Source organism: Oncorhynchus masou, chromosome 7 (assembly GCF_036934945.1).
Source record: "Oncorhynchus masou masou isolate Uvic2021 chromosome 7, UVic_Omas_1.1, whole genome shotgun sequence".
Lineage (NCBI taxonomy): Eukaryota > Metazoa > Chordata > Actinopteri > Salmoniformes > Salmonidae > Oncorhynchus > Oncorhynchus masou.
The window spans coordinates 19,452,800-19,573,609 of record NC_088218.1 but is presented as its reverse complement, the minus strand read 5'-3'; the positions used below and the strand labels follow the sequence as shown (position 1 = coordinate 19,573,609).

Below are 120,810 nucleotides of genomic sequence, written 5' to 3'. Positions count from 1 at the left end.
GCAGGATAGAAATTTCTGTGTCGTTCCACGAAATGAGTGCCTTTTGTGACCTGTGATAGTTTAAGTAGAAGTTTTGCACAAATATCGAGTTGTAAAAGCCTGTTACAATAAATGAAGTGCCCATTAATATAGACCGCATGGAGAATTCAATAATTCAGATGTTTTTATATGAATAAAGGCTTGCTAAAGTACCAGAATTCAGCATTCTGACACACCCCTCCTTGCACCCTCTGTGACTTTTAGGAAGATCTTAACCCACTCTGCTCAAAAATGGCTCAAAGTGTTCACCAACATCAGAAAGTCCTCGTTGTTTTCGTTGCCTTGACAAAGTCTTTTCTGATCATCATGATTTATTTCTTATGATTAAGGGTCACTTTGAGGTCAACCCTGTTACAGGAACTGCACTCTCCTTTTAATGTGTGGAAATGATTCATTTCTAAATATTATTTTCAAAAGAAACATTCACATTGAATCGTCAAGACACAGTGTAAATGCAGGTGAGCTGGTTCTACTCTTTTTTGGTAATTGTCTCGTGTTTGGTGGTGGGGAACAGAGCAGGTCAAGCATAAAACGTCAGCCCTGTTACCCACAGATAGACAGACTAGAAATGTTTTAACAATTCCATTTTTTTGTGAAGCTCGCATTCATTTGCCCCTCCCTGTTGTATACAACAAGTTTCTATTCCCCTTGTCACATGGGAATTTAGGGCTGATTTCAGATGAAATAGTCAACCCTGTTACAGTCAACACTGTTACTTTATTTGGCACTTAATAGGCACCTACTACAGTAATTCTTTTATTTAACTGCTTGAGATGGGAAAACATGTTTTTTATTAGGTTGAACATGTGCTCTTTATGACGGAATGTTAAAAAGAGGTCAAATCCAACCGTTTCTTTTGTTGTCAAGTTCCACTTCTCAAAAGAATACACACACACACACACACACACACACACACACACACACACACACACACACACACACACACACACACACACACACACACACACACACACACACACACACACACACACACACACACACACACACACACACAGTACATACAATAAATTAATTAATTAATCAATAATATTCTTCCCATAAACCCCTCCCTAGTGACAACCCACAGCAGCAACCGTTCATTAATTAATCCACTGACAAACAAACAGAGGCAACGTAGTTGAACACAAGTCATCCAAGAGGAAAAGCTACGGTCTCCAGGGTTGAGGAGAGAATCTTAAAAATGTGAATTTAATTGGATCCCTTGCCTCTTGTTTGTCATAAGGAAGGATAGACAGAAATACAATCAGCATCTCTTTGACCACTCTTCTTCCTGAAGAACCTGGTACGAGTCCTAAATGCCACCCTATTCCCTATGTAGTGCACTACTTTTGACCAGAGCCCTATGGGCCCTAGTCAAAAGTAGTGCACTATACAGTCAGGGAAAAAAGTGTTTGATCCCCTGCTGATTTTGTACGTTTGCCCACTGACGAAGAAATGATCAGTCTATAATTTTAATGGTAGCTTTATTTGAACAGTGAGAGACAGAATAACAACAACAAAAATCCAGAAAAACTCATGTCAAAAATGTTATAAATTGATTTACATTTTAATGAGGGATATAAGTATTTGACCCCTCTGCAAAACATGACTTAGTACTTGGTGGCAAAACCCTTGTTGGCAATCACAGAGGTCAGACGTTTCTTGTAGTTGGCCACCAGGTTTGCACACATCTCAGAAGGGATTTTGTCCCACTCCTCTTTGCAAATCTTCTCCAAGTCATTAAGGTTTCGAGGCTGACGTTTGGCAACTCAAACCTTCAGCTCCCTCCACAGATTATCTATGGGATTTAGGTCTGAAGACTGGCTAGGCCACTCCAGGACCTTAATGTGCTTCTTCTTGGGCCACTCCTTTGTTGCCTTGGCTGTGTGTTTTGGGTCATTGTCATGCTGGAATACCCATCCACGACCCAGCATACCCATCCACGACACCAGCATTCCTCCTCATCCAAACACGGCGAGTTGAGTTGATGCCAAAGAGCTCCATTTTGGTCTCATCAGACCATAACACTTTCACCCAGTTTTCCTCTGAATCATTCAGATGTTCATTGGCAAACTTCCGACGGGCATGTATATGTGCTTTCTTGAGCAGGGGGAGCCAGAAATCTTTCTGATTGAGAGGGGGTCAAATACTTATTTCCCTCATTAAAATGCAAATGAATTTATAACATTTTTGACATGCGTTTTTCTGGATTTTTGTTGTTGTTATTCTGTCTCTCACTGTTCAAATAAACCTACCATGAAAATTAAAGACTGATCATTTCTTTGTCAGTGGGCAAACGTACAAAATCAGCAGGGGATCAAATACTTTTTTTCCCTGACTGTATAGGGATTAGGATGATACTTGTGATGCACCTGGTTCCCCAGAGAAAGGTGCCATTGTCTGGTGTCACTCTGAACAGACTGGTGGCAGGACATTAGAGAAGACTGATGCCACTACTTACACACTACTCACTCACGCAGTCTGGTTACTGGTTGGTTTGTTAGCCCAACATGTTTTCAATATGTCCAGGGAAAACACCTAATAACGTTAGCCTAGTCCTACAACCATTTTGTAATTTTGCAGTAGTTTTTGCTCATCATGGTAACTTGTCCAAAACACAAAGTATACTTGACAGTACTGTACTCATCTGCTCAAAATGATGCATGCAAATACAGGCCTTAAAAATACATATACTGTTCCTTACTCTTATTTGATTATGCACTTGCACCTCAGCCCTCCAAAACCAAACCAAAACAACTTATGGGCACACACCGTTGACACGAAACTACAGAAGAGGACTCTAACATGACTACATACCTGTGGCTTTGCTAGTAATACATTGTTTCTGAAAGAGGAAGTTGAAGAGATGCTTTCACCAAAGACAAGGACCAGCCTCCATCCATAAGAAGTGGATCTTGTAAAAGCAGTGATTACCTTCCTGTATCTTCTCCCACTTCTCCTCGCGAGGGAACGGAGACGGGTCCTCCTCTGAGAAGAGTACCACTCAATTACACTGTCTCCAAGATTACATAACTGCATCGCTCTAATGACGGCCATGTTTTTACGGGCTCCCAGTGGCTCGTAGTGGCCCATTTGGGGTCTGTATTGAGTGTGTGTGTAGGTTAGAGGGTGGGTTTGAGAAGCCTCTTGTAGTGCGGGTGGATATTGAAATTCCTAACAGGAGGTAATTGAAAATGGGCACATTTGGGCTGTCGACTAGTGTTCTCCTCCTGGATGAAGGGCCATGGTGTAATCATGTGCTAGACTTCCTATCGTGACGAACCAGGGAACGCTTCTCAGTCGATCAAATAAATGCTCTTATTCCACGTCAAGATCTAAATGCAAATTGGAAAATAATAATATCATACCCATCTGGAAAATTGAATATGGAAAGAAAAAAAAGCAAAACAAAGACTATTCTTGAATATGACTTCGATAATAAGAATTATCCAAAAGCATTTCCTATTTCTGTGTGTCTCCAATAGAGTGTTTGTGTTAGACTACTAATCCTTACCATGTAGTCCTCTACATGGTCAAATCTGCTATGGCCTCACACAGCTGTTGGTGTCATTATAATTGGGCCTGACCAGGAACAACTTTGGACCTTTACAGCCCATAAACTACAATTAATAAAGGATTGAGCAGTGAGTAGTGCGACGTTCTCCGGTCATTGAGCCACCGACTTAACCAATCAGTTAATTAACTCGACCAGTGCTCTTCCTCTGTCTCCACTTCCCTCTGCAGTCGCTGCCTCTGAATCTCCCTATTCAACAGACTCGGGGGAAGAGAGGAATTAAGATGCAGCGAGATCTCACGAGTGCTTGTAGCAGCTATAGCTATAAAACCTTTCTGCTTTCTTTTTTATCTTCTCCCCTCCGCAGCCTTCAGACAGCCACGTGGTTAGAGTGTGGGGCGATAAACGGTATTCACCGGATCTGAGTTAGGTAGGCAAGATGAGCTGCAACCTTGAGTTTCCACCCAAAGTGAGACAAATGTCCAATTCTATCAGCGAACAGTGAATAAAATAAGTGAATAAGTGGAGGAATGGCTGGGCTGATGTGGAGAGAGAAGAGCCTATTGTCGTGATGGGAGAGCTACTCAGGAGAAAGTGGTTGTGTTGACACACAGTAGGAGTCCTCTCTGCTGCTTTTCATAACAGTGGTACAAAGGTATGTCCGCAACGCAACATATAAGCTTGAAGGAAAGTATGTCCCCAAAAATATTTAAAAATCAATGTATGATTATACTGGTACAAAATGTAGAACCATATTTCTGAGTAAAATGAAAGGTCACCAAAAAGGTCAGTGAGAGACATTCATATAGTCAATACACTTGGTAAACAGAAGGAGAAAGTGACGCTATTTTTATCCTGTCGAATAAGGAGTGTAAACGCAGGCCTTGCGAAGGACTGAGAGCAAGAGATAGATTTCCAATGGGATTCATGCAGTTGGCTGTAGGGTTGACTGCATGCCCATGTGTGTATGCCCTGTTTATTCACCAGACAAGATCCCACAAGATCTGGAATAATCCTATAACAATATCAGCGAAATCCCACTCCGTCCACATCTCTTAATCAGTCACAATATCTTGCTTCACACAAACATAAGCTCTAATACTACAGATAAAACGGGAGGATTGTCGTCTGATTAACAGCTTTGACTGAGCACTGTGGAGGGTATGGACTTGGACCGCTGCCAGCTCATTGAGTGTCGCACAATGGGGTGTGGCGGAAGGAAGAGGCAGTGTGGGATTGGCAATTGGCAGACAACTAGGTGGGGTTGTTCAGTGAGGAGGAGGAGCCCCTAAACCCATCTGTAAACCACCCTTCCCACACACACACGCATGCACGCACACACACACACACACACACACACACACACACACACACACACACACACACACACACACACACACACACACACACACACACACACACACACACACACACCATCCAAACAGAAAAAAAGGCCAATGAAAAAAAGGGGCAGGCGGCATAGTCGAGGAATAGAAGAAAAAATAAAAGAAACCCTTTCAGTGGGAGATGTCTTTGTCAGCGCCCTCAGTAGCCTGCCGCTAATCATTGACGGAATGATTAAGGCAGATGAGGAAGGCTTTTTCTGCGCGTGAAGGATCTGATTGTTGGTCTCCTCCTCCCCAGCGTCCGGAGTAGTGCGGCTGGCGGTGGAGATCGATACACTCAATCACAGCGCAGAGAGGCTCTGTCAGTCACGCTGAGCCAGACTATTATAATGGAGTGGGTGGACAGGGAAGAACTCCACACGGTCCTCTGTGTTAAGAGATCTAGAGATCTCGTTCCGCTCCTCACAGGGGGCACCAATGAACTCGGGCGGGAAATGCGCTTACCCTCACCTGCAAGACATGAACACACAAACACACACACTCACATATGTACACACGCATATACTCAGGGGGGCAGACGTATACACAAACACACAGCTGCATAGACCCATATACACACACACACAAAACAGCACACATGTACACACACTTATTCATGCACATTATGCTCTGTTTGCACTTATCATGATACATCAAATACATCGGGTATATCACAAAGTGTGTCATTTTAATTCAAAATATAAATAACACAAAATCTGTGATATTGGATATTGGAGAATATTTCTGCAAGTGTTCCTTCTCTGAACACTACAGTTTGTCATTGTCAAAACAAGGCAAAGGTCTTTCTCTTAAAACTGCTATTGGAGGAAGATGAAGCTGACAAAATAGTATAAAATTAATCATCAGATACTTTCTCTGTTCTGAGTATTCACTCAAAAAGCCCAAAACCTTGGAAAGTACATAACACAATTGGTACTGTTCATCCACATTTGCTGTTTGAAAATGAAAAAACACAAATAAAGGCTGTACTTCAAAAATCTTGGTACTAAAGAATCTCCACTCCAATACACATTGCCTCATCTTCCCCAGAAAACCTTGTGATTGAGTTTGCATGCTTTTGCCCCCTCAACACCCTCCACCCTTATATCCCACACTATATATCCCTGCCACCTCCCTGTGGAGCAATGAAGACTTGTTAGATCCCCGAGAGCGAGGGGGTTTGGGCGGAGCAGGGCAGCTGTGTCCCTGACAGAGAATGGATGGTCAGGGTCCATCTGGTTACTGCAGCCCTGGACAGACATGATGTATACACCTTCAGCAGCCAATGGGTGTCATCAATCCCTCGCCATAGCGACTGGCCGTGACAGCTACGCCGTAGCAACCCCGTAGCAACCTCGTAGGAGCCCCAGGTGTGTGTAAGGAGAGAGAAGACTGCTATCACAACACAGGGCAATCAGCGTCGTGTGTGTGTGCGTGTGTGCTTGCGAATGTGTATGTGTGTGTAGTATCCCAATATAGATGTACGTGTGTCTGTCTGACTGTCTGTATCTTTTTTCTCCATAGCTCTCTATTTCAAAATGTTGATCCATCTATCTCTACATCTGTCTGGTTTCCAGAGCTTGTTTCCTCGAGGAAAAGTGAGTCCAGATGAATGTTACAGTATGTTGCCTCCTCATCTTTGTGCTGCCGTCCCCGAATCAAATAGAAGCCAACCTTGTCAGCCTCCACTGGGTGGATCCAGAGATGGATCGGAGCACTGGCCTTGGTACTGACCATTCAGAATACGTTAACAGCTACACTTCCCTTGAGCTGTCGCAGTTTGAAAATCCAGTGTGTTTTTTTTACACCGGCATTCGTACACATCTGGTTCCTCCCACTCTCTGCACTAACTTGTACGAGGCTTTTTAAATAGCACTTGTGGTTAGAGCGTCGGGCTAGTAACCTAAAGGTTGCACGTTTGAATCTGTCATTCTGCCCCTGAACAAGGCAGTTAACCCACTGTTCCTAGACCGCCATTGAAAATAAGAATTTGTTCTTAACTGACTTGCCTAGTTAAATAAAGGTAAAATAAATAAATAAAATACATGACCTGTTTAGAAAGCAGAGGCAGCAATGTGGAGGTCTTTCCAGTCCAGCTCGGTTGAATGTGATGGAGATGTTATTATAGAGGAACGTAAGAATGAATGGCCGTCCAGGATGAGCTAGCGTAGCCGGGGAGGGAGTACACAATGCCCTTGGTGTCCCAAAGACAAGGACACTTGAGCTCTTACAAGGGTTGGTTCAATCACACACATATTTACAAATAGTGCCCGTGGAACCATGTTAGTCAAGCACATTATCATACTTTTAGCTATTGTATATTTTTGGGTTGGTGAGTTATCTGTTATATGCATTTTTGTCATGTCTTTGCAATGTTAACAAGGCATGTTCCATATACCTTGAGTCAGTGTATGTTCTCTCCTTAGACAGTTATCTGTTGTAGCCGGCATGCATTCAGTCTGAGAATAAAAACGTTCAACTTTTAATAGTCGTATGTACAGGATACACACTGTATAGGATACACATTGGGGCGGCTGGGTAGCCTAGCGGTTAGAGAGTTGGACTAGTTACCGGAAGGTTGCAAGTTCAAATCCCTGAGCTGACAAGGGACAAATCTGTCATTCTGCCCTTGAACAGGCAGTTAACCCACTGCCACCATTGAAAATAAGAATTTGTTCTTAACTGACTTTCCTGGTTTAATAAATAAAAAACACTGTCCAAAGTAATGCTTACTTGCAGGTTCCTTCTGGACAACTACAATAAATAATAGAAGATAATAATAAAAACATAAAGTGAATGACTGAATAGAATAAACATTTTAGCATAAGTGTAGTACAGGAAGGCACAATTTATAGTCCAATATTTACACGTGTTTTGTGGCAGAGGGGATTGGGGGGCACGTGTTCAAATTGTGCCTTATTATAAACTAGCAGTAGTTGTGATGTGTGTTTAGCATTAGTGTATATATATGTGGAGAATCAGAGCAGGTGGTCAGTCCAGTTCAAGTGTTCAGCAGTCTGACGGCTTGTAGATAGAAACTGTCTCTGAGCCTGTTGGTATCAGACCTCATGCTCCGATAGCGTCTGCCCGATGGTAAGGGAGTGGACAGCCCATGGCTGGGGTCCCCGTGGGGTGGTGTTATGTGTTAGCCATGGTGCTTTTCGAAACGGAGGATTCCCAAGGGCATTCAAATGTAATGCAATACTGGTATCACAGTGTCAATATTTGTTTATTTAAGTGTGTTTCTTATGAAGAAGAATGAGATGTCCCGTGTAGCTCAGTTGGTAGCACATGGCACTTGCAACGCCAGTGTTGTGGATTCAATTCCCATGGGGGACCAATATCAAAATGTCAAATATCAAAATGTATCACTTCTGTCAATTGCATCTACTAAATGACTCAAATGTGAATGATATTTTTTTAATATATTGAATACATGAAAGGACAACTAACTACCAATTCCCCTGGATATCTCCAAACTAATAATAAATAATCATATTTTTTTGTAATCAATGAAAATGTAAGTGTCAAAGAAAGACGTACTCCCAGAACGCGTGTATCTTTCTTATGTTTAAACGCTCCCCTTTAAATCGAATCGAATTGTTAAAGTCCTGCTTCCTGTTTTTTTCTCTCTCATTGTGACACAAGCAACCTCTCGTCCCTTCTCCATTTTGTCACGCGGCTGCATCCCTTGGCCTGTGGAGTGTAATTATTTCCCTCTAATTGGAAGTGAATCAAGCTCGGTAAACACAAACACGGAGTCTCTTTAGATTAATACACTGTGGTAATGTGTTAGGCATGGAGGGTGGCTTTCAATGGGTTCTGGCCTAGTTCCAAGGAGTTGGAGTATGATTCGCATTATAGGACTATGACACCAAACCTGGGAGATATGGGCAGACACTAATAATATCATTGTGAACAGGCCTGCACAGTAAAGAACAATAGAATAACAGCACTATACTGTGTCCGACACTGAGCTTGGCTTTTGTTAACAACAAAACAGGATGTTGTGTTGTCATATATTAATTATGCATTGGCCAAAATCTGCAAGTCAATGCTACTGTACTCAAAGCTGCTTTTCTCCTGCTAGGAAAATGGAGAACAGAGCAATATTGATTTGTTGCATACTCTATGTTGATTACAGTGGAGGCTGCTGAGGGGAGGACGGCTCATTAGAACAACCGTAACGGCACAAATGGAATGGCATCAAACACATGGAAACCATTTATTTGATACCATTCCACCTATTCCGTTCCAGTCATTACCACGAGCCCGTCCTCCACAATTAAGGTGCCACCATCCTCCTGTCACTGAATCGATCGTTACTGAATTAGAATAGACATGTAAAAATGAGGGATGCAATACTTGCTGAATTATCTGGGTTAAAGGCATAAAGAAACAATCTTCTCACACAACCAAATCAAATCCAATTTAATAGTCACCTGGGCCAAATACAACAGTGAAATGCTTACCAACGAGCCCCTAACCAACAATGCCGTTTCAAAAAATCCAGACAAGAATGAGAGATAAAAGTAACAAGTAATTAAAGAGCAGCAGTGAAATAACAAAAGCGAAACTATAAACAGGGGGGTACCGATACAGTCAATGTGCAGGGGCATAGATGACAACAGAGAGTAGCAGTGTTGTAAAGAGGGGTGGGGGGGGGCACTGCAAATAGTCTGTAGCCATTTTTTGGGTAGCCATTTGACAAGATGTTCAGGAGTCTTATGGCTTGGGGTAGAAGCTGTTTAGAAGCCTCTTGGACCTAGACTTGGCTCTCCGGTACCGCTTGCCATGCGGTAGCAGAGAGAACAGTCTATGACTAGATTGGCTTTGCCAATTTTTACAGCCTTCCTCTGACACCGCCTGGTATAGAGGTTCTGGATGGCTGGAAGCTTGGTGATGTACTGGGCTGTTCGCACTAGTCTCTGTAGTGCCTTGCGGTCGAAGGCCGGGCAGTTGCCATACCAGGCAGTGATGCAACCAGTCAGGATGCTCTCAATAGTGCAGCTGTAGAACCTTTAGAGGATCTGAGGACCCATGTCAAATCCTTTCAGTCTCCTGAGGGGGAAGATGTTTTGTCGTGCCCTCTTCACGAATGTCTTGGTGTGCTTGGACCATGTTAGTTTGTTGGTGATGTGGGCACCAAGGAACTCTCAACCTGCTCTGTCCTCTTTTTCCTGTTGTCCACAATCATCTCCACTGACTTGATCACGTTGAGGGAGAGGTTGTTGTCCTGGCAACACATGGCCAGGTCTCTGACCTCCTCCCTATAGGCTGTCTTTGTCACATTCTGACCTTAGTTCCTTTGTTTGGTCTTTTGTTTTTGTATGGTCAGGGCGTGAGTTCTATTTCTGTGTTTGGCCTGGTATGGTTCTCAATCAGAGGCAGCTGTCAATCGTTGTCCCTGATTGAGAACCATATTTAGGTAGCCTGTTTTCCATTGTGTTTTGTGGGTGGTTATTTTCTGTTTAGTGTTGTGGTGCACCTTACAGGACTGTTCGTTGGTTGTGTTTTGTTTTCAGTGTTCATTAAAATATTTAAAATATGAACACTCACCACGCTGCACCTTGGTCCTCCTCTCCTTCCCCAGATGACAAGCGTTATAGTCTTGTTGTTGTTGGTGATCAGGCCTACCACTGTTGTGTTGGAGTCGTGTCTGGCAGTGCAGTCATGAGTGAACAGGGAGTACAGGAGGGGACTGAGCACGCACCCCTGAGGGGCCCCTGTGTTGAGGATCAGCGTGGTGGATGTGTTGTTACCTACCCTTACCACCTGGGTGCGGCCCGTCAGGAAGTCAAGGATCCAGTTGCAGAGGGAGGTGTTTAGTCGCAGTATTGGTGAGCTTTGAGGCCACTATGGTGTTGAACGCTGAGCTGTAGTCAATGAATAGCATTCTCACATAGGTGTTCCTTTTGTCCAGGTGGGAAAGGGCAGTGTGGAGTGCAATGGAGATTGCATCATCTGTGGATCTGTTGGGGCGGTATGCAAATTGGAGTGGGTCTAGGGTTTCTGGGATGATGGTGTTGATGTGAGCCATGACCAGCCTTTCAAGGCACTTCATGGCTATGGAACTTCATGGCTATGGGTCAGTAGTCATTTAGGCAGGTTACCTTAGTGTTCATAGACACAGGGACTATGGTGGTCTGCTTGAAACATGTTGGTATTACAGACTCGGACAGGGAGAGGTTGAAAATGTCAGTGAAGACACTTGCCAGTTTGTCAGCACATGCTCGCAGCACACATCCTGGTAATCGTCTTGCCCTGCGGCCTTGTGAATGTTGACCTGTTTAAAGGTCTTACTCACATCGGCTGCGGAGAGCGTGATCACACATATTTCCAAAACAGGTGATGCTCTCATGCATGTTTCAGTGTTACTTGCCTCGAAGCGATCATAGAAGTTGTTTAGCTCGTCTGGCACGCTCGTGTCACCGGGCAGCTCTCGGCTGTGCTTCCACTTGTAGTCTGTGATAGTTGGAAGCCATGCCACATCCAACGAGTGTCAGAGCCGGTGTAGTACGTTTCGATCTTAGTCCTGTATTGACGCTTTGCCTGTTTGTCGGGGGGCATAGCGGGATTTCTTATAATCTTCCGGGTTAGAGTTCCCCTCCTTGAAAGCGGCAGCTCTAGCCTTTAGTTCAGTGCGGATGCTGCCTGTTATCCTTGGCTTCTGGCATGGGGTATGTACGTGCAGTCACTGTGGGGACAAAGTCATCGATGCACTTATTGATGAAGCCAATGACTGAAGTGGTGTACTCCTCAATGCCAGCGGAGGAATCCCTGAACATATTCCAGTCTGTGATAGCAAAACAGTCCTGTAGCTTAGCATCTGCTTCATCTGACTACTTTTTTATTGATCTAGTCACTGGTGCTTCCTTCTTCAATTGTTGCTTGTAAGCAGGAATCTGGAGGATAGAGTTCTGGTCAGATTTACGAAATGGAGGGCAAGGGAGAGTTTTGTACGGGTCTCTGTGTGGAGTAGAGGTGGTCCAGAATTTGTTTACCTCTGGTTGCACATTTAACATGCTGATAGAAATGTGGTAAAAGTTGTGGTAAGTTTCCCTGCATTAAAGTCCCCGGCTACTAAGAGCACTGCTTCTGGGTGAACGTTTTCTTATTCGCTTATGGCGGAATACAGCTCATTCAATGCTGTCTTAGTGCCAGCCTCTGACTGTGGTGGTATGTAAACAGCTACAAGAATACAGATTAAAACTCTCTGGGTAGGTAGTGTGGTCTACAGCGTATCATGAGAAACTCTACCTCAGGCGAGCAATAGCTCGAGACTTCCTTAGATATCGTGCACCAGCTGTTGTTTACAAAATACATAGTCCGCCGCCCCTTGTCTTACCAGATGCCGCTGTTCTAACCTGCCGGTGCAGCGTATAACCAGCCAGCTGTATGTTGATGTTGTCGTCGTTCAGCCACGACTCCGTGAAGCAAAAGATGTTACAGTTTTTTTTATGTCCCATTGGTAGTTTAATCTTCCGCGTAACTCGTCGATTTTAATGTACAAAGATTGCACGTTTGCAAGCAGAATGGAGGGAAGTGGGGGTTTATTCCATCGCCTGCAAATTCTCAGAAGGCAGCCGGACCTTTTTCCCCTCTTTCTACAAACACAATTTATCTGCCAAAAGTAAAAACAAATGACACCATATCCTCTCTATGTGTACAGCCCATAAGATCAAACCCAGATCAAACCTGAAAGTTCCTAAACACATTCAATTAGAATCAAAAGCCAAAGATAAAACGTGAAAAATATTCTCTAGTCTGTTTTTTTTGGTCTCCAGCATAACATTTCGTCCAACTAATTACTTAAGCAGTTGTCAAAGGTTTGAGATCAGCTCTTGAATTCAAATGAACACTGTCCATGGGTAGCGCCGGACGGTTTTGCATATATTATGAATATTTCCGCTTTTGCCGGTAACCTTGGTGTCGTTTGGCAGATAGAGACTGGCAGCGAGCCATTTAAAAGCTTCTTTGCTGCAGCGAGGAGGAGCCAGGGTATTAAGGTTTATCTATACTTGACATTTAGAATCATTTGTAATTAATTCATTTACAAAGTCTTTCTCTCTCTAAATGGCCATGAGCGGAAAGGTAACATTGATTGTTTTCAGGCAAAGGACACACACACACACACATACCCCCACACACTTACACACACTTACACACATATACTACACACACAATAGTGAGATGCAATTTGTTGCATGCCAGTGGTTTAATGGTTGAAGGTTAACACAACACAGGTGTGTATCTTCTACTACTGTAACATTCAGGCTGTTGTGTAGTATGCGGATGGAAATACGAGTTCCCAAGTATTAGAATGTCCTGAAAGGTTGTGAATGTGAAATGACTGGCTACAGGACCAGACGGACACTGGTCTCTAGACCCCTGTTTCCCTGTCATCTCTCCCAGCAGGGAACCTCTCAGGAACACTCCAGAGGGCAGGGGTGTGTGGTGTGTGCATGCATGGTCTATGGTCCATGTCTCATGAGCTCTCCTGGTGAGGCATGGAGGTGTCGCGTCACCACAACACCACATGTAGCAGAGAATGGCACCCAGGAGAGAGACAGAGAGAGAGACACACACAGAGAGAGACAGAGAGAGAGAGAGAGAGAGCAGGGAACAAAATAGAGAGTCATAGACAACACACAAATGAATCAACAAGCGACATGGACCAACAATGACAGTGGATCTTTCTTCCTGGTACAGTTTATTTAGAGCACTCAGCAGGTGTAAAGGACTGCAGTCTGTCTTTGTGTCAAGCCTTCCTCTCCTCCCAATCACCACCAATGTTAAGTCCCTAGGGGCACCTATGATCTTCAGTCTGACAGAAAGGAATTGTGAGGGTGGTGTGTGTGTGTGTGTGTGTGTGTGTGTGTGTGTGTGTGTGTGTGTGTGTGTGTGTGTGTGTGTGTGTGTGTGTGTGTGTGTGTGTGTGTTAGGGGCTTCCAACTGGAATTAGGGAATGCGAGTGGGCCTACCTGGTGGAATGGCGGTCTCCAGTGGTGTTGGAGTGTTTTCAGACCCACTCCTCCCATCATCCCCCTGATTCTCCTACTGGCTTATAACTTCCTGGTTTGAGTTCTGGCTCAGCAGAGATGAGCTGTACCTGCAGTTTAGTGAATGGCAGTGAAGATGGTGTGTGTGTGTGTGTGTGTGTGTGTGTGTGTGTGTGTGTGTGTGTGTGTGTGTGTGTGTGTGTGTGTGTGTGTGTGTGTGTGTGTGTGTGTGTGTGTGTGTGTGTGTGTGTGTGTGTGTGTGTGTGTGTGTGTGTGTGTGTATGTGTGTGTGTGTGTGCGTGTGTGTGTGCAAGTGTGCAAGTGTGCTTGCGTGTGTGCTTGCGTGCGTGTGCGTGTGCGTGTTTGTGAGTGTGTGTGTGTAGGTGGGTGTGCTATGTGTGTGCGAGTGTGCTTGCATGCATACCATGGTAATGGAGAAAATGTTTTCTTAATTTTTAAAATAAAAACATAGATAACCAGAGGTAGTTTTTGCAGCTAAATAATCATTTATCTTGATATCATTATGTGTATTGCAGTGAAATATTTTCTCCTTGATTTCAACTGTATCCATCTTTGTTGTGTTGACTGCAATACAAGACGGGACCCAGGATTTATCTGAGCTGTCACTATCCCCTCCTTTCAGAGGTGTTTCTGAGTGTACTGAGAGCTCTGCCAACACCTGTGATGATTGTACGTCTTTAAAGGTTGCGAGGGAAGGCCAACACTGCAGAGTGTACGTCCCAAATCTATTCCTTGTATAATGCACTAATTTTGACCAGAACCCTATGGGCCCTGATCAGAAGTAGTGCACTATACAGGGAACAGGGTGCCATTTGGGATGCAGACAGAGTGTTCAGGGTGCCATCCAGTGGCAACATTAGAGAAAATGTCAAAGATTCTGAAGGCTTGGTTAAATATGACTGTATTTCTTTGCCTTAAACCTTAAATGACATTTTTGGCTATCAGAAAGGTCAGGTATAGCGCCTGTGTAATGCTAGCTCCTATTGGGATGAACTTTACTATGGGTTAATACATTTCACTCCATTATTTTGTATTGTCAGTTTCCTGGTATGTCACAATGCTCTTTATCCACAGCGTAGGCTATGTGTTGCTATGTGTGAAAAATAACCAAATGTCAGAAAGCAAACTTTAATTTACAGTAGTTGTTTTGTACTTCATCCGTACACAATTTCGACGTGTATTTTCAGGCTCAAGAAAATGGAATGAAAAGTTACAATTGAACGGTGTAAATACCTAAATAATAACAAATAAGTAAATATCCTCAGGGATAAATGCTATCAATCTCTCTAAGCTAAGTCATGGACAAGACACATCCTCAATACACCTGCTGTATAACCACTGACACAATACCTCTATACTGAGGTAAGAATGTTTCACAGTGCTACATAGAGCCCTACACAAGGCCGATTGAAAATCATTTTCAATTGGTTTACTCTTGATGAGACAAAAAGGCTCTCATTGCCGTGACCATGCACTGTTTGACACTTTTAGTTTAAAAAAAAAGAAAGCTTTGCATTTTGCAGCTTTTGAGTATTCAGTTTTGCATATTCAAATGAGAAGAGGCAGGATGATGCATTTATTTTAATTTTTAAATTTTTATTGAGCCTTTATTTAACTCGGCAAGTGAGTTAAGAACAAATTTTATTTACAATGACGGCTGTCACCGAAAGGCAAAAGGCCCCCTGCGGAGATGGGGACAGAGAGATGCCTTGATAGTACTTAGAAGGACTAATGTCCTTGACACTCACTCACACAGAGACACACACAGACACACACACACACATACACACACACACACACACACACACACACACACACACACACACACACACACACACACACACACACACACACACACACACACACACACACACACACACACACACACACACACACACACACGGACAAAAGGGGTTACGGTGTGATGCAGACAGCAACAGCATCTGACAGTTTGAAATGAATATTGTAACTTACTCAATGTGCAATGATTCTAATTTTGATGTAGACGTTGCAAAGCACTGGACATTAAGGGTCCATATCAGGATATGTTTCTTGCATGACACTTTCTTGATATTCTAGAGAATACAGACCATTTGTGGATTTGCACCATATCCGGACAAATTCTGAATCCAGATGTATCTTTTAGACATATATGATATTGGGAATACTCGTAATATCACGCATGGACATTTCCTATGGCCGGATATGGACCAATCCATCTTCTCTATGCGACATCCTATTTTCTCTCATCATGTTGACAAATACGGACTGTATAAATCGCATATCTGTGTTTTCTCAGCACATTCAAGATGAATGTATTGATTCCAGATATGCTTTTCTTGGCTGAGGTCCATATCGGGATCTTGAAATGCTTTTTGATGTGCTGAAAATGGGATTTCTGATGCATTTCTGACTTTTCAGCACATGCTCAATAATTTCACAAACCCATATTTTTCTTTAATTCACAAATCGTTTTGGGATTCCCTCCGGATATCATACATTATATGGCCGGATATCGAGTCATTAGATATCCTGAGATGGGCCTGTGTGGTCATCTTATTTTCTCTATATGATGACAAATACTGACAGTAGGCCTGCATAGTATATTTTCTTTATATGATGACATCTTATTTTCTCTATATGATGACAAATACTGACAGTAGGCCTGCATAGTATATTTTCTCTATATGATGACATCGTATTTTCTCTATATGATGACAAATACTGACAGTAGGCCTGCATAGTATATTTTCTTTATATGATGACATCTTATTTTCTCTATATGATGACAAATACTGACAGTAGGCCTGCATAGTATATTTTCTCTATATGATGACATCTTATTTTCTCTATATGATGACAAATACTGACAGTAGGCCTGCATAGTATATTTTCTTTATATGATGACATCTTATTTTCTCTATATGATGACAAATACTGACAGTAGGCCAGCATAGTATATTTTCTCTATATGATGACATCTTATTTTCTCTATATGATGACAAATACTGACAGGAGGCCTGCATAGTATATTTTCTCTATATGATGACATCTTATTTTCTCTATATGATGACAAATACTGACAGTAGGCCTGCATAGTATATTTTCTCTATATGATGACATCTTATTTTCTCTATATGATGACAAATACTGACAGTAGGCCAGCATAGTATATTTTCTCTATATGATGACATCTTATTTTCTCTATATGATGACAAATACTGACAGTAGGCCTGCATAGTATATTTTCTCTATATGATGACATCTTATTTTCTCTATATGATGACAAATACTGACAGTAGGCCTGCATAGTATATTTTCTCTATATGATGACATCTTATTTTCTCTATATGATGACAAATACTGACAGTAGGCCAGCATAGTATATTTTCTCTATATGATGACATCTTATTTTCTCTATATGATGACAAATACTGACAGTAGGCCTGCATAGTATATTTTCTCTATATGATGACATCGTATTTTCTCTATATGAGGACAAATACTGACAGTAGGCCTGCATAGTATATTTTCTCAGCACAAGCAATGCATAGAGTGCATTTGGAATGTATTCAAACCCCTTGACTTTTTACACATTTTGTTACATTACAGCCTTATTCCAAAATGGATTAAATAGTAATTTCCCTCATCAATCTACACACAATATCCCATAATGACAAAACAAAAACAGGTTTTTAGGAATGTTTGCAAATGTATAAAAAATGCAACTGAAATATCACATTTCCATATGTATTAAAACCCTTTACTCTGTACTTTGTTGAAGCACCTTTGGCAATGATTACAGCCTTGAGTCTTCTTGGGTATGATGCTATAAGCTTGACACACCTGTAGTTTTTCCCATTATTTTCTGCAGATTCTCACAAGCTCTGTCAGGTTGGATCGGGAGTGTTACTGCACAGCTATTTTCATGTCTCTCCAGAGATGTTCGATCGGGTTCAATTCTGGGCTCTGGCTGGGCCACTCAAGGACATTCAGAGACTTGGCCCAAAGCCACTCCTGGGTTGTCTTGGCTATGTGCTTAAGGTCGTTGTCCTGTTGAAAGGTAAACCTTCTAATGTCCTGAGCGCTCTTGAGCAGGTTTTCATCAAGGATCTCTCTGTACTTTGCTCCGTTCATCTTTGCCATCGATCCTGACTAGTCTCCCTGTCCCTGCCACTGAACAACATCCCCACAGCATGATGCTGCCACGACCATCCTTCACCGTAGGGATGGTGGCTTTAGATGCCTTTTGGCAAACTTCAAGCAGGCTGTCATATGCATTTTACTGAGGAGTGGCTTCCGTCCATAAAGGCCTGATTGGTGGAGAGCTGCAGAGATGGTTGTCCTTCTGGAAGGTTCTCCCATCTCCATAAAGGAATTCTGGAGCTCTCTCACAGTGACTATCGGGTTCTTGGTCACCTCCCTGACCAAGGCCCTTCTCTCCCGAATGCTTAGTTTGGCCAGGCAGCCAGCTCTAGGAAGATTCTTGGTGGTTCCAAACTTCTTCCATTTAAGAATTATAGAGGCCATGGTGTTCTTGGGGACCTTCAATCCTACATAAATGCTTTGGTACCCTTCCTCAGATCTGTGCCTCGACACAATTCTGTCATGGAGCTCTACGGACAATTTTGCCACAAAACTAATTTGCATGTGAAAATATTTTTTGGTGGCAAATTGGCCAAAGGTTTGCCAACAACGGTTTGCCAGAAGCCTGTTTTTTTCAGTAAGGGAAATCATGTTCTCCACACCATGGAGTCAGACAATGGCGCATGGGACACTGGAGAGAGCAGTCAGGGCTTTCCAATCTGTGGGCTGAAATTGAAAATGAAGGTCAGACAGTCCCCATTCTGATGTCAATAAAAGTCAGCTTTCCTCCCTTGCTCCACTTCGCTGACCATATATTACTTACTGTCTGTTCTGTTCACGTTGGTGCTAACTGATACAGTAGCTGTAGACACCGTGCAACAGAATTGGACTGGATGCTATGCAAAGAACATGGACGTATGTAGAGGTGACAGTGTTTTGAACACTATTCAGCATAAACTGTAGCCTACAAAGTGCTGTGTGTCCATAAAATGTTAGTGTCCACATTAAGAAAGCCTGCATGTGTTAACGCACAGAACTACTTTTGTGTCTTTACCTACACAATATACGACAAAGTACTTCATGTCAATAAAACCATCTGTTACGGTCTCCATATTAGGACAGCCTGCAGTGGATTCTGCAACAAAACGGGCTGTGTCTTCTATTTCAAAGATCACATTGTTTTTGTCTGTACTTAAATGAGCTTCTTCTTTTTTTTCCCTTCTTTTTTTTTTACCCATAGTGACCTCCACAATCCGAGGGTCAAAATGCCTTAACAAAATACTGCTGCCATTCTCCGAGCAGTAAGAGAGCGCTGATAGCTATGTGGATCCAGATCACATAACATGATTTATGGTAAGAGTGAATTATGGAAACACTGACCTTCCCTTTACATTCCATCAAACTGATAACTGGCCAGTAAGCTGCAGTTGGGACAGAAAAGCACCATGTCAGGCTTGTTTACATGCAATGATACAGCTGGACACCAAACAGTAGATCCATATCAGATATGGCTTTGATATATGAATAGGAGTCACAACTGCTGTGTGTATGACTGTAGAGCATGCAGTATCCTACTCATGGGATTACAGCCATTATGAGTACTCTGAAGCACACTGTCTAACTAATTATCCTATCATATCATATCACATCATGTCTTATTTCTGTTTCAGTATGTTGTTCTGCATGGAAAATATAAGACATTTCTCTTAAATGCTACAGTATGGAAATAGGACATTTTCTCCTCCCTTTTCTAACAAGATGTGACGACGAGCCCACCTTTGAGATTTTCTTATATTGAAAAATCTACATCGCCTCCACCTTTGTTTGCACTCTCTATTTGCATATCAAAGAAAACCCATCGGGACCTGCTTTGCATATTTAAATCTGATTAGAAACTTAAAATGAATCTGTCAGTAACGGTGGAGTTTTCATTTCTGACTGTATGAGGACTACCTAGCTTGTATAATTAGTGGCAGCATGTGTAGTATAGCGAGAAACAGAACAAAATGGTATAAAACAACAGAAGACACACCTTTCATATTGCCTTTCATTAAGCACGTTCAAAGAGTCGAACCTAACCTCGCACCTCGAAGCCTGCTCAGTGATAAGTCCCTCAGAACGATAAAGATTTTAAAAATCTGTATGTTTTTGGTAATATTCCTTAACAGTGACATTAAGGTCTACCGAATTCCAACAGTCTTTTTCTGACGGGATTTTTTTCAGAAGTTTTGTGGAATAGTTTGAAAGGAGAGCGGTATGGTTCAGGGTCGCTTCGTTATATGACAAAAACAATCTGTCTATAACTGTCTTACAGTTGAAAGTCACAATAGGGTAAGGTGATATTCTATCTTCTCACTTGACAGGAGATGTGTCTCTGGCAGACATGTTGTTCTTCTAATTCTGGGACTGGGGGTGTGATCTGAAACAAAAGAAATGTAACATGATTCTGTGTGTGTTTTTTCACTTATGGGAATGATGACAGAAGATCATATGTCTTACGTTAAAACCCCATGCATCTGTCACATGTGACCAGAAACATAGGCCTGTCAGTGAGGCCTATATCAAGAAATAAAAAAACACTTTGAACCCTATATCTCAACTTTTCCAATTGAAAACTTTGACAAGACGAGCGACGCTGCGGCTGCACACTGCACAGACAGTGTCTAAAATATGAACTAACTACGTGATTATTAATTGGGTTCGTTCTATGATTCCGTATTCCGCGCTGCATATCGTCGCCGGGCCTCAGCGGGATCATGTCTGCCCCGCGCTGTGTCGGGGGGGGTGGGGGGGGTGGGGGGGGTAAGAGAGTCTGGAAGGCTCAGCCATTTAGAGTGTGCCTCAACGTGTACGCATCAGCATACCAATGAGCAGGGTTAAGAAGGCACGGCTCCTCCAGGAGACTAAGCGCTCGCTCTCCTCCTTCTGCAGCCTGAATCCACCGAGTCTCCATGGACTTATCTCCAAAACCACCTCCTAATATGGGCTTGTGTCAATCACCCCAGCAGACAGGGAGATCTCCACTGATATGAAATTCTCATACATTTACAAACCAAGGGAGGACGGCAGGACTCTGCTGTCTCCAAGTTCTCGAGTATTCAAATGTAATTAAATTTACAGTAGTATGGATACTTAGAAAAAGTTCATTCTGTGTAAAAGAATGGCAGGTTCTTACATGATATGAGTAGCAGCTGGAGACATTTCCTTTATTTGAGCAAACATCTCTATTTTGGTGACAAAGGGCAAAATTTGTATTCTTAAGAATTCAAATGCTTTTCACAGACATCCTTTTTTGTTTGTTTCTTTGTTTTTGATATGTGTCAATGTGCAGGAAAACAATATTTTCTCTTACACAAACGGACAGGTGCTAAATCTTTTATCTTTTTTTATGACACATTTATATGGCAACTTCACTTGACGGTCGTGACACTGAACGGAAAACAAAAATGTCCTGCCGCAAAACTGGATGTATTTGTAAAGTGTTGGGATGCATTTAGCTCGAAACATGTCAGGTGACGCGTACATCTTCAGTACGCTGAATCTTAGAAGATGCGAGGATGCTGCCAAAGAACAAACACGTTATTCACCTGGTGCATATTACATCACCTGGTGCATATTACCTCACCCGGTGCATATTACCTCACCTGGTGCATATTACCTCACCTGGTGCATATTATCTCACCTGGTGCATATTATCTCACCTGGTGCATATTATCTCACCTGGTGCATATTATCTCACATGGTGCATATTACCTCACCTGGTGCATATTACCTCACCTGGTGCATATTATCTCACCTGGTGCATATTATCTCACCTGGTGCATATTATCTCACCTGGTGCATATTACCTCACCCGGTGCATATTACCTCACCTGGTGCATATTACCTCACCTGGTGCATATTATCTCACCTGGTGCATATTATCTCACCTGGTGCATATTATCTCACCTGGTGCATATTATCTCACATGGTGCATATTACCTCACCTGGTGCATATTATCTCACCTGGTGCATATTATCTCACCTGGTGCATATTACCTCACCCGGTGCATATTACCTCACCTGGTGCATATTACCTCACCTGGTGCATATTACCTCACCTGGTGCATATTACCTCACCCGGTGCATATTACCTCACCCGGTGCATATTACCTCACCTCACCCTGGGTGCATATTACCTCACCTGGTGCATATTACCTCACCTGGTGCATATTACCTCACCTGGTGCATATTACCTCACCTGGTGCATATTACCTCACCTGGTGCATATTACCTCGCCTGGTGCATATTACCTCACCTGGTGCATATTACCTCACCCGGTGCATATTATCTCACCTGGTGCATATTACCTCACCTGGTGCATATTACCTCACCTGGTGCATATTACCTCGCCTGGTGCATATTACCTCACCCGGTGCATATTACCTCACCCGGTGCATATTACCTCACCTGGTGCATATTACCTCACCTGGTGCATATTACCTCACCTGGTGCATATTACCTCACCTGGTGCATATTACCTCGCCTGGTGCATATTACCTCACCTGGTGCATATTACCTCACCCGGTGCATATTATCTCACCTGGTGCATATTACCTCACCTGGTGCATATTATCTCACCCGGTGCATATTATCTCACCTGGTGCATATTATCTCACCTGGTGCATATTATCTCACATGGTGCATATTACCTCACCTGGTGCATATTATCTCACCTGGTGCATATTATCTCACCTGGTGCATATTACCTCACATGGTGCATATTACCTCACCCGGTGCATATTACCTCACCTGGTGCATATTATCTCACCTGGTGCATATTATCTCACCTGGTGCATATTACCTCACCTGGTGCATATTATCTCACCTGGTGCATATTATCTCACCTGGTGCATATTACCTCACCTGGTGCATATTATCTCACCTGGTGCATATTATCTCACCTGGTGCATATTATCTCACCTGGTGCACATTTACCAGTAAGCATGTCGTCCCTTTGCTTCCCAATAATATGATACATTAAAACTGTCTCCTTTGTCGCATTTCATTTGTCGAAATGCCTTCAACGCCTTTTACATGATGCGACAATCATCAAATGTTCTAAGGATGTCAATTCAACGTGTATCTTCCATCATTCCCTGAGTCTGGACTTCTTGATGACGGTGTTTGAAAAGCACACGTCGGACACACAATACCACAGAGGATGCTGTCCATGCACTACCTCGATTACTGCACCTCTACCTCCGCGGATCCATTCTCCACCAGGGTCACAGCACATTGGGGCTTCTTTCACTCAGCTTAGACTAGGCTACTTACTGGGCCTGGGCCACAATGGAGACAACGCAGAATACCAAGGAGAGATGGGGAAGCCACAGGGAGGCTCGGCGGATTGATCCTCCCATCAGTGACCTCTTTTCTAGTTAGTGTTTTATTGACTAGCGAACGCCGAGCGAGCGAGGGAGAAAGGGAGAGTGAAAAAGAGAAAAATAAATCGTGGTGGGGAGGTGAGAGACATAGAGAGAGAGAGAGAGAGAGAGAGAGAGAGAGAGAGAGAGAGAGAGAGAGAGAGTGAAAAAGAGAAAAATAAATCGTGGTGGGGAGGTGAGAGACATAGAGACATAGAGAGAGAATGTGTCCTGATAATCCTCTGAGCTTTGGTGAAAAGTGATCACTTTGTCCTTGTTCTCTCTCTGCGTGTTGCTATGAGCCATCTGGGCAGAGGGAAACTCATTGTTAAACTCCTAGACCAAAGCCAGTGGGGGAGGTAAGCCATGACACCACCATTTTTAGGCCAGACGTGTCATAGATTCAGCCAGTCTTTCAACAATGAACATGAATGTCTTTCTCTTGGTAATTCCATTATCAGTGCTCGCACAATTGCATTCTCATGTTACAAATAGATCAACCGAGTGGAAATACAGTGAGTATCCCGAACATCAGGCCCACATGAGGGGAACCTCCTTTGAGATTACAACATACTGTAAATGAGGGGTCACGTGAAGTCTGTCATATACACAGAGCGCACAAAACATTAAGAATACCTTCCTACTATTGAGTCGCACCCTCCCCCCTACAAGGTGTCGAAAGCGTTCCAACCTCTGAATGGCAAGCTTAAAAGTCCTCCTTTAACCTGTCTCCTCCCCTTCATCTCCACTGATTGAAGTGGATTTAACAAGTGACATCAATGAGGGATCACAGCTTTCGCCTGGATTCACCTGGTCAGTCTATGTCATGGAGAGAGCAGGTGTTGTTAATGTTTCGTATACTCAGGCCGTCCCTCCAATCCTTTTTAAAACTGAACATTACTTCAGCCATTTTGAGGCCTGTTTCGTTGAGAGAGAAAAAAAAATGCATTTCAGAATTGAACCATATGGAAAATTAGAGAAAGAAAGAGATGCTTTCTCGAGTCTATGATCGTATGATGTGAACATGAGAGGGAGTGCTATGTTCCCATGCAGCCCTGTGGAAAGGTGCCCGGTGTCATTACTGTGGAAAGCCTGAGTCCTGAGTGTGACTTAAACATTAATGAGGGAAGAACTCTTGACTTTCATGTAAAAATGTCATTAAATTGTATTATTCAGTTGTCACTGTGGCTCTGAATTAATAACACCCAGGCATCATGCCTTGAATTAATATTTTTCACCTTTTTTTACCAGAGCCACCAAAGAACCAGGTTGAATAGTAGTGTTTCCAAACATACTATATATAACATAATACATTCCCACATTGCATGACTCAATCAATGAATGTTTCTCGCAACACATCAACAATTCCATATATAGTCCATACAGCACATACTGTACCTTGACCTACAATACCTAATACACCTTGGGTGTCACCTAGCCTTGGTACCTGAAACCAGCTCCGTTGAAAAAGGAGCTTTAGGCGTTGCCTTGAACGTGGATTGTGGAAGCTCATTGGACGCACAATAAAAGACGGAATATAAGGGAGAATCATTGACAATGTGGTATGCAAGCACTGACCTGAATCGTGACAGAGTATAAGGAATCCCTCTGAAAGAACCTAGAACAACAGCCACAATAAGGTATACATTAAATAACAGTAACGTGAGAACGGGACAGTTTCCTTTAGTGTGACTGACACACTATTCAACTCAGGTTGTGTGTGCTCTTAGACGGTGTTGGCCCTCTGAGCCTATGTTTTACCTCAGGGAGAAAACACAAGTCCAACCCCACTCACTGAATAGCAAGAGGCTGTATATATATAACCACACAAATCAACAAGTAAAACAAATCACTCAAGTGCCATAAGTCAATCTCTGCCCTCGTACGAAGAGCGACATTTACAAATGCCGTGGTCTTGATTACGAAAGGCTTTCTTTCGGGTCAGTAACTGAAACGCTGTCTGAAACGGTGCTACGGTAATCACAGCGGTGGCGAGCTGAAGCTCTGAAACAATCCTATTCGTACGTTATTTTCCTCTCACATCAACAAGTAGAGGAAGCAAAGGGCTCCACTTCCTTTCCTCCAAACAAACTTCAACCTGGAGTCATCACAACAGCTGCAGTGTTAACACCACTTTAGTTCCCACTGTTGCAGCTACGAGCACATTGTGTGCTTCGATAAGAACGGTGGACAACCAAACTAGGGTGAAAGACGTAAGGTTTCACAAACACAACATCCTCCAGAGATTGGTGGCGTCAAAACGGAGTCAGATATAGCAGAGCGAGTCAAATACCCGAGTTGCTTTACTCCGATTGATAGGGTTAAACTAGCGGTGATGCTCTTACAAAGAGTCTGGGCAGGGCAGGCCAACAGACTACACCTGCTAATGGAAAAAAGACGGGTCTCCTCACACTCACACACGCATCCTCCGCCACTAACTACTCCCTCAAAGAGCACGGCATCGAGATGAAAGATACGACTAGGACCATCTGCACAATGAAATGCATGCACAAAGGGAACACGGACTGCCACCGTTCAATGCCAAGTTCAAAGCGATGTAGCTGCCTGCTTCTCACACCCTACGGCCTGTGCATTCTGATCATCAATAGGACTATAATTTTGTTCTGTCACACCTGCACTGTCTCTTGTGAGACTCCTTCCCAGAGGACATCTAGACGGAGAGAGCCCTGATGCAATCAACAAGGGCCAAGGTGAGGAATTCTGGCCACACAACAGCCTGAAACAAAGACATGGTCTTGAGGTATGCTTCGGTTTTAGCCTTGGGAGAGAGAAAGCCTTGCAGTGAAGCAAGGTAAACGACTAAGATGTTTGCTGTCGGGAAAACAGAGGTGAATGCTGTGCTTCAACCGTATTATGTTAAAGAAGGAAGTGAAAGGGTGAAAGGGTTTTCATGGCAGCTCCATGTGTTCACTCTTTATTTCCCAGAAACCAATTCTGTTTCGGTTGGTTAATGGTTTATCTTCAGATGGAATGAGCGAGTAGGTTCGTCTAAAGGGTCTAAGCCAGTAAAGTGCTTCTTCTTTCATGAACAGAATAAGTTGGCATGCATTCTTCTATAAGTATTTCAGACGAAGGACACCCTTTTGGTAAGCATCACTAGGTCTGGCCAAAGAGAGACCCCTTAAAGCAAGGAGGTATTGTTCCTCGACTTGTTTAGGGCTGAAGGATGTTTAGCAACCGACAGCCCAGGTATACAAAGGACAAATGCAGCATATAGAATACACACATCTGTGCGTACAATGCAAAGAAACATAATGTAACCTTGTACATCAAGAAAATACATTGGATTATTGTTTTTTAACCGTGAAACAGACCGTTATAATGCTTTATACCTTGTTATAAGCATACTTTATGATCATTTTTTTACAAGGCTTATAACATGTCTTTCTATGGAGCAAATCTTCAACTGGCCAAAGTATTTTTTTCTTCATTCTCTCATAACAGAGTCATAATAGTTCTAATTGAGCGGCTAGGCTCATCTGTGGGAGGTTTGTTATGCTTCCTGCCTGTCTGCCTGTCTGTGCTGCCTGTGCTCCGTGCAGAGTGACATTGAGCCTCACCCTTTCGGGGATCTCTCGTGTTTCACTCCAGTGCACATTTCACTGGTCTCTTCACTCCTCCATCAGACAACGAGCTTTTTACTGCATATATTATCCCTGTTGTTGTTACGCTTATTGTTCTGTTTTTTTTTTAGTATCAAAGAAAAGGAAATGAATTATTAATGGTGACGGTCAGATATTTATGAGATGTTTTGTATTTGGGATATTTTACCTATCATCCATCATTTCTGTCAATGGTAGGGATGAAGTGGAATGATGAAGTTTTTCATTCAGTTGTCAAATGTAAAATACATTGTTGGTGTGTTTTCTCTGGTGAGTGTAATTGTGTTGCTTTGAATATGGTTCCAAAACATTGATGTGATACTGTAATAGGAGCTTCCAGGTGAACGAAAAGGAGAGCAGTCGTACGTAAAGTCATAGAAATATGAACTTTAGCCATCTCAAATTCCGCCATTAGAGGTGTCCACGCACTGTAGGATTTGTCATTTGCACATTGACATAGCACATGTTGTGTTTGCAGCTCCTCTTCAATGTGGCTTTTATTTATACGAGATGAATCAAATTTATAGTAACAAAATGTTGAAAGAAAAAGAAAATGACACATCTAATGTAATATCATAAATAAAGTAAATATCATTCCATCAAATCTCCATAAACATATTTTCATTTAGTCTAGTCCGGCAATAATAAAACCGTTTTCACAAACATCTTCTTAGCGGTGAGTGTTGAGGACACAGATACTGACCATCATCAATATGATACTAAACAGTGATGAAGATGTCCAACTGTGCTGTCATCTTTATGTTCTTCCTTTATATCCCAGTCAACAATCTCTTGAGTGTTGTTACACAACCCTGAGTCTTAAATAGTGATTACTCTGCCCACTAGTGGTTATATAATAGTACTGCACTATCATTTAGGACTACCGTCAGACCTAAAGTCTAACAATACAGTTTAGACCAGAATAAATAACACAGACAATATGTTTATGAATATTTCCACTATAATGACTCCAAGTATACAGTTAGTGACAGATCAAATGACTTTCTCTGTGAAACCAGGATGGATTGAATCATTTCCTCATATGATCATCTACATAATCTGACTATTTTAGAGGCCAGTATTAAATCAAAGAAAAGGCTTATGAAAAATGCATATGGGAAATTGTGTAAATTTGTCAGCGGATTGAATTTGGAGAATTTGACACAAAGCATTCGTCACAACAACAAAAAATCCCCTCAGAGAGTCTCGGAGACTTGCAAAATGAAGAAAATGACAGGGTGAAACGGCTTGTCGCGATCTATCAAACCGTATTGCATGGTTGTTAAATAATGATCATTGGCTATAGTGGCAGTAAGCAGATAACCATTGTTCTATATATCAAGGCTGTACTTGGGTTGGTGGTTACTGTCAGTTCTGGTTTGTTATGTCATCTATACACACGAAACAGGGGAATTGGATTTAGAAACATACTTTCTCTTTTAAGAGACCACTTGTACACTACGTTCAGATCAACCAAAGAAAATATAAATGGAAAATTAATACCAAACATCCACATATTTGATATGTATAAAATAATATAATTGGTGAAACTTATGATGCAGTCATTGATTTGTGCAGAACCTCAGACCCATCTAAATAAGATTATACTATTTAGGTTGAATCAAAATGATTTGGAAAAGTGTTTATACAAAAGCCTTGTTCAGTATCCTTTTTCAGTAGCCTTGTTCAGTAACCTTGTTCACTAGACTTGTTCAGTAGCCATGTTCAGTAATCTTGTTCATCTCCTATTCACTACTGTATTATTACACTCACTTTAGTCAACTGGTATATAAATAACATACTTAAAAAATCACGCTATTAATATTCTCCTGTTTAAAATATCTAATTGAATGACCTTGAATAATAACACTGACGCTATTACCGAAAAAATGCTACTGTGTATAGCTGTAACGTTTTGCTTACAAAATACATACACACACACATATCTCCCCCCCCCCTCTCTCTCTCTCTCTCTCTCTGTCTCTGTCTCTGTCTCTGTCTCTGTCTCTGTCTCTCTCTCTCTCTCTCTCTCTCTCTCTCTCTGTCTCTCTCTCTCTCTCTCTCAGTTACATAGCTGGCATCAATCTGACACAACTCAAATAAATGGTAATCTTGAATACAAGCACATCCCTCTTGCTCTGTCTTTGTTTTCCCTGGCTATTTGCCACATCATGAAAAACAATCACCAGTATCATATCCCTAACATTTAACCAGGTTACCACATATCCTCATACAAAAAGCACCACTACAAGAATCTGACAATGTCAATTACATGGAACCCACTGATTTCCCATTCTTCCAAAGTAGAAAAGATCAGCTGAATACATGTTCCAGGTCAAAGGTCAAATATCATCTCCCCCGCATTTTGTTTCCCAACACAACAGCCCCTCAGGCGCTGCTAACGTTCTCGTTCCTGCATCTCCATCGTACTGGGGGGGGGGGGGGGCTGTCAGTCCCCAGGTGGAGCTGTCGAGTACTGTTCAGCTCCTCTCCCCCACCAGCTAGTCAGTCAGTGTGTCCAGGAGAACATCGCTTTGGGTTATTAATCGATTGCCTATTTCAATCCTAGCAAAAGCTACTCCGTGAACACACACACACACACACACATACTCCAACCGCAAGCACCCCTATAGGCTTATTTATGATGAGCATATCATCCTACTGCTACAGTATGAAAACCAGCCGTGAGGCTCCTTGTAAAACTAAACTAAATATATATATATATCTTTAATGGTAGAATATATAGATGAAAACGAATTAACAGATGACTGAATAAATTAATGGGAAGTACTGACTACCGGTTGTTGTGTGAGCTGCTCAATTGATTTGACAGGATGCAACCGTTTTGTGTGTGTGTGTGTGTGTGTGTGTGTGTGTGTGTGTGTGTGTGTGTGTGTGTGTGTGTGTGTGTGTGTGTGTGTGTGTGTGTGTGTGTGTGTGTGTGTGTGTGTGTGTGTGTGTGCGTGCGTGCGTGCGTGCGTGCGTGCGTGTGTGTGCGTGTGAGTGCATATCTGTAGAAGAACATGTCAATACTATGTGATTGTGTTACTTGTGAATGTGTAATCAGTTCATCTGTGCATCTACAGTGTGCATTCATGCATTGTGTGTGATCTGTCACAGTATTAGTACTATGTAAATGGATAAACACAAACATTGACACACCGTACCTTATGGAGATAAAGAAAGACCTTCAACCAAATAACAGGTTCTGTTCTCCCACAACCTTGCAGTGTCTCAGATTAAAAAGGCAGCCAGCTCACCTTGAATTCTTCAGCAGGATCCTTGACATTATTTTGTACACATTACGTCAGAAACATGTGAAACACTCTCAGGCAGTGGGTAACTGCTCTTTTTTGCCTGGAGTGAGCCTCACAGGCTGCGTTATTTCCGAAGAGGTGTCGTTTCAGAATGAGGGGTGCTGTAGCTCTGCTGGTGTTGCTGTTCTGTCTGTCTGGGACATGGACTCAGGGAGAAAGTGGTGGGGACAGAGAGAGTTTGGTAGAGAGCCACGGGACTGAAGATACAGAGACGACTAGCAAACAGACGACCGGCCAGACCACCACAACCCCTGATATCTGGGGCGAGGTAGAGGAGCTTAGAGACATGGTGGATAACTTGGGAACCGTGGTTTTGGAGCAGCGAGAGAAGCTGAGGAAAATGGAGAAACAAGTGGAAAGAAGGTGGAGAGAAAAAAGGAGCAGAGGAGCTGAGGCCAGACTGAAGAGTGAGAATGCAGGTATTTATGGATTTTGGTTCATTATGACCTCGTTTCAGTGGAGGATGGACATGTTTGCGAGAATTGTTTTGTTTCCATAAATCCAGCTATGGGGACCAGACTGAGTCCAATCAAAAAATCGAATCAAATTGTATTTGTCACATGTGCCGAATACAACAGACCTTACAGGGAAATGCGTACTTACAAGCCCTTAAACAACAATATAGTTTTAAGAAAATTGTTAAGAAAGTATTTACTTAAACTGAAGTAAAAATAAATAAATGACAAATTAATTGAGAGAGAGGTGGAGGACTTGAAAGAACAGAACATGGGTAGAGGCCTGTTTTGTTTTGTAACACAAATTAATTTGTTATAAGGAGGTCAGATTAGAGGAGGATCATGATCTTACATTTTCTCGTAATTCTAGCCATGGGCGCCAGACTGAGTGCCAGTGAAAGGGAGGTGGAGGAGCTGCAGAGAATGAATGCAGGTAATGTAATTTGTCCACCAACATCAGTTGTTTATCGTTAGAAGGAAAGGGTCATGAATAAAACTGTATTTGTAAAATTGTCCATGAAAACTGTTTATAGACCGTTTATTTTATGCTTATTTCTCATATGAACTCACTTCATATTTTAGCCCTGGAGGCCAGAGTGACAGACAGTGAGAATGGGAACACAGGTAAATCAATGTGACCGGATTCTGGATCGTAGGCGTTTGTTGCCCTTTCCTAACTTCCCTGAACTTTCATATGTCTTAATTACAAACGTGTCTGGGATCTGTTAAATGATGACCCTGGTTTCGTCAAGGAGAAAGCACGGAGCTATGTAGGGAGAATGGCAGGATCCCATGTTTGAGATAAAGGAGGGGGATAATAGACTACTTCCTGGAGGACGACGCCACGCTGACTCATTCGTTTCCATGTGAATTCTTAAAAAGATGGGTGGGGCGAAGGCTTAAGAAGGTGTGAACGATGCTGAATGGGCGTAAACAAAAAAAAAGAGCCCTCTAGAAAGTGTGAAAATCATTCAAGGGCACTTTTGCCTCCTACTTGTCTCCAAAATGTAATAACAGGTTTATCAAATTTCAAAGAAGCACAACTTAATTATATCATATTATATGCCGCTTTGAAGCTAAGTCTGTACTTTTATCAAATGTAAAAGAAAGACAATCTTAAAAATTGGACATAAGCTCATCTTCCTGAGTTCAGTGACACATATTATTTTTTAATTTAAACTTTATTTAACTAGGCAAGCCAGTTAAGAACAAATTCTTATTTACAATTACCCCGGCCAAACTCGGCCAACTCTGAGCCAATTGTGCGCCACCCTAAGGGACTCCCAATCACGGCTGGATGTGATGCAGCCTGGATATATGAAATCATTCTGCTTAAAACAGAGAGTTTAAGCATCATTTGACTAATCTGTCTTTTTGTAATGGTAGCTTTAGAGGCCAGACTGAATGCCAGCGAGGGGATGGTGGAGAAGCTGAGGAGAGAGAATGCAGGTAAACTCCATGGTGCATGTACTGTCGGCCTACGATTGCACATGCTTGTCATCTAAAGGAATGGCTGTTGGGCTGTTGGGCTGTTGGCGAATCAAAGCGTTTTTTTAATCATTTGCTCCATGGCCGAATGCGTTCGTAATATGATAAATGTCGCAGATTGCATCTTTGTTTTTCACTTAAAACCTTTCGTTAGGATTTAATTTCTATGTTTTTTTAGGTGATTTTCGTCTTCATCAGAACCATATTATGCATTTTACCATGATTGTTTTTCTCTTTAATCAGTGATTTGAATTCCCTCCTCTGTGTTCATAGACAGACCAAAGGTGGCCTTCTCTGCTGGTTTGACGAACGATGGACATGTAGGACCCTTTAATAGTATCACCACACTAGTATACAGAAGGGTCATCACCAACATCGGCAAGGCCTACAACCCAAATACAGGTTTTGAACATTCTAAGACCCCATTTTTCACTTTGTATTCAAATGTGACCTGGGATCAGATCATGTTCACATTAGACATCTGCTATCAGACAGGTGTACACATGCATTGTGATTGTGTCATCTTTATCCCATAAAAAAAAAACATGTAGACAACCAGCTATTCCGGCGTTGCTAACAGTGTCTGTGACAGTCTGTTAACTTATTTTACTCTCCTCTGATGCAGGTGTCTTCACAGCACCAGTGAGAGGACTCTACTACATCAGATTCACTGCCATGGGTCTCAAGGGTCCACCGTCCATAGATGCCTATATTTACCACAACGACAAGAGTGTCATGTTCAATCACCAGAACAATGACAATGGGCGTAATAGGTTCTTGTCTAATGCGTTGACTCTAGAGCTGGAGGCCGGGGATGTGGTCTACATGCGTCTCCCAGTAAATCAGGAGCTCTATGATGAAAAGTCGAGTAACTACAGCACCTTCAGTGGCTTCCTGCTCTTCCCTATGTAAAGGGAGCACTCTGGTGTGAGTTTGAGATCAATAAATTACTCAGATCATTTGCACCATTGATGTAAAGCGACTCCTTCACTCCATCCAGGCTTTTGCTTGTATTTTTGACAATGAGAATTGCAGAGGAAAAAGAAAATGAGATAAAATATAATCATAAAAATGAATGATTTATTTGATTTGAAAATGTAAAAGGTTGTTACATTCACATGTTGATGGACAGTCCAGACCCCTCTTTGACCAGTAACCAAATCAAAGTGTGAACTAGTAACACAACAATGATGCTTGACTTAATAGTGGTGTTCAAGGCACTCTCCGGTTGACATTCAACAGGATGTGTGTGGCTCTCCCCCTACCTCCCCACAGTAAGGCCTTTGTCTTTGTCGCTCTTGGTGAACATAACTCAGAGAAAATAGATATCACGTGGCATTCCAAAAGGTGTTGTTTTGGGTCTGGTACGGTTCAGTTTATACAGGATATGTTACCCCTTGGCAGCGTTATCAGAAAGCACATAATTGATGTTCACTGCTACGCAGACGATACACAGCTTTACATTTCTGTGTCACCAGAGTATTTTAGCTCCACATATAAAGTATTAGACTGTATTAGTGATTTAAATACCTGGATGGCTCACAACTTCCTCCGGCTAAATCAAGACAAGACTGAGGTACTTATTATTGGAGCCAATTATTACAGAATTTGGCTCACATTTTAATTTACGGGCAAAGAAGGTGAAACACCAGGTAAAAAACCTAGGTGTCATTTTAGATTCTGAACTCAATTTCAAATCACACATTAGGAATGTGACCAAAATAGCTTTTGACCACCTGAGGAATATTTCCAAGGTGCGGCTGTTTCTCTCTCAGGCTGATACAGAGAAACTCTTTCCATGCTTTTATTACAAGCAGACTACTGCAATGCTCTCCTGTCTGGTCTACCCAAGAAAGCCATTGGTCAACTGCAAAACATACAGAACTCTGCAGCCCGGGTACTAACCAAGAACAGACAGCACACATCACATCATCAGTTTTAAAGTCTCTGCACTGGCTGCCTGAGGGTTTTTAAATCAATCCACAATTGTGCACCCCAATACATGTCAGACATGCTTTTAAGTTATGTACCCAGTTGGTCCCTCAGGTCTTCTGTCCCCAAAGCCTAGGACCAAGACGTATGGAGAGGCAGCCTGTTGTTATTATGCCCTCAGTCTCTGGAATAGCCTGCCAGAGAACCTGAGGGGGGCTGAAACTATAGACATCATTTAAAAGAGATCTTTTTAGTTTTGCTTTACCTAAGGGTGCTTTTTAGTTGTTCAGTCTTTGTTATAAAAAAATTATCCTCCTATTTCAGTTTTGAATTCCTGTTTTTTTTTTCCTGTGAAGTGCATTGTGTTGCGTTCATGTCTGAAATGTGCTGTATAAATAAAGCTTGATTTAATTTGATCTAAAAGGCCCTGCTAAATCAAAGGCTTTATTAATTAAATCTCTAATGTGACTGACACTATATGATCCTACATTAAAAGTATGTTGTAATCTGGAAGGTTTCCCTCATGATTATGCAGATGTTCAAAGCATCTGACACGATACACTATAAATACAAACGTATGTGGATACCCCTTCAAATGAGTGGATTCATCTATTTCAGCCACACCTGTTACTGACAGGTGTATAAAATCCAGCACACAGTCATGTAATCTCCATAGACAAACATTGGCAGCAGAATGGCCTTACTGAAGAGCTCAGTGACTTCCAACATGGCACCATCATAGGATGCCACCTTTCCAACAAGTCAGTTTGTCACATTTCTGCCCGGGTAAACTATAAGTGCTGTTATTGGGGAAGTGGCAACGTCTAGGAGTAACAACGGCTCTGCCGCTAAGTGGTAGGCCACACAAGCTTACAGAACGGGGTCGCAGAGTGCTGAAGCGCAAGCGCGTAAAAATTGTCTGTCCTTGGTTGCAACACTCACGACCTAGTTCCAAACTGCCTCTGGAAGAAATGTCATCACAATAACTGTTCGTCGGTAGCTTCATGAAATGGATTTCTGAGCAGCCGCACACAAGCCCATGCGCAATGCCAAGCGTCAGCTGGAGTGGTGTAAAGCTAGTCGCCATTGGACTCTGGAGCAGTAGAAACACGTTCTCTGGAGTGATGAATCACGCTTCACCATCTGGCAGCCCGACAGACAAATCTGGGTTTGGTGGATGCCAGGAGAACGCTACCTGCCCAATTGTATAGTGCTAACTAAAATTTGTTGAAGGAGAAATAATGGTCTGGGGCTGTTTTGCAAGGTTCGGGCTAGGCCCCTTAGTTCCAGTGAAGGGAAATCTTAACGCTACAGCATACAATAACATTCTAAACAACAGTGGAAGGCCTTCCTTTTTGGGGAAGGCCCTTTCCTGTTTCAGCATGACAATTCCCTCGTGCGCAAAGCGAGTTCTATACAGAAATGTTTTGTCGAGATCGGTGTGGAAGAACTTGACTGGCCTGCACAGAGCCCTGACCTCAACCCCATCAAACACCTTTGGGATGAATTGGAACACCGACTGCGAGCCAGGCCTAATCGACCAACATCAGTGCCCGATCCCACTAATGCTCGTGGCTGAATTGAAGCAAGTCCCCGCAGCAATGTTCCAACATCTAGTGGAAAGCCTTCCCTGAAGAGTGGAGGCTGTTATAGCAGCAAAGGGAGAGGAAAACTCCATATTAATGCCCATGAGTTTAGAATGTGATGTTCAACAAGCAGGTGTCCACATACTTTGGTCATGTAGTGTATAACATCATAGCCCAGGTTGAAATGCAACCTTTCATCACAAGAAGGAGAATGCCAGAGTTGTCACTTGTACTGGATATCTTTAGGTAGCTTCAGTATGTGTGTGTCTGTGTGTGTGGGTGTGTGTCTCTCTACCTTTGAGACGTGACTCTCCCTTAGGGGCGATAATGGCATTCTCCATGACAACGGCCGCATGACATCGCCACTGCCCTTGAGGGCCAGGACACATCCTCCGGGGGATCACCGTGGAAACACGATAGGGTCAGAGGTCACCCCCCCCCCCCCCCCCCCGTCACCCCTCCCTCCCTCTTTCTCAGGTGGTGAAAAGGATGAAGCTAGAGGCGAGGACTGTATCCCAGCCCTCTGCCCTGGTATGGTAGTAAGAGGCTTTAACCACATGCTGCATCTGCTCTGGCTAGGTCTGACTGTATGTAGCAACTGCTGCTTGTCGGCTGTCTCTAAGGCCAGGGCTGAATCAATATACTGTGGATGCACTCAGCACCCATGCATACTGTTACACAGTGCAGCCTTCGGGCAGAGGTACAATATGTCAACAGTACAAGATTTAACGCTGTATATTCTCAGTTTATTCTGTAGTGTTGCACTCTGAACAACATAGAATGCATAACAATGACATTATTTTTCACATCATGTGCATGATCTTCCATCAATGTTCTACACATAGCTCCCTGTAGAATATCCTTGTCAAATACCAACCATAAGTAAATAATGGACAATAAAACAAGGCTTGAACTGAAACACAATAATGCATTTAAAAAATATAAATCAAGTATAACCAGTAAAGACAAAGAAAATGTATAATTGATGCTCTTCTTAAATCTCTGGATATGTCAATGCTATTAATTTATCAAGTGTGGATCACAAAACAGCTCACTCAGAGGTTCTGTACATGACTTATTTGTGAAGTGTGCTCCTGCTCTCCAGTGGCAAAAAAAAACCAACACACTTTAGTTGATTATGGTTGATCATTTTTATATTATATAGTAATGATATGTCTCAAAAAAAATGATTCACTCAGAAAGGTGTGATACGTAGAAGGAAATGTAACATTAAGTCATCTTATTTCAGAGCTCTGTCCTTGACAGAAAATAAATAAATAATAATTCAAATGAGAGATTACATATGATTTAATCTCGGTTTTGGCACATTTCAACACAAATGAGCCAACAGGAAACTCCATGTACAAAAATGTAGATCCCATAAATACTGTACTACCAAGGTCAAATAAGAAATGCATCGTCACGTAAGTCAAACATCTTCATAACATACGGCAGCACAGCCTCCAGTTAATACAGGTAGCATGATACAAAAAAACAAACATTCAGTGAACATAAAATGCCCTGTACACTAACCAAACTCTTGGATGAAGTCTTGGATAAACGTTGTTTCTATAACGTGCTGACTCCCCGTGCAAAACAAGGGGCCTGGGCTCCTCAAAGCGAGGTCCACTTGGAGGTCATGTGACTATGTGGTGGCCGGCTCTACTTCACTGCACTCGCCTCACTCTAAACAGGAACTTCCATTCACAGATTTACTAAGAAGCCATTATGGCCCCTGTGGGGCAAGAGACACAAATATCACCAGTTTAGATGAAGTCCTTCCTCCACCAGGTCACACAGAGTGTGAGCGTGTCCACAGAGGTATTCCACAGGGCCATATACCACATAAAGATAACAGACAAACACCAAGGTGTCTCAGAAGAATACCAGCCTGGCAGGACTGTTTAGAAAGGCGTAGGTCGCCATTTAATGTAACAAATGACGTCTTTCCAGAGAGAAAAAAAATCCCACTGTAAAATGTACACACACATAAAGATATGCCCTTCCCTTCTTTCCTGTGTAAAGCAGCGGAGGCTGGTGGGATGACCTACAGGAGGAGGAATGGAATCAAACACATGGAAACCATGTTTGACCCCATTCCATTCCACTCCCACCAGCCTCTACTGGTGTAAAGAGTTCACCTGTGGAACATGTGAGGTTCACAGAGAGAGATCATGAAAGTCAAGAATGGCAACTTTATGTATAGAAGCAAACACATCGTAGTATGATAGGGGTAACCAATGGTTCAGTTATTGGTCCAATCCAGTTGCTACAATGGCAAATTTTGCCAGCATGTCATCACCGTGTCAACGCAGGTCAAAATCATCACTCACCACATTGGTTAGCGGTAAGGCAGAGGAGGGTGAGGAACCGGAATGGGAGGAACAGGGGGAAAGCAAGTCTGGTGCTGGCCTTCGGGAGGACTGAGACTTACGGACGGCTAGAGCCACAGCCTGGGCAAAGCAGGAGGGGATGCCGGTTTTCCTGGCCAGGGCTTTGGCTGCAGGCACGTATGGTTTAGGTGAAGGGGCGTTAGTCTGATTGTCTCCCTCTGCTGGTTCACAGAAGGTACAACTCAGCGTAGGAAGAGAAGAGGGAGGATAAGTGGGAAGGCGGTGATTTCTTCCCCCAGGAGGCCTCAATCGTAACTGGGTTGGCTCCGTCTCCTCCACCTCCTTATCATAGCACACAGGGGGAGGGGGTGGAGGGAAACAGAAACGGTCCTCGTCGGCCTCCATCACCAGACTGCGCTTCCGGAACGATCCTCTGCTCTCTAGTAGTTCAGGAGTTGAGGTCACCTCATCTCCAGGTATTCCATTGCGGTGGGCCAACAGGTCAGCTGCGTATGGGTTGGGTATCTCTGAGAGTGAATCTGACTCCTCTGGGACTTCTACCTCTAGACTTTTGTGTAGTTCTGAATCTAGACTGTCTGTGGGTGATTCGGACTCCTCCTGGGCCTCGACCTCTGAACTCTCCTGCTTGACTACCACTGGTGAATTTGGTGCGGTCTGGTAGAGCTCGCTAGGACTAGACACGGTTGGAGGACTGATGACCCAGTCAGTAGAACCTTCTGGAAACCCTGGAGGAGAAAGTTTAGAATCCATATCAGGCTCTGGGGTGGATCCCTCAACCACTGACCTCTCTAGCAATACAGGTGTCTTCTTCATTGTCCGGTGGTGCTCCAACCCAGGCTCAGCAACACCATTAGAGGGTTCATCAATGGTGTGTGCTGGGTCTAAGGCCTGGGTCTTCGCCAGGGTCAGGTCCGCCTCCAAGCCCCTCTGCCCTACCAGTGACTGCCCTCGGGGCACCACGGTGAAGGTGGTCAACCCCTCCCTCAGACCGGGACTCCTCCAAGCCTCACCAGGGGCCTTGGTCTTGAGTTGGAGTAAAGAGAGGGGACTGAATCCCTTACTTCCACCCGACTGTGTCAAGGACACAGGGGAGCCTCCATTGGTGGAGTTGACGGGTATTAGGGTTGGGAACGAAGGATGCTTGAGGTTGGCCCTGGTTTGACAAAGCAGGAAAGGGGTTAGTGTCTCCCCTAGGGTGGGAGGGGAGGGAGGGCAGAGAGGAGAGGGATGGTAGGGATCGGAAGGTGGAAAGGTGCTAGAGGGACGAGAGGTAGTGGAAGGGGTAGGAGGGGGAGTGGGGGGCACTTGGGGCTGACTCAAAGGGCTGGAGATGTTTGGGGATGAGGATGTGGAATCCAGGTCCTCCTCACACTCTCCCATCTCCTCCAGTGTGTAAAGTGATACTCCCTTCCCTGTAAAGACAGAGAAACTGTTAGAATGTTCGGTTAATCTAGAATAGAGAATGGCTGGTTGTTTGAGTAACTGAGTATTGCAATATAGGAAATAAGGGTGCAAAGATGATCGTAGATTAGATTGTGATTGAAATGAGTACTAAGGTGGTTGTAACTCATTTCAGACAATACAGACAGCCCAGTTTCTGACAAAACAAGTTAATCAAAGCACTTTATTAAAATCAAAATAAATACATTTGCACAAGGAATAGCAACCTATGATCTCCTCGACAGATGTAGTTTAAACTATAAACTGATTGAAAAGAAAGAGGCGAATGGTAGAAAACATGTGAATTGAGGAACAGAAAAACAACAAAGAAGACAGAAAAGACACGTTGGAGACAATAAAACCTAATCCCAGTCATGGATTCATTCAAAAGTGAACGTCATTCACACTGAGGTGTGTATTGTATGTAGCGTCTCTTTGGAAGGCACAGTTGTGTGCAGGAAACAAAGCTGTGTTACTCTGCTGAGGAACCTACCATCTAAAACGCAGAGAAAGGAAACAAAAAAGGTTACAAGGTGGTAAAAGCACAACACACTAACAAAATCAACAAAACAGAAATAAAATAAATAAGAGCTTATAAGACTACCGAGTGACAAGCATGACAGTTCAAAAAAAAAAAAACATGGTGAAGAGCAGGAAGAATCGTTCACCACGGGGACAAGAGGAGAGTGGAGCAGAAGGAGCAGGAGGAGCAGGAGGAGCAGCACAGAGGAAGAGGAAAGGAGGACGCAGCTCTCACTCGCCGTCTGCAGGGGAGAAAGAAGGGGACACTGCTTAGAACAGTGGTCTACAATCCCGCTCAGGCGCCAGGATTGAGAAGTACCACCTACCAGGAGCCCTAATCGGTGATGAACAGCCTAAAAGACGAACACCACTGCCAAGGAGAACCAACAGCCAAGCAGCACAATCAAGTCAGACAGGGGAATGAGTCAACAGAAAGAGCCCACTAACATATAGACCACTAGAGGACAGGTGAGACACCATATGCAGCACATGATTCTACATGAGCCTCCCCTCTAACTCAGGGATGGGCAACTGGCAGCCCATGAGCCTCCCCTCTAACTCAGGGATGGGCAACTGGCAGCCCATGAGCCTCCCCTCTAACTCAGGGATGGGCAACTGGCAGCCCATGAGCCTCCCCTCTAACTCAGGGATGGGCAACTGGCAGCCCATGAGCCTCCCCTCTAACTCAGGGATGGGCAACTGGCAGCCCATGAGCTGCCCCCCTTTTGTAGGGCCGCGGAGCTATTTCAAAAAAGGAACTCAGTCGGGGTCTCAACTTACTGTTGAGAGTTATTATTATTATTATTATTATTATTATTATTATTATTATTATTATTATTATTATTATAAAATACACAAGGTGTGTTTGTGCATCAGCAGTCACTCAATTAGCACACGTCAGCATTTCATTTTTTAATTGGTAAATTAGTCTAGCAGCTAGGCATATAAACTTGTAGTAAGCATGGTGGAATTACTGACTGGGGTGGGTACCACTGATCAGCAGTTATCATATAAAAAAAAAACAATTGCCACCACCCTATGGCAAAATGTGTAGAATTTCAGGAAATGTGTGGTAGAACTACATTTTTCTCTCCGTCCCATGGAGAAAAAAAATCATAGAATTGCAGGAAATGAACCTCAAAACGTAAATTGTTGAACTTTGCGGGGGGGTATGAGTTGGGTATGCAGACCCGCCCCCACCCCATCAAAGTTGCCAATCCCTGATCTAACTCATTATTACAACACTGAGAGTCCATTCAGATTACAAGTCAACTAGTGATTCAATATGACTGACCTTTGATCTCAGTGTCCTGGGTTGCTCCTTTGTGGGTGTTAACACAGGAGGATGGTGGTGGGGGGGCACAGGGGGGTGGCGGGGGGGCTCTCCTCTTCTTCCTCGAGGTCAACTGGAAAAACACCAGAAACAAATAGCGGTTTAACCCAGGATCCTCTAAATCTACCATACATTCTCACTGGGGTCAGGGAACAATGACTTGGAACCATGAGTTAAAGTCTAAAGTCTACGGCTGAGTCTCAATAGAATTAACATGCTTCCTTTTCTTGTGTCCTTTTCTCTATAACTACTAAACTCGCAAGGCATAATCAGGCAATCAGATCAGGTGAAGTCAATATAGTGGGAGCCTCCCCTGTCTTTTAATACCCATAAAAAAAACTACCGGTCAAACAAGGAAATGGTTCCAATTGTTCTTCCAACAGGGGATTTTTGAAACACTTAAAAAAAAGGGTTGTTTCTCATGCAGGCTTAACAAAGCAAACAAGCAAAGGAAACCATGAAAGAGTATCGAGAGACACCCCTAAATCCGCCTCCCTAACCACCAGTCACTCACCGGCTGGACGTTGAGGTTAGCAGGGACACTTTGGGAGCCTGCTATGGGGGGCATGGGTGCCCGTCTTTTCTTGACCATGGTGTTGTCCATGGGCAGGGTGTTGGAGGAGTGGATACCCAGGGAGTTCATGCTTATGCTGGCCACACGCTGGTTTTTCAGACCACGCGAGGCCGGGGCACTCACTGAGAGACCCTTTAGAACACGACCACAGCAACAACAACAACAACATATCACAAAGCTTTATCGGTGTACACTGAAATCCTACCACGCACTCAATTCTAGTACGGCTGAGGAAAGAAAACAACTACATTCACAGATCTAGTCAAAGTCTAAAATCTACTTCTTACACAACGCTTACGTACGATGGTAAAGCTAAGCTGTGGAAGAGTAAAACAAAGTACCTTTTCTGGTTTCTTCTTAATTCTCCTGAATAAGCCGAACAATCCCCTGTTCTCTTTCTCCTTCTGTTTCTGCTCTTTACTTGGTAGGGGGGGTGTTTCTACAGGTGCTTCTAGGAGAAATAAATCGCAACGACAGAGGGTTGAGAACTGGTATTCCAATTAAATGTGTTCATTGTCGAAATCTTGGGGCATTTTCAGAGATTTTCGTTAAGTTTTGTACCCTCGGGGCGAGGTAGTGTGATAACCACTTCAGGACTGACAGCTGTTCAAGATTAGAAAAAGACATCCATGTCAGCATTTTCATATTTACAGTATATAGACACTATGCACTCAGTGAGTAAATAGCATTCTGTAAACAGTCTCCAAAACACAGTTTGGGTATGAAACAAGTACGTCATCACTACCAGTGGCACCAAAACTCAAAAAGCGTAACATAAAAAAAACATCTCTCACCTGCTATGTCCTTGGCGTATAGTTCCCTTAGTCCATAGTCATCGAGGGACCTGCTCAGGTTTAAAGGTCCTTCAGAGTCGTTGGCGCTCAGTAAAATGGTGGACTCCAGGGCAAACTCACACTTCTCACACACGGCAGCCAGGAGCTGCTCCAGAGGGACTCTAGGGTTGACCCGCACAACGGCCTTATGGTTCTTCTTGTAGTTGATCAGCAGACGTACGGTGAACTACAGGAAACAGTATCCCTTCAGTTCATGAACTGACCTAGGATGGAGATTGGCTAGTGTGTACAGATGCATTTTGTCAGTATTTACCTCTGGCATGTACGGCCTCTTTATCTTCTCCTCTCCCCCTTTAGGTTTCAGTAGGATCCTGTGAGGCTCCATGGCTCCAATCAGAGTGCTGGGTTTGAAGGAGATGTCGTTTCTATTGGCCGACTGGATTTCCATGGTGAAGTCAGATGGATTCAGGTGGTACTGGGCACAGAGTGTGACCAGTAAGTCCATCACAGGTTTACTGTAGAGATACAAACACAGTGCAGGCGTACTACATGTGTCCACATTATAGAGCTATATTCATGGTTAAAATTAATTTTAATGATGTTCAAATAAAAAGAGGAATCAATTTACATTTAAGTAATTTAGAAGACGCTCTTATCCAAAGAGACTTACATTAGTGAGTGCATCCATTTTCATACTCAGTCAATCCATTCCAAATACACAGCATGAGTTCGTATGGCTCCAATGAAACATTCTGTCTGTATTCCTCTTACCTCCCATGTACCGTGGCCATTTTCTCCAGGCCTCCTGGTAGAACCACTGCTAGAGTATGCTCCCTCTCCAAAGGGTTCTCCTCCTCCTCCATGGATCTTCCCCAGGGGTCTAGACGCGACCAAAGTCTGAGACTTGACTGAATCTCAGGTGAATCTCCTAACAGAGAGGGACAATGTCAACATAAGGAGAAGTTGACATCCTGTGAGAAGCTGATGTCACAGTCAACTAAAAGTGTTACAGTGGTACAGGACTTACACTGCATGACCAAAAGTCTGTGGACACCTGCGCGTCCAACACCTCATTCCAAAATCAAGGGCAATAATATGGAGTTGGTCCCCCATTTGCTGCCATAGCAGCCTCCACTCTTCTGGGAAGGCGTTCCACTACATGTTGGAACATTGCTGTGAGGACTGGCTTCTATTCAGCCACAAAAACATTAGTGAGGTCGGGCACTGGCGTTGGTCGATTAGGCCTGGCTCACAGTTGGTGTTTCAATTCATCCCAAAGATGTTCGATGGGGTTGAGGCCAGGGCTCTGTGCAGGCCAGTCAAGTTCTTCCACACCGATCTCAACAAACCATTTCTGTATGGACCTTGTTTTGTGCATGGGGGCATGGTCAGGCTGAACCAGGAAAGGGCCTTCCTCAGACTGTTGCCACAAAGTTGGAAGCACATCATCTTCTAGAATATCATTGTATGCTGTAGCGTTAAGATTTTCCTTCACTGGAACTAAGGGGCCCGATGAAGGGTTCTAGCCCATGAAAAACATCCCCAGACCATTATTTATCCTCCACCAAACATTACAGTTGTAACTATGCATTGGGGAAGGTAGCCTCCTCCTGGCATCCGCCAAACCCAGATTCCTCGGTTGCAACCGAGGACAGACGATCTTTACACGCTATGTGCTTCAGCACTTAGCAATCCTGTTCTGTAAGCTTGTGTGGCCTACTACTTTGCGGCCGAGCCGCTGTTGCTCCTAGACATTTCCACTTCACAATAACAGCACTTAAATGTTGACCAGGGCAGCTCTAGAAGAGCAGAAATTTGACAAACTGACTTATTGCAAAGGTGGCATCCCTTGAAGGTGCCACATTGAAAGTCACTGAGCTCTTCAGTAAGGCCATTCTACTGCCAATGTTTATCTATGGAGATTGCATGGCTACATGCTCAATTTTATACTCCTGTCAAAAACAGGTGTGCCCGAAAAAGCCAAATCCACTCATTTGAAGCGGGTGTCCACATACTTATGCATATAGTCTATCACAGACTAAGTCTTGCCTGGCCCTCTGAGGACCTGTGTGAAATGTCTTGTTCCTGCTCTAAACGTACTTTGGAGATGGCATTTAAATGCCTGAGAGAGGAGCCCCTCTGGGGCTAACCGATAAACCCTCCCCATCCCTTCATGGCCTCTGAAAAAAATAAACATTCATCCACTTGTAAAGCTGGGGCTACTCACACATCCAAGTGCTTGACATGAAATACTGATGTACAGGAGGTACGGTGAATTATACAATGTTCATGTGTATGTGAAATCTAAAACCAGTCATCCTCCTTTTCGCAGACAAAAACATGGACATATCCTACAAGATTTACTCAGCAAGAGTAAATACATTTAAATAGTGCAATTTTAAAATTGTCACCAGAGTTGACCACCCGACAATTAATTGGATGTTGACTTTGTGCGTATTTGGCACACTAGTTCGAAATTAAATGTTTTAATGTCACTTCAAAGTGCTTTTAATACTACTACTTGTCGTTTAAACGTGATACAAACTGCAACAACAGAAGTCTACTTACGAGACAACATCGGAACGGCTTTTCTGGACACGGTCGTCAAATAAGACCCAATATTCACGCACACAAACGTATCGTTCAGCGTTTTGAGGCACGCGTAGTTGACAAAACTGAGCACCAGCATGCAAAGTGTCAAACCCCTAGTTTATGTCAGAAGCGAGTTCAACAATGCATTCCTTCCTCTGCAGCTGTGAGTAAATGTTCGTCACCACGTTCCTATATTGTAATACGTGAGTGCTGCTCTCAGGAATGCGTTGCTCGGAGGCTTTATAGTTATAGGACTCCCAACACTTTGGGTATGCCTGCCCTCCACTCAATGTGGAAGAATATGCTGGGGGCTCCTGTGAGCATCTAAATTACATAACTAAAACACGTTTTACTATATAGCCGTTCTGTCCTGTACTCTTAAACCTATGCACAACTGAATAGTAGTGGTAATCAGGGAATCTAATTGAATAGGTTAAACACTTAAATTCACACATTTTTTTCTCTCTTTAGAATAGAGCAAATATACTCAGAATAGACCAAGCACATAATTAAATGCAGCCCTGCCTGGGCCATGTTGGTCAACTGGCTAATGCAAACCAGAATAGGCTTTACTCCTCCAAGAGCAAGACGGATTAGTGCTCTCCAAGCCCTGTCCCAACATATTGTCCAGCAGTTACACAACAATCGAATCCACAAATCTGTTTCAACTAGACAATGTCCTTACCTCTCTGTGTCCAGAAATGAGATATCTTCCATCAACATGACTGTCATTTCACCACCATCAGAGGGAGAGAATTAGAGAGAGGGAGAGATCCCTTGCTCTGTAATCCTTGTTTAGCAGACAGCCTACTGTACCTTCTGGCCCTGCCCAGCCCTCTGACATCACAGACTGTGCCCTGTCTACACATAGACACTACTGTACTATACAGCCTCATGAACCCTAGGACTCCTATGGCATTATTTAAACTGGGTGAACCCTCCGTAGTCCCTTTAGCTTGTAAACACATTTCTAGTCTTAGTTACTGTACCCTTCTCATCCTGCTTGGACTCGAGACTACAGTATGGCTTATAGGTTTGTGTGCTGCCATCTTTGCATCGTCAGTCATGTTGTCCTGTGTGGTGATACTATACTGAAGGTAACCCATTCTGATTTCTGTGTCTACAATGCATTCACATACATGGGGAGGATTGATCTGGGGTGTATTCATTAGTCAGATTCCATTGCAAAACGTGTCTGTTGCAACAAAAACCCTTTCCTCCAAATGAAAACAAGAGTTTGTATTGTACAAATTCATGTACAGTACCAGTCAAAAGTTTGGACACACCTACTCATTCAAGGATTTTTCTTTATTTTTACTATGTTCTACATAGTATAATAATAGTGAAGACATCACAACTATGAAATAACACATATGGAATCATGTAGTAACCAAAAAAGTGTTAAACAAATCTAAATATATTGTATATTTGCCCTTTGCCTTGATGACAGCTTTGTACACTCTTAGCATTCCCTCAACCAGCTTCACCTGGAATGCTTTTCCAACAGTCTTGAAGAAGTTCCCACATATGCTGAGCACTTGTTGGCTGCTTTTCCTTCACTCTGCGGTCCAACTAATTGGATTGAGATCGGGTGATTCTGGAGGGAAGTTCCTCTGATTCAGCACTCCATCACTCTCCTTCTTGGTCTAATAGCCCTTACACAGCCAGGAGGTGTGTTGGGTCATTGTCCTGTTGAAAAACAACTGATAGTCCCACTAAGCCTCAAACCAGATGGGATGGTGTATCGCTGCCAAATGCTGTGGTAGCCATGCTGGATAAGATATCTAAACAAATCACAGACAGTGTCACCAGCAAAGCACCCCCACACCATCACACCTAAAGCAAACAGTAAACAGTTTATTTTGCAAAGCATTATGCAACAGACAAAAGGTTTTGCAACGGTTTGCAACTAATGAATACACACACCCTTGCCTGTGATTTATTTGAAACAAAGTAGCACCATTGAGGGAGTAGAAATCGACTGTTTGGAGGCTCCGCTTGGTTCAACACTATCACACAAGGTCAGACTGGACTACAGCAGGCGATGGACATTGTCCCTATACTAAAGTTTAATTTACACATTAGCAGTCACTTACCAAGTAGGAGTTTAATCAAATTAAGCCCAGGAACACATGTCCACATTGACTGTAATCGTGTAATCTTATTTGGTGGTTAAACAGTGGAGATTCCCTGCACCAGTTAGTTAGTAAATATATACTTATATAAATGTGTTGCATTGGCCACATTTCATTGCTACAAATCACGTGTCACTTATCTGGTGTGCACTAATGTTTATGTACTGAAATCTGTGAGATGGACACACACTATCATTTTTAAATGGCTGTCTTAGAATAATTAACATTTCATACCATACTGTGTTGTCATGTGTTGCTGCCTTGCTATGTTGTTGTTTTAGGTCTCTCTTTATGTAGTGTTGTGTTTTCTCTCTTGTAGTGATGTGTGTTTGGTTCTATATTTATATTTAATTTCTTTAATCCCAGCCCTCGTTCCCTGCAGGAGGTCTTTTGCCTTTTGATAGGCCATCATTGTAAATAATATTTTGTTCTTAACTGACTTGCCTAGTTAAATAAAGGTTAAATAAAATCCCCCTACTATTACAGCCTACGCACACAGATCTAAACTTATCCATCTTTAAACAGTGGCGGCCATGTTGATTAACATTTCTGAAAAGCGTTGCACCCTGACCCCATAGTGAATAGTCGTATCTATAGGTGAGGAAATAGAGTCCGTGATTATAAAGCCCTTAATATGAACTCATTTTCCTCCTCTGTTTTCCTTTGTTATCTCAATGCACTATTTACTCGAGACAGTTTATTGAATAGGTCAGAGGTTACTCGGGAAGTTTTGACACTGGCTTGTGTGTGTTCCCCCTAGACTCCTACAGGTTTCCTGTCCTGCACAATCACATGTCCAGCAGTAAGATGGAGGTTAGTAAGAAAACAATACCATCTGACTAAATGAACAGTTTTAAATAAATCAACATTTGACTGAAGCAAGCACAATTCCTTTAAAGTGTATAGAGGCCATTTATTCTGAATTTTCTCTATCCAGTTTTGACTCTTTTTTCAGTCTTGGAATAATCAGGAAGTGCAGTAGATATACAGTGTATTGAGTGGCTAACTAACTCCCAACACCCACTGAGTACTATGGCATGATATAACCCTAAATACCACAGAGCTGTAAGGGTCAAGCTGTTGCAAGGCACTCACATTCAACACTAGCCCTCTAATGAAAACGTTAGCAGAGTCACAGCCAAATGTCAAGAGGGGACAGGAGCCATGAGCTCCACCTCAGTCACATAGCTGACATTGTTTCAGGAGCACAGTGAGGTCAGTCACATGCTCTGCCAGCCTGATAAACAACTAAAGATTTTGTCACAATATGACATACCAGCCACCTTCAATTGTCTCCTTCTACTTGAGGAGAATGTAATGTGTCTGGAATGTCACATTGTGACAATTTTTTAAAATATATTTTTTTGCATATGCCTGTGGTCACTTTGATAGTTTGATTAGATGCCTGAAGACTTATGAAGAGGGGGTTTGGAGAAACCCGAGTTTGTTCTTCTTGAAAAGCCACGCTATAAGCTGAAGTCTTGGGTGTGTCTGTCGATGGAGTGATCGTTGATTGGGAGATTATGTATGAGTATGTGTGTGTGTGTGTGTGTGTGTGTGTGTGTGTGTGTGTGTGTGTGTGTGTGTGTGTGTGTGTGTGTGTGTGTGTGTGTGTGTGTGTATGTGTGTTTGCGTGATGCGAGTGTACAGTGCATTCGGTAAGTATTCAGACCCCTTTACTTTTCCACATTTTGTTACATTACAGCCTTATTCTAAAATTGATTAAATGTTTTTTTTCCCCTCATCAATCTACACACAATACCCAATAATGACAAAGCAAAAGAAGGTTTTTAGAAATGTTTGCAAATATGTTAAACATTTAAAAAACGGAAGTATAACATTTACATAAATAAGCACCTTTGGCAGCGATTACAGCCTCGAGTCTTCTTGGGTATGATGCTACAAGCTTGGCACACCTGAATTTGGGAGTTTCTCCCATTCTTCTCTGCAGATCCTCTCAAGCTCTGTCAGGTTGGATGGGGAGCACAGCTATTTTCAGGTCTCTCCAGAGATGTTCGATCGGGTTCAAGTCCGGGCTCTGGCTGGGCCACTCGAGGACATTCAGAGACTTGTCCCGAAGCCACTCCTGCATATACTTGGCTGTGTGCTTAGGGTTGTTGTCCTGTTGGAAGGTGAACCATTGACCCAGTCTGAGGCCCTGAGTGCTTTGGAGCAAGTTTTCAGCAAGGATTTGCAAGGATCTCTCTGTACTTTGCTGGGTTCATCTTTCCCTCGATCCTGACTAGTCTCCCAGTCCCTGCCGCTGAAAAACATCCACACAGCATGATGCTGCCACCACCATGCTTCACCATAGGGATGGTGCCAGGTTTCCCCCAGACATGACGCTTGTCATTCAGGCCAAAGAGTTCAATCTTGGTTTCATCAGACCAGAGAATCTTGTTTCTCATGGTCTGAGAGTCTTTAGGGACCTTTTGGCAAACTCCAAGTGGGCTGTCATGTGCCTTTTACTGAGGAGTGGCTACCATCTGGCCACTCTACCATAAAAGCCTAATTAGTGGAGTGCTGCAGAGATGGTTGTCCTTCTGGAAGGTTCTTCCAACTCCACAGAGGAACTCTGGAGCTGTCAGAGTGACCATAGGTTTCATGGTCACCTCCCTGACCAAGGCCCTTCTTCCCCAATTGCTCAGTTTGGCCGGGCGACCAGCTCTACGAAGAGTGGTTCCAAACTTCTGGATGCCGATTAAGACAGCCCTCCGCACCTCTCTGATTCAGAGGGGTTGGGTTAAATGCGGAAGACATATTTCAGTTGAATGCATTCAGTTGTACAACTGACTAGGTATCCCCCTTTCCCTTATGTAAATAAGGTATTTCTGTTTTTGATTTTAAATACATTTGCTAACATTTCAAAAAACTTTGTCATTATGGGGTATTGTGTGTAGACTCATGAGGTAAACATTTTATTTAATCAATTTTAGAGTAAGGCTGTAACAAAATCTAACGTGGAAAAAGTCAAAGGTTCTGAATACTTTCCGAATGCACTGTATGCCTGTGTGTGTTTGTGTCTGTGTGCGCGGCGTGTATGTGACAGAAACTCACACATATTACTTTCATCACTGAGACAGTAATGAGAAGAGAACAGTGTAACCATGATGACAGGCAGCTTCAGGAACTTCCCTTGCTTAGGAGCCAGGTGAATGTCAAACAGTCAGACACTCCACATGGGTGCCAAGGTTAACCAGCACTACATCTTTTTTATTCACTATGACAGCATTGGAAAAAAATGAAAATGTCATGTTCTGTGTTAAATTCAGGTATATTTTGAGGGGTTAGATGTGTATTTGAAGGAGATGGATAATTAGGAGATTGGTGGCACACTGCTTTCTTGGCTTGTTGTAAAAATGCACTTTCACCAGCAGAGGGCAGGGACCTGCAAGAATCACAGGGTGGCTCTCCTTCAGGAGGAGCACACACCCACTGCTTGCGGTTCTCACTGAGTGCCACTTCAGAGAGAACACGTTGCTCTTAAGTTGGAAGTGAAGTTCTTTAGAATGCTCAAGTATGGCTTGTGCTTAGAAGACAGATCAGTAGCCTGTTTCACACACTACAGCCCATCTGACAGAGTGCCTGCGTCCCAATAGTCTACAGTGGCACCCTGACCTTGTGTCCTATCCTTCATCTTCTGCATTGATCTGAATGAAACGGCTGGATAGGTGGAAGCAAAATCATCTAATATGATTTATTCCATTATATTTGGCATTTACAGATTGGTGCAGTTGCGGAGGATCAAGATCACCAGTGAGCTGGAGTTTCTTTTCAGGCCGAGGCTACGAATAGAGAGTTTTCGCTCCCATCCCTCCCCTTCTGGAAACTCCTTTCCCAAATCTAAGAATCCAAATCCCATACTGTGCATGTGTTATTCACACACATTCACATTTCTCTCTTTATTCAGCCTCTTCTGAAGCCTCAACCAATTACGATTGATTTGATGATGTAGCCTATGTCACTTCCTCATATTTCTGAACATACGTTCCAAAAATATACAGTGAGCTCCAAAAGTATTGGGACAGTGACATTTTTTAGTAGTTTTGTATTGTAAATAATACAAAGAGGGCAGACTGATAGCTTTAATTTGAGGGTGTTTTCATCCATAATCAGGTGAACCATATAGAAATTACAGCACTTTTTTTGTTTTTTACATAGTCCCCCTATTTTAGGGGACCAAAAGTATTGGACCAAATTTAGTTATGTGTAGTCAAAAAGTGTAGTATTTGGTCCCATATTCCTAGCACACAATGATTACATCAAGCGTGTGACTCTACAAACCTGTTGGATGCATTGAATGAGTGAAAAAGTTACACACAAATATCATACCGCAAAGACAGGCAAAACCTCTCACTGTTTTTGGGCGGGATATATTTGTGCATCTGTAACTTCCTCACTCATCATTATGCACAATTTATTCAGGACTATCCTCAATCATGGTAACATTCAAATTAATGTAGATGTGTTTAGAAACATATTCCATTTGTATTTACAATAAAGTGACTCCAAAATGGCACAATACATGATTTATTTCCGTTTGGCACAAAATAATCTGAAACACATCCAAGACAAACAGCAAATGCATCCAACCAGTTTGTAGAGTCACAAGCTTGATGTAATCATTGCATGCTAGGATTATGGGACCAAATACTACACTTGACTACTTTAATACACATAGAAGTGAATTAGTCCCAATACTTGTGGTCCCCTAAAATGGAGGGACTATGTACAAAAAGTGCTGTAATTTCTAACCGTTCACCTGATATAGATGAAAATACCCTCAAATTAAAGCTGATTCTCTCCACTTTAACCCCAGTCATTGTATCGTTTTAAATCCAAAGTGCTGGAGTACAGAGCCAAAACAACAACAAGTGTCACTGTCCCAATACTCTTGCAGCTCACTGTATAAGAAGTCTAATTGACAACAGTCTGTCTGTTGTAACGGATATTGCCGTAGCACAAGCAAGACGTAGACTACACATTGCATTGGGGCAAAAAAACAATTCTCGTTTTGTGTGATGTAATATTTGTAGTTTGCTGCCATATAGTTAGCAGTCTGTCTCAAGTTTAGCAAATGTTTGCCAATATGCTAAACAATGGCTTAAACATTACGTCGCTATTGACTGCCTGTCTGTCACTTACTTGTACGATATGCTGTGTAGTCTACATATAACTTGCCTATCGGCATGTAACTCCCCTCCTGAATAACATACGGAATTGCTAAACAACCTGTTTGTGTTCTGCTTATTTTTGCAATAGCTTACTGTTACAACAGATCTACGTTTCTTCGAACCGTCTCGTGAACAAGCGGAAGCAGAGTTATGGAGTGACTGAGCAGCAGCTGAGAGGTAGGCTAGTGGTTCCTGCATCTAGGCATCTCCGTATTTTTTTGCAACATCAAGACAGAAAATCCGGAACCGCCAATCCATTCTATTTAATACACCGGTCGCCATATTGGCACTCCCCAGGAGCAGTCCTCCATAGGAATGAAAGGAATTCAACATCATGTCAATAAAGGGACAAAATTGCATGTATTTAAATATTTCATTTTTTTTTGTAGAGGGGCAAAGTATCATTAGCACTCTCAAATGTGTTTTTTTAAGGAATATGTTTTATATATATAAAATAATGTTAAGTTCCCTTAATAAAATGTAAATGTATGCATTAAGGTGTCTCTTATAGAACATACTTGTCAAAAACGAATGTAGACATTAATAAATGCATTTCAAAATATATTTTTTTACAACGGAGGGGGGGGTACCAAAATGGCTGTGTGGTGGCTTTAAAACAGCACCCCCTATCAAACATCTAGAGATATCATTGGCAATTAGCCAGATCCATAATTATTGGCACCCTTGATAAAGATTAGCAAAAAATACTAACACCCCTGTTTTCAATATTCCAGCACCCTCTCCTTGCGAAGATAATGACACTGAGCCTTTTTGTCAAATGTTTTATGAGAGAACACATTATTGGAGGACACATTGGGAGGGATCTTAGACCATTCCTCCATACATAATATTTCCAGATACTTGATATCATTCCTCTGCTCTTATGGACTGACCTCTTCAACTCAATCCACAGTCTTTCAATGGGTTTCAAGATGTTGATTTGTCATGAACAGTGATTGTGCCCATAGAAGTAGACGTGGCATGTGCGCGCAGGGGGAGTGTTCCCATTGGGGGCCCGAGTGAAAATGTTTGGGAACCCCTGACATAGACAATTAATGACAATACATTATTATATAAGCTACCTTCCCATGCTTCTTTCTTATAATCTCCAAATTATGGCTTTACTTGTTTATACATGGGTGTCGCAATTAGATCATTGAATTTGTTGTAATACATATCAATGACAAGAACCCTATTGTTTAACAGATTTGCCCTCAATTGACATATACATTTTTTGCAATGCATTTATCAAAATTGGCAGGGATTTTGTGGTCTCTAAATGTGTGTTACTCAAACACACGAACGCATTGGGCAAACATTGATCAAGGTAATATTTCCAATCGATATTGTTCAAGTAGCTTGAGTTATTTGCGTCATGTCTCGACAAAATGGAAAAATAGATGTCACCACTTCTTCTTAGATGACCCTAGTGTCATGGACATAAGATATTTTCATGGTCATAAATGAAACACTGCTACTTAGAGAATGTAGTGGCAAAATGCAAATGTTTATCCATATTTCAGCTAACAGCATCCATAGTGGATCCATTACAAGGAATAAGCAACCCGTAAGGGTAAGGGCACGCCCAGGCACTGTGAGAGATCCATTCACACCCATTCAGTTGGGTGGCTGACGCGCGCTTGGGAACCTTTGTCACTCACTCACGTCGCTGTGTTTTCAGGGATTGTGGTGATTGAGAGAGATAGCCACTCTTGTTACTTAATGTTCCTCGCCCTTTCCAACTATGATCTGAGTGCCTCGGTTTTTGGAGACTTATGTGCGTGTCAGATGGTGGTGGCAGGGCGGAGATGTTACACATGAGAAGCGGTAAATTCGAGGAAATACACGGATACGTCAATATGGCGACAGCTGCCGCCTCCCCTGCTCGTTTTGAATCCACGACAATTAAGGTATGGCTACTAGCCTCACCTTCTCTTTCAGATTATACATGTAGCCTGTGTTTATTGTTCGTGATAAGGCTACGCAACGTATTTAAAAGCAAACCACTGCACTTGTCGAGACGGATTTATTAGCCATCAATCGATTCCTAACTAGTTTCACACCTTCATGTGTTTGGCTGTGCGTTTCATGATGACAACATACCTGTGTCTCTGTTGGTAATTTACCAATTTGTTTCTGTCTGCCGTTTGGTGTATGAGCCCCAAATTGGTGTTTTCTGTGTTGATTCACGTTTCAGCACCATGGACAGCAGACGTGTTCAGAGAAAATTTGGCTACGCAGCAATACGTACTAATATGTCACATTTAATGTATTGATTTAACAACCGTATGTATTGCTTTAATATATGTCTTGAGTACATACTTATGTGTTGATAACAGCCTACATAAAGTCTCGAGGGATTCGTGTAACTTTGAACAGATCTGAAAAATTCCAGCTGTGATATTGATCACAGGCCGAGTATGATATTCCCGAAGCTTCTTTATCCCTATCACAGACAGACATCATCATATTAAAACAACCTTTTTAAATGTGGAGGTCGACATTTTAAACATTCTTTGAATAAATGCCATCCACCAAGGACTACCTTTTGATTTGAAATGTATTCGGAAATGTAATGTCCATTCAAAACCCCTAATATACCAGACAGTATAGCTACCGATGCATGCTAGAACATGCGATACCATTTAATTCATCTTTAGAGTATAGAAATAATCAGTGTCTGCGGTGTTGTTAGACTCCAGGCAAAACAAGCCATCAGAGACTGGTTCAGTTGGGGGAGTGTGTACTAGCATAGGGTCTAGTAAACCTCTCATAGGGCTCTTAGGTGACGTGCTGTCAACTAACTCACACATTGGAGCAGTGGATCCCCAGGCTGTCTTTAGAACACAAGCAGATGTGTTTATGAAGCTCCCTATGGGAAAAGCTAGCTAGCACACAGTAACACAGATATTGTCTACAGCACAAAGAACCAAAGGATATATGAGGTCACTGTAATTCCTCATTTATGCGCCTATTCCATGCCGTGAATTAGAACAAAGGTGATTTCGAGTCACACTTTATTTAGATAGTCCTGACAATCCATCTGTAGATGCTGAAACGATGGTCATACTATCAACAAACTCTCTGTTGATAAGCAACTGGTTGCTAAGGTTACGGTTACGGTTAGGGTTAGGTTCAGAATAAAGGTTATAGGGTAAGGGCTAGTGCTAGGATAAGTTTAGGGTTAGGATAAGGGTTAGGGTTAGTAGATAGTTCATTGATATTTATAGTCTGTAGAAACACCAATCAACTCTGAAAACACCTACTTTGATGTCAGTTGCTCAAATGGCAATCAGAAACCAAAAGGTGTTAATCCTTATGAACCTTGATGAACCTGATTAATGCAAATGGGATCCCTCCTCGGCTGGCCTAGGAGCCCCATGGAAGTGTATGCTGGGTGCTGTGCCACTGTTTTGGATGTGCCATGTGTCAGTAGTAGCCTCATAAGTCAGACAGTATAGGATTGCTAGGTGACACAACTGCAGCTCCTCCATTGTATCAGAAATATTACATGGTAAAGACTGACAATGAAGGCTATGTCAGTAGTACCATTCTGTAACGAGGATCACAGTGCTAAAGATGTGATGAGAGAGGAGCCGGTGGGGGAACACAGTCCTATTCCCTGGCCCCTGCTCCCAGACAGGGAGGCCCCACTGCCCTCACTGACCTCTGAATATGTGTTGTCTTAAAGGTACAGGCTTTGTTCGAAGGGCCCACTTGGGCTTTAGGGGAGTGCTTGTTTGTATTTCTCCCTGGGCCTCTGGAGGAAACAGGGTAGGCCTTTGGAGAGAGGGAAAAGAAGATAAATGGTGGAGAGGAAGGTGTGTGTGGGCGTTGATTGATGTTGATGGAGAATCAGGCCATGGCGAGAGAGAAAATGAGTGTTTATTTCCATCACAGATGTATCCACAATGAGTGTGATCTATACACAGCTGTTGGCTGTTTTTAAATCAACCACAGTGGCAGTGACAACCCTGGGGACATATTGAAAGTCACCTACATAGAGTTACATTTTAATAAGCTTAAAAAATCTCTGTGGTCAGCTACATCTCATTTAACTTGGTGACCACTTCCCTTCTCATACAAATATAATTTTTTATTCGGCTGAAACAGGCCTCTGATGTCCAGTTTGGTTGGCCTCGGCCAAGGCTGTCTGTGTCCCTCTGCATCAGTTCAGGTCCCTCTTCGGCTGTTGTCAGCCTCAGCCCTCTCGCCTTGCCCTTGTTCCCGCCTATGACCCCCTGGGCATCTCGAAAGAAAGACTACCCAGAGTTCAATGCGGGCAAAGGAACTGTGTGAACCCTCTCTAATGTCTCCCTTCCTTTTCACTGAGTGTGTGTGTGTGTGTGTGTGTGTGTGTGTGTGTGTGTGTGTGTGTGTGTGTGTGTGTGTGTGTGTGTGTGTGTGTCTGGTTGACAGCCATCCAGGGTTTCACTCTCAACAGTAGATATATCTACATGCATGAGCTGCGTGCACATTACCCTGTAATGCTCTTACCACGTTGATGTCTTTAAGAGCAAATATACTAGGATTAAGGATGCTACACTAAGTCTCTTTGATTGTCCATCAGAGAGAGAAATAAACCAGATCCCTGTGTATGATGACATAATGGTATATCTGAACATGGTGCTACAGTACAGTAACTTACAGCAGAAGTCATGGGAAATTAAGATTATATTGCCATTCATGTTTCAGTTGTACATATTTGACGTTCATTTTAGGGGGAGGGGAGAGTATTTGTCTAAACATACAGTAGAGTACTGGCTGTATCCCAGGCAACTTGTCATGCACAACATGTGCTGTAGGCTAAATGTTGTAGCTCGGCCTTCCTGATCTCTCTCCCTCCCTCTCCCCCCAGCCCCCTGCCCTGGCGGAGCCCCAAGCTTCCCAGTGAAGGAGCACCATGACAAGATGGCACAGCTGCTTGTACCGCCCGGACCTGACAGCTTCTGCCGCTTCTGTCCCGACTCGCTTGCCGCCATCGAAAGGCGCATTGCCGAGGAGGAGGCCCGGAAACCCCGCGTTGACCGCTGTAGCGACAGCAATGATGACAACGAGCCCAAGCCCAACAGCGACATGGAGGCAGGGAAGTCTCTCCCCTTCATCTACGGGGACATCCCTCAAGGCTTTGTCTCCACCCCTCTGGAGGACCTGGACCCCTTCTACTCCAACCAAAAGGTACTGGTCACACTCTCACCTAGCCTAAATTCCAGATCTGTTTGTGCTGTCTTGCCAACTATTATTTCATGTCATATGGGACTCAGGCTAAACCCCACCGACAACCTTTAAGGTTTGGTCTATTTTTCTATTCAAAAGCATTATGATACATTCACAAGACATTACAGGACTCAATGGCAATCACATTAGCCCCTGCTGGCCAATAATGACACATAGGAGTTCACAGAATGTTCTGAATTTTAAACAAAGCTAGCATACTGTGCTCCAAAGTGGAAACATGGTGCCATGTCCTTATGCTGCCTTCATGTGCCATGTTGTGTCCTCCTCAGATGGTGCCAAGGCTAACTAGCAGCCACACTCTAGGGTCCTCCATACATGGTGCCAAGGCTAACTAGCAGCCACACTCTAGGGTCCTCCATACATGGTGCCAAGGCTAACGAGCAGCCACACTCTAGGGTCCTCCATACATGGTGCTAAGGCTAACTAGCAGCCACACTCTAGGGTCCTCCTTACATGGTGCCAAGGCTAACTAGCAGCCAACACTCTAGGGTCCTCCTCAGATGGTGCCAAGCCTAACTAGCAGCCAATGCACAAGTGACAGGAACTAGGCAAAACTGTGGCCCCAGCTGAGTCTTTCATGTAATCATCAAGACACAATGTACTGTAGAAGCCCCTTCTGTAGGATGGCTGTTTACAGAGCCTACCTAACACTTTCACACTGCCATGATCAGACACACACATACACACCCACACGGAAACACACACACACACACACACACACACACACACACACACACACACACACACACACACACACACACACACACACACACACACACACACACACACACACACACACACACACACACACACACACACACACACACACACACACACACACACACACACATATCGAGAGAGAGAGGGACTGCCTGGCTGCTCTCCTGTCCTCTGGGGTTTGAGCGAGCCAGACAGAAAGACAGAAGGATCAACACCAATAGTAACAGGACCACAGGACAGCCTCAGCACACCATCAACACTGGAGGACAATGTCTTGGCCTTGCCTTGGTGCTGTGGTGGTGTGTACAGCTGGGATGGGTGTGTTTCACAGACACAGTCACTTCTTGTAGTCTTAGTTCCATAGTCAGTTGAAGATGTACTACATTTACATTTACATTTAAGTCATTTAGCAGACGCTCTTATCCAGAGCGACTTACAAATTGGTGAATTCACCTTCTGACATCCAGTGGAACAGCCACTTTACAATAGTGCATCTAAATCATTAAGGGGGGGTGAGAAGGATTACTTATCCTATCCTAGGTATTCCTTGAAGAGGTGGGGTTTCAGGTGTCTCCGGAAGGTGGTGATTGACTCCGCTGTCCTGGCGTCGTGAGGGAACTACATATCACTGCATGTCATTTGGGCAACTCACTCTTCCTCTCTCTCTCTCTCTCTCTCTCTCTGTCTCTCGGTCTCTTTCAGACATTTATAGTATTAAATCGTGGCAAGGCAATATTCCGTTTCAACGCCACTCCTGCTTGTTACATCCTAAGCCCCTTCAATCCTCTAAGGAGAATAGCAATTGCAGTTTTAGTACACTCATATCCTTTCACATCTATATCAAGGTTTGGTTTGATATAGTTTGGTGTCATATAGAGCAAATACGTGAGGGTAATGTGACTAAATTGTATGTTGACTTTGAAAATATGTTATGGTAGGGGGGTCCCTGAGTGGTTTGTGACCATGTGACCTGACCAAGAAAAACTGTGGGTCGATATTTCTAGGCTGTATAGGGCATGGAGTTTTTCCGGGTAATTTTTAATAAAAAAATACATACAGTGCCTTGCGAAAGTATTCGGCCCCCTTGAACTTTGCGACCTTTTGCCACATTTCAGGCTTCAAACATAAAGATATAAAACTGTATTTTTTTGTGAAGAATCAACAACAAGTGGGACACAATCATGAAGTGGAACGACATTTATTGGATATTTCAAACTTTTTTAACAAATCAAAAACTGAAAAATTGGGCGTGCAAAATTATTCAGCCCCCTTAAGTTAATACTTTGTAGTGCCACCTTTTGCTGCGATTACAGCTGTAAGTCGCTTGGGGTATGTCTCTATCAGTTTTGCACATCGAGAGACTGACATTTTTTCCCATTCCTCCTTGCAAAACAGCTCGAGCTCAGTGAGGTTGGATGGAGAGCATTTGTGAACAGCAGTTTTCAGTTCTTTCCACAGATTCTCGATTGGATTCAGGTCTGGACTTTGACTTGGCCATTCTAACACCTGGATATGTTTATTTTTGAACCATTCCATTGTAGATTTTGCTTTATGTTTTGGATCATTGTCTTGTTGGAAGACAAATCTCCGTCCCAGTCTCAGGTCTTTTGCAGACTCCATCAGGTTTTCTTCCAGAATGGTCCTGTATTTGGCTCCATCCATCTTCCCATCAATTTTAACCATCTTCCCTGTCCCTGCTGAAGAAAAGCAGGCCCAAACCATGATGCTGCCACCACCATGTTTGACAGTGGGTATTGTGTGTTCAGGGTGATGAGCTGTGTTGCTTTTACGCCAAACATAACGTTTTGCATTGTTGCCAAAAAGTTAAATTTTGGTTTCATCTGACCAGAGCACCTTCTTCCACATGTTTGGTGTGTCTCCCAGGTGGCTTGTGGCAAACTTTAAACGACACTTTTTATGGATATCTTTAAGAAATGGCTTTCTTCTTGCCACTCTTCCATAAAGGCCAGATTTGTGCAATATACGACTGATTGTTGTCCTATGGACAGAGTCTCCCACCTCAGCTGTAGATCTCTGCAGTTCATCCAGAGTGATCATGGGCCTCTTGGCTGCATCTCTGATCAGTCTTCTCCTTGTATGAGCTGAAAGTTTAGAGGGACGGCCAGGTCTTGGTAGATTTGCAGTGTTCTGATACTCCTTCCATTTCAATATTATCGCTTGCACAGTGCTCCTTGGGATGTTTAAAGCTTGGGAAATCTTTTTGTATCCAAATCCGGCTTTAAACTTCTTCACAGCAGTATCTCGGACCTGCCTGGGGTGTTCCTTGTTCTTCATGATGCTCTCTGCGCTTTTAACGGACCTCTGAGACTATCACAGTGCAGGTGCATTTATACAGAGACTTGATTACACACAGGTGGATTGTATTTATCATCAATAGTCATTTAGGTCAACATTGGATCATTCAGAGATCCTCACTGAACTTCTGGAGAGAGTTTGCTGCACTGAAACTAAAGGGGCTGAATAATTTTGCATGCCCAATTTTTCAGTTTTTGATTTGTTAAAAAAGTTTGAAATATCCAATAAATGTCGTTCCACTTCATGATTGTGTCCCACTTGTTGTTGATTCTTCACAAAAAAATACAGTTTTATATCTTTATGTTTGAAGCCTGAAATGTGGCAAAAGGTCGCAAAGTTCAAGGGGGGCGAATACTTTCGCAAGGCACTGTATTTCACCTTTCCTTAACCAGGTAGGCTAGTTGAGAACAAGTTCTCATTTACAACTGCGACCTGGCCAAGATAAAGCAAAGCAGTGCGACACAAAAACAACACAGAGTTACACATGGAATAATAAACATACAGTCAATAATACAATAGAAAAAGTCGATATACAGTGTGTGCAAATGAGGTAGGATAAGGGAGGGAAGGCAATGAATAGGTCATAGTGAGGGGCTAAATAATTACAATATAGCAATTAAACACTGGAGTGATACATGTGCAGAAGATGAGTGTGCAAGTAGAGATACTGGGGTGCAAAGGAGCAAAAAATAAAAATAAATAACAGTATGGGGATGAGGTAGTTGTATGGTATATTTACAGATGGGCTATGTACAGGTGCAGTGATATGTGAGCTGCTCTGACAGCTGGTGCTTAAAGCTAGTGAGGGAGATGTGATTCTCCAGCTTCAGTGATTTTTGCAGTTCGTTCCAGTCCTCTCCATTCCTCCCCAATGAAATGGCAGCAGAGAACTGGAAAGAAAGGTGGCCGAAGGAGGAATTGGCTTTGGGGGTAACCAGTGAAATATACCTGCTGTAGCGCGCTCTACGGGTGGGTGCTGCTATGGTGACCAGTGAGCTGAGATAAGGCGGGGCTTTACCTAGAAAAGACTTATAGATGACCTGGAGCCAGTGGGTTTGGCGACGAATATGAAGTGAGGGCCAGCCAACGAGAGCATACAGGTTGCAGTGGTGGATAGTATATCAGGTTTTGGTGACAAAACAGATAGCCTATGGCCTATGGTCACGGAACACTCGGGGCCTAGTCCTCATTATTAGTTAGCCATAATGTGACATTGCTTTACATGTGTCTCTGAACGTGTTGGGTTCTTTCCTTGACTTGTGTCTCTGTACAATGTTCAGCATGTTGATCATGTTCACCATTCTGACCAACTGTGCTTTTATGACTCTGAGCAACCCCCCGGACTGGGCCAAGAATGTTGAGTAAGTAACTTACGTATATTCTAGATTTAATTCCTATAGGTTACTCATTATTGGCTGTTACACTATTCAATTGACACCAGTTTTTAGAGCTTCCTTTGTAAGACACAAGATACAATTCTGTTTCCAGTGTGAGAATGCGTAATTGCGTTTCTCAGACATTTTTACTGTGAGAAACCATAAAAAATGAATTAGCATGACAATTCAAACATTGGCTACGCTCTAGTATCCACCACAGGAGGCTGGTGGCACCTTAATTGGGGAGAAATGGAGAGGAATAAGTGGAATTGTATCAAATACAGCAAACACAAGGTTTGATGCAATTCCATTCGCACCGTTCCAGCCATTATTATGAGCCATTCTCTCCTCAGCAGCCTCCACTGATATCCACATGAGCATAAGACTTACAATTGTTTTCTTGCCATCAAAATTGGAACAGAGCCTACACTGGCACAGGAGAAATAGTGTTGTTTTGGTCAAGCCGGAAAACAGTAATACGATTTTGATTGAATAGGGCTGTTGTTGTTGACTTCCATAGCAACCATCATGATGCCTTTCTGTCTTGGTTTGATCAGGTACACATTCACAGGGATTTACACATTCGAGTCTCTCATTAAAATCTTGGCGAGGGGGTTCTGTGTGGGGAAGTTCACCTTCCTCAGGGATCCATGGAACTGGTTGGACTTCATGGTAATTTCCATGGCGTAAGTATTACCACAGATGTACAGTTGAAGTCGGAAGTTTACAAACACTTAGGTTAGAGTCATTAAAACTCGTTTTTTAACCACTCCACAAATCTCTTGTTAACAAACTATAGATTTGGCTAGTCAGTTAGGACATCTACTTTCTGCATGACTCAAGTCATTTTTCCAACAAGATTATACAGATTATTTCACTTATAATTCACTGTATCACAATTCCAGTGGGTCAGAAGTTTACATACACTAAGTTGACTGTGCCTTTAAACAGCTTGGAAAATTCCAGAAAATGCTGTCATGAGTTTAGAAGCTTCTGATAGGCTAATTGATGTAATTTCAGTCAATTGGATGTATTTCAAGGCCTACCTTCCAGCTCAGTGCCTCTTTGCTTGACATCATGGGAAAATCAAAAGAAATTAGCCAAGACCTCAGAAAAACAATTGTAGACCTCCACAAGTCTGGTTCATCCTTGGGAGCAATTTCCAAACGCCTGAAGGTACCATGTTCATCTGTACAAGCAGTATTACGCAAGTATAAACACCATGGGACCACACAGCTGTCATACCACTCAGGAAGGAGACACGTTCTGTCTCCCAGAGATGAACGTACTTTGGTGCAAAAACTGCAAATCAACCCCAGACCAACAGCAAATGACAGTGTGAAGATGCTGGAGGGAACAGGTACAAAAGTATTTATATCCACAGTAAAACGAGTCCTATATCGACATAACCTGAAAGGCCCCTCAGCATGGAAGAAGCCACTGCTCCAAAACTGCCATAAAAAAATCCAGACTATGGTTTGCAACTGCACATGGGGACAAAGATCATACTTTTTGGAGAATGTTCTCTGGTCTGATGAAACAAAAATAGAACTGTTTGGCCAGAATGACCATTGTTATGTTTGGAGGAAAAAGGGGAGGCTTGCAAGCCGAAGAACACCATCCCAACCATGAAGCACGGGGGTGGCAGCATCATGTAGTGTGGGTGCTTTTCTGCAGGAGGGACTGGTGCGCTTCACAAAATAGATGGCATCATGAGAGAGGAAAATGATGTGCATATATTGAAGCAACATCTCAAGACATCAGTCAGGAAGTTGAAGCTTGGTTGCAAATGGGTCTTCCAAATGGATAATGACCCCAAGCATACTTCCAAAGTTGTGGCAAAATGGCATAAGGACAACAAAATCAAGGAATTGGAGTGGCCATCACAAAGTCCTGACCTCAGTCCTATAGAACATTTGTGGGCAGAACTGAAAAAGCGTGTGCAAGCAAGGAGGCCTACAAACCTGACTCAGTTACACCAGCTCTGTCAGGAGGAATGAGCATGAATTCACCCAACTTATTGTGGGAAGCTTGTGGAAGGCTACCCGAAATTTTTGACCCAAGTTAAACAATTTAAAGCAATGCTACCAAATAATAATTGAGTGTATGTAAACTTTTGACCCTCTGGGAATGTGACGAAAGTAATAAAAGCTGAAATAAATAATTTACTCTACTATTATTCAGACATTTCAAATTCTTAAAATAAGTGGTCATCCTATCTGACCCAAGACAGGGTATGTTTACAAGGATTAAATGTCAGGAATTGTGAAAAACTGAGTTTAAATGTATTTGGCTAAGGTGCATGTAAACTTACGACTTCAACTGTATGGATGACATATTTCCAGCTCGGGTCAATAGAATAGGATATTATCTAGCATGGCTGACGATATCAACAACAAGCATGTTTGAGGATGATGTATGTATTCCTCCTTTTTTAAGTATAATTAATATAACACTTCACTACAAAACTACTACTCATGTCACTAATCCAAATATCAATATACACTGACTATACCAAACATTAGAAACACCTTCAGATGCTCCCCCCCACCCCCACCCCACGCTCAAAATGCTGGCCCATGACTAGTGTGAAAAACCCAGCAGCATTGCAGTTCTTGACACAAACCGGTGTGCCTGGCCCCTACTACCACACCCAATTCAAAATATTTTGTCCTGCCCATTCACCCCCTGAATGGCACAAATACACAATTCATGTCTCAATTGTCTCGAGGCTTAAACATCTTTCATTAACCTGTCTCCTCCCCTTCATCTACACTGATTGGAGTGGATTTAATAAGTGACATCAATAAGGGATCCTAGCTTTCACCTGGATTCACCTGTTCAGTCTATGTCATGGAAAGTGCAGGTGTCCTTAATGTTTCTACACTCTGTGGATATTCTGATTCTGCCATGTAACTGGAAGGACTGGTTTGAAAAGTGTGGACACGGAGGTCTGTCAGGCCACGGAGGTCTGTCAGGACACAGAGGTCTGTCAGGCCACAGAGGTCTGTCAGGACACGGAGGTCTGTTAGGCCACAGAGGTCTGTCAGGACACAGAGGTCTGTCAGGCCACAGAGGTCTGTCAGGACACGGAGGTCTGTTAGGCCACAGAGGTCTGTCCGGCCACAGAGGTCTGTCAGGCCACGGAGGTCTGTCAGGACACGGAGGTCTGTTAGGCCACAGAGGTCTGTCAGGACACAGAGGTCTGTCAGGACACGGAGGTCTGTTAGGCCACAGAGGTCTGTCAGGCCACGGAGGTCTGTCAGGACACGGAGGTCTGTCAGGCCACGGAGGTCTGTCAGGACACGGAGGTCTGTCAGGCCACAGAGGTCTGTCAGGACACGGAGGTCTGTTAGGCCACAGAGGTCTGTCAGGCCACAGAGGTCTGTCAGGCCACAGAGGTCTGTCAGGACACGGAGGTCTGTTAGGCCACAGAGGTCTGTCCGGCCACAGAGGTCTGTCAGGACACGGAGGTCTGTTAGGCCACAGAGGTCTGTCCGGCCACAGAGGTCTGTCAGGACACGGAGGTCTGTTAGGCCACAGAGGTCTGTCAGGCCACAGAGGTCTGTCAGGACACGGAGGTCTGTTAGGCCACAGAGGTCTGTCAGGCCACAGAGGTCTGTCAGGACACGGAGGTCTGTTAGGCCACGGAGGTCTGTCAGGCCACAGAGGTCTGTCAGGCCACAGAGGTCTGTCAGGACACGGAGGTCTGTTAGGCCACGGAGGTCTGTCCGGCCACAGAGGTCTGTCAGGCCACAGAGGTCTGTCAGGCCACAGAGGTCTGTTAGGCCACGGAGGTCTCTCAGGCCACAGAGGTCTGTCAGGACACAGAGGTTAGAGTTATGAGGTCAGAGCAGTGCTCTACACTCAACACTCTAGACCAGTGGTATTCAAACTTTTTCAGTGGAGACCCCATTTTCTTTTGCCAGAATTTCTGAGGACCCTGTTTATTTTGTTCTCGCGACCCCATCCCAAATCTAATGATGCAGCCATAATTCATTACATTTCTATTTTTACATTAGCAAATAGTCATCAATTAATTCCATTTAAATAAAATTGTATTTTTCAAGTAATCTTTCTCAAAAACGTATATACTGTATTATGATATCTAAGGTATTCCTGTTTATGGTGTAGTGCATTTGATCTAATTAATTCCACTGTGAAAGTGTGTGCTTGACGTGTATTCATATGTGTGTACCTGCGTCTGTATGTGTGTGTGTGTGCATTTGCAAGTATGTCAGCGTACAACACTGATTTTTAACTGTGCATTTAATCCTGCAGGTATGTAACAGAGTTTGTAAACCTAGGCAATGTTTCAGCTCTGCGCACTTTCAGAGTTTTGCGAGCTTTGAAAACTATCTCGGTAATCCCAGGTAAGAACCTATGCCTGCTCACACACCTGTCAGCCAAGATGTCTTTTGTTTGTGACATTTGTCAACCCCCCCCCCAACCCCCAACCCCCTTGTGTTGTGATGGTGTGTGTCCTGTGTGTGTGACTTCCCCCTTCCTTCCCTCACTCCTCCTCCCTCCCCCAAACCTCCCCCTGCTGCCTTCCCTTACAGATATGTGACAGAGTTTGTGGACCTGGGTAATGTCTCAGCCCTCAGAACCTTCAGGGTTCTCCGAGCCCTCAAAACTATATCAGTCATCCCAGGTGAGAGAGCCCAGGTCAGAGGTTAAAGGTTAAACACTTAAATGCTAGCAACAAGGCTATAAGCTAACAGCTAATGGCTAATTCACTCCATCTGAGACACAGTAACTGCTCATCTCACATTTAGCTTAGCCTAGCGTTGTTGCCTCTGTCACGTTGCCTTTCCACAGGCAGGAATCGGGGCCCACTCCATCGAGATGGAAAAGATTCCATACTTTTAGACACATGACGTTACTTTCACTTTCTTCCTGTAATTCTCTTTCTTTGTTATCTTGCCATTTGGGGAAATTAGGTAGAATATTTATGATTTATTTGTCTTTTTATGCATGAGACATTGCAAAAGCCAATTTGTGTGGTGAGCATTTGTGTCTAGGGTTCCCCCTCTCTCCTTGTTCTATGTTGCATGTATGTCTTGTTCACTGTGTATGGTGGTTGTTGAATAGGGATGTACTAGAGTGATGCTAGGCAATGCCGTGACACACACTCTCACAAAGTTGTCATCTCCCTGTTTCATGGATGAACCAATCACATCATTGGACCCATGATTAGTGGGGGTCTCTAACCTCAACCTACACCAGCTCGCTTTCAATGCAAAATGTATTTGTCACATGCGCCGAATATAACACATGTAGACCTTACAGTGAAATGCTTACTTACAAGCCCTTAACCAACAATGCTGTTTAAAGAAAAATACAAATAAAATAAGAAGTAAAAGTAAGAAATAATTATAAGCAGCAGTAAAATAAGAATAGCGAGTCTATAGACAGGGGGTACCGGTACAGAGTCAATGTGCAGGGCATTTAGTCGAGGTAATTGGGGTAATATGTACATGTAGGTAGAGTTATTAAAGTGATAATAACAGAGATAATAATAACAGAGAGTAGCATAAAAGGGGGAGGGGCAATGCAAATAGTCCAGGTGGCCATTTGATTACATGTTCAGCAATCTTATGGCTTGGGGGTAGAAGCTGTTTAGAAGCCTCTTGGACCTAGACTTGGCGCTCTGGTACCGCTTGCCGTGTGGTAGCAGAGAGAAGAGTCTATGACTAGGGTGGCTGGAGTCTTTGACCATTTTTGGGGCCTTCCTCTGACACCGCCTGGCATAGAGGTCCTAGATGACAGGAAGCTTAGCCCCAGTGATGTACTGGGCTGTACGCACTACCCTCTGTAGTGCCTTGCTGTCAGAGGCCGAGCAGTTTCCATACCATGCAGTGATGCAACCCATCAGTATGCTCTCGATGGTGCAGCTGTAGAACGTTTTGAGGATCTGAAGACCCATGCCAAATCTTTTCAGTCTCCTGAGTGGGAATAGGTTTTGTTGTGTCTTCTTCATGACTGTCTTGGTGTGCTTGTACCATGTTAGTTTGTTGGTGATGTGGACACCAAGGAACTTGAATCTTTCAACCTGCTCCAATACAGCCCATCGATGAGAATGGGGACGTGCTCGGGCCTCCTTTTCCTGTAGTCCACAATCATCTCCTTTGTCTTGATCACGTTGAGGGAGAGGTTGTTGTACTGGCACCCCACAGCCAGGTTTCTGACCTCCTCCCTATAGAGGACAGAGACCCTATAGTCATTGTCGGTGATCAGGCTTACCACTGTTCTGTCATCTGCAAACTTAATGATGGTATTGTAGTCGTGCCTGGCCATGCAGTCATGAGTGAACAGGTAGTACAGGAGGGGACTGAGAACACACCCGTGAGGGGCCCCCGTGTTGAGGATCAGCGTGGCGGATGTGTTGTTACCTACCCTTACCACTCCTGGGGGCGGCTGTCAGGAAGTCCAGGATCCAGTTGCAGAGGGAGGTTTTTAGTCCCAGGGTCCTTAGCTTAGTGATGAGCTTTGAGGGCCCTATGGTGTTGAACGCTGAGCTTTAGTCAATGAATAGCATTCTCACATAGGTGTTCCTTTTTTCCAGGTGGGAAAGGGCAGTGTGGAGTTCAATAGAGACTGCATCATCTGTGTTGGGGTGGTATGTAAATTGGAGTGGGTCTAGGGTTTCTGGGATAATGGCGTTAATGTGAGCCATGACCAGCCTTTCAAAGCACTTCATGGCTACAAACTGGAGTGCTATGGGTGGGTAGTCATTTTGTCAGGTTACCTTAGTGTTCTTGGGCACAGTGACTATGGTGGTCTGCTTAAAACATGTTGGTATTACAGACTCAGACAGGGAGAGGTTGAAAATGTTGGTGAAGACACTTGCCAGTTGGTCAGCGCATGCTCAGAGTACACATCCTGGTAATCCACCTGGCCCTGAAGCCTTGTGATTGTTGACCTGTTTAAAGGTCTTACTCACATCAGCTACGGAGAGCATGTTCACAGAGTCATCCAGAATAGCTGATGCTCTCATGCATGTTTCACTGTTACTTGCCTGAAGTGAGTATAGAAGTAATTTAGCTCGTCTCGTAGGATGGTGTCACTGGGCAGCTCTCGGCTGTACTTCCCTTTGTAGTCTGTAATAGTTTGCAAGCCCTGACACATCCGACAAGCGTCAGAGCTGGTGTAGTACGATTTGATCTTAGTCCTGTATTGACGCTTTGCCTGTTTGATGGTTCGTCAGAGGGCATAGCTGGATTTCTTTTAAGATTCCAGGATAGAGTCCCGCTCCTTGAAAGCAGCAGCTCTACCTTTTAGCTCAGTGCGGATGTTGCCTGTAATCCATGGCTTCTGGTTGGGGTATGTACGTACAGTCATTATGGGGACGACATCATCAATGCACTTATTGATGAAGCCAATGACTGATGTGGTTTACTCCTCAATGCCATCGGAAAAATCCTGGAACATATTCCGGTCTGTGCTAGCAAAACAGTCTGTAGAAAAACTGTAGTTTAGCATCTGCTTAGCATCACTAAAACCCCAACACACTTAGTCCCTATCAAACTGAATGATCACAATTTGTCTATTATGTCATTACGTAATGATATGATACAATATCTGTCGTGATCTGAGTCTATTCAAAAAAGAGAATTTGATTATCAACCAAAATGAGACTTTCTGTGTAGACAGTTTTCCAGGGGTTTATCTAAGTGTGTTAATTAAGAACTGGGTGATCTTAACACCAACAACACCATCCCTGGAGAGATCCACAATCCTCAACCGGCTCCTGTATGAATGCCATACAGAAACTTGACATATGGATCTCCTATGCTGCTTGCTAGCTATCATTGGGGGCTGAAGCATTTCTACATACCTTAGCATTTCTATACTACATTTCCATACCATATTATGTATCTGTTCTATTAATCAGTTGGGGCTGGTAACCAGGACTGTGCGTCGTCCCTCCCTTACAGGACTAAAGACCATCGTGGGTGCTCTGATCCAGTCGGTCAAGAAGCTCTCCGACGTCATGATCCTCACTGTTTTCTGTCTCAGCGTCTTTGCCCTGATTGGCCTGCAGCTCTTCATGGGCAACCTGAGGCAGAAGTGTATCCGCAACCTCGCCAATGACACGACCCCCGACGACCGCCTGAACAGAACTCTGGGAACTCCAGACTTAAATGGAACCGATTTCAACGGAACCGATTTCAACATCACTCGCTCCGTAAACTGGACTGAGTACATCAACAATGAGAGTAAGTTAAGTGCTTGTTTGTCTGCAGGGGCGCCGTGGTTAATGAGGGTCAAGCTCTAAACCTCAGACAGTATCTGAGTCACACCACTCAGACAGTCTTCATATTCTGTGTAATAAGACCAGACAGCCCTGCCCAATTTCTGTGAAGCAGCGTGATAAAGAGTGACAGCGATTGGCCGGAAGGCCGGGGCAAGAGTAAGTAGTGCACGGTGGGGAATTGTGGTAAACGCCCCCACAATAACCCCTTTCTCCCCATCCCCTCCTTCACCCTGTCTGTGTGTGAGAAAACAAGCAGAGAGAGAGAGAGAGAGAGAGAGAGAGAGAGAGAGAGAGAGAGAGAGAGAGGGCTCCTCACTGGCCGCCGGTGGGGCACGGCCGGCAGGCAGGCAGGCAGGCAGGCAGGCAGGCCAAACCAGCAACATATGACACTTATGTCATGGGGAGAGAGGGGATAAGGTGGAAAGGGAGGAGGAGATAAATGAAGAAGAGAGAAAGGGTAGAGTGAAAATGGTCTAAGGATAAAGAGGAAATGGATTTACAAAGATAGAGAGAGCAAGAGCGGGAGAGAGAAGATAGAGAAAACAGGGGAAAATGACAGTCAGTGTTGACGATGGAACTGATGCATTATCATGCAAATAAATCCATTTGAGTGAGAGATGGAAAATGGAGAGAGTAATGGAGGATGTGAGTCACAGAGGTCTGGGAGGGAGGTGTAGCAGTTAGCTGGGTGAGAGGTCCAGTAAGCCTCTCCATCTCTCTGCAGCCTGCAGCTTTTAGTATTCAAGGCCAGTAGGTCACGGGGTCAAACTCTCTCTTGGACGACTCTGTCCTCTTGCCCTGAGCTGTTGTACACTGTCAAACAGACAGTATATGTCTCCTTGACCTCCAGTCTCAGGGGATGCATTGGTTTGAATAATTGATATCCTTGTATAATGCATTGTTTACTCCTTGCATTCTTTGTTTTTGCGAATTACTTATTTATTGACAACAATCTATCATTCACCCACAGTAGTGGCTATGGTGTTTAATGTGGTCCTCCTTGGTCCATAGTGTTCCAGGTATGGTCATGATAAGATATTGTTAGAGTTATTACCTCTGCACTATATATATACTGTATATACGTGTATATATATATATATATATACACATATACATAATTCACAGTTTTGACGTCTCACTATTATTCTACAATATAGAAAATAGTAAAAATAAAGAAAACCCCTTGAATGAGTAGGTGTTCTGAGTTTGAAGGTAGGCCTTGAAATACATCTACAGGTACACATCCAATTGACTCAAATGATGTCAAATCGTTTATCAGATGCTTCTAAAGCATTGACAGCATTTTCTGGAACTTTCCAAGCTATTTGAAGGCACAGTCAACTTAGTGTATGTAAACTTCTGACCCATTGGAATTGTGATACAGTAAATTATAAATTAAATAATCTGTAAACAATTGTAAAAAATGATTGTGTCATGAACATAGTAGATGTCCTAACCGATATGCCACAACTATAGTTTGTGTCAGGATTTGGCCAGGGTTGTTCCGGGTTTTTGTCAGTAGATGTCCCCATTGTGCTTTTTGTCCCTGTGTTTTTCCCTTGATCCCCATTATTGTTTGCACCTGTGTCTCTTTTCCCCTGATTGTATTTAAACCCTTTGTTTCCCTCAGTTCTGTGCTCTGTGTTTGTATGTTAGCACCCTGCCCTAGTGTTCTGTGTGCTCTTGTCGATTCCGGGTGACGTTCTTGTGGTATTCTGTTTTTTGTTTTTGTTTATTTTTGGTGAGTTTCTTTTGAGTTCTTTTGTGTTTTACCTACCACCTTTTGGATTTGCCATTTTTGTATTTTAGGATTTTTTCTTTATTAAATTCACCGTCTTAAGTACTGCTGTGTCTGCCTCATCTTCTGGGTTCTGCTGTCTATTCGTGGCTCAGTTGGTTAAGTGACTGTTTCTCACTCCGGAGACCCAGGTTCGAAACCGGGTCCTGACAGAAACACAGAGCCAAAAATGAACCCAGAGGCAGCCAGTTCCCAGGACCTTTTTGCCACGCTGTCCCACCACCAGGAGACTGTCCAACGCCACGAAGCCGCCCTGGTTCAGCAAGAGGCCTTAATGGCTAGACATTCTCATCTTCTGTCGGAGATGCTGACTTCCATTAAGCAAATATCTGATCGACTTACCCCGGCAACAGTTCCCGTCCCAGTACCTCAAGTTCACGTACCCATGGCAGTTAACCCCCTGGCTGAACCTCGTCTTCCACCTCCCCAACGGTTCTCAGGTGATCCAAGTGCTTGTAAAGGGTTTCTCACTCAATGTTCTCTCTCCTTTGAGCTGCAACCCTCGTCGTTTCCCACCGACCGGTCTAAGATCGCATATATCATCACCCTGCTGTCGGAAAAAGCCCTGGCCTGGGCTACTGCTGTGTGGGATGCCCATAGTTCCTGCTGTGCCAGCTACTCTGCCTTTGCTGAGGAATTCAAACGAGTGTTTCAAGGCCCAAGCAGTGGTTCTGACTCAGCCAAACAGCTCCTGACTCTCCATCAAGGTTGGCGCAGCGTGACGGACTATGCCATCCAGTTCCGCACGGTGGCAGCAGCGAGTGGCTGGAACAACGAGGCGCTCACGGTGTGCTTTCTGAAAGGCCTTTCCGACACTATCCAAGATGAACTGGCCACTCGGGAACCACCGGACAATCTCGAGTCCCTGATCAAGTTGGCCTCACGCATTGACCAGCGTCTGAGAGAGAGAGAACTCAACCGTAGACCTCTAGCTCCTATCAGTCCCAGCTCCGAGTCCCCACCTTTATCATCACTGGCTCCACCGGAACCCATGCAGATTGGACGCATCTCCCAGGCTGAGAGAGACCGCCGGATGAGGGAGCGACGCTGTCTATATTGCGGCAAACCGGGCCATTTCCGTTCCACGTGTCCCGGGCTCCAGGGAAACGCTCTGTCCCGTACAGACCGGGGGGAACTGTAACGGGAAACATAACCTCCTCCCATCCGTCCAACTCCCGTCTGCTCATTCCAGTCACCCTCTCCTGGGACAACCACAAGCTTCATCTTCAAGCCTTGGTAGACTCTGGAGCCGCAGGTAACTTCATGGATGGTGTCTGGGCGAAGGAGAATGGCGTTCCCTCTGAACTTCTAAGTGACCCCATGAGGGTTACTACATTGGATGGAAGCCCTTTGGGATCTGGACTTGTCACTCATGTCACTACCTCCTTGAGACTTTCAGTTTCACAACACCAGGAATTGATGAACTTTCATTTGATCTCCTGTTCCGAGTTCCCTCTCGTCCTTGGATACCCCTGGCTTCACAGCCATAACCCTCACATCGACTGGTCTGTGGGCACTATCAAGCAGTGGGGTCCTACGTGCCAAGCTACTTGTATTTTCCAGAATTCCCCGAGTTCTACTCCCGAGTCTTTAGAATCCATCGACCTGACCCGAGTTCCCGAGTGTTACCATGACCTCAAACTGGTGTTTAGCAAACAGAGGGCCACCATGCTACCACCCCATAGATCTTACGATTGCCCCATCGACCTGTTTCCGGGCATTTGCCCCCAGGGGTCGGATCTTTTCCCTATCTCCACCCGAACGAGCTGCTATGGATACCTACATCAAGGACTCTCTGGAAGCAGGCCTCATGCGTCCATCAACCTCCCCGGCGGGAGCAGGGTTTTTCTTTGTGGCCAAGAAAGATGGTGGGTTACGTCCTTGCATCAACTACCGGGGACTCAATGACATAACCATCCGTAACCGTTACCCGCTACCCCTTATGGCCACAGCCTTCGAGCTGCTCCAGGAAGCAGTTGTTTTCACTAAGCTTGACCTGCGGAACGCATACCATCTTGTGCGGATCAGACCTGGTGACGAGTGGAAGACCGCTTTCAACACGCCTACTGGTCACTATGAATACTTGGTGATGCCCTTCGGCCTGACCAACGCCCCAGCGGTGTTCCAAGCGCTCATAAACGATGTGCTTAGGGATATGCTTAACATATTTGTGTTCGTTTACTTGGATGACATCCTCATCTTTTCGAGCTCCCTTCAAGAACACACTAAGCATGTCAGACAAGTACTCAAACGCCTCCTGGACAGCCATCTGTACGTTAAGCCGGAAAAATGTGAATTCCATTCATCCCGAGTACAATTCCTGGGATTTGTAGTGGAACCCGGTCGAATCCAAATGGACCCTAGGAAGGTAGGGGCGGTAGCGGATTGGCCCACCCCCAAATCCGTTAAGGATGTTCAGCGTTTCCTGGGCTTCACAAACTTTTACCGCAAGTTCATCAAGAACTTCAGTTTGGTGGCAGCTCCTCTCTCAGCTTTAGCCAAAGGTGGCAATGCAAGGTTTTTTGGGGAAGAGAAGCTGAGACGGCCTTCCAAGGACTCAAGCAGCGCATCCTCTCTGCTCCCATCCTGATACTACCGACTACGGATGAACCATTTGTGGTGGAGGTAGACGCATCAGAGGTTGGTGTTGGAGCTGTCCTGTCTCAGAGGGGTGAAGACAAGAAGCTTCATCCGTGCGCTTTCTTCTCACACCGGCTTACCCCGACTGAGAGGAACTACGATGTGGGGGATCGTGAACTCCTAGCGGTTAAGATGGCATTGAAGGAATGGAGACACTGGCTCGAGGGGGCTTCTCACCCGTTTCAAGTGCTTACGGACCACAAAAATCTGGAGTATATCCAGCAGGCGAAGCGATTGAACTCTAGACAAGCTAGATGGTCTCTTTTCTTCAGTCGATTCCAGTTTATCCTCACCTATCGGCCCGGGTCGAAGAATCTCAAACCGGATGCCCTGTCCCGAGTCTACGCTCCTGCCATTCGAGATGACACGGACATGCCTGTCCTTCCTGCTGCTAAGATTGTGGCTCCGATCTCGTGGCAAGTTGAGGATACCGTGAGACGTGCTCAAGCTAGCGAACCGGACCCTAAAGGAGGCCCTGCCAATCGGTTGTTTGTCCCCAAGGCAGTGAGGACTCAGGTCCTTCTGTGGGGGCACTCCTCTCGCCTCACCTGTCATCCGGGCATAGGTCGCACCTTGGAGTTCATCCAGCGTAAGTTCTGGTGGCCTACCATAAGAGAAGACGTTGCCACTTTCGTCAATGCCTGCCCCGTGTGCTGCCAGGGCAAATCTTCTCACCTCCGCCCTCAAGGACTCCTTCATCCTTTACCTGTTCCCCACAGACCCTGGTCCCATATCTCATTGGACTTTATTACTGGACTTCCTCCATCCCATGGCAATACTACTATCCTAGTCATAATCGACAGGTTTTCAAAGGCGGCCAGGTTCGTCCCTCTGACTAAGTTACCTTCTGCCAAGGAAACGGCTGAGTTGGTAATTAATCATGTGTTCCGAGTCTTCGGCATTCCTCAAGATGTGGTTTCTGACAGAGGTCCCCAGTTCGCCTCAAGGTTTTGGAAGGCCTTCTGCCAACTCATGGGGGCTTCTGCCAGTCTATCATCCGGAGTCCAACGGCCAAACAGAGAGGATGAATCAAGAGCTGGAAACCACCCTCCGATGTATGACTCGTGACAACCCGTCCACATGGTCATCCTTTATTGTTTGGGCCGAATACGCACACAACACCTTGCGCTCCACCTCCACTAGGATGTCCCCGCACGAGTGTCAGTTTGGCTATGCTCCTCCATTGTTCCCGGACCAGGAGGCAGAAGTCAGAGTGCCTTCAGCCTTGAGGTTCGTCAGACGCTGTCGGCTTATGTGGAGGAAGACCCGTCTTAATCTGATGCGTTCCTCACAGAGGTATCAACAACAAGCCAACAGACGTCGCCGTCCCGGGCCTACCCTGCGCCCCGGCCAGAGAGTCTGGCTTTCCACAAGAGACTTACCTCTACGGGTGGAGTCTCGCAAGCTGTCCCAAAAATACATCGGTCCCTTCAAGGTTGCCAGGAGAGTTAACCCAGTTTCTTATCGCCTACACTTACCCAGATCCCTTAAGATTAATCCCACATTTCATGTGTCATTGTTAAAACCTGTTGTTTTTCTCCCCTTGTCCCGGCAGACAGACCTCCCCCTCCGCCTCGTGTCATTGGAGGCCAGCCGGCTTATACCGTCCACCGGATACTGGATTCCCGCCGGGTGCAGCGGTCCTGGCAGTATCTGGTGGACTGGGAAGGCTACGGTCCTGAGGAGCGCTCCTGGGTTCCTGCCAAAGACATCCTGGACCCTGACCTCATTCGTCAGTTCAGGGTCCTCCACCCTGAGAGAGCTGGTAGGAACGTCAGGAGCCGTTCCTAGGGGGATTCTGTCAGGATTTGGCCAGGGTTGTTCCGGGTTTTTGTCAGTAGATGTCCCCATTGTGCTTTTTGTCCCTGTGTTTTTCCCTTGATCCCCATTATTGTTTGCACCTGTGTCTCTTTTCCCCTGATTGTATTTAAACCCTTTGTTTCCCTCAGTTCTGTGCTCTGTGTTTGTATGTTAGCACCCTGCCCTAGTGTTCTGTGTGCTCTTGTCGATTCCGGGTGACGTTCTTGTGGTATTCTGTTTTTTGTTTTTGTTTATTTTTGGTGAGTTTCTTTTGTGTTTTACCTACCACCTTTTGGATTTGCCATTTTTGTATTTTAGGATTTTTTTCTTTATTAAATTCACCGTCTTAAGTACTGCTGTGTCTGCCTCATCTTCTGGGTTCTGCTGTCTATTCGTGGCTCAGTTGGTTAAGTGACTGTTTCTCACTCCGGAGACCCAGGTTCGAAACCGGGTCCTGACAGTTTGTTAACAAGAAATGTGTGTAGTGGTTGAAAAACGACTTTTAATGACTCCAACCTAAATGTATGTAAACTTCCGACTTCAATTGTGTATATATATATATATATATACTGTATATACTGAACTAAAATATAAATGAAACATGCGACAATTCCAATGATTTTACTGAGTTACAGTTCATATAAGGAAATCAGTGAAGTGAAATAAATGATTAGTGTGCATGTAAGCATACTCACTTGTTTCCTTAACACTATGACATTTATGACATGCTAACTAGAATAGAGCACTTGGCGCTAATACAAGAGAGTGGAGAGGACTATACTATTTCAGCAGAATTTAGTTAGTTAATTTGACGCAGTCAAGTCAGTCGTCTATATTTTGGTTAAGTACACAGTATATTAAGGACACCTTCCTAATTTTGAGTTGCAGTATATAATGACAATAAGTACATAATGACAATAACAATTATTTCAATAAAGTGCTTTTGTTTAATTCACTTAAAGCACTCAACCACTGGGACACTGCGTATTGTTTGCTTAATTCATATATCAGAATTTTGTACAAGTTTGAAAACCCATTAAGATTATTTGCTAAATTTCAAATCTTTTAATCCAGTTTCAAACCTCCCTCCTCTCTTTCCTCCCTGCCCACCTCCCTCCTCTCTTTCCTCCCTGCCAGCCTCCCTCCTCTCTTTCCTCCCTGCCTGCCTCCCTCCTCTCTTTCCTCTCTGCCCGTCTCCCTCCTCTCTTTCCTCCCTGCCAGCCTCCCTCCTCTCTCCCCTCCCTGCCCGCCTCCCTCCTCTCTTTCCTCCCTGTCCGCCTCCCTCCTCTCTTTCCTCCCTGCCTGCCTCCCTCCTCTCTTTCCTCCCTGCCCGCCTCCCTCCTCTCTTTCCTCCCTGCGCGCCTCCCTCCTCTCTTTCCTCCCTGCCCGCCTCCCTCCTCTCTTTCCTCCCTGCCTGCCTCCCTCCTCTCTTTCCTCCCTGCCTGCCTCCCTCCTCTCTTTCCTCCCTGCCCGCCTCCCTCCTCTCTTTCCTCCCTGCCAGCCTCCCTCCTCTCTTTCCTCCCTGCCCGCCTCCCTCCTCTCTTTCCTCCCTGTCCGCCTCCCTCCTCTCTTTCCTCCCTGCCTGCCTCCCTCCTCTCTTTCCTCCCTGCCCGCCTCCCTCCTCTCTTTCCTCCCTGCGCGCCTCCCTCCTCTCTTTCCTCCCTGCCCGCCTCCCTCCTCTCTTTCCTCCCTGCCTGCCTCCCTCCTCTCTTTCCTCCCTGCCTGCCTCCCTCCTCTCTTTCCTCCCTGCCCGCCTCCCTCCTCTCTTTCCTCCCTGCCCGCCTCCCTCCTCTCTTTCCTCCCTGCCCGCCTCCCTCCTCTCTTTCCTCCCTGCCCGCCTCCCTCCCTCTCTTTCCTCCCTGCCCGCCTCCCTCCTCTCTTTCCTCCCTGCCTGCCTCCCTCCTCTCTTTCCTCCCTGCCTGCCTCCCTCCTCTCTTTCCTCCCTGTCCGCCTCCCTCCTCTCTTTCCTCCCTGTCCGCCTCCCTCCTCTCTTTCCTCCCTGCCTGCCTCCCTCCTCTCTTTCCTCCCTGCCTGCCTCCCTCCTCTCTTTCCTCCCTGCCCGCCTCCCTCCTCTCTTTCCTCCCTGCCCGCCTCCCCCTCTCTTTCCTCCCTGCCCGCCTCCCTCCTCTCTTTCCTCCCTGCCCGCCTCCCTCCTCTCTTTCCTCCCTGCCAGCCTCCCTCCTCTCTTTCCTCCCTGCCCGCCTCCCTCCTCTCTTTCCTCCCTGCCTGCCTCCCTCCTCTCTTTCCTCCCTGCCTGCCTCCCTCCTCTCTTTCCTCCCTGCCAGCCTCCCTCCTCTCTTTCCTCCCTGCCCGCCTCCCTCCTCTCTTTCCTCCCTGCCTGCCTCCCTCCTCTCTTTCCTCCCTGCCTGCCTCCCTCCTCTCTTTCCTCCCTGCCTGCCTCCCTCCTCTCTTTCCTCCCTGCCAGCCTCCCTCCTCTCTTTCCTCCCTGCCCGCCTCCCTCCTCTCTTTCCTCCCTGCCCGCCTCCCCCTCCTCTCTTTCCTCCCTGCCCGCCTCCCTCCTCTCTTTCCTCCCTGCCCGCCTCCCTCCTCTCTTTCCTCCCTGCCCGCCTCCCTCCTCTCTTTCCTCCCTGCCCGCCTCCCTCCTCTCTTTCCTCCCTGCCCGCCTCCCTCCTCTCTTTCCTCCCTGCCTGCCTCCCTCCTCTCTTTCCTCCCTGCCCGCCTCCCTCCTCTCTTTCCTCCCTGTCCGCCTCCCTCCTCTCTTTCCTCCCTGTCCGCCTCCCTCCTCTCTTTCCTCCCTGCCTGCCTCCCTCCTCTCTTTCCTCCCTGCCTGCCTCCCTCCTCTCTTTCCTCCCTGCCCGCCTCCCTCCTCTCTTTCCTCCCTGCCCGCCTCCCTCCTCTCTTTCCTCCCTGCCCGCCTCCCTCCTCTCTTTCCTCCCTGCCCGCCTCCCTCCTCTCTTTCCTCCCTGCCAGCCTCCCTCCTCTCTTTCCTCCCTGCCTGCCTCCCCTCCTCTCTTTCCTCCCTGCCCGCCTCCCTCCTCTCTTTCCTCCCTGCCTGCCTCCCTCCTCTCTTTCCTCCCTGCCTGCCTCCCTCCTCTCTTTCCTCCCTGCCAGCCTCCCTCCTCTCTTTCCTCCCTGCCCGCCTCCCTCCTCTCTTTCCTCCCTGCCTACCTCCCTCCTCTCTTTCCTCCCTGCCTGCCTCCCTCCTCTCTTTCCTCCCTGCCCGCCTCCCTCCTCTCTTTCCTCCCTGTCCGCCTCCCTCCTCTCTTTCCTCCCTGCCTGCCTCCCTCCTCTCTTTCCTCCCTGCCCGCCTCCCTCCCTCTCTTTCCTCCCTGCGCTCTCCTCCTCTCTTTCCTCCCTGCCCGCCTCCCTCCTCTCTTTCCTCCCTGCCTGCCTCCCTCCTCTCTTTCCTCCCTGCCTGCCTCCCTCCTCTCTTTCCTCCCTGCCCGCCTCCCTCCTCTCTTTCCTCCCTGCCAGCCTCCCTCCTCTCTTTCCTCCCTGCCCGCCTCCCTCCTCTCTTTCCTCCCTGTCCGCCTCCCTCCTCTCTTTCCTCCCTGCCCGCCTCCCTCCCTCTCTTTCCTCCCTGCCCGCCTCCCTCCTCTCTTTCCTCCCTGCGCGCCTCCCTCCTCTCTTTCCTCCCTGCCCGCCTCCCTCCTCTCTTTCCTCCCTGCCCGCCTCCCTCCTCTCTTTCCTCCCTGCCCGCCTCCCTCCTCTCTTTCCTCCCTGCCCGCCTCCCTCCTCTCTCTTTCCTCCCTGCCCGCCTCCCTCCTCTCTTTCCTCCCTGCCCGCCTCCCTCCTCTCTTTCCTCCCTGCCCGCCTCCCTCCTCTCTTTCCTCCCTGCCCGCCTCCCTCCTCTCTTTCCTCCCTGCCCGCCTCCCTCCTCTCTTTCCTCCCTGTCCGCCTACCTCCTCTCTTTCCTCCCTGTCCGCCTCCCTCCTCTCTTTCCTCCCTGCCTGCCTCCCTCCCTCTCTTTCCTCCCTGCCCGCCTCCCTCCTCTCTTTCCTCCCTGCCCGCCTCCCTCCTCTCTTTCCTCCCTGCCCGCCTCCCTCCTCTCTTTCCTCCCTGCCCGCCTCCCTCCTCTCTTTCCTCCCTGCCCGCCTCCCTCCTCTCTTTCCTCCCTGCCAGCCTCCCTCCTCTCTTTCCTCCCTGCCCGCCTCCCTCCTCTCTTTCCTCCCTGCCCGCCTCCCTCCTCTCTTTCCTCCCTGCCCGCCTCCCTCCTCTCTTTCCTCCCTGCCCGCCTCCCTCCTCTCTTTCCTCCCTGCCCGCCTCCCTCCTCTCTTTCCTCCCTGCCCGCCTCCCTCCTCTCTTTCCTCCCTGCCCGCCTCCCTCCTCTCTTTCCTCCCTGCCTGCCTCCCTCCTCTCTTTCCTCCCTGCCCGCCTCCCCCTCCTCTCTTTCCTCCCTGTCCGCCTCCCTCCTCTCTTTCCTCCCTGTCCGCCTCCCTCCTCTCTTTCCTCCCTGCCTGCCTCCCTCCTCTCTTTCCTCCCTGCCCGCCTCCCTCCTCTCTTTCCTCCCTGCCCGCCTCCCTCCTCTCTTTCCTCCCTGCCCGCCTCCCTCCTCTCTTTCCTCCCTGCCCGCCTCCCTCCTCTCTTTCCTCCCTGCCCGCCTCCCTCCTCTCTTTCCTCCCTGCCAGCCTCCCTCCTCTCTTTCCTCCCTGTCCGCCTCCCTCCTCTCTTTCCTCCCTGCCTGCCTCCCTCCTCTCTTTCCTCCCTGCCTGCCTCCCTCCTCTCTTTCCTCCCTGCCCGCCTCCCTCCTCTCTTTCCTCCCTGCCCGCCTCCCTCCTCTCTTTCCTCCCTGCCCGCCTCCCTCCTCTCTTTCCTCCCTGCCTGCCTCCCTCCTCTCTTTCCTCCCTGCCTGCCTCCCTCCCTCTCTTTCCTCCCTGCCCGCCTCCCTCCTCTCTTTCCTCCCTGCCTGCCTCCCTCCTCTCTTTCCTCCCTGCCTGCCTCCCTCCCTCTCTTTCCTCCCTGCCAGCCTCCCTCCTCTCTTTCCTCCCTGCCCGCCTCCCTCCTCTCTTTCCTCCCTGCCTGCCTCCCTCCTCTCTTTCCTCCCTGCCTGCCTCCCTCCTCTCTTTCCTCCCTGCCTGCCTCCCTCCTCTCTTTCCTCCCTGCCCGCCTCCCTCCTCTCTTTCCTCCCTGCCAGCCTCCCTCCTCTCTTTCCTCCCTGCCAGCCTCCCTCCTCTCTCTCCTCCCTGCCAGCCTCCCTCCCTCTCTTTCCTCCCTGCCAGCCTCCCTCCTCTCTTTCCTCCCTGCCAGCCTCCCTCCTCTCTTTCCTCCCTGCCCGCCTCCCTCCTCTCTTTCCTCCCTGCCCGCCTCCCTCCTCTCTTTCCTCCCTGCCTGCCTCCCTCCTCTCTTTCCTCCCTGCCTGCCTCCCTCCTCTCTTTCCTCCCTGCCCGCCTCCCTCCTCTCTTTCCTCCCTGCCTGCCTCCCTCCTCTCTTTCCTCCCTGCCTGCCTCCCTCCTCTCTTTCCTCCCTGCCTGCCTCCCTCCTCTCTTTCCTCCCTGCCCGCCTCCCTCCTCTCTTTCCTCCCTGCCTACCTCCCTCCTCTCTTTCCTCCCTGCCTGCCTCCCTCCTCTCTTTCCTCCCTGCCTACCTCCCTCCTCTCTTTCCTCCCTGCCCGCCTCCCTCCTCTCTTTCCTCCCTGCCAGCCTCCCTCCTCTCTTTCCTCCCTGCCTGCCTCCCTCCTATCTTTCCTCCCTGCCTGCCTCCCTCCTCTCTTTCCTCCCTGCCCGCCTCCCTCCTCTCTTTCCTCCCTGCCTACCTCCCTCCTCTCTTTCCTCCCTGCCTGCCTCCATCCTTTCCTCGAGCGCTCCTCAACATATTGACTGATTGTTCCTCTCTCTGTTCCACCTTCTAGGTAATTACTATTACCTCCTCAACCGCAGGGACGCCCTCCTATGTGGGAATGGCAGTGGAGCCGGGTGAGACTTGACAACATCCTTTATTTACATTCACCAACCCAGCCTCAACACGCATACGGGGTTCCTGAGCACGATTACATGCGCACAATAAATATGATTTTTGTGCACTGTCAGATTAATGCAATAGTTTGATCAAAACCTTTACGTGCTTTGCAAGAAGAACGGTTTACCTGATAGTCATGTTTAGATGGACACATCTGAAAATCAGCAGACAAGATAAACGTTTTACAACACTGAACATGTTATTTTTTTGCAAAGGCTATTTGATTGAGTTTGGACAAATTAAGTTTGTTTGTGAAAAATATTTCAAAGATGCATCCTTTCAGTTTGTCCGAACTCACTTCCCTCACGCATAAGAGGGAGGCTTATGCTTCCGGTCCTGGCACATGCACATCAAATACACAGCTGGAAAGGCCGATAAAGCTGTTTACATGTCCTAATAATTACAAATGACAGAAAACCAGGTGTTTTAATCAACTTTGACCTTACGCCGATTAAGATAACCAGACTAAGGTGTTTACATGACTAATGCCATACTCGGCCTTCTGCCATAATCAGTTTAATATCGAGTTATTAGTGTGCATGTAAGCATACTCACTTGTGTCCTTAACACTTAGGCATTGACGACATGCTAACTAGAATAGAGCACTTGGTGCTAATACAAGAGAGTGGAGAGGACTATAATATTTCAGCAGAATTGACTAATTTGATGCAGTCAAGTCGGTCTAATAAAAACGAGTGCCACTTACAGTGAATAGTGTTAATGTAGTCAGGCTGATCTAAGTGAATCAAATCATATTCAGTGTACGTACAGTTAAGTCGATCGAATGAAAACCAATGCTGCTCAGTGGACACTGTAAATATCCACTGTATTGCTCTGTACTGTACAAGTGGCTTGCGGCAGTGGTTTAGTGACCACCACATGGTTGCTGACCTGTGTGTTGTGTATGGGGGTCTTCACCACAGGTTGTGCCCAGAGGGATTCACGTGCATCAAGGCGGGCAGGAACCCAGACTACGACTACACAAGCTTCGACTCGTTTGGCTGGGCCTTCCTGTCCCTGTTCAGACTCATGACCCAGGACTTCTGGGAAAACCTCTACCAACAGGTGGGCCAAAGCTATTGGTTAGAAACAAAATGGCCGCTCACTGTTTGCTGATCTGATATGCTTGACCCCCTTTTAGTGTTTTTTCATTGAAAATAACAGTGAAACAACTCAGGAATACTGGTAAAGAAAAGAAAATGGATATAATGAAAACAATTATCTATCTCCCTTCCTCTATCCTTCTTCCCCCTCCCTCTATCTCTCCCTCTTTCCCCTCCCTAACTACCTACCTACCTCCCTATCCCTCCCTCCCTCCCTCCCTCCCTCCCTCCCTCCCTCCCTCCCTCCCTCCCTCCCTCCCTCCCTCCCTCCCTCCCCCCGCCGTCCCTCTCTCTCTCCCTCCCTCTTAGACCCTGCGAGCGGCGGGGAAGCCCTACATGATCTTCTTTGTGTTGGTGATCTTCCTGGGTTCCTTCTACCTGGTCAACCTGATCCTGGCTGTGGTTGCCATGGCCTACGACGAGCAGAACCAGGCCACCATAGAGGAGGCAGCCCAGAAGGAGGAGGAGTTCCAGGCCATGCTGGAGCAGCTCAAGAGACAGCAGGAGGAGGCATTGGTATTGGCTGATTTTCTGCTTGTGCATTTGCATTAGAGAGTTTGACTTTTTTTTTAAATCATTTGCATTTGAGTCATTACGCAGACCGTCTTATCCAGAGCGACGACACAGTCGTGAGTGCATACAGCCGAAGTCCTCCCTGTCTTTCTCTGTCTTTCCCTACCCTGCCCTCTATTGCCCTTCTCTCTTAAGTCCATAATCCTCTCTTACATAAGTATGTCTTGGTGCTTGCTTGGTGTCAAGCTTCTACATACAAGGGTGCTCCATTACTATGGAAACAAGAGGTAGATAGAGAAGGAATAATTACTCTGTGCGGTATTGGTAGTACAGTATTAGCTTCCGTGGAGGGAGGGAGGTTCCATCTGCTACACATAATTTATTATTTACAATAACAGCTTGACCAGCAAGTGTCCAGCAATACAATAATAACAAAAACATGGATATCACGAAGATGTTATATACTGAGTATAAGCATGGTTGCTTTTGAAAAATGAATGACTTTGTCTCCCATTCTTTTTGTTGTTGTAAATGAATCCACAGTTATTCAGGTTTTGCAGGGCTTGTAATTAAAGAGCAATTGGGTTGTTCACTTGCTTCCGGAACAGATAGCCTTTTAATCTTTGACAGTTTCATTAGGAAAACAGTCAGTTTGTGGGACAAAACACAGGCCTCCATTTTTAGTAGTTCTTTGAAGATGATTTGGGTAATTTTGTGTTGCCTGCTGCTCTGCTCTGTGCTCTGTCCACCAAAGACGGTTGCCGGTTGCCGTGACAACTGTGCTTGTGTGTGATTGGCTGGCAGGTTGCCGCGGCAGCAGCCACAGAGAGCCACGGAGAGTACAGCGGGAGAGGGGGGCCCTCCTCAGAAGCCTCCTCAGGGACCTCCAAACTCAGCTCCAAGAGCGCCAAGGAGAGAATGAACTGTCAGAAGAAGAGAAAAGAGAGGGGTGAGCACAAGAAGTTCCACAAGTCCGAGTCGGAGGACAGTATCAAGAGGTTAAGCTTCCGGTTTTCGATAGATGCCAACCGGCTGTCCTACGAGAAGAGATGCTCCTCACCCAACCAGGCGAGTACACAGTGAGAGGAAAGGGTCATTGTCTTAGTCACCATTGTCCTCATTACCATCATCTTCCTCATCGCTCCACCGGGCGGAGTGTCCACTGAGTCACTCCAATCCTGTTGATCATCGTCTCCATAACCTCCAACCTCCTCCTCTTTTCTCTCCTCTCCCCTTTCTTTTTTCCCTCCCTCTCCCTCTCCTCTTCCACCAGTCTCTCCTCAGTATCCGCGGCTCCCTCTTCTCCCCGAGGAGGAACAGCCAAGCTAGCCTGTTTAGCATCCGAGGCCGCGCCCGCGACATTGTCTCCGATAACGACTTTGCCGACGACGAGCAAAGCACGTTCGAGGACACCGACAGCCGCCGCGGCTCCTTGTTCGTGCCTTGCCGTGTCGAGTGCCGCTCCAGCACGGTCAGTCAGACTAGCCTGGCCCCTCAGCGTGTCCTGCTGCCCGCCAACGGCAAGATGCACTGCACCGTGGACTGTAACGGCGTCGTCTCGCTAGTGGGAGGGACCTCGGTGCCCACCTCGCCTGTAGGACTGCTCCTGCCTGAGGTGAGCTATAGTTTTTATCAGTCCAGGCTCCAAATATTATACATTTTCTTTTGATTGAGCCAGATGACCGGGTTTGCACTTTTGGGATTATTCCGTTGGTTCCATTGCCCAGCTAAAGTATTTGACAGAAAATAAATACTATTTGAAGTGAACCCAACATTGTTGGTTTAGTCATGGTTAGGGTCAGGAGTCCCTTACAGGCCACCTAGTCCGTACACTGAATAACTCTTCCAGATGTTTCTTGATCTCCAGGGGACGACCACTGACTCTGAGATGAGGCTGAAGAAGAGGAGGTCTCGCCAGGCTTCCATGGCCTACCTAGATGAACCAGACAGAGCCAGAGCCAGAGCTATGAGTGTGGCCAGTATTCTCACCAACACCATGGAGGGTTGGTGTCACACCAAGTTATTAAATAATATGTTATTATACCAGACCGATGAACCGAACATCTTGAAGACTCATTGCCTACAACAACCATTATAATGTGTGTGCCATCAATGAAGTGTCCTCCTTAGCACGATAAAAGCATGATAGCACTTTCCTGAAAGTGAACTATATGATATTTGATACTTCTTATACGTGCTTAAAACAAGTCATAAAGCCAAAATGTGGACATGTATACATGCCAACAGGTGGCAGGTAGCCACTTTAACCACTAACCAAAAGGTTGTTTGTTCAAATCCCTGAGTCGACTGGGTGAGAAATCTGTTAACCTAATTGCTCCTGTAAGTCCCTCTGGAGAAGAGCGCCTGTGAAATGACTAAATAGTTGTTGTTTTTTAAAGGGGGGGAATGACTCCAAAATGTGTCTGTTTTAACCCTTTCCAGAGCTTGAAGAGTCCAGGCAGAAGTGTCCACCATGCTGGTATAAGTTTGCCAACACCTATCTGATCTGGGACTGCTGTCCTATGTGGTTGAGTTTCAAGGGGATGGTCAACACGGTGGTGATGGACCCCTTCGTGGACCTGGCCATCACCGGCTGCATCGTCCTCAACACCCTGTTCATGGCCATGGAACATTATCCCATGACCACGGAGTTCAACCACGTCCTCTCTGTCGGGAACTTGGTAAGTGTTCGATATTATTGACGTAAACTTGCAAGGCTTTTTCGAAATATCAAGCTGTTAAAGAGAGACTGTCACTGGAATGGTTTTCTCCCCTAACAGCCATTTCTAATTGTATATTTTTTTCTTCATACAATACATCAATATATATTTAGATATTTTTTCACTCAGCAATCTATGTAAAATGAGTTGTGAAATAGAAACACAGATAAATAAATGCCTTACATAGTACATCTATTGAACAATACTTCACAACACATACATCACAAACAGTTACAAATGATAGAGATCCATTCATGGATGTACAGGTCTGGTGGATAAGACTTCAGAAATGTCCGCTGCTGCTTTTTTCATTTCTAAGGAATTTGTACGGAAAATATCTTGCGCCTGATATAGCTTCTCCTCAAAGTCACACATGGCATCTTCCAAATCCCCAATCTGTTATTTATCACGGTTTCATTGTCTAAGTCTATTTTAAGAAGATTCAGCCACCAAGTTGGCCACATACTATTGAAACTGTATACAAAGATGTACATCTATCCACTATCCATAGGTCCAAATATGTGTGGCTAGCCAAGCTTAACCCACACACTACCCACACAACCACTAACACTCAGTCTATGGAAGTATTTCCAACCGTGCTCAAATCTAACTACTGCCTCTGTCTCTGTGTAGGTGTTCACGGGCATCTTCACGGCTGAGATGTGTTTCAAGCTAATCGCTCTGGACCCCTACTACTACTTCCAACAGGGATGGAACATATTTGACGGCATCATCGTCAGTCTCAGTCTGATGGAGCTCGGCCTGGCCAATGTAGAGGGCCTGTCTGTGCTCCGCTCTTTCCGATTGGTGAGATCCCCCTTCTGACACCAGTTTCTCCCGAGTCGACCCTGTCAGAGCAGATTGTGTACCTTCTAGTTGCCACATTTCTACAGGAAACATAACCATACTACCCCCCCCCCCCTTAGCTGAATGACAGGTGCCCTTTCTTTTACATACTCCTTGATACAGTGCTAATATTCATCTTCATCCTTTGTTGATTGATGCTAGCTAGATATTAATACCATAGTCACAACCAGGAACAACAGAACTCCTCATGTGATTCTCCTTGTCAACAGTTGAGGGTGTTCAAACTGGCCAAGTCTTGGCCCACCCTGAACATGCTGATCAAGATCATCGGCAACTCGGTGGGAGCTCTGGGTAACTTGACACTGGTCCTAGCCATCATCGTGTTCATCTTCGCCGTGGTGGGCATGCAGCTGTTCGGCAAGAGCTACAAGGAGTGTGTGTGTAAGATCTCTACAGACTGCACACTGCCCCGGTGGCACATGCATGACTTCTTCCACTCCTTCCTCATCGTGTTCCGGGTGCTGTGTGGGGAGTGGATCGAGACCATGTGGGACTGTATGGAGGTGGCTGGCCAGAGCATGTGCCTCATTGTTTTTATGATGGTCATGGTTATAGGGAACCTGGTGGTAGGTGTTTTTGCTGTTAGTCATTGTATATCCCAAAATCCCCATACCTAATAATAATACCTACTTGTGATAAATCTTTCTTGGTCAATTTGTGTTTGACACTGGTGCAGTAAATATGTTTTAAGCATTGCCATATTTAAGTGATATGCAATTTTCAATTTGAACTGAATCTTCATATTAACAACTGAACCCAGATCAGAATGGACTCCTTTCCTCCCTCTGTCTCTACAGGTTCTGAATCTGTTCCTGGCCCTGCTGCTCAGCTCCTTCAGCGCCGACAACCTGGCGGCCACGGACGACGACAGCGAGATGAACAACCTGCAGATCGCTGTGGGCCGCATCCAGAGGGGCGTGGCCTGGGCCAAGGTGACCATCCGCCAGGTCATCCAGAGCCTGTTCCTCGGGGGCGGAGCCACCAAACGGGTCAAGGGGGAGTCACTGGAGGGGGGTAAGACCCTGGACGAGCTCCACAGCTCCATCAACGGCAAGGGGGGCAACTGCATCTCAAAACACTCGTTGGTCGAGATCACTAAAGATCCGGGTGGGGTCTATCTGAAGGAGGGGAACGGGCGGCCCGGAGGGGGGTTGGGGGTGGGGTTAGGAGACAGTACGGAGAATTACCCAAAGGAGGAGTGCAACTACATGTCGTTCATCCACAACCCCAACCTGACGGTGAGCGTGCCCATCGCGGTGTGCGAGTCAGACTTTGAGACCACTGTCACAGAGGACTTCAGCAGCGACTCGGCCTCCGAGGAAATGTCGATGGGCAGCAAAGAGGTAAGAGGTTTGACCAGAGACCCTGTGCTGCTCTCTTCAGTAGAAACGAGCACAGTCACATCACATCTTTTAATTGTGGTATCTTTGAGTGGTGTCTGTGTTAGTTTTGAGTGGTGTCTGTGTTAGTTTTGAGTGGTGTCTGTGTTAGTTCTGAGTGGTGTCTGTGTTAGTTTTGATAGGTGTCTGTGTTACTGGAGGTGCCCTGATTTAGCTTGAGCATAAGCAGAGTGAGCACTTTTGGGACTATTCCATTGGTTTGCACTTTTGGGACAATACCATTGGGTTACACTTTTGGGACGATTCCTTTAGTTAACACTATTGGGATTGTTCCAATGGTTTACTAGCCTTGTGAACCAGAACTAACCGTGTGTGTTCCCTTTACGTGTCATGTGTAGTGAAACAGAATGTGAGCTCAGGAGATCAGGTGGGTTGAACAAGGCTTATTTGTTTACACCTTTTGGACTATTCCATTGGTTTACACTTTTGGGACTGTGCCATTGGTTCCATTTTGTCAGGCAAGCTAAATACAGCGCAACTCTATTGTATTTCATTGTTTTTGTCATATGGGTTTGACCAAGGTCTGCTGTGTTTGACGTAGATCTGTAAACAGAATCAGTGGTGAAGTGGAAGGGAAACGCACATAATCGGCGTTCACACACCTTTTCATCTTGCCAGGCGTTTACCGACCTAAAGTGGAAAAATGCATTGAAAATATAGGCAGCGTTACTTTGTTCACCGATTCTTTTTACCACTACACATCAATGGATAGAATCTGAGAAGTCCAGGCTTTCCAGAGGCAGTTACCAGCTAGTTGTTTGACTCATTGAGTCATTGCACCAAGTCTGTTTAGCCTAGTCCATTATCCAGGGAGTTGTAGTGTACTGTTATAAAGCCCTAGGCGTCTAAACAATGACGTAGCATGAAAGGACAGTACAGTCACTGCAGGTGCTTCTACACCTGCTTTGCTTGCTGTTCTGGGTTTTAGGCTGGGTTTCTGTACAGCACTTACATCACCATAAATACATTTGAAATTTGATGATGATTGACCACAGATGATGAGTCAGAATGGCCTATGGCCCAAGTAGCAGGTCGTTTCTGGTCGTGTGTGTTATCTGGTTGACTGAGTATACAGGCGGGCAAATGGGTCTTCACTATTATATGCACTTGTTGAAAGAAGTTGTTTAGAGCAGCGTCCTTGCAAAGGGTGAAGTGAAGTGTGTGTGTGGGTGTTCACGGATTTGTGTGGGTGTTCACGGATGTGTGTGGAGGCTCACGGATGTGTGTGGGTGTTCACGGATGTGTGTGGGTGTTCACAGATGTGTGTGGGTGTTCACGGATGTGAGTGGAGGCTCACGGATGTGTGTGGGTGTTCACGGATGTGTGTGGAGGCTCACGGATGTTTGTGGAGGCATACGGATGTGTGTGGAGGCTCACTGATGTTTGTGGAGGCATACGGATGTGTGTGGAGGCTCACGGATGTGTGTGGAGGCTCACGGATGTGTGTGGAGGCTCACGGATGTTTGTGGCGGCTCATTTCTCACACATTTAATCCCTTTCATTAGAAATCACACCAGTGAGATTTTAAAATAAACCACATTTTTAGAATAGACTGTAAATTAAGGCCGGAAGACAGATAAAGGACTTAAAATATCGCACTCACTTGCCTACACACACACACACACACACACACACACACACACACACACACACACACACACACACACACACACACACACACACACACACACACACACACACACACACACACACACACACACACACACACACACACACACACACACACACACACACACACACACACACACACACACACACACACACACACACACACACACACACACACTTCATTCTGGAGCAGATGTTGTAAATAAGATGTGTGTCTGCTTCGAAGACATAATGTCACGTTAGGCTAGGAGGGTAAGCCCCCCGCCCCCACATCTCCAGACCAGAGCCAAGGACAGGGAGTGTCGCCAACCTGCCCCCACCCAACTCCTTCAGTTATTAGAGAAAGCTAGCCTGGTCTGTTTCTGGCCATGACTCTCCATGCAACAAATATGGATTAGATGCCAGCTGCTGATCCCCCTTCTCCCTAATAAATAATAGCTTCAAATTAGTCTATTTATTTGGGAACGGGATCATAAACCGTGTGTGTGTGTGTGTGTGAGTGTGACTTTGTGCTACGAACAGTAGAAGGTCAATTGTCGTCCTCACAAACTGTTTAATCCTATTCAACATCATCCCGGAGCCTTGTCTTCTAAAGTGTTTCTCTGTGGATAACCTGTTTCCTTATGTGCCTTGCAGCTGATTGATGAAAACAGACAACGAGATTGTACTGTACATTATGAGCTGGCTTTCATGGTTGTATCACGTTACCTTGCTTAACCCACCGTTTGTTATTGCAGCTGTATTACAGACGCTCACAAGGTTGTCAGTGAGAGAGAGGAGACTTGTAAGACCATTTTATTCTACATAGCACTAACCATGAAGACTGCCTATGCCATTTTACAGAACCAACCAATACTTATCTTGCATCTTTTTCAATGGATTGCCAATTTTTTTGTTCTCTGCCTGACTGCCCTCCCCAACTGCTTTCCTCTGTTGTCCCTGGCCTTTGTTTTCTTCTATCCCCCTTCATCTCATTTCTTTATTTCTAATTTGATCATCTGGCTTTTTTTGTAGTTTCAACTCCATTATGAATGAGCTGCATCCACTTTTCAAATTGATAGGTGAAGTCATGTGACTTGTTTTTGCTTCTGATTGCCTTGCTTGGTTTGTATTGATTGATTTTGGAGGTGATTGGCATTGACCACCCCCAAGATTGAGAAAAAAATAACAGAGAATGAATGAAGAGAGAAAAGGAGGAGAGACAAAGATGAAATAAATTAATTTTGCCCAAAGTACTTTAGGTTAAATTCACGAGGGTTACAGGTTCTCCCTGTATAGATCTAGTGAATATTTTGGAGTCTGAATTTTAGTCTCTTTGAACCCCTGGTAGATTAGCGGTTGCACAGTCAGCCATACCATACTGAACTGATGCAGCAATTATAGCAAACACCCAAGTGAAATCAAGACGCAAATTACATATTGCCTTGAAAAAGCATGGCAGGAGGGCACACTCAATTTATATATAGCCTTTGCCCTGAACACAGAGAGAGAGAGAGAGAGAGATGGCAGAGAGAGAGACTGGAAAAGAGAGAGAAGGAGAAGATTTGTGAAAGAATAGAGAGAGGGAGGGAGATGGAAAGGACGGAACAAACAGGATGAGAAAATGTGTGAGACAGAGGGAGAGATAAAGGAACATAGAGAGAGAGATAGAACATGTGTGAGAGAGGTATATATATATATAGAGAGAAGAAGGAACAATTAGAGAACACGTGAGAAAGGGGAATATAATGCGTGAGAGCGAGAGAGGTATAGAGAGAGACCGGTCCTTCTGGAACATTGTGTGTCTCGGGGCGGGAGGGGCGTGGAGCGGGCAGGGCAGCATGCTTCCATTGTTCCCACTACATATTAGCTGGGTCCCACGGCAATCAGACCTGCTGCACTGTCGAGTACTGATGGCATGTTACTCCTCTGTCTGCCAGCCAGCCTGACGCCCCAAACTGCCTAGACATTGCACCATGTTTTATCAATGAAAACAGGACAGGCATTCCACCTACGGAGCTAAGCGAGGCCTTCTCACCATACAGTACACAGAACACTGTATTGCATCGTTTTTATTTTTTATTTAACTAGGCAAGTCAGTTAAGAACAAATTCTTATTTACAATGACGGCCTACCCCAGCCAAACCCTAACCTGGACGACGCTGGGCCAATTGTGCACCACCCTTTGTAACTCCCAAACACAGCCATTTGTGATACAGCCTGGAATCGACCAGCACTAAGATGCAGTGCCTTGGACCACTGCGCCACTCGGTTGCCCAATCAGCATGTAGATTATATATATAAAAATATCTCTAGTACTGTACTATGGATCACTTGCATGGAATGCAGGGCTCTAATGCCAAAGTGTGCATTATAATCCAATGATTATCCTGCCAATAGCAAAGAATAAGGACAGTAGTACTAGTCATCCCCAGAGATCCCTCCAACATAATTTCCTCTTGGAGGGACATTTCCTCTTAGTCTCCAGTGGATAATCCTGTTAGAGTACCCCATTTAGCTGTGTCTCCCCTGTATGTTTTCTGGGTAGCATGGTCACACTGCATCTAATGTTATATTAGTATTCATTCTATTATTATTATCAGATAGCTCCAGACTGCATGCTGTCTTGTAAACAGTGCACAGTACTGGGTTTTGCTGGTTAGCTAATGTGGTAATACCCATTTATTTACCGAAACAGAGACCGAAGCTTGTGCTTTTCTTAAGGATGGGAAAAAAACATTTTCATGTCAATGAGGAAAATGTTCAGTGTTTCGGGGGGAGTTGATTCGTTATCGTCTTTTGATCGATGGGGCTATCCGCCACTCAAATTCTAAATCCTGGGTCATTTTTCAGTGGACATGAAAATCCGTCAGCCTACGTTCTCCTGCTTGTTTTCCAATTTCAGGATTGGAAATGCACTGGAATACTGCATGCCCCCTTCGACTGTCTGAGCCGATTTCAAACATACCCACAGTGCATTGTAACACCAACCTCTCCGTGTAGCATGTATTGTTGCTACCGGGTGCTGTATACTACAGTGTGATTGGATCTCACCTGATCAGACTGATCTCAAGCCTGTAGGTACTTTTGATCGACCCTGCATGTAATGATGATTACAATGTTGAAACGAGTATAACTCTGAGTTTATATTTAAGCCAAACTCATGTCTCCCGTCCAGGCCAAAGTATCTGGTGAGACTACTGTACTGTTACAGTCCATGACAATGGAGAATGTACCATTACAAGAATTTCAAGAACTCTAGTAGCTCAGAAGGTTGTCTCCCCCCCCCCAACCCCCCTCTGCAGAAGCTACCTATAGAGCCCCAGCACCTTATCTCATCGGAGGGCAGCTCGGTGGATATCGGTCCCCCGGGGGATGGAGCTGAGTCAGTGGAGCTGGAGGACGAGGAGTCAGAGAACCCAGAGAACTGCTTCACTGATGGTGAGGGAGGGAGGGGCTGGGGGAGAGGACGAGGAAGAGTGGGGGAAGAAGGAGGGACGGGGGGGAGGGAGAAAGGGACTCGTGAGACGAAGGTTTGAGAGAGACTTTTCCTTTCACACATCAGAAGTAGTCTAGAGGGAATTCCGAGCTCTGATAGAAAGGGGGGGCTGAAAAATGGGAGAAGAAGTTTCTTTCAGGCAAGGACAATGCATTATTTTATCTTCTCTCTCCCTCTCTCTTTCTCTGTCCCTTTGTCTCTCCCTCTCTCTTTCTCTGTCCCTTTGTCTCTCCCTCTCTCTTTCTCTGTCCCTTTGTCTCTCCCTCTCTCTTTCTCTGTCCCTTTGTCTCTCCCTCTCTCTTTCTCTGTCCCTTTGTCTCTCCCTCTCTCTTTCTCTGTCCCTTTGTCTCTCCCTCTCTCTTTCTCTGTCCCTTTGTCTCTCCCTCTCTCTTTCTCTGTCCCTTTGTCTCTCCCTCTCTCTTTCTCTGTCCCTTTGTCTCTCCCTCTCTCTTTCTCTGTCCCTTTGTCCCTCCCTCTCTCTTTCTCTGTCCCTTTGTCTCTCCCTCTCTCTTTCTCTGTCCCTTTGTCTCTCCCTCTCTCTTTCTCTGTCCCTTTGTCTCTCCCTCTCTCTTTCTCTGTCCCTTTGTCTCTCCCTCTCTCTTTCTCTGTCCCTTTGTCTCTCCCTCTCTCTTTCTCTGTCCCTTTGTCTCTCCCTCTCTCTTTCTCTGTCCCTTTGTCTCTCCCTCTCTCTTTCTCTGTCCCTTTGTCTCTCCTTCTCTCTTTCTCTGTCCCTTTGTCTCTCCCTCTCTCTTTCTCTGTCCCTTTGTCTCTCCCTCTCTCTTTCTCTGTCCCTTTGTCTCTCCCTCTCTCTTTCTCTGTCCCTTTGTCTCTCCCTCTCTCTTTCTCTGTCCCTTTGTCTCTCCCTCTCTCTTTCTCTGTCCCTTTGTCCCTCCCTCTCTCTTTCTCTGTCCCTTTGTCTCTCCCTCTCTCTTTCTCTGTCCCTTTGTCTCTCCCTCTCTCTTTCTCTGTCCCTTTGTCTCTCCCTCTCTCTTTCTCTGTCCCTTTGTCTCTCCCTCTCTCTTTCTGTGTCCCTTTGTCCCTCCCTCTCTCTTTCTCTGTCCCTTTGTCTCTCCCCTCTCTCTTTCTCTGTCCCTTTGTCTCTCCCTCTCTCTTTCTCTGTCCCTTTGTCTCTCCTCTCTCTTTCTCTGTCCCTTTGTCTCTCCCTCTCTCTTTCTCTGTCCCTTTGTCTCTCCCTCTCTCTTTCTCTGTCCCTTTGTCTCTCCCTCTCTCTTTCTCTGTCCCTTTGTCTCTTCCTCTCTCTTTCTGTGTCCCTTTGTCCCTCCCTCTCTCTTTCTCTGTCCCTTTGTCTCTCCCTCTCTCTTTCTCTGTCCCTTTGTCTCTCCCTCTCTCTTTCTCTGTCCCTTTGTCTCTCCCTTTCTCTCTTTTTCTCTGTCCCTTTGTCTCTCTCCCTCTCTCTTTCTCTGTCCCTTTGTCTCTCCCTCTCTCTTTCTCTGTCCCTTTGTCTCTCCCTCTCTCTTTCTCTGTCCCTTTGTCTCTCCCTCTCTCTTTCTCTGTCCCTTTGTCTCTCCCTCTCTCTTTCTCTGTCCCTTTGTCTCTCCCTCTCTCTTTCTGTGTCCCTTTGTCTTTCTCCCTTTGTCTCTCCCTCTCTCTTTCTCTGTCCCTTTGTCTCTCCCTCTCTCTTTCTCTGTCCCTTTGTCTCTCCCTCTCTCTTTCTCTGTCCCTTTGTCTCTCCCTCTCTCTGCCTCTCCCAGGCTGTGTGCTCAGGTTCCAGTGTTGCCAGGTGAACGTTGAGGAGGGCAAGTGGAAGATGTGGTGGACTTTGAGGAAGACGTGCTTCCTCATCGTGGAACACAACTGGTTTGAGACCTTAATCATTTTCATGATCCTGCTCAGCAGTGGAGCTCTGGTGAGTGGCTGCTGCTCACCTGGCCTGTGTAATGTTGTACCGCTCCTTTAAGGAAAGTCAAGTAAACGTGGGCTCGAGTTGTCCTTACATCACAATGTGAGTGTCAAATAATTACAGTCTGCTTACTTTGATGTAGAGTGAATATGAGCTTTATGGCTTCTTGGTTAGCCCGACACTTCTGTTTTGAAGTGAAAACTGAAACGTTGATTGGTCAGAGTGTAGTCATCAGTAGGGTTGAGTCCGGACAGGGAAAACTCTGAACCATATGCATAACTAGGGCCCAGAGTATTTCCTGGTCATGTCTTGTGTTCAGAAAAAAACTCAGAGCCCTACAATTTACCAAAAAAACACCAACCTATGTGACTCTTGACAAACATTACCTTAGCCCAGATCTTAGGCACTATCAACTATCTGATGCTTGATTCCTCGTTTGTGTCTCCGTGTAGGCGTTTGAAGACATTTACATAGAGCAGAGGAAGACCATTAAGATAGTGCTGGAGTACGCAGACAAAGTCTTCACTTATATCTTCATCCTGGAGATGCTGCTGAAGTGGGTGGCCTACGGATTCAAGAAGTACTTCACCAACGCCTGGTGTTGGCTGGACTTCCTCATTGTTGATGTATGTATTTGCTGGAGTTGTATGCGAACTCCGTACATACATGATGACCTTGAACACGCTTTGTCAGCAGATAAATTCAAATCTAAGCTTTGGATAGCAATTTAGAGTGATTTGATTCATTTTGTGATGATTCATTTACCAATTGGAATGAATGGAAATTCCATAACATGTTTTACCCATGTACCACACATAGTTCTCCTTCTGCAAATACCTCTCCTGACATTGCTTATTTTTCTCTCTCTCTCTCTCTCTTGCTCTCTGTTTTTCTCTCTCTCTGTCTCTGTCTCTGTTTCTCTCTGTCTCTGTTTCTGTCTCTCTGTTTTTCTCTCTCTCTGTCTCTGTTTCTCTCTCTCTCTCTGTCTCTGTTTCTGTCTCTCTGTTTTTCTTTCTCTCTCCCTCTCTCTCTCTCTCTCTCTCTCTCTCTCTCTCTCTCTCTCTCTCTCTCTCTCAGGTGTCTCTGGTGAGCTTGGTAGCCAATGCGTTAGGCTACTCTGAGCTGAGTGCCATTAAATCGCTACGAACCCTGCGGGCCTTAAGACCCCTGAGGGCCTTGTCACGGTTCGAGGGCATGAGGGTAAGGTTTACTGGAGAACATGTTTCTTGCTGAACTGCAATCAGAAAGAGCCTCCCAAGTAGCTTTTAGGATATTTGTTATGATAAAGTCCAATGCAATTGAGTCTTTTGAAAATAACTAAATGTCATAACTAAATGTAACTTATTTTAGGAGACGAATGCCTCGTTACATTTGACATCTTGTAGCATTCTTATCCGCAGTCCTTTTAAAATGGCTGAGGCTTCTAGAAGGAGGAAAATAGAAACCAGTGATGCATTTTAAATGGACGCATGCCTGTGTATAGAGCTGGATTTCGAGATATGTCTCTCGTGTGTATCTGCGTGACTTTCTCCACATTGTGTCGATAGATTCTAACATTGCTCTGCCTCGATGTTGTTTGTGTGGGGCCTTTTGATGTGTAATTATTTTTCTTTGTGTGTCTTTTCATTTACAGTAAAACACTTGTTGTGACTTCATCCTGACTCTTCTAAGGTTTTTTCTGTTTTGCTTTTTAACTTTTGAGTGGTTAAATGTGCTCCGTCGCCACTCCTTTGAAAGAGTGTCTCCTTCCTTTTCCTTTCCTTAAATAGTTAACTGTCAAACTGTTGTGGTAGTGCTTGTAACATGCTTTGTACTGAAAATAACACAGTGAAAATACTGTACACATATTCTCATGTGTTCCTAAACCACAATATTTCAATATTACCACTGCTATTCACCCTCCCTATACATGATTATATTATTATTTCATATGTTATCATCTATGGTAACCAGAATTCTTGGATAAGCCTAGAAATGCATGTTTTCTTGAGTAACAAGTGTGCATTTCAGCTTCAACTTTATCTCACTCAACACATTGTCACATTACTTTCTAGTCTTATCCAGAGAAACCTCAGCGAACCGGTTTGACCGAGCCCTCTAACCGTGTCATCTGTGATTTGACAGGTGGTGGTGAACGCCCTCCTGGGTGCCATTCCGTCCATCATGAACGTGCTGCTGGTGTGCCTCATCTTCTGGCTCATCTTCAGCATCATGGGCGTCAATCTGTTCGCAGGGAAGTACTATCACTGCGTCAACACCACCAACGACGAGACCTTTCCCATCGAGGTGGTCAACAACAAGAGCGACTGTCTGGCCCTGGCCAATGACAGCGCCCGATGGAAGAATGTCAAGATCAACTTTGATAATGTCGGGGCCGGGTACTTGGCCTTGTTGCAAGTGGTGAGTGGGACAGTTGTCTGTTGGCGTTTTACATTGTTCAGGAAAATTTTGCTTTAAATCTGGTTTAAAAGTGCAGTTATTATGAAACGTGCATATAATGTTCATTTACACTGAGTAGCATTAGGAAAGCCTGCACTTTCCATGACACAGACTGATCAGATGAATTTTAGTGTGTCAAGAACTGCAACGCTGCTGGATTTTTCACCCTCAACAGTTTCTCGTGTGAATCAAGAATGGTCCACCATCCAGAGGACATCCAGGCAATTTTGACACAACTGTGGGAAGCATTGGAGTCAAAATGGGCCAGCATCCCTGTGGAACGCTTTTGACACCTTCTAGAGTCCCTGCCCCGACGAATTGAGGCTGTTTTAGGGGCAAAAGGGGAAGCAACAATATTAGGAAGGTGTTCCTAATGTTTTGTACACTCAGTGTATATACCGAATGCCTGTATGGCGGTCTTGTTTTTGACTTTCTATGCTGCTTTTATGCTTTTAAATCAGTGTGGAGTATTTTTTTTGTTCGAGACATAGCTTAGCACCTTTCACAGAGTATTGTGACTGTTCATTTAATATTTTCTACCTGCTACCAAAATAGCTCTCCTAAACCAAAAGTAGTGGAGCGGAGCCTGACTGCAAGGCTGCAGCAAGGGAACAGGGAAGTCAGATGTAAGTAACCACTTGATTGACCCCCTCAGAGAGTAACTCATTCTGTTCTCTGTTCTCTGCTCCTAGGCAACGTTCAAAGGTTGGATGGACATCATGTACGCAGCTGTGGACTCTCGTAATGTAAGCGTTTCCTTAGGGCTCTGGTCATGGTGAATGGCGGACAGTTTAAAGTCAGGTTGACTCTTGCATTTAAGGTTTTGAGTTGACATTTTTTTATTGGAATGTTGGTGTTTCAAAAAAAAAAATGTCTTCCCTTAGGAATGTTCTGTCAATAAGGGTTTGACTTGAATATGTGCAATGATTAAACGTTTTGCTGTATATCTGTCTTCTTTGTGTTTCAGGTGGAACTTCAGCCCCAATATGAACAGAACCTCTACATGTATCTGTACTTCGTCATCTTCATCATCTTTGGCTCCTTCTTCACTCTCAACCTCTTCATTGGTGTCATCATTGACAACTTCAACCAACAGAAGAAAAAGATATGTATTCTGTAGTGAACAGGTGTTCGTGTACAGTGTTTTGTCAAACCCGCTGCTGGCTGAGAGTTTATTCTAAATATGGCAGGCATATGAGTTACACATTCACCTTCCAGTCGCTAAGAGAGTCGACACCGTGACTGCAGTCTCCGTGATACGGAGACAAGAGGGAAAAGAAAGAAAGTTCAAGGAGGAAGAGGAGAGAGCGTAAAATAGCCTGAGAGAGATATCGAGAGGAGAGGGATGAGGGAGGGAGAGATCTGAAAAGCGCGCCTAGCCCTGAGCTAACAATGACTGAAAGAAACTTGAGGGAGAGAGAGAGAGAGAGACGCTTTGGGTGTACATGTGTTAGGTGTTCACCAGGTTTTGTGTTGTTCCCTTTACTTTGGAGGTCAGGACATCTTCATGACAGAGGAACAGAAGAAGTACTACAATGCCATGAAGAAGCTCGGCTCCAAGAAGCCCCAGAAGCCTATTCCCAGGCCAACGGTTTGGCACTGATATTGACACCTATTGATATTACAGTAACCATTCAACCAAGCAGTAGCTCAAAAATTTAAGACAGATTAAGAATTCATATTTAAGACTGATTTCTCAAAATAACAAAACATGTAAAATCAATATTTATTTTGAATTCTCACAGTAATGCTGATTAAATATATTTCTATCGCTCTCTACCTCTATCTGTTTCTCTCTCTCCCTTTATCTGCCTTTCCGTTCTAGAATGCATTCCAAGGCTGTGTGTTTGACTTCGTAACGAAGCAGGCTTTTGACATTGTCATCATGATCCTCATCTGCCTCAACATGGTCACTATGATGGTGGAAGAGGATGACCAGACACCAGAGAGGGAGAAAATCCTCCACTGGATTAACTTTGTCTTTATAGTGCTCTTCACTGGGGAGTGTACGCTCAAAATGATATCCCTCCGCCATTACTACTTCACCATTGGCTGGAACGTGTTTGACTTTGTCGTTGTCATCCTTTCAATCGTAGGTAAGAACCCTGACTCTTCATAGTCTTTTGAATCAAAATGTAGCATTCAGAATTAATGTTTGGAGTTGTAACCGAGAAATTGTTTGTGTTAAATTGGTGTGGTGTTTGTTTCTGTCCTTACAGGTATGTTTTTATCAGAATTGATTGAGAAGTACTTTGTTTCCCCAACGTTATTCCGAGTCATCCGACTTGCCAGAATCGGCCGCATCCTCCGTCTCATCAAGGGCGCCAAGGGCATCCGGACACTTTTGTTCGCCTTGATGATGTCACTTCCTGCCCTGTTTAACATTGGCCTCCTGCTCTTCCTGGTCATGTTCATCTACGCCATCTTCGGCATGTCCAACTTCGCCTACGTCAAGCACGAGGCGGGAATCGACGACATGTTCAACTTCGAGACGTTCGGCAACAGCATGCTCTGCCTGTTCCAGATCACCACGTCGGCGGGCTGGGACGGCCTCCTGGCGCCCATCCTCAACAAGAAGGAGCCCGACTGCGACAGCCAGATGGAGCACCCGGGCACCTTGTACCGGGGAAACTGTGGCAACCCGCCAGTGGCCATGTTCTTCTTCGTCAGCTACATCATCATCTGTTTCCTCATCGTGGTCAACATGTACATCGCCGTCATCCTGGAGAACTTCAGCGTCGCCACCGAGGAGTCAGCCGAGCCGCTGAGCGAGGACGACTTTGAGATGTTCTACGAGGTGTGGGAGCACTTCGACCCGGACGCCACGCAGTTCGTGGAGTACGACAAGCTGTCGGACTTTGCAGACGCTTTGGACCCACCACTGCGAATGGCCAAGCCCAACCACATCCAGCTGATCAAAATGGATCTGCCCATGGTCAGCGGGGAGCGCATCCACTGCCTTGACATCCTGTTTGCCTTCACCAAGCGTGTCCTGGGAGAGGGCGAAGGTTTGGACCTCCTCCGGGGCCAGATGGAGGAGCGCTTCATGGCCTCCAACCCCTCCAAAGTCTCCTACGAACCCATCACCAGTACCCTGCGGCGCAAGCAGGAAGACATGTCTGCCTTGGTGATCCAGAGGTCATTCAGGCGCTACCTGGCCCGACTCGCCCTGAAGAAAGCAGCAGAGCTCTACAAGGAGCAGCCTAAAGGCAGCATGATGTATGAGCTGGAGGACAAGGAGGTGCTGGTGACAGGACAGTTCGCGGACAACTCCACCTCCACGGAGAAAATGGACATTACGCCCACCACCGCCTCGCTGCCTTCGTACAACAGTGCCACAAACTTGGAAAAGGACCAATATGAGAAAGAAAAGAGGGAGAAAGAGAAGAGAGACATAGATCTGAGAGAGCAAAATAAATAAGCAAACAAAAGGACAAATGATGAGTACGAAGACGTTTGCTTTGAAGAAAAACAGATTTACAGATTTGGAGGACTGATGTATGCTAATGTGTTGGTGGAGGGAGTGTGGTGGTGTTGGGTGCTAGGCCAAACTGATGTGTAGCTAGCTAAGGCTGAGGCCTGAGAGCAGGATTGGAGCCATTTAAGGGGACTGTTCCAGGGGGTTACATAGTAACAAGGCAGGGGAAGATTATTGTTATGTATCACTGCCAGGAGTAAGTGAAAGACGGCGACTCAAAAAGCCGTTGCGAAGCCGCTTGTGAATTTCTGTTGAGTGTTACTATCTGACACACATGAGTATACTGTGAAGTTTTCTGTAGCGAGTGCTGCTGCTACCATCATACATCCAGTGTCTTGAATAGCGATCGCCGTGTTACTTAAGGTTCTTGCATTTTTGTATAATTGCATTTTTTTTTATGGTAAGGAATGTTTTATCGTGTAATTGTGAGAATGTGTCCACTTCTTTTCACGGTTGTAAAAACACCATGTACAGCAAAACTCAGCGACTAAACAAATCCATGTTCCCAATACTAACGCCACATGTGTTTTGTTACTCCCAGAACTATTTGTTCTCAGGCAGCAGTTTTCGTGTATCCCTCTGGGAATAAGCGTAGGTACTGTATATGTAACTAACCGGGTCTCCTGCACACCACAAGACTGTGCTAGCCCACTGAGGTAAGGTCTGAGACTTAGCTCGGGGGAGCTAACCCAGGTCTTCAGGTTACTCATCACGTGAACGTTACATTATGCACAAGCTTAATTCCACAACCAATCATCGGTGACACTTGGTAAAGATATATCTCGTACATCTATATGAATGGCTGTTGTTCTCCCCTCTCTGTTTCTATGAACATGCCCACGGACACAGAGATCCTGAATGTATGTCAACAGATTCATTGAGAGGGATTCAATGAGATCTTCTTAATTTACGTAGAACATTCATTGTCACAAAGCAATGTGTCCGACAGATGTATTTCAATATCTCTTCTTCTCTCTCTCTCCACTCCTTGTTTCTGTCGAAACACTCGTGTAAAGAAAGACGACTAACAAAAATATAATAAAGGGAACACATTGATGGTCTTTTTCCAAAGATGTCTAACTCCATTATAATACGTGCATATGAGACCTGGCGTTGAGTTTAGCACTCGTCTGTACTGCACACTGTACTCATAGTTCATGAAGGATTTTAATTCAAAGCCTGATTCTTTCAAGCATAGTGATTTGATTCGATTTATAAATAGTATGTTGTCCTATATGGACCCACAGTATGTATCACACTTCCATTTGATGTAAGAGCACTTTTTATCTTTTCATGGCCACGCCCCAAAGGGTATTATGTGAGCGTGTGCGCGTGTGTGCGCCTGTGTTTGCGTGCAGACATCTCTGTGTGTGTGTGTGTGTGTGTGTGTGTGTGTGTGTGTGTGCGTCCGTGCGGGCACGCGTGTTTGTGTGACTGGGGGTCTATATTTTACTTGTATTCCATGTATTATAAATAGCACTTCTGCTGTAGCTACTGTTGCTTTTCAAATGAACTTTTAGGTTGCCATTTTTCTACAACTTGTTTTACATTCTGCACACATTGACACATGAAACACTTGTATGGTCCACATTTCTGTAGATATGAAACATAAAGCAATCGGTGGCCATTTTCCCTTCAGCTAGTGTGTTAGTGAAGGGCATACAGGTCAGGACTGGTATCAGTTCATCTGCTAACATGAACGAAAACATTCAAAGGAATAAACGACACACCTGTTACCTTTCTCTTTTAAGCTGTGCTCTATCAGAAAGTATGACGATGGCTGGGTGTCTGGTTGACGGGATCATCCATGTGGTTGAATTTCATGCTACACTGAAATGTAAATGTGTGACGAGGGACATTTTTGTTAGGACCAAAGATGTGACCACAAAACATAAAATCAAGATTGCCAAAATAAAACCGATTTTGGAAAGCATACTTTGTACACAGAATATTTTCAATCGGATGAAACTGTTGCGCTATGCAATCTATTGTTAGCATGTTGAATGGTCAATAGGCAGCAGGGAGACATATATCAGCTGTATACAGAGGGAGAGAGATTGAGATTACCCCCACCCTTACCCCCTCAAAACACTTTGCTGATCCTGCCGCCAGATTTTCCCCTGTTGTTGCTTGGCAACCTTACATCACAGCTCACCCGCTTTTGATTGATCAGTAGTGTCTTCCAACTGCCTACCCACAATACCTTGCTGCGAGCAGGCATACCCTTCCCGACCCCTGTCCTTCCCTCCTTCCCTGCATCAGAAAAAAAACACCATGATCAGAAGCCATGTAATTCACTTATTATACTGTACAGTATTACAGTATATGCATAGTATCAATGAACTGCCTTCATATCCCGGTGCTTTAATCCATACAAGTCCTTTGTGTGCTCAGCACCTGCTGTAGTGGGGGTCTGTTTGAGTAAATGTTGGTTTAATACACACCCATGAGCAGTGAGCTATGATAAGGTCCCCATTCAGGAACAGATTAGCCTGTGTGAGGTGGGAAGACAGGACCACCTTATACCCGAACCTGCCTGCCACAAAAGAGAGGACTCCATGCAAAATAAGGTCAGTGGCTCCACCTAGAGGTGGGGAGACACATGACCAGTCTGGGAAGCACTTCTGGCCGATTTCAAGGAGATTTTCAATAAACATGTTCTATGAGTGCTTGTTGACTGGCTCAAGTCATGCAGTAGGCTGAATTTAGGTGCTCAGTTAAGTACTCAAATTATGTCATTATAGTAGGTTATTATGTCTGTTGAACTCTTGAGAATAATTTCCATGATTACCTAGAAATAGCTGCTCAGCAACAGCACAAATGAGCAATAAACAACCCCCCCCTAGCAAGGGAATTTTGGTTTTGTCATCAAGTTCCATTGAGTCAAACCATATAACCTGTACTAATTTATTGTTTTTGTATTATGTAAATTTAATAATGCAATAATGATTATTTCAATGTTGTTACTGAACTCCTCATAATGTAGACATGATTAAATCTGTTGTCAACTATCCAGGTATAGAGAAAGAACACCAGAGTAGACTGACTGATTTGATAGTCAGTTTAAAAGTAAGACCTTGTTCCTAATGCCATTTCTGAAATTTCTCAATTCATTACAATCACTACTTTCAAAGGTATCAACAAGAACAGAATCATATCAGCTATAACTGACTAACAATACATAAAGTGCCTTCAGAAAGTATTCAGACCCCTTGAATTCTTCCACATACAGCCTTATTCTAAAATGTATTAATCAAACAAAAAAATCCTCAGCTATCTACACACAATACCCCATAATGACAAAGCAAAAACAGGTTCATAGACATTTTTGAAAAAAATATGAAACAAGCTGAAATACCTTACTTACATAAGTATTCAGACCCTTTGCTATGAGACACCTGTTTCCATTGATCATCCTTGAGATGTTTCTACACTTGATTGGAGTCCACCTGTGGTAAATTCAATTGACTGGACTTGATTTGGAAAGGTACACACCTGTCTATATAAGGTCCCACAGTTGACAGTGCACGTCAGAGTAAAAACAAGCCATGAGGTCGAAGGAATTCTCAGTAGAGCTCCGAGACAGGATTATGTTGAGGCACAGATCTGAGGAAGGGTACCAAACCATTTCTGCAGCATTGAAGGTCTCCAACAACAAAATGGCCTTCATCATTCATAAATGGAAGAAGTGTGGAACCACCAAGATTCTTCTTAGAGCTGGCCGCCCGGCCAAACTGAGCAATCTTGGAGAAGGGCCTTTGTCAGGGAGTTGACCAAGAACCTGATGGTCACTGACAGAGCTCTAGAACCTTCCAGAACCATCCCTGCAACACCTGAAGTATGGTGGTGGCAGCATCAAGCTGTGTGGGTGTTTTTCAGTGGCAGGGACTGGGAGACTAGTCAGGATCGAGGCAAAGATGAACGGAGCACAGAGAGATCCTCGATGAAAACTTGCTCCAGAGCGCTCAGGACCTCAGACTGGGGGCAAAGGTTCACCTTCCAAAAGAACAACAACCCTAAGCACACAGCCAAGACAACGCAGGAGTGGCTTCGGGACAACTCTCTGAATGTCCTCGAGTGGCCCAGAGGGAGCCTAAAAAACTGCTTTTTCTTTGTCATTATGGGGTATTGTGTGTAGGTTGATGAGGAAAACAGTTTAATCAATTTTAGAATAAGGCTGTAACCTAACAAAATGTGGAGTCAAGGCATCTGAATACCTGGAAAAATCAGTTGCTTAGACATTAATGAAAGTACTCCTCAAATTCATTACGTAATGTAGAGGTCTTGAGCGCAAAACAGCAGTCTTAGCTATGTGTTACCCTGGGAAACAGACACATTCCGGAGAATCCATCTCACTCCGACTCTGTTGGGCGAGACAGTCAACATGGCACTGGTTTTCTCTGGGGATTTCAGAGGCTACATTCGGAACTGGAAAATGGGTGTTGACAAAGACTATATATATATATATAATCTGAAACAGCCATATTTAAGTTTAGGATGTACATTTTGTCTTCCTTTAATAATTACAACAATACATTACTGATATGTATGATTCATCTTGGCAAAATGCCAAGGTCATAATAACCCGTAACCAAAATGATTGACAAGGGACACAATTATTCCATTGGTTATTTATTCTCAAAGTCTGATGTTTGTGAAAAAAGGAACAAATGGTGGTGTAAAAAAGAAGAGACAAACAGAGAAAATCTATTTTTGGCCCCCAGTTCTAGGCAGTCTTGATAAACAAAGAGACATTCTGGAACAAAACTAAACCCGAACAGGAAGTCTGTGTCCCAAATACCCTATAAGGGTACTACTTCCTTGTTAAAAAGAAGTGCACTATAAAGGGAATAAGGTGCCATTTGGGACAAAGCCAAAAACAACATGAGCTCTGTGCACTTCAAGGCCTTCATGACACAACAGACTGCTGCGGGAATAAACCACAATAAATACCCATTTTCACATTGACCACAATATAGACTACCAAATCATATCTACAGCAGAATAGCAGAGATGGGTACAGACTGGTAGCTTACTTCACTATAGATCACCTGAACATGAATGCTTTGGCACCCTCATTGGCTGATGTGATATGATGTCACAGGATGGGCGAGAGGAGAGAGAGGTCATGAGGGCAAGAGAGCGTGAGAGAGTGAGAGAGAGAGCGAGGAGAACCATAAAGGGGCTAGATGAAGAGACTGGATACATAGAGAAAAGCAAGTGGAGAAAAAGAACATGTCGTGATGGAGTAGGTCCATTCCTTCCTCAATCCCTCCAGTACCCCCTGCACACTGTAATAACAGTACTGGTACTGTACTGACCTGTATATAACAATGTTATATAACTCTATCCTTCTGTCACATTTCACCTGTTTTTATTTATCTGCATTACAACCATTATTACGCATTTTTGGGAAAGAGCTCGCAAGGTTCTCCCTGCACTGTTATACACCTGCAGTGTCCTCTGACAATAAAGCTCGATAACAAATCAAAATAGCAGCACTGAAAATATAGCTTGTCTCATGAAATTAAAGCAAGATGTATAAAACGATTTCAAACGACGTACATTTTCCAAGTTTCATGGTCCAATTGAAAATGGACCTAAATGTAGTGGTAAGACTAGAGATGGTTATAAGTCTGTGGCTCTAACTACAGTATCTTGGAGGATTGTCCAATCTAACTGTCCAATCTAATGTAAAGTACATTTACATTACATTTAAGTCATCTGGCAGACGCTCTTATCCAGAGCGACTTACAAATTGAAACAAATTTGTTTCCTTTTGACATTCTCACTGCATATATATATTTAACAAAATGTTCATTTTTAAACAGGGTGTTTTTCCTTTCAACAAAATACATGCAAAAGTATTCAACATCTATGAGACAACACAAGTCAGCAAGAGACCAACGCTTAATAATAGTAGTACCTCAAGATCGTGTTGATTTGTCATCAGTACTAACAACAGCATGCTCTCATTATCAAAACGCACATTAAATATACATAAACTTAGTATAGTCATAAGTTAACTGCAGCTATATACATTTTCCAGTTGACTCCATATAAAAGCTCAAATCAAATCTACCAAGGCTGTGACGATATCAGTACTGCAATACTTTTTTCCATGGCAAAAATTTAAACATGAAGCAGAAAAAAACTCTTCGGTCTTTTAAAAACCTGCTATATAGAAATACTGTGAGCAATGTTTATTTTCAACATAGCTGTTTTCCTAAAGAAGTTAAAGCCGCCATCATGTTTTGTTTCATTGCCACGCGACTAACAAGTATCGCGTTGCTGATATCGTCCGAGCACTACCGTCTATCTTTGTTCATTCGTTTAACTAAAATGTGATTATCTTCTCATTTTCCCATTCGACAAGGAATCATTTTGTTTAATTCTAACTATTTCATAGTCATTGTCCATTAGAGGTTAGACATTCAGAACCAGGACATGGAAACTGTGTGCGCAATAATGTGCAAAGATCCTTCTGAGGAACAACCCCACAACTTGCCGTTGAAACCTAATCGTTCACTTTAAAAAGGTACATTCATCAGGAGTTAAAAACAACAAACATTGTCCTTCAGGTTCTATTCAATCAAACTGGCGACTCGGTTTCTAGGATAGGTCAATAACAGCATTATTCCTGTGCAGAAAATGAATTGATACTGACATCATGTAGTTTCACTAGTAAAGGGATACTTCAGGATTTTGGCAATGAAGCCCATTATCTACTTCCCCAGTCCCAGTCCGATGAACTCAAGGATACCATTTTTATGTCTCTGCATCCTTCATCCCAGTACGAAGGAAGTTAGAGGTAGGTTTGCAAGCCAATGCTCACTAGTGTTAGTGCAATGACTGGTAGTCTATGGTCACAGCTAACATCTGGCTTCCATAGACTTCCAGTCATTGCGCTAACTCTAGTTAGCAATTGCGCTAACGCTAGTTAAACTACACGCAGAGACATAAAAATGGTATCCACAAGTTCATCTGGATCTGGAGAAGGCGATCATTGCCAACATCCTGAAGTATCCCTTTAATTAAGTTGGTCAGCACATTAATCCGAATGTGCAAATTTGCTGCAAAGGAATGCTTATTTGACTTATCACACTAACCAGTTTCATTGAACTCGCCACAAGTCTACCTGACACTGCTAGTGACTAGTGTTAGTCTCTAGAATGGGTGGATCCCTTTCATTCTCAGGCAGGAGAGAGGACGCCTCAGCGAGCCCGTTGAAAGACCCTTGGCTTTGCTGCTCCTTCGTCCCCACAGATACCTCAGACCGTGTGCTATTCTTCAGTGAAAGTGTAATATCATTACCGTTCATGTCTGTCTGGAAGGCTGATTGACAATTATTGTCGTGAGTCTTGTCCTGGAGGCAGAACTGAGCGATTTCCCCTTAGATAGGCCAGCTACTGAGTCAAAATTGGCTATATTGTAAAAATTCAAAAATGTGCTTTTGGTCTTAAGGTTAGAGTTAGGCATTAGGGTTAGCAGTGTGGTTACGTTTAGGGTTAAGGTTAGGTTTAAATCTGATTTGATGATTTTGTGGCTGTGCCAGCTAGTGACCACTCTGCAGAGTTGCCTCTAGAACAAGATTCATGGTGAAAAACACTAACCTGTGTCTGATAGGGCTGCTCATGGTGTAGTGTACTAGTCTCCCCACTGTGGGGAGTGTTGCTCTGCTGCAGGGCTGAGGAACAGGCGTTGGCTGCTGGTGCTTTGTCAGTGTGGGGGAAATGCATATACAGTCCCTCTATCTGGCTGAGGTGGTCTGTGTGCGGCTCGGAGGTGGTTTTAGGCTGCTCCTGTGACACGACCGTGGGGCCATCGGTGGCCCCCTCCCTGTTGAGGAGTGAGAGGCGGAGTGAGGGAGCTTCACAAGGGGATTTTGGTGTGGGGTTCAGCTTGGCTGAGTTGTCCATCTGGTAGTAGCCTGATGAAGGGTTGTGGTAGTATGAGTTGGGGTTAGCGCGGTTGGTGTTGGTCTGTGTGCCATCACTGTAACCCAACACAGAGGAGAGAGGGACCACCTCTGTGTGAGAGACTGCGGGTCCACTCACCCCCTCCTCCATAGACTCACAGTCATCTTCCTCCTCCTCAGAGTCACTAGTGTGCAGGCTGTCGGTGCTGCAGTCCGAGAGGCCACTACATAAACTACTACCATCGTCATCATCCTCCTCCTCATCATCTTCCTCATCTTCGTCCACTTCCTCTTCTAGATGCTGCTCCACGTCGCTGGCACTCGGCAGGTGCATGATGGGAGCCTGCGGGACTGGGATGTTGTCAGACATCAGGGGGTACTGCAGAGCAGGCTGGATAGGGACGCTGACTGGTAGTTCTCCGTGGTAACCAATGGTGACCTGTAGTTGTTGTTGCTCGTGGCTCTTTTCCAGCTCCAGCTTCATGATGGTGTGCAGGAAGTGGGTGCGAACACGGATGGGGTTGAACTCGACACGGCCTGTGCTGTTACTGCAGCCCTCCTTGCTGCAGCCGCACGGGAATGACATGCGATCTACCTGTACAGACAGACAACCAACGCCTCAGTTAGCCTCCAATACTGGACGGTTCCGTTTCCAATGAATAACGAACACACAGACAGATGCATAAGCATAGCAGATGGTCAAACAGCCAGGCAAACAGCCAGCTATCCAGTAGCGGGCCAGCAAGCCAGCCATCATTTAACATGCAAACATACTGACAGAGGTAATTCAGGAGACCCTCACCACAGCTCCATTTACCTGGCACTTGATGCCGGCCAGGCTGCAAGCGCAGGTCGCGGGGTTGCACAGCCCCCTGCAGTCACAGCCGCACTCCTCCCGGGACACCCGGATGGCCCGCAGCTCGTGCTTCTCCTCCACGTCAATGCGTCGCACCCCAGACGCCCGGAGGAGAGCGCGGCGCCGCCTGGTGGTCATCGGCTGCAGGAAGAAGTACTCGTCCACCTCCGTGTTGTCCAGGTCGATGTCGTCCTCTGAGATGTCGTCCAAGGTCAGTGACTCGGCCTCGTCCGACTCCACAGTGCCATTATTGGTCAGCTGGAAGAAAAAAACACGAGTAGATGGTGATGCACACGGAGTAAACCGAACACCTTCCTAATATTGAGTTGCACCCCCTTTTGCCCTCCGACCAGCCTCAATTTGTCAGGGCATGGACTCTACAAGGTGTCAAAAGCGTTCCACGGGGATGCTGGCCCATGATGACTCCAATGCTTCCCACAGTTTTGTCAAGTTGGCTGCATGTCCTTTAGGTGGTGGACCATTGTTGATACACACAGGAACCTGTTGAATATAGAAAACCCAGCAGTGTTGCAGTTCTTGACACAAACTGCCTGGCGCCTACTACAATACCCTGTTCAAAGGCACTTAAATCTGTTGTCTTGCCCATTCAAGCTCTGAATGGCACACACACACACGATCCATGTCTAAATTCTCAAAGCTTAAAAACATTTGTTTAACCTTTTTCCTCCCCTTCATCTACACTGATCGAAGTGGATATAACAAGTGACATCAATGAGGGATCACAGCTTTCGCCTGGATTTACACGGTCAGTCTGTGTCATGGTGTTCTTACTGTTTTGTATACTAAGTGTATAATGTATCTGGACTCTTGTAAAGTCATGCCATATAGACTGCTGTAGGTGATTATATGTGTATCCTACCTGTGAAATAAATGCTCATCTCCTGATTATAATACCTTAGGTGGTGATGTAAATCAATTCAACACAAATGGTTTACACAGGTTGTTCAAAGAAAGTTGATACTCCCAACACTCTGTCCGAGGTCACAGCGAGGTGTGAGGAAGGCTGACTGCTTGTGTTAGCGCATCCCCTTGTGTTGGATTAGAATCTCTGCGATAAAGCAGCTGAAAGTGCGAGTGAATACACTGAATAAATACATTATAAGGAATGTAAAGGTCATTTTGACTAGAAAGGACTGTGCCACTCAGGCTTTTAATGTAATTTGTCATTAGCCTTGAACTCATAACCTAGTCCTAATGCTATCCTGCTTTCCTGGTTATCCCCGGCTTACAAATGGGCAAACATTCCTTCCTCATCTCTCTGCTATGTTAGCTGATTTCTAGCACAAAAATAGTTGCCATGCTACACATTGGTGTACAATGTAATGCACTTTAGGCACTTGGAAAAGTGCCACTGTGTGTGCCTTATGCAATCTATTATTAATACACTGAATTTGCCACTGCACTGGCTGGATACTTTAACACAAAGGCATAGTCCAAACCTTCAGTTAGACAGACTTGGCTGCTTTCCGTTAGACAGACTCGGCTGCCTTCAGTTAGTCAGACTCGGCTGCCTTCAGTTAGACAGACTCGGCTGCCTTCAGTTAGACAGACTCTTCTGCCTTCAGTTAGACAGACTCGGCTGCCTTCAGTTAGACAGACTCGGCTGCCTTCAGTTAGACAGACTCGGCTGCCTTCAGTTAGACAGACTCGGCTGCCTTCAGTTAGACAGACTCGGCTGCCTTCAGTTAGACAGACTCGGCTGCCTTCAGTTAGACAGACTCGGCTGCCTTCAGTTAGTCAGACTCGGCTGCCTTCAGTTAGACAGACTCGGCTGCCTTCAGTTAGACAGACTCGGCTGCCTTCAGTTAGACAGACTCGGCTGCCTTCAGTTAGACAGACTCGGCTGCCTTCAGTTAGACAGACTCTTCTGCCTTCAGTTAGACAGACTCGGCTGCCTTCCGTTAGACTAGTGGTTCCCAAACTAGGGGTTGCGACCGCATAGGGGTGGGGGGACGGGTCGCCTGATATGAAAATGGGGGTCATGGGAGAATTTCCAAAATCCTGAAAAAATAAATAATAATAATAATATATATCAATTCAGTGGGGAGAACAAGTATTTGATACATTGCCGATTTTGCAGGTTTTTCTACTTACAAAGCATGTAGAGGTCTGTAATTTTTATCATAGATACACTTCAACTGTGAGAGACGGAATCTAAAACAAAAATCCAGAAAATCACATTGTATGATTTTTAAGTAATTAATTTGCATTTTAATTTGCATTTTATTGCAATTTCATTGGAGTTGGCTACTTTCGTGTCTGGACTATCATTAAATGTGAAGACTGTATATAATCAAAGCAATTCTCTATGTGTAATTGAATTACGCAATTAAACTAATCACGAAACTTTAAACTAGGAAGTCGGGGCACCATGAAAAATGTTGTTTATAGAGTGTCAATTTTAGAGTGTCAATATAAAAACGGGCTTATTTATTTACTAACTAACCACACCGAATGACATAAAACAAACCGTAGATATGTGGGTTACTACCTGATACAAAGAAAAAGTCCTTAGCGGACGGACGGAGAAAAAGCGGGAAAGAGGAAATGGATTCACTACACACTGTTGATAAATCTATTCATTGAAATGCTAATCCTTTGCACATGAACGGCCGCTCATTCAAAATAATATCAATGTCTAGATTTACGCCCTATGTAATATGATATACATATATATATAATATGTCGTTGTTGTCTTCTATTGGAATCGCCTGTCCGTCTGCTGGAGTCAGTTCATCAGAGAGTTTCTGGTTAACTTCCCCAGAAGTCACAATGTCCTTCGTGGTTGCAGCTTTCTCCGCGGCTCTGGATAGTGTCTGTTGTAATCCATAAGTCAGGCGTACCATGTTCTTAGAATAGATGTTTCGGCGATTGTCGGTATTCTCGTACGAGACTAGTAATTATATGTCTAAGATTTTGTCTTATTCTGTAGTGATTGATAGTCTCGGAGATGAACCATTTCCAGCCTTTTAGCCAAAACTACAGCTGTATGGTCTAATGATCTATAGAATTCTAGCCATTCCAACATGGGGACTCCCAGCGTTCTCTGACTTGATGTAAATTTTGTAGGAAGTGGGCTTTATACTCTGTGGAAAAAGGCGCGAGTCCACGATGCCGACATAATGTCTACTCTCATGTGGGCATGACCACTGATTCGGTTAACTTTATATGAAAACCCATATTTTCTCATTTAGAACATTACATCTTTTCACAAATAGTTTAACGTTTAATCACATATGTTTCACAATATTTAGATGTAAACCTGACAGCTGGGAAATGTACACTGTAAGATATACAGTTATGTGTGTTTCCTGTCCTTCATTAGATCACCAAATGAACCACTTGACATGACTGTCCCTTAAGTGTCCACAGACCATTCCCACATTCTCAAAAATAGAAACATTGTTAAATTATTCAAACTTTTGATGTTCGAGTGTCTCTCTGTGTTCCACAGTTTATATTCTAATCTCGAACACTACAGAGCATGAAGGAGAGAGCATGTATGTTATGACCGACCATAAAACAGTCGTCTTCCCGCTCACCCCTTCTACGAGAGAGAGCACGCTGTAGAGTGGACCCCCCTGTAACCTGATCCTTCAGATCGTCACAGGAGAGTTATGACACTACCTTGAGTTTGATGGAGTTGAGTTTCTCCTCTTTGAGGTGGTCTCGCAGCATGTCTCGGTGGCTTCTCTCCTGCTCCACGGCGAACTCCCCCAGGGTGTAGCGCTGCACCCAGCTGTGGCGTGTGGACATGCCCAGGGTGCTGCCACCCTGCGTGGGCACACTAGTGAAGCCCTGGCACCGGCTGAAGTAGTACACCGTCACGCTCTCAAAGTGCACATTGCGTACCCGCAGACGCTTCTCACACCTCAAGATAGAGGAGGCTGTTAGAGGGAGGGATAGAAGGAGGGATGGAGAGAAAGGGGCATTTAGAGACAAAGTATCACTATATCATTTTTTAAAATTGTACATTTATTTAATTAGACAAGTCAGTTAAGAACACATTTTTATTTAAAATGATGGCCTACCCCCGGCCAAACCTGGACGACGCTGGGCCAATTATGCGCCGCCTTATGGGACTCCCAATCATGGCCAGATGTGATACAACCTGGGGTCGAACCAGGGACCATAGTGACTCCTCTTGCACTGAGATGCAGTGCCTTAGACCACTGTGCCACTTGTGAGCCCTTAAGTGAGTATTGCTGCTATTGATATCCCTATGGACCCCTTGAGTTTTAGCATCCCTCACATCTTCCCTGTCATCTAAAAACCCACAGGGAGCAGGAGCTAGGGGAGCTCACCAGCTATGACTCCTAGAGAGAGATGAAATCACACTACTCCCAAGAGTTACTTCCTGTTTCTCTCTATCATTCTAATCCCACTGAGGCTATCTATGCTGGTGGTGCTTGAGGGAATCCCATCTGAGTTGAAAAGCAGTAGGTGAGGAAGTGGTTCTATTAACTGGGAGTTTTATTCCACTGAAAAGATGGATGGCTACTCACCAGCACAATGTAAGGCGCTATTTCATTCACTTTGTGTCAAATTGTTGACAGTGTTGTCCGAAGTTGGCAAAGCTGGCTGTGTTAGTTAAGCAATCAAGTACATGCATGCTGGGTAAGCAACTCACGGGCGACGGGGGTGGAAGTGCCTGGGTTGACGCTATCGCTGCTGTTCCCGCTGTCGCTGCCGGCAGAGACCTCGTCATCGGAACCCCGGAGAGAGAGGCAGGGGGAGGGGCTGTCCACCTCCACCTCCTCAAACTTCCTCTTCAGGATCCCACTCATCCTGCCGTAGGTCTACCACCCAACGTCTGCCCCTGAGAGAAAGAAAGAATGTTGCAAGAAATGTTATTACTCTTATTGCACAAGTCTGTACATGGTCGATGAGCAAACCTATGCTACTGCACATGGTTGCTCAGTTCATGGCATAGTGGGCATTGATCTTTCTCAATAGGTATATGTGATGAGTGTATGTATATCGAGTGCATAAAAGTAAACTTAACATTATGACTATAACTACTGTTCTCTGGAGGGAAACGAGGTAGAACATACTATGGGGAGTCGCACTCTTCCGACTGAAGGGTCTACAATCATGCCTGATAAGGCCACGCCTCGCTGGAAGCCCCGCCTTCTACAGGTGATAAGCGTGAGGCTTGGATTTATTTCTTCAATTTAATACCGCTCCTCACCGAGCCCAGGAACGTGCGGCGTGGGGCCAAACAGGTGTTGTACCTAATTTCCCTCCTTCAGGGAACAGTGGCCCAAAGCGAGAGCATGTGCACACTGCTCCCCAGAAATAGGGACCGAGCCAAGGTTAGGAGGAAGAGAGAGTCTCTCCCAATCTGTTGATGCACACCACCACTGACATATTGTTGGTTCTGACCAACACAAGCCAGCCCGACAAAAGCAAGGGGAAGTGCCTGAGCACCGATATACCGTTAGGAGCTCTGGGTAATTGATACGGTGCACTCCGCACCAGTATCCATCCCCCTCGAATTGAGTTGCCATCGTACACCCCTTGGGGGGGATGCGTCTGCCAGATATAACTCAGTCCATGGGAGCCCCCTAACAATAGCAGAGGGTCCCACCACTGGGCCAGGGCCTGAAGGCCTGACTGGGGACACCCAAAGCGACCGGGTAAGTCTGCGAGATGCGTCCAGGTGAGTGGCCAGCACTCTGGAAGGGCCGCATCAACACTAGCCCCAGGGGAATGACTTCCATTACAGAAGCCATCATCCCCAGTGGGCGTAGCCCAGCCAAAATTTGGCTGTGCAGAGCCGGAACTTGAACACCCTCCGCAGGGTGGGAAAAGAGCGATATGCGAGTGAGTCTAGCTCCAGATCCAGAAACGGTATGCTCTGAGAGTCAGACAGCTCTTTTTATGTTTTCTTAGGAAGTCTAGAAACTGAATATGGGAAAGTAGTATGGATGTGTGTAACACTGCGTGCCCCTCGACTCTGCCGCCACCAGCCAATAGGCTGCGGCTCATGAGCATTCTGAGTTTGTAGTCTGAGGTGCTAGCTGAGGGCATGTCCCTTTTCGGAAACAGGAAATACCGGCTGTACCAGCCATTCAGGATTTTCAACATAGAAACCCCTCGGATTGCCTGCTTCTGGCGATGGGAGGATATTCCCTCCCTCAAAACGGGCGCTGGGGCCTTGGGAACAGTCGATGTGATAATGCTGCAGAAGCGTGGGAGACGCACAACATATTGTAGCTTGTACCCTGATGTCACTGTTCGCACGATCGAGGGCAACACTGCGCCACTGGTCAGAGCAGACAGTGAGCCTCTCGTGAAGTGGGGGACTGGGACTGGGAGAGATTGGTGGAAATGGAAGAACCACTCTTGACAACTCTGTGTATGAACGTGGAGGGGGGTCACTTTTCATTGAACTCACATGGGGGAGACAACACTTTTGACACCCGTGAACACTGGAAGTTACCATGGAGGTTACCCTACCGACCAGCCATAGGTACTGGCGACAAAGCGCCTTGTAGCTTAGCTGGGAATGGGACAGATAGCTCTGAGAAATGGAACCCTTCTGGGGTAACCAACAGGGGCGATTTGTAATCAAATCTAATTCCCAGGAATGAAAAGCTCTGAGCTGGAGACAGGAAGCTAATTTCAGGGTTCAAATGAACCACAGAGATTGTGTTGGATAATAGCATGGTCGTGTCCAACACTTGTCCCTCGACTCCGCTACCAACCACCAATAACCTGTATCAGTCGACAACTCATAGGGACTAGTAAGCTACAGGCAGGAATCAGCAATGAATCCCAGGAATGAGCCACCTATAGAGGAGGGGTGCCCCCTTGTGGACAGAGAGAGAACTGGCCAACTTATTACTTGGGAGACTGATATACCCATAGTGTAACAGAGGCACTGAGAGTCGAGAAGCAGGTGCAGGTGAAACGTTTAATAAAACAACATGGAATGAGATAACATAGGAATAGCGTCTACGCATAAACACAGAAACAATACTGACTGCGGAAAGAACCTAAGGAACCCCCCCCCCGTGACACACAAACTGGGGGCCGGTGGAGTGTGAGGTTCCTGGTAGAGAGCCAGACACGATCCCCGGAGTGGTACACGGGGGTTTGACAGTGGACGGCGCGCTGGAGTCTCACGTGAGCATTGCTCCACGCTTCTGCGTGCCTGTACTACTCATCAACCGCAGGAGCTTCGGTCTGGCCCAGGGGGCCACAGAGCCAGGGCCGGCTGAAAACCCAGAACACACTGGAAGGGGGTCAACCCAGTGGAGGAGTAGCGAGTTCTGGGTGTACCCCGCCAACGGAAGCAATCGAGCCCACTCTCCCTGCCGGTCCTGACAGTGACTCCTCAGGAACCTCCCCAGCTCCTGGTTGATCCTCTCCACCTGCCGGTTTGGCTGAGGCCTATACCCGGAAGTGAGGTTGACCGTGACCCCAAGCTTCTCCATAAAGGCTCTCCATACCGTGATGTGAATTGGGGGCCACGGTCAGAGACGATGTCCTCCGGAAGGCCATAATGCTGGAAGACCTGCTGGAATAGTGCCTCAGCAACCTGCAGAACAGTAGGGAGACCAGAAAGCAGGATTAAATTACAGAATTTTGAAAATCTAAACACAACCACCAAAATGGTGGTGAAACCGTCAGAGGTGAGAGGAGTTGACGTAACAAGTGACATCCTGTGCCAAGGTGGGCCACCAGTACTTCTCAGAGATGGATTGGGTAGTGCGAGAAATACCTAGATGTCCAGCAACAACAGCTATGTGTGTGCGCAGGTCAGCAGCCAATCCCTTATCCCCGTGGGAACGTAGATGCACTCGGGAGGACAGTTAGTGGGTACGGGCTCCCTCTCCAGAGCCTGGTGAATGTACATGCCTAGGTCCAGGAGCTACGGAAAGGTGGGATTATAGGTGCATTCTGGACAAGACCCTCCCCCGAATCGTAGAGATGGGACAGGGCATCGTCCTTGGTGTTTTTTTAACCTGGGCAATAGGTCAGTGTGAAGTCGTACATTGTGAAGAAAAGGCCCACCTTGCTTGGTGCAGATTCAGTCTACTTGCTGTCCACAGGTTCTCCAGGTTCTTCACATCCAGATGAAATGCATGCCCAAATTCAACTGCCTGCTACTCATCCTCAGAAGATAAGATATGCATATTATTATTAGATTTGGATGGAACACACTCTGAGGTTTCTAAAACTGTTTGAATCATGTCTGTGAGTATAACAGAACTTATGTAGCAGGCGAAACCCCGAGGACAAACCATTCAGATTTTTTTTTTTGAGGTCACTCTATTCAATGGGTTTTCATTGGGAATCCATATTTCTAAGGGACCTTCTTGCAGTTCCTACCGCTTCCACTGGATGTCACCAGTTTTTAGAAATTGGTTGAGGTTTTTCCTTTGTGTAATGAAGAAGTAGCCCTGTTCAAAACGAGGGTCACTTCAAGTGTACTGTTAGATAGAGGCGCGTGACCAGAAAGGCAGCGTCAGTTTGTTTTCTTCCTGTATTGAACACAGATCATCCCGTCTTCAATTTGATTGATTATTTACTTAAAAAAATACCTACAGTTGTGTTACAAAAGTAGTAAAATGTTTTGGCAAAGTCTACAGGTAACTTTTGAGATATTTTGTAGTCACGTTGCGCAAGTTGGAACCGGTGTTTTTCTGGATCAAACGCACCAAATAAATGGACAATTTTGATATATATCGACAGAATTAATCGAACAAAAAGGATCATTTGTGATGTTTATGGGACATATTGGAGTACCAACAAAAGAAGGTTGTCAAAGGTAAGGCATGATTTATATTTTTATTTCTGCATTTTGTGTCGCGCCTGCAGGGTTGAAATATGTTTTCTCTCTTTGTTTAAGGAGGTGCTACCCTCAGATAATAGCATAGTTTGCTTTCTCCAAAAAGCCTTTTTGAAATCTGACATGTTGCCTGGATTCACAACACGTGTAGCTTTAATCTGGTATTTTATATGTGTGATTTCATGAAGGTTTGATAGTAATTAGGTTAATGCCAACTTTGCCGCCAGGAGCTCTTGATCACCAACGTCGTAAATCTTCTCTGCAGGGGACAGTTTAGATTAACATGTACAAGGATACAATTTCTGTGGATTACCCTGTCATTGAGACAGAACTGGCCACCACGCCCACCTCTGAAGCACCCACCTCCCCACAAAGGATATCTGAGCAATGGGACAGAGGTGAAACGTCCCTTGAATAGACGGAAGGCCTTGTCGGCTGCTGGGCTCCACGCCAACCTACAGGGACCACCCTCGAAGAGAGAGGTGAGAGGGACGGCGACGGAGCTGAAGTTCCTGATTAAATGGCAGTAGAATTTGGAAAATCCCAAAAACCGTTATAACCCCATAATGGTGGTTGGGACTGACCATGACTTTGTTGTCGTCCATCCTCACTCCCTGAGGGCTGAATTGGTAGCCTAAGGTGACAGCCTTCTGAAGACATTGGCACTTCTCAGCCTTGACAAACTGGTGGTTAACCAGAAGGTGTTCGATGACTGCCGGCAACAACACCACTTTTGTGGTGATTTCATTGAGTCCTTTGTAATCGATACATGAACGTAACCCTCCATCAGTCTTGGCCACGGAGATGAAACCAGCTGACACAGGGGAAGAGGACGTGCGGATGAAAACTTGTTGGAGCGCCTCTTGGATGTAATCCTCCATGGCCTGGGTCA

At 45.2% G+C, this 120,810-nt stretch overlaps 4 protein-coding genes across 4 annotated transcripts; 2 read left to right on the top strand and 2 right to left on the bottom strand.

The window, feature by feature from the left end:
* Nucleotides 1-30,494: 30,494 nt before the first annotated feature.
* On the top strand, nucleotides 30,495-33,247 carry LOC135543048 (complement C1q-like protein 2). Its single transcript, XM_064970151.1, has 6 exons — nucleotides 30,495-30,811; nucleotides 31,218-31,280; nucleotides 31,430-31,471; nucleotides 32,234-32,296; nucleotides 32,609-32,737; nucleotides 32,961-33,247. Exons 1-6 carry the CDS (start codon nucleotides 30,679-30,681, stop codon nucleotides 33,245-33,247), a joined length of 717 nt encoding a protein of 238 aa, XP_064826223.1. The 5' UTR covers nucleotides 30,495-30,678.
* A 9,093-nt stretch (nucleotides 33,248-42,340) lies between these two features.
* Nucleotides 42,341-46,267, bottom strand: cobll1a (cordon-bleu WH2 repeat protein-like 1a). The gene is made up of 5 exons (XM_064970150.1): nucleotides 46,148-46,267; nucleotides 43,642-43,798; nucleotides 43,184-43,385; nucleotides 42,871-43,096; nucleotides 42,341-42,527 (listed from the first exon to the last, which is right to left on the bottom strand). Exons 2-5 carry the CDS (start codon nucleotides 43,731-43,733, stop codon nucleotides 42,346-42,348), a joined length of 702 nt encoding a protein of 233 aa, XP_064826222.1. The 5' UTR covers nucleotides 43,734-43,798; nucleotides 46,148-46,267; the 3' UTR covers nucleotides 42,341-42,345.
* Nucleotides 46,268-54,400: 8,133 nt separating this feature from the next.
* On the top strand, nucleotides 54,401-104,256 carry LOC135543468 (sodium channel protein type 2 subunit alpha-like). The gene is made up of 27 exons (XM_064970752.1): nucleotides 54,401-54,681; nucleotides 57,630-57,949; nucleotides 59,432-59,550; nucleotides 62,317-62,406; nucleotides 62,979-63,107; nucleotides 66,984-67,075; nucleotides 70,362-70,643; nucleotides 82,729-82,792; nucleotides 83,759-83,900; nucleotides 84,248-84,454; nucleotides 85,256-85,519; nucleotides 85,725-86,066; nucleotides 86,319-86,454; nucleotides 86,894-87,132; nucleotides 87,805-87,978; nucleotides 88,248-88,604; nucleotides 88,836-89,381; nucleotides 94,352-94,487; nucleotides 96,258-96,412; nucleotides 96,859-97,032; nucleotides 97,484-97,606; nucleotides 98,531-98,806; nucleotides 99,538-99,591; nucleotides 99,813-99,950; nucleotides 100,332-100,436; nucleotides 100,671-100,941; nucleotides 101,065-104,256. The coding sequence occupies exons 2-27, from the start codon at nucleotides 57,683-57,685 to the stop codon at nucleotides 102,264-102,266; spliced, it is 6,084 nt and encodes a 2,027-aa protein (XP_064826824.1). The 5' UTR covers nucleotides 54,401-54,681; nucleotides 57,630-57,682; the 3' UTR covers nucleotides 102,267-104,256.
* A 2,689-nt stretch (nucleotides 104,257-106,945) lies between these two features.
* On the bottom strand, nucleotides 106,946-115,916 carry LOC135543046 (cysteine/serine-rich nuclear protein 3-like). The gene is made up of 5 exons (XM_064970149.1): nucleotides 115,749-115,916; nucleotides 114,746-115,005; nucleotides 111,059-111,355; nucleotides 109,937-110,836; nucleotides 106,946-109,650 (listed from the first exon to the last, which is right to left on the bottom strand). Exons 1-5 carry the CDS (start codon nucleotides 115,903-115,905, stop codon nucleotides 109,471-109,473), a joined length of 1,794 nt encoding a protein of 597 aa, XP_064826221.1. The 5' UTR covers nucleotides 115,906-115,916; the 3' UTR covers nucleotides 106,946-109,470.
* Nucleotides 115,917-120,810: the final 4,894 nt, after the last annotated feature.

Excerpts from the sequence above, each read along its gene's own strand:
- cobll1a (XM_064970150.1), bottom strand. The coding sequence starts at position 43,733 with ATGGAGGAGGAGGAGAACCCTTTGGAGAGGGAGCATACTCTAGCAGTG. Across the intron at positions 43,097-43,183 it reads AGAGGCCGTACATGCCAGAG|TTCACCGTACGTCTGCTGAT; the intron begins GTAAATACTGAC and ends TGTTTCCTGTAG. Across the intron at positions 42,528-42,870 it reads ATACGCCAAGGACATAGCAG|AAGCACCTGTAGAAACACCC; the intron begins GTGAGAGATGTT and ends TATTTCTCCTAG.
- LOC135543046 (XM_064970149.1), bottom strand. The coding sequence starts at position 115,905 with ATGAGTGGGATCCTGAAGAGGAAGTTTGAGGAGGTGGAGGTGGACAGC. Across the intron at positions 115,006-115,748 it reads CACTTCCACCCCCGTCGCCC|CCTCCTCTATCTTGAGGTGT; the intron begins GTGAGTTGCTTA and ends TCCCTCTAACAG. Across the intron at positions 109,651-109,936 it reads AGCAGCCCTATCAGACACAG|ACAGACATGAACGGTAATGA; the intron begins GTTAGTGTTTTT and ends TCAGCCTTCCAG.
- LOC135543048 (XM_064970151.1), top strand. The coding sequence starts at position 30,679 with ATGGTGGATAACTTGGGAACCGTGGTTTTGGAGCAGCGAGAGAAGCTG. Across the intron at positions 30,812-31,217 it reads ACTGAAGAGTGAGAATGCAG|CCATGGGCGCCAGACTGAGT; the intron begins GTATTTATGGAT and ends TCGTAATTCTAG. Across the intron at positions 31,281-31,429 it reads GCTGCAGAGAATGAATGCAG|CCCTGGAGGCCAGAGTGACA; the intron begins GTAATGTAATTT and ends TTCATATTTTAG.
- LOC135543468 (XM_064970752.1), top strand. The coding sequence starts at position 57,683 with ATGGCACAGCTGCTTGTACCGCCCGGACCTGACAGCTTCTGCCGCTTC. Across the intron at positions 62,407-62,978 it reads GACTGGGCCAAGAATGTTGA|GTACACATTCACAGGGATTT; the intron begins GTAAGTAACTTA and ends TGGTTTGATCAG. Across the intron at positions 82,793-83,758 it reads GGGAATGGCAGTGGAGCCGG|GTTGTGCCCAGAGGGATTCA; the intron begins GTGAGACTTGAC and ends TCTTCACCACAG.